At 36.6% G+C, this 144179-nt stretch overlaps 1 long non-coding RNA gene and 1 pseudogene across 2 annotated transcripts; one reads left to right on the top strand and one right to left on the bottom strand.

The window, feature by feature from the left end:
- Positions 1 to 40127: 40127 nt before the first annotated feature.
- LOC140527750 (interleukin enhancer-binding factor 2 homolog pseudogene) lies at positions 40128 to 41196 on the bottom strand (annotated as a pseudogene).
- Positions 41197 to 70509: 29313 nt separating this feature from the next.
- LOC140520452 (uncharacterized) lies at positions 70510 to 127555 on the top strand. 2 transcript variants are annotated; one of them, XR_011972508.1, is made up of 4 exons: positions 70510 to 70995; positions 78738 to 78842; positions 122012 to 122116; positions 124655 to 127555. It is a non-coding gene; the product is annotated as an uncharacterized lncRNA (long non-coding RNA). The 2 variants fall into 2 exon arrangements; XR_011972507.1 differs by lacking the exon at positions 78738 to 78842 and having other exon boundaries at positions 70566 to 70995.
- Positions 127556 to 144179: the final 16624 nt, after the last annotated feature.

The raw sequence follows: 144179 nt of genomic DNA, 5'->3' as shown, positions 1-144179 counted from the left end.
CTGGGTCACAGGAATTCCTACACCTTCCCAATTAAATGCTGATTTCCAAGTTTCTCTCAGCAAATCAAGTGCCCAGTCTTTGATTGGAAGCAGTATATGTTGTATTGCTTGGAGGGGAAGGTATGGGCAGAGAGAAAAACCAGCAGAGGGAAAGAACTGACCTAGGGGAACTTGCTTGTGGGAAGGTGTAACACCAATTTAAATGGAAAGATCTTTTTTATTCATTAATACGCCCCTGTGATCTGCTTGAATCACCTGGAAGCCTAAGTGGTGGGAAGAAGCTTGCTAAACTGGTGGAACAGGAAGGGTGGAGCAGAACCTGGAGTGAGTGGGAGTATCAGGATGGAAGAGAGAGGATGAAAGCAAATTTAGGTTTGATTTATGGACAAAATAAGCTGGCCATAAGTCAGACAGTTTTTAAAAAGGAAGTTCACTTTGCTATAACACAGCAAGCCTATGAAATAAGGATACAGCAGTAATTAGCTTTAGTATTGTTGAACTTGGCCTCCTTTCATCCTTACAGGAACACATCTAGTCAACTTTGTTCTGGGCTGGAGTCAGGAAGACTCATCTTCCTCAGTTCAAATATGGCCTCAGACATTTACTTGTTGTGGGACCCTGGACAAATCACTTAACCCTGCTTGTCTCAGTTTCCTCATCTGTAAAATGAACTGGAGAAGGAAATGGTAACCCACTAAAGCATCTTTGCCAAGAAAAACCAAATAGGGTCATGAAGGGTTGAATATGACTTAAAAAAGACTGAACAATAACAACAACATGGTGACTCTAGTGCTCTTGGATATTCACTAAGTTCTAAAAGCCCACACTTTAGAAGTATTAGCCCATTGGTAACTCCAGAAGTTAATAAGGCTCTGGAGATGACTTTGTCTCCTTTTAGGGAAAATTAATCTCTGTTACTTGGGGAAGAAGGGAGGCTTGGTCCTAAATCAGGTTGTGGGGGAATATTGATAGTCTTACCATAGCTGATAAGGTAGATTGGACACAAGTTGTGGGAGATCTTAAAAGTCAGGCTAAGGAATTTGTATTTAATTCTAGAAACAATGAAGAACCACTGAAGGTTTTTCAGAAGGGAAGTCTCATGATCAGACTTATATCTTAGGAAGATTATTCAGGTAGGCATGGAGACTAGCTTGAGGAATGCAAAGACTAGACTGGGGAGACAAATTAAAAGGCTAGTACAGTACTCCAGGTGAGACAGGTTCTTGTCTAGGCTATCTTCTATATGAGCAAAACGAAGAAAAATATTAGAGTAATAGATGCCTTGATTTATTTGGGGATTGCTTCACTATTTGTGTTCAGTGTAGGGGTTCAATGTGGGCTGTACAGACAAAAATCATAAAATATATCAAGCAAAAAAAAGTAATATTTAACATTGAGGACAATTAGGAACAGTTAGCCACAGAATGAGATACCAGCTGCAGAAAATTCATGCTTCAAAATAAAGAAGATATTGCAGTCTTTAACAAACTCTTGAACAAAAGACTGAGAAGATCCTTCCAATGTCATTTACTGCTTTTTGTCACCTCTGTACCAGCAGGGTACTCCTTTCCTCCTTCACAAAACTAGTAAGTATCAGAGGCAAGATTTGAACTGTGGTTTTCTTGACTTCAAGTCTGGCACTTGATCTATTTCACTTCTGGTAATCTACAGTAGTTAGTGTGGCCAAAAAGAGCCAACTCTTGAGGCCAACTCCTAGGTAAGGAGTCCTAGGTAAGGAATGTCTCCAGAGACACTGAACTCTCTGGTCTTCTGACCATAAACCCACAGTCAGTTGGCCCAAACTTGAAGATTTATGTAGATATCTGAGGAAAACACCAAACATTCTTTTGACTGAAATATGTCAAGTGCAGAGGGTTTGTTTCCTTCTGGGAGGTGAGGAGTCTGATTGAATAATCCAGAAATACCTGAGATGAATTTTTTTCTTCCACGGTTTTAAAGCATTTCCCATCTAAATCCTAAGGGTTCATTCTAACAAGTCCAAACAATATGGAGATAGATGAGTAGCTACACTGAGTTGGCTTGAATTGCAAGCCCCAATCAAGGTCAGCTCTGCTGATATGCAGCTTTTCCTGAATAATTCAGGCAAATAGACAAACAAACAAACAAAATTTTTGCCTATAATCATCTGTGAAGGACCTAGTTAATTGCTCCTTTCCCCAAATCTGATCATTCTCTTTTCATATATTGATATTGCCATTACATGAAATTAGTGTAGTATACTAAGGGACACAGTGGTTAGAGTTTGTCACGAAGTCTGTATGAAGTGTGTATGAACTTAGGCAAGCCCTGAATCTCAGTTTTAGCTTTTCCATTTGTAAACAGGGATAACTAACTCACAGAATATCATCCTCCTCTCAGTTTTTTCATTTGTATATGGGATAAGTAACTCACAGAATATCATTCTGCAATCAATTGTCAAACTGTCTTGTCAAATCATAAGTGACCATATCATCTTCCCGTTTAATAAATTTCTTTGGTTTCCTATTACCTAAGATCAAAAATAAAATCCTCCTTCACAACCTGATGACCCCTTCTTACTCTTAACAGGGTTTTACTGAGCCAGTCTCTTTTCCAGTCTTCTTCACACCTTACTCCTTTTCACATACTCTGTGACCCAGTAAACACTAGTCTTCTTGTTCTTCTTTACACTACATCTCCCAATTAGGGGCAGGTAAATGATGCAGTGGATAGAGCACCAGTGCAAGAGTCAGGAGGACCTGAGTTCCAATTTCACCTCAAGACACTTGACACTCACTAGCTGTGTGACCTTGGGCAAGTCACTTAACCCCAATTGCCTCATCCTGGTCCAGTCATCCTGATGAATATCCAGTCACTGGATTCAGACGACTCTGGAGAAGAAGTGAGGCTGATGACCTGCACAGCCTTCCCTCACTCAAAACAAAGTCAAGTGCAAGTCATGTCATTATTTCTCTGATGGCATGATCTTCTTTGGCAATGAAGGATGAGCACACACATCTCCCAGTTCCAAGTATTTTTACTTGCTGTCCCTTTATGCCTGTAACTTTTTCCTTTCACATCTTTACTTCCTAGCTTTCTGGGCTTCTTTCAAGTCTCAGCTAGAAAGTCCCATAAGAAGGTTTTCACAGTTCTCCCTAAACTTAGTGTCTTCCCTCTGGAATTGTCTCCAATTTATGCTGTACATATCTTGTTGTACATAGTTGTTTGCCATTAGACTGGGAGCTCCTTGAGAGCAGGGACTGTCTTTTACCTTTTTTTCTATTCCCATTACTAAGTACAATACTTCCAACATAGAGTAGGTACTTAATGAAAGTTAGACAGGATTGTTGAGATTCAAACAGGATAATGTATGCAAAGTGTTTTACAAATCTGAGGTCATCATAGAAATGTGAGCTATTATTGTTCCAGTGGTTAGCACAGTGCCTGATATGTGGTAACCACTTAATAAATATTGGGTGAAGGGTTATCTGATTTCTGCCCCCACTTTCTGGTTCAAAAAGGAGATTATATTAATCTCAGTCTACAGACCTTGAGCATGATACCTTCAAGTTATTTGGAGTACACTCATAGTGTGCTGAGCATAATGCTACATAGACAATATGGGGGACAAAAGCTTGAAAGGCAATCTCTGTCCTCAAGGAGTTTCCAGGTAACTAGCCAGTTTCCCCCCAATACTGTGCAGTTTCAGGATAATTGGTGTGACCTATGAATGAGTCATTGTTTGAAATGAAATCAGCTTTGGGATGTGGAAGACCTTAAACCTTGCCCTGTGGTGAAGCAGGTGAGTCCTTACAATTAGATTTGAATGAATCAGAAGTTGTGGGTAACTAGATAAAAACTAGAAGCTTACCTGAAAGAAAGTGGAAAAAAAGGAAAGGGCAGGTAAAAGAGACTCGTTACCCTTGATAAGCCTCTTTTGCCTTTAAGCAGTGGGCCTGAGACATACTCACTAGAAAGCTGGAAGACAGAGATCACAATAGATTTATACTAGGGAAAAAACATGAAGGGAAAAAGAAAAAAATGTGAATAGGAGGGAATGGTCCTTTGGATCACCATGGCCACTCCGTCATGATACACATTTGTGTATGACTTTTGTGAGAAAATAGCATTTGTATCTTTAGCACTTTAAGGCTTATAAAGGGCTTTCTTCATAAAATGCCCCTCAGCAGGGAGTTAGCTTTTGGACCCAACCCAAACAACAAAACCTCAGATCCAGGGCAATAATGGTAAAACTAAAAATCTTGGGGGAGTTATAATAGAAACTGCAGCAGACATAAGAAGAAAACTTGAAAAAACTGATGCCTAGCACAGGGGATTTAAGTGTTCTTTCTTTCTACATACCTGAACTGTGAGTTTGTAGATGGAGACACTTAAGTCTTTTATTTCATATTAAAACAATCCCTGCCTTCAAACTTGCCAATGTGACTGAAGCAGAGTTGCACCTAAATCAGCACACAAGAGAAGAGCTTCAGGGCACAGGCCAATCACTTAGACAAGGCATTTATTTCCCATACAGAAAGACTTTACTGCTTCATTTATGCTACTCACTGGTAATCTGTTTGCCCAAGCCATATTACCTTGAGATGGAGGCAAAGAGAACAGCCCCAATTTCCTGAGTCGCTTCCACTTATTAGGCACAGATCCTTTACCAGGTTTTGTCATGTGTGGATGATTCCTCAAAAGGACACATTGCTAGTTCCCTGTGGACGTTGCTAAAAAAGAAGAATTGAGCTGTAAAATTTGGAATATATTTGCTCAAAGGAAGGAACTCACAGAGTATATGATTACTAGGTACATTTATATATTTACTTTTTTATCACTTTTCATGCTGTGATACAGAAAGGTCTATGATTTCTTTCATAGGGAACTCCTATTGTGGCAATTCCTTTCACCGACACTAAGAGCAGCTTTACAGTGACTTACAGTCTTAGAGAGTTTTCTGGGACACTGAAGGTTAAGCAAATTCAATCAATCAATCCAACAGCATTTATTAAGTACCTCTTATATACCAGATAATGAAGATAAAAAGACAAAAATGAAATAATCCTCCCTTCAAGGAGTTTATATTCTCTAGAGGGAAATAACACATACATATATATCATGTGTACACAAAACATGTGTGTGCATGTATACACAAACACACATGTAAATAGGGACAGGGAAAGCAAGTAGACCTGTGATTTCCTGTATACAAGAAGTTCTCTGATAAGAAAATTCCCTCTACCAACACAGGTAAACACCTATACTTGCAATTTATCATTTTTGAGAGTTGCCAAGTCACTGAATAGTGATCCATTGAAAGCAGGTAGAGATTCTAAGAGGTGGAGGTGAGGAACGCATGCATTCCAAACACATGGAACAGTCAGTGTGAGAAATAGTAAGAAGGGCAGATTGGGTAGAATGTAAAGCGTCTGAAGTGTAGTAGTGTACAGTTAGGTAGATTGGAGTCAAGCTGTAAAGTTCTTTTGATGCTAAACCAAGGAATATATGGATTTGATCCTTAAGCCCCTTCCCCAACTTATTGAGAAGGCAAGCAATATAATATCCAACATACATATGAAGTCATTCAAAATATATTTACATATTGACCAAGTGGCAAAAAAGTGAAAAAATATACTTCCATCTGCATTCAGACTTCAGTAGTTTTTTCTCAGGAGGTAGATAGCATTTTTCATCATGAGTCCTTTGAAACTGTTGTGATTTATTATATTGATCAGAGTAGCTAATTCTTTATCAGTTGGTTATTTTTACAATGTTGCTGTTATTGTGCGCAATGTTCTTCTGGTTCTGTTCACTTTACTTTGCATCAGTTCATGTAAATCTTCCCAGGCTTTTCCGAACACCTCCCCCCCCCCCCCCCCCCATTTCTTATAGCACAATACTATTCCATCACAATCATATACCACAAATTGTTTGGCCATTCTCCAATTGATGGGCATCCCCTCAATTTCCAATTCATGAACACCACCAAAAGGACTGCTATAAATATTTTTGTACATATGGATTCTTTTCCTTACTCTTTTATTTCTTTGGGATACAGACATGGTAGCAGTATTGCTGGGTCAAAAGGTACTAACAGTTTTGCAGCCCTTTTCAGCATAGTTTCAAATTACTCTCCAGAATAGTTGGAACAGTTCATAACTCTACCAACAATGCATTAATGTACTTATTTTTCTACACCTTATTGAGTATTTGTCATTTTCCTTTTCTGTCATATTAACCTATTTGATAGATGAGAGGTGGTACTTCAGAGTTGTCTTAAATTGTATTCATCTAATTTTTAGAGACTTAGAGCATTTTTATATGGTTGTTAATAGCTTTTATTTCTTCTCCTGAAAACTGCCTGTTCATAACCTTTGACCATTTATCGATTGGGGAATGGCTCATTTTAGGAATATCTTTTTGGTGACTGTGGAATTTGGATTACAGTAGGGGAACACTTGAAGTGGGCAGGATATTTAGGAGACTATTACAGTATTTGAGGCAAGAGTTTATTAGAACATTAAGTAGGGGTGGGATAATGTGAGTGGAAAGGATAAAATTGGGGGACAGAAGAGATATGTTGTGAAAGTTGAACCAATAAAGACCTGGCAATAGATTAATATGTGAGATTAGCGAGAAAGAGGAGTTGAGGATGGTTCTGTGATTACAACCTGGGTGGGTGATTAGAATGATCACACGGCCTTTGACAGAAATAAAGAAATTAGGAAGAGGAATAAGCCTGGGAGTGGAGGAGAAGGTGAAATCAGGGCTCTTGAGATGTATAATAGGAAAGGAGAGAGAAATCAGAGTCTGTGACCTCTATTTTCTCAATAGGATATGAAATCTGGGGTGTGTGGTAGAGGAGGTTTGAGGAGAGAAGAGATTTGTAACAGCTGCTCTAGGGGGGGCAATGGTGAATCAATTAAATAAGAACATAAGCTTTACTTTGCATCAGTGATGGCCTAGTTGAGGTTCTATTGCAAAAAATGTGTGTCTTACCCATGGTCATTACAGTTAGGATGGGACATTTGTAAATGTTGGGACGAGTTTAGGTAGGATGGGGGCTTTAAGCCTTGATCTGCTAGGGTAAGTCCACACCAAAATCTCTAGCAGCTATAGAAAGAATCTGATCCACCACCTACTAAGAGCAAAACCAAAGGGATGAGTTATAGCACCTGTTATAGAAGATGAGAGACACTCTGGGAGCTATAACTGGTACTTCACAGTCTCCCCTTGTGTTGTATAGTATAAAATAACAGTTGGGAATGATTGTTAGATTTATAATCTGGTGACTGAGTAGGTCTAGCCATAAGTTCCCAAAGTGGGTGATACTGCCCCATGTGGAGGTGCTGGAATGATCCAAGGGGGTAGTATTAGCCTCTGGTGCAAATGGGGAACACTGAATAAAAATAAGGGGATGGTGGAAGTATGAAGAAAGAAGAGGAGAAGAAAATTTGAAAAAAAACATTTGTACATGTTTTACGTGTTGTGTAACAGAGTTAAAGTAGTGATTACATTATTTTCCAAATAAATACACAAAATGCAAGATCAGTGGTCAAGTCTGCCAACAGATGTTAACAAGCAAGTGTTGGCAGGCAAATGTGTTGTGCATTGCTGGGAAATCCAGTAGGCATTGTCAGGAATATCTGCATATAATGACTTGTTTACAGTATGATGCTATACAGTTACATGATGCAATGTTGCATCTCTAAAATTTTAACACAAAATCACAAATTTGTAATAAATTATTAAATTTAAGATGTAATTTAAAAGTATTTATTCAAATGATCTAAATTAAAAAAAAATTAAAAGGTTAAGTAATGCAGATTTTTCCAGGGGGGTGATGGGTAATTTTTTATTTTGGCAAGAGAGAGATAGACCAAATAAGTTGGGGAACCTCTGACTCTAGACCTCAAATCACAGTGAACCCTGGTTGTGGTACAATAACATTTCGTGACGGCAAGTACAATATTAAAACCCATAGTTTCCAGATGAAAAAACTGAGGCTCAGAGAGGAAAAATTATTTGCCCATCATCATACAGTTAGTAAGCATGATATTCAGGACTTTAATGTAGTTCCCATGACACCAAGATCAGTGCTTGATCCATTCCATTGTGCAACGGAATACTGTTGGAGAAATATTTAAGGCTGCATCCCTGAAAAGAATGTCTGACCTCCTGCTTCAGGCTAAAAGCCAAGGTGAAATTAAATGATATACTTCCTGGCCTCACATTGAGGGAAAAGGAAGGTCCTTTAATGGGATCCAGGAGAGTCCCTATGACTGGTGTCATCCCTACTTTGATCCTACTCAATTTTCCTCCAGCTTACTAAAGTATCTTGGCCAGAGGAAGGAATCCATACTGAAATAAGACAGCCTTTTACTTAAGAAGGCCAATGTCATGGAAAGACCACTAGGCTGGAATTCATAGGATCTTGATTGGAGACCAAAAGCTAGATGGGACCACAGAGGCCATTAAGTTCAAACACTTTTATTTCATTTTTTAATTTTCAGTGTTCTACAATGTGTTCAGTGTTCTACTATGATGTTCTACTATATAATTTAGATTTTTTTCCCCTCCCTCCTCCTCCTTCTCCCCTCCCTTGCCCCTCTCTCCCCGAGACAAAATACAGTTTTATATAGGTTCTACACGTACATTCCTATTAAATACATTTTCACCATAGTCATGTTGCATAGAAGAATTAAAATGAATGGGAGAAATCATAAAAAAACCAAAAGATAATACAAAAGAAAATGATCTACTACACTCTGCAATTAAATTCCATAGTTCTTTCTCTGAATATGGAAGGCATTTTGCCTTAAAAGACCATTGTGAATTTTTTAAGTCCTTGGACTGCAATGAAGTTCTAAGTCTACCAGAAAAAATCCTCACACCCTCTAGTTGTTGCTATGTACAAAGTTCTCCTGGTTTTGGTCTTTTCATTCAGCTTCAGATCATGTAAGTCTTTCCAGGCTTCCCTGAAGTCTTCTTGTTCATCATTTCTTATAGCACAATAGTATTCCATTACATTCATATACCACAATTTGTTTAGCCATTCCCCAATTGATGGGCATCCCCTTGATTTCCAGTTTTTGGCCACCACAAAGAGTGCTGCTATAAACATTTTTGTACATGTGAGACTCTTTCCCATTTTTGTGATTTCTTGGGGATACAATCCTAGAAGTGATATTGCTGGGTCAAAGGATATGCATATTTTTGCAGCCCTTTGGACATAGTTCCAAATTGCTCTTCAGAATGGTTGGATCAGTTCACAGCTCCATCAACAATGAATTAGTGCTCCAATCCTCCCACATCTTCTCCAACATTTATCATCTTCCTGTTTTGTCATGTTAACCAGTCTGATAGGTGTGATGTGGGTATCTCATAACCATTTTGATTTATATCTCTCTAATCAATAGTGATCTAGAGCATTTTTTTATATGACTATAGATATTTTTAATATCTTCCTCTGAAAAGTTCCTGTTCATATCCTTTGACCATTTATCAACTGGGGAAAACACTTACTCTTACAGGTGAAGAAGCTGAGACTCCAGGCTTGGCTTAGCTAATGATCTTTGGCAAGTCTCTTCCTTTCTCTGGACCTCAGTTTCCCTAAGTATTAAATGAGGAGATTGAATAGAATTGTTTCTGAAGTCCCTTCCACTGGAAACATTCCACAAGCCCAAGACTTCTTTTATGTTAGGTAAAGTCAGTAGTTGTTAACCTTGGGTCCATGAACAAAAGTTGACTCTATTTCATAATAATTGGTTTCCATCATCATCATCAACAACATCATCATCATGTCTCTCCTCTCACTTACTCTCTCTTTCTCCAAATATGATTTTCTTGAAATGTCCAGAGAACATGCCTAGCAATCCATGAACAGTGGCCCAGATAGAGCACATATGATTAAAAGTAGAAAGAGTGCAAACTCATTCTTGGACTTGCCCCAAGGATATGAGAAGACTATTTTAAACCATTCCCCACTCCTGACATAAACATAGTTCTATATTTAGTGTCTTCAATAAATTGCCTGGGGTACATTTATCACATTTGTATAAATCTCCAATTGTAGAAAATCCTCTGGAGACTTATTGAGGGACAAGCATTATCCTTTTCATTGCTTCCCCCAATATCGTGTACTTCATGTCTCAAGGAGTCATTAGCTTCCACTTCACCAATTCTGATTTCTAAGGAGTTATTTTTTTAGTACATTTTTGCACCTTTTCTTTTTGCCAAGCTATTAGTGCTCTGTTAATAATATTATTACCTCACTCCCATTTGTTTGTCCAGTTTTTCCTTTTATCATGCTTATTTGATTTAAAAAAAAGTTTTGTCCTTTAACTAAATCTTTTTCTGTAGTTTTTCTAGGAATTCTTGTTGGCCTCATGTACAATCTGCATTTTTCTTTGAAGTTCTGCTTGTAGATGTTTTCAAGTCATCATTTCTTTTGAGTTTGTGTCTTGAGTTTTCCCACCACTATAGAAAGTTTTTATAGTCAAGTTCTTTTTCATCTTTCCCACCTATTTTTTTTTTTTTACTTTGGACTTCATTGACTTCTTGACTTTCACTTCTTTATGTTAGAGTTCAATTCTATTCACTTCTGTGGGGATGAGGTCAATCTTTCATGTCCTTCTACAGCTTTTACAACTAGATCTGGGGGCTCGTTAAGTTTTGTGGTGCTTCCAAAGTGGTATGATGTATAGAGAGATTTTATCCCTTTCCTCTGGTCTGGGCTCTGATAACCTGGTGGGGCCCTTGCTTCCTTATAACAGAATCTGCTCCTCTTAGCCGTGGAACTGTGACCCAGAACTGGATAATAGACAAAGGAACTGACAAATGCCATATGGTTCTGCACCCAGTTTAGCACAGGAGTCTTCTATAATCTCTTTCTGACTAGGTATTGAATGCCCTTACTATCCCTGGGAACTGGGTGCCACTGCTGCTTCTGTGGATATCACTGTTGCCACCAGCAGCTCTAAGTACCACAACTGGTACCTCTGCACCATGTTCCTGACCAGCTTCTATCCCAGTGTTCACAGACCATCCTTTCTGTCCTCCTAAGATGATCTAGGCTGGAAAGAATGATTCACTGACTTCTTTGTTGTCTATTCTGTTCAGGACTTGGTTTGCTGAATTTTCAAAAAGTTGTTTAGAGAGTTGGGTTGGGAAAGTTCAACAGAAATGTTCACTTAACTCTGCCATCTTGACTCTCCCATTTCTTACCCTTCATGCAACACAGTTCTTAATGGTTTTGTGGATGTCATACAAAGAGTTTCAGTTATCCGTTTAACATAATTCTTACACAGTCCTACAATTAGCAGTCTTTTATGAGGACGCAGATCCAGCTGCTGTCACCATCATTCTTAAATACAACATTAAATTAATGTATAAGAATATTCTCTTGGTTTGCCTCCTTTTTGTTGTGTATAGGGACCTGTCACAACCCAAATCAGTGAAGAAAAAGCAAAATTAAAATAGAAATAAAACAACTAACAAAATCCCACTTAATGGGAAATGCCCTAGCAAGATATCTATTACACAGAGTATCTAGGACATAGGCCTATCCCCACACTCCAGTTCATGGGATTACTATTACATGTAGACATATATGGATATAGAAAAATATATAGAGCTAGGTAATATAGTAGATAGAGTGCCAGCCCTGGAATCTGGAGGACCTGAGTACAAAGAAGACCTCAGACGCTTACTATGTGACCCTGAGCATGTCATTTAACCCTGTTACATTACAGATGTTCCTCATCTGTAAAATGAGTTGGAGAAGGAAACGGCAAATCATTCTAGTAACTTTGCCAAGAAAACCCCAAATAGTCTCCAAGTCAGACACAAATGAAAATGATTGATCACCCCAGACATAGATATAGCTATAGACTTAGATGACATAAACATAGGCAGACAGCCAGACAGATAGTTACATAGACATAGATACAACCATAGACTAGAAAGATATAGATGTATGTCTAAATATATAGATATGTATATATATAGAAATACATAATTTCTCATTAGTTTCAGAAGTGATTTGTCCATAGAAACAAGTTTACCCAAATATAATAGAGAGAAAGATTTCAATGCTAGACAGTTTATTTTACTCTCAATCATATATACTCAAATAGGTGGAGGAAAGTTAGCTATAAGGGATTAGATTGTTTTTAATTACATTTGTCTTTGTATAACCAGCACTTAGCCCTGTTCCTGGCCCATAGTAACTGCTAATAAATACCTGAGTGACTGTTGCATGCTTCCAAATAAGCAACTGTGCCCCCAGGCTTCAGTTCAAATGTTGATTTGATTTTCTTTTCCTGAAGTGAGACTGGAGTTACAGGAATGGGCTGGTGGTCAGCCTGCCTAACTGTGAGGGACTGATCCAAAAGGCCAGATAGCAAGGAGGGAGTAATAGTAGAATTCTATATAGTAGGTTGGCTATGGTGAATGGAGAAAATGGGAGTTATAAGGAAATAAGAGCATCTGTTAAAAATCTATGATGGTACTAGCTAACTGCTTGTCTAGTGGAGACTCATGGGAGTGGCAATCCTCCTGGCAGCTATGCCAGAGAGACTGAATTTGTGGAAGTATGCCTCTGGTAACATTTCAAGGACTGTTCCTTGATGGAAGTGGGCTGGGGATGGGGGGGAGGGAGATGAGGGACATGGCTAAAGGGGAGCAGTTACCTTAAGAGATGGATTTCCTACTCTATATTATCTTGAATTTAGTCTTAAGGAGGTCATTAACTCTCTGACTCAGTTTCCTTTCCCACAACATATAAATAATAATACCTGCCCCAATTATACTAGATGATTTCTAAAATCTCTTTTAATTGTAACAAAGATTAAAAGCTTCATAAACATAGCAATCATCTCTTATATTATCAATGTTTCCCCCTCGGTGACTAACACAATTCTCTGCACACAAGAAGGACATGTTTGTTGAATTGAATGGAAAGACTCTGAGACTCTCCATCTACCACAAATCTCTCCCTTCTCCGGTATTTTGAAACTGTTCTTGTAATCTGCTTAATGTACCTCACTGATCACATTTTCTTCTACTTAAAAGTCTTCAGTAGTTCTTAATAAAATATAAATTCTTATTCTAACATTAAAAGTTCTATACAATCCGTCATTGCCTTTCATTTCCAGTCTTATCTCAAATTATTCTCATGTTCTCTTTCATGTTCTATCTATCTATCTATCTATCTATCTATCTATCTATCTATCTATCTGTCTGTCTGTCTGTCTGTCTGTCTGTCTGTCTGTCTGTCTGTCTGTCTATCTGGTTCTATCTATCCTATCTATGTTCTATCTATCATGTTCAGTCAAATGTAGTCTATTCATTATCTCCCAACTCCCTCCTTCCCTTTCTCAGCTTCTTACCTTCATACCTGAAGCAGACTCACTCTCATCTGTGATCATAAAAATCCCAATTTTGTTTTAAGGCCTAACTTAGGTGACTCTTGCTCCAAGAAAACTTCCTGTTGATTGTTCTGGGGTCAAAGTGTCTCTTATTCCTGGAGTTTTTTATAACTCTTTATCTAAACCTCTCTTCTCCCTTCAGAGAATCAAAGATGCTCAGAGTCAGAAGAAGACTTCATAGTCACTTAGTTCAAACCTTCCATTAAAAAGGAATCCTTGATACAATTCACCTGACAAGTGTTTCCTTGGATTCTGGCTAAAACGTTCACAGAGGGAAAGACACTTCTTTGCAAGGCAGAACACTACACAAACAGATAGCTCTGATTGTTAGGAAATTTTATTGTGTTTTGCTTTTTCCTGACACAAAGTCTAAATTTCTCTCTTTATCTTTGTCTCTTGCCCACTAGGGCCAAACAGAACAAAGGGACAACAACATGTACACAGAAAAGTAAATATAAAGTATGTTAGAAGTATAATAAAGTAAATCCACCAACTGGGAGGGCACTAACAATAGTTCAGGGAAGATTTCCTATTGGAGGTGCCACTCCAAGTGAGCCTTGATGAAAATCTGGGATTCTTTGAGGTGCCTGTAGGGAGGGAATGCGTTCTGTGCTTGAAGGACAGCTGACAGATAGGCCACGCATGTGTGACTTGAAGTCAAATGTCAAGTGCAGGCAATAGTATATAGACCAGCCTGGCTAGACAGTAGTTCAAAGAGGAGAAAAATATAGAACAAATATAGAAAGATAGATTGGAGTAAGACTATGATGAACATTAAATGTCAAACAATGAAGTTTGTATTCTTTCATAAGGGCAAAAGGAAACCATTGGAACTTACTGAGCAAGGGAGAGACAGTGTCAGTCTTATATTTTATTCACAGTATTAATTTGACTGCTCTGTTAAGGATAGATTGGAAAGGGGAAAGAGTGAAATCAGGGAGACTAATTAGGAGGATATTGTAAGAATCCAAGGGACAAAAGGCTGAACCATGAAGGTATCACTGTGGGTAAAGACAAAGTATAGAAGGGAGAGACACAGTTCCAGTAGAATCAACTGAATGGTTGAGTAGAGTGAAGAGAAAAAACGATGTAATATGAGAAATCAACGTAAAGTTTCTAGGGAAGACAATCCCAATGGGCCTTGTTGGAACAGTTGGAGCAATAGTGTCAAAAATGGCTCAGAAAGCATGCCAACCTTTCATTATTTAACTGGTACATTGCATTCCACTACCATTACTTTCTCTCCCTTCAGTCATAGATATAGTAATTTTGAGAGACAGGTCATTCATTCTTCTCTTTACTGAGTACTTGTAAGGAGAATTGAAGGAATGGGGAAGGTGGAGTCCTTGGATAAATAAAGGGAGTGAGTTGACTCCAAAAGAAAGCCTAATTTCTAACCCAGAACCTTCTTTGTAATCACAGAAACCCATAGAGGGAACAGTTGCACAGGTTTGTGCATCTGACAACCATCCTTTGTCTCCCTCCCAGACCAAATACTAAGGGAAAGGGCACCCAAAACTCATGAGATATTTTCTCTGGGTTTCCTAAGATATCTCTGTGCTCATGTATATTCCTGCAAACATGAGTTAATCTGTTCCTGATCTTCATGTCTCAGGTGACTCTTCTAGGACTGCTGGTTAGTGTGAAGTAATATGGCCAGAGGTGGGGACTTAAAGAAAGCTCATGAAATTGGATCCAGCATCTGAAAATCTGAGGTCTGATGGGGGGTGGTGGTGCCTTTTCCTATTTCTTGGACTGCTGTCAAGTGAAAAGAAAGTTAAGGGGGTGGCGCCAAGATGTTGCAATATAAAGGCACACGTACTCTAGCTCTTTCTCCACAGCCCATAAAAGAAAGCCCTGCAAAGAATGACTTCCAACAAATACTAGAGTAGCAGAAGCCACAGAATGATAGAGTGGAGAAGATTTAAAGCCCAGGGTGACCTGGAAGGCCAATAGGAAAGGTTTGTCACACCAGAGAGGGAACCCAGTGTTGGCCACCTGGCATCAGAAGAAGCAGGACCAGAGCAGGCTTTGGGGGTGGAATCCCCAGGAGCAGAGAAAGTTCTCAGATCCCTCCACCGACAGGCATCAAACATACTTCCAAGGTCAGTGAGAGGGATTTTTCAACTAGGAGAGAAGGGAGCAGGGTCCTCCTCTAACCCCAGCCCTAGGCAATGGGGGGACAGCAGTAGCAGCAGCAGTAGCAGCAGCCAGCATGGTGGCACCATGGCAGGCAGCAGCCAGTTTCTGTTGTTGGAGCTTTCAGCCTAAAGCCTCTGAGGGAATTGAGCAGCTGATTTGAAACTCAGCCCTGAGCAAGGTTCTAGAGTAAGAAAGAGTGCTGGCATGGCAGAGGTGGAGGCTGTGGAGGATTAAACACCTCTCCTTTGGTTGTGCCACCTTGGAGGAACTGAGATATTACAGGTCCCCAGAGTACACCCTCCACTTCAAAAAGGACCTAACATTCAAGTAACTTGTTGGGGAAATGCCCAAAAGAGGAGAAATAAATAAGACTATAGAACCCTACTTTCTTGGTGAAAAGGTTTTTTCTCCCATCCTTTCAAATGAGGAAGAATAATGCTTACCATAAGGGGAAGACATAGAAGTCCAGGGTTCTGCATCCCAAACATCCAAAAGAAATATGCAATGATCTCAGGCCATGGAAGAGCTCAAAAAGGACTTTGAAAATCAAATAAGAGAGGTGGAGGAAAAATTGGGAAGAGAAATGAGAGCAAAGCAAGAAAATCATGAAAAGCAAGTCAACAGCTTGCTAAAGGAGACCCCAAAAAATGCTGAAGAAAATAACACCTTCAAGAATAAGCAAACTCAATTGGCAAAAGAGTTTGAAAAGGACAATGAGGAGAAGAATGCTTTAAAAAGCAGAATTAGTCAGGTGGAAAAGAAGGTTCAAAAGCTCACTGAAGAAAATAGTTCTTTAAAAATTAGAATGGAACAGATGGAAGCTAATGACTTTATGAGAAACCAGGAAATTACAAGACAAAATGAGAAGAATGAAAAAATGGAAGATAACATGAAATACCTCATTGGAAAAACAACAGACCTGGAAAATATATCCAGAGAGACAATTTAAAAATTATGGGACTACCTGAAAGCCATGATGAAAAAAAAGCACCTAGATATAATCCTTCATGAAATTATCAAGGAAAACTGCCCTGATATTCTATAACCAGATGGCAAAATAAATATGGAAAGAATCCCCCAATCACTTCCTGAAAGATATTCAAAAAGAGAAACTCCTAGGAATATTTTAGCCGAATTCCAGTGTTCCCAGGTCAAGGAGAAAATATTGCAAGCAGCTGGAAAGAAATAATTAGAGTTTTGTGGAAATACAATCAGGATGACACAGAATCTTGCAGCTTCTATATTAAGGAATCAAAGGGTGTGGAATGTGATATTCCAGAAGTCAAAGGAACTAGAATTCAAACCAAGAATCACCTACCCAACAAAACTGAGTATATTACTTCAGGGGAAAAATGGTCATTCAATGAAATAGAGGACTTTCAAGTATTCTTGATGAAAAAGCCAGAGCTGAAAAGAAAATCTGACTTTCGAACACAAGAATCAAGACAAGCATGAAAATGTAAATGGGAAAGAGAAATCACAAGGGGCTTACTAAAGTTGAACTGTGTACATTCCTACATGGAAAGATAATATTTGTAACTTTTGAAACTTTTCTCAGTATCTGGATAGTTCGAGGGATTACACACACATACCCCCCCCCCCCACATATATATACAGAGAGAGAGACAGAGAGAGAGAGAGAGACAGAGACAGACAGACAGACAGACAGAAACAGAGAGACAGAGAGCACAGGGTGAGTTGAATATGAAGGGATCATATCTAAAAAATAAAATTAAGGGGAGAGAGGGGAATGTATTGGGAGGAGAAAAGGAGAAATGGAGCAAATTATCTCACATAAAAGAGGCAAGAAAAAGCTTTTTCAATGGAGGGGAAAAGGGGGGAGGTGAGAGGGACAAAGTGAAGCTTACTCTCATCACATTTGGCTCAGGGAAGGAATAACATGCACAATAAATTTGGTATGAAAGTCTATCTTACACTACAGGAAAGTTGGGGATAAAGGGATAAGCAGGGTGGGGGGAATGATGGAAGGGAGGGCAAATGGAAGGAGGGAAGAATTAGAAGTAAACACTCTTGGGAAGGGATAAGGTCAAAAGAGAGAATAGAAGAAATGGGGGACAGGATGGGATGGAGGGAAATATAGTTAGTCTTTCACACCATGTCTTTTATGGAAGTCACTTGCAAACCTACACATATATAGCCTATATTAAATTGCTCACCTTCTCAGTGGGAATGGGTGGGGAGGGAAGAAGGAAGAGAAGTTGGAGCTTGAAGTTTTAGGAACTAATGTTGCGAATTGTTTTTGCATACAACTGGGAAATAAGAAATACAGGTAATGAGGTATAGAAATTTATCTTGCCCTACAGGACGAGAGAGAAAATGGGGATAAGGGAAGGGAGAGGTATTAGTAAGGAGGGTAGATTGGTGGAAGGGGTAATCAGAGTGCTCAGTGTTTTGTAGTGGGGAGAGGGAAGAGATGAGAAAATTTGGAACACAAAATTATGTGGAAATGAATGTTGAAAACTTAAAAAAATAAAAAAATAAAAATAAAAAAATCTCCCCTTCCTGAAAAAAAATCAAAGTCAAGCAGCTGGAAAGCAGGGTAGGTCAATGGACAGCTGTTGGTAAACAGAGGAAATGAGGGGATATAACACTCAGGAATTGTACGGCATCAAAGAGAAGCTCTGTGTAGCCAACATAACATAACTTGAAGCCAGCACAAATAATGTGCAGCCAACCAGCCATCCTCATGTGCCCTGTGCCAGGATATCTCCTATAAATTGGAGACTCCAAGTATAGTTCCTAATAAGCAGCAGCTAGTAGGATTCCTGAAGCTCCCAAAATAACAATCATGAGAATCTTTTGCTTTCTCTTTGCTTTTCTCTTTCTGTTTTTCCAGGTCCAGGCTTCCACAAGGAGACAGAATGAGGCTACACAGGAAGATGTAGCTGAAGTTGTAGGGCAGGTAGAGAAGAGAAACCTTGACGATGCTGAAGGTAGGACTATCTTATCATCATCATACTTACTTTAATGGTAACAATAACAGTAACAATAACAAATTAAGCAGCTTCTCTAGCTAATGACATCTTTCTCCACTTATACCAAAATATTATATATATACATATGTGCATATATGAAGGAATATGTATATATGTATTGTATACACATATGCACACACATATATATACATAAATGTATACATATACATACATGTATATGTGACAGAGAGGCAGAGATACAGAGGGAGAAAAAGAAAAAGAGAAAGAGAGAGAGAGAGAGAGAGAGAGAGAGAGAGAGAGAGAGAGAGAGAGAGAGAGAGAAAGTTTAAATTTGATATTTTTTGGTGAAGCTCTCAATATATGCCAAGGAAAGATAGAGACTAAAAATTCAAATTTGAATCCAGAGATCAAATTGAAGCAAAAGACAAAAGCAATACTCATAAATAGCTATGTCTCTTCTCCTCCAGAGAAAACCTAACATTTTCAAGGAGAAGGCTATAGCTGTGTATGTGAAGAAACTTAGAGATTTCCTGAAAACAAAGCCTAAGAGGAAGCAATTAAGACTGATGTACTGCTAGTCTTGACATAGACTTATGGAATTGTTAAATGGACCATAACACATTTCAAAAGAGTCATAGCAAAAACCCATTCATTATTATTGAGGCACAGCACCAATCAACCCAAGTAAAGCACAATCAAAAAAGAAAGGAGAGGAACAGATTTAGAACCTTAGAGGATATTGAATCTAATTTCCTCATTTTATGTGTAAGGAAACTAAGGCTGAGAGAGGATAAATAAGATTTCCAGGGTCATATAACTAGTAAGTATCAGAGGCAGGATTTGAACTCATATCTTCCTTACTCCAGGACCAGCATTTTATCTACCACACAAGAGGTGTCAAACATTGGCCAAAGGCCATATACAAACCACAATATTCTTGAACATGGCTCAAACCAGATAAAGATATACTTGTGAAATATTAGGAAAGTAAATAAAAGCATGATAAACCATATCATCATCTTTGAACTTGAGGCTCAGGAAGTTTCATGGGATAATAGCATCAGAACTACAAGAAAACTGGAAGGGCATCTACTCTAATTCCCTCATTTTACAGATAAGAAAACTGAGGCTCAAAGAAGTTAAGAGATTTGCTTATGATCACACAAAATGTGCATTTGAACCCAGGTCCTTATTGGGCTTTCAAAGGGTTTAAAACAGGAACAAATCTAAGAAATCTTTTAGTCCAAGCCCCTCATTTTAAATATAAGAAAACTAAGGCCCAGGGAGAGGAAGGAATTTGTTGAAAGTTACACAGACAGTAACTCTTTTGAGAATATAAAGCAAGGTTGTCATTAGATGAAAGCTAGGACTCTCCCTGACTTCCCATTTCTGAGTGCCATTGAGAGTAACAGGGATACTAAATGGTGATAGTATTCAGTTTGTTTTTCTTGTTGTTTTTTCTCTTTTAGCGTCTTTCTGAGAAGACTTTAGGAAATATGAGCTTTTCTTCTATTGTACCATTTTTTAAAGGGTTATAGCTTGATACTCTCAATAAATGCAAATAAATGAATTATAAAATCAAATAATAGTCCCAGCATTGAAAATATTTGCTGCTACTTATATTATTAATGATAATCATATGAGGTGGCATTTTAAAGTTTGCAAAATTCTATAATACAATATTCATGTGACCTGCACAAGACCCCTTTGACAGAAGTATTACAGATATTTTTATCCTACGACTACATTTTGTTGTTATTATTCAGTTGTGTTCAACTCTTTGTGATTCCATTTGGTGTTTTCTTGACAAAGATACTGGAGTAGTTTGTCATTTCCTTCTCCAGCCTCATTTTACAGATGAAGAAACTGAGACAAATAGGGTTAAATGACTTCTCCAGGGTCATACAACTAGTAAGTGTCTGGGGCCAGATTTGAACTCAGGAGGATGAATCTTCCTGATCCCAAGACCAGTACCATATCCAGTGTGCCACCTAGTTGTTCCCCTCCCACTATATAAAGATGAGAAAACTAAGGCTTGTTGATCAGTGTCCTACCCACAGTCACAAGGATAGTAAAGTATAATCTGTAGAATTACATTTTGATTAGTTTACTTTTCTGACCTTATTAAAACATTACTGCCCTTTGAGGATTCTACAGTCTTGTCAAACTGCGCTCCTTGCTGTTCCTTACACATGGCATTCCATCTTCCATGGCCCTGATTTTACATAGGTTGCTCCTCTTGCCTAGAACAAATTCTTTCTCTTCTTGCATCCCCTTAAAATTTCTTTCTTCTTTCTAAGCTCACTCAAGACTCACCTTTCTACAAGAGGCCTTTACTGATATCTGTAGCTAGAATTTTATCCTTCAGATCATTTACTTTGCAAACAGCTTGCATATAGTTACATATGTTTGTGACGTATCTATTGTAACCTACCTCCTACTACATTCTGAGAATGTAAGCTGTTTAAGAGCAGCCTTCTTATTTCTGCCTTTATTTCTGTGGAGCCATATACAGGGTCTAGTACTTAGTAGACAACAAATATTTGCTGATTGATTAATTAAGGAAAAAAATACATAGATAAATTTGAAATTATCTCACCAGTTCCTCACATGGGATTCAGTTAACCTGGGGGTTAGTTAAGAATTTGAATATCAGAGGCAGGAATTTAGGGTACAGAGTTTTCCTTTCAGAATTAGGCTGATGTTTTCAATTTGGGTTTGTTAGGTTGAGACTGAATCTTCATTTAAAAGTTCTTTTCTCTACTCAGGAGATATTCCTATCTACAGAAACCGTCCAATAAATAATGCCCAAGCATGCAAGCAGAATTCTGGCCTTTGTCGATATGGGATGTGTCCCTGGAAGGACACCAAAGTGGGAACGTGTGCCTTAGGTAGACCCTGCTGTAAAAGAACAAGTTTCTAATCCTAAGAAGGAGGAATCACAGGAAAAGGATTCCTTGAGACAATCACCACCTCCTAGCTTTCATCAAGCAAATTGGTTTTTAATAAACAACCTGAATCATATCCCTTCTCACCTCTTTTTCTATGGGCCAGGCAAATATTATCTTCTTGGGTGACACAGACAGCACATTTTCTCCTCTTTGAAACTCTCATTCACATATCACTTCTTCTGCACAGACTTCTGGATATTAACCTTGGGATGAATTCTGCTTCAAATTTGTGATAGATCATCATCCTGGCTTCACAGCTGATACATTTCACAACTAGTGGGTTTCTGGTAGCTGAGGCCTTGCCTTGGATGTTTTAGGCTCTGGAAATGTTACATGAGATAAATTTTATTATCTGTGAGCCATGGAACTGGTGAACTTTTCATGTTCTTCTTCATGGGGGAATAAGAATTGCCAAGCAAATAGAGAGAAAATGCCATTCAGTGGGAAGACCACATGACTCATAATGAAGAACAAACCCATCACTTACTAGCCAAATGAGTTTGGGCAACTTCTTCAGCTTCTAAGCCTCAGTTTCTTAGGCTAGAGCATGGGGATCAGAACACTTAGACTATGTACCTCACAGGGGTAGGGGCAGAAAATACTTTGTGAACCCTTAAAGAATTATAGAACTCTGCTATTATGGTTGTGAACTTAGAATAACTTTCCTTCCCTCCTTCAAAAGCTCCTCAGAAATGCCATTTCCTTCCTCATGACTTCCTTAACTAAATAAAATTCCCACCTAAGAATAGGAAGATTATAAATTTGTGAAATATTAAAACAGACTGGTACCCCTAAGGTCACCTAGTCAAACAATAACATTATAGTTACAACATTTGCATAGCCTTGAGTGACCTGGGGGTAATTTACTTCCTTGGGCTGGATTTCAATTTGTTGAAGTGTTATATGAAGGGGATGGACTAGATGATCCCCAAGGTTCAATCACAACATATCAATCCTATGAAACCCTAATAAAAAAAAAACAAATCAAGAGAAAGATGGATTTTCCCAGTAGCACTATAGAAACACCATCAAGATCAGGAGGCAGCAGCTAGGTGGGGAGGGTAGCTGGTGGCGCAGTAGATAGAGTGCCAGTCCTGGAATAAGGAAGACTCATCTTTCTGAGTTCAAATCTGGTCTCAAACATTTACTAGCTTTGTGACCCTGAGCAAGTTACTTAATCCTTAATCCTTAATTCTCAATTCCTTTATCTCTAATGTGAGCTGGAGATGGAAATGGGAAACCACTGCAGGATCTTGATAAAAAAAAAAAAACCAACCAAAAAAAAAAAACCCAAACAAATGGGATCACAAGGAGTTAGACATGATTGAAAAACACCACCAAGATTAGAAACCAGGTCTCTTAACTCCTAGATCAATCCTATAATTACATAATCTCAGCCTTGGGAAAGTATTCAGATGCCGGTTAGTTTGAGCAGTTCCTAAAGAAGAATCAGCTCTACAACATAGGATGTAGATTTAGAATTAGTGAAATCAAGTCTCATTTTGTAGATGAGAAAAATGAATCCTAAGAAGAATAAATCAGTTGCCTGAGGCCACATCTGTAATAAGTCATCCAGGCTTTACCAGAAAACTTCTATCCAGGGCAAGTCCACATCCTCCCCAGTCAACCCATTCTGCTTTTTGATATAGGAGTTTGGGAATGAATCGTTGTTTGTATAGAGGACTGTTCCACCACTGCTATGCTAAAAGGGAGCAGCTTATGCCACAGAAAATCCATCACTCATCCATGCAGAACATGAAAAGGAAGGCTGATTTTGAGAGAGGTATCATTTTAAAAGAACCATTTTGGTAACATGGCTAGGAGTCACTTCAGTAGGAGTCAATGTAGATACCCCATGTATAATGAGAGGCCTAAAACATAAGGTGTAGGATGTAGTCGCTGTGAGAAAGAAGTGTATGATACTTCTGCAATGTGAGCACCTTCCTCAGAAAAGTTACCCCAAACTAGTTACAACTCTGACTAATGTAGTAAGAGGACCATGCCAAAGAAGGATCAGTTAGGAATTGGATTTGTTTAAGTAGAGAAGAGATTTGGAGGAAGGGAAGATAATAATTGTTATCAAATATTTGAAAGGAAATCATATAGACTAGAGATAAAATATGTTCTGCTTGGTCAAAGGGAATAAAATTGTAAATAATTTAGAAGAAAATGTAGAGAAACAAAATTTAAAATTGCATCACTTAACTGTTCTTTTCAAAGATGGCTTTTAGATTTATTTTTCCAGCACTAGTCCCTATTCTGAGATCTGGTCAGGCATCATCAACTTGGTATTGAACATTTCAAATTTCATGTTCCACCGATATCTCAATCTAAACGTCTATTCTAATCTGTGCCTATCTCAGGCCAGTCCAAAGATCCATGCACAGAGTTAGACTGCAATGAGATACTCAGGGACAATAAAATATAGTAGAAATACCTTTATTAATAACAAAGCATAAAAAAGAACACTATTTAAGGTTAGAAATTCCCCTCCCACTCTGTGGAAGTCCAAGAAAGGACTGGAACTGTCACAAATGACATAAACAAAAGAAGAAGAGTAAGGGAGGAATGGTGAATTTGTCTTCTCCATTTGAAGTCTGATGAACTGGCTGCAGTTCCTGGCTTAATGGCCTATCCTCTTTTATGCAGTTGTCGTCGTAATGGCAACTAATAACAGATGACTATGCTAACCTGATTCACATAGCCTTCAGTGTCGATATCCCACCTCCATCTTCACTCCCCACTCCTTTCCACACACTGAGACCATTAAGTATCCATGGTTTCTTTGACGTGTTACCAGAGTACATGTGGCCCACTGAAAGGGCCAAAGCATACTAGTCTATCTCCATACCTGCTCCATGAGATGGACTTTGTTAGAATGGCATGATAGGGCTAAAGGAGGGTATTTGAAGGCTGCCACTGAGAAGAAAGTTTAGAATTCTTCTACTGGACTTCAGAGGCTAGAACTAAGAAAAATCAATCAGTATAAGCAGTGGAGAAATAAGTTTACACTTGATATAGGGAGAAACTTCCTAAAAATTAAAACTATTCAAAAGCAGAATAATGAATTTGCCCTCTAAAATTATTTACGTAAAGAATGGATATGTTGTAGAGAGAATATGTTTCTCAGGTATGTTTGGACTAGTTCACCACTGAAGTCTCTCCGAACCCTGAAATTACACTTTTCTGTGATAATATGAGAGACTTGAACAGAGTGGTAGGAGAAATTTGTATAGGATAGATCATTTTAATCTTCCTGAGGGAAGGTGAATCTGGGCTGGACCTGGAAGACTCCAGGGGTCCTATATCTTATCATTTGAATAAACTCACATGATCAGAGAATTAGAGAAAGAGAAATGGTTCCACAATGCATAAGGCAGAGGGGCTAATATCAAAAACAACCCTTGTAGTCAGAATCTCCAGGGGAAAAAATGTATCATGACTGCTCTAGGAACTCACTTTCATAAATTGGCCCTTTTGTTGGTGACTGGACAGACAGAGCCTCCCAGCTGTTACTGAAAAGGACTTTGAGTTCTACTGACCAGGCAGCGTTCTGGAATGGCTCCTTCCTATCTTAATTATGTTCATGCCCCTTTTCTTACCTTTAGCTGCCCTTTAGTGACTTCTGTGATCCTATTGTGAAATCTATTCTGGAAGAGGAAGAGTGGTTTAGTTTAGACAATCATGACTTCTGACATTTGGAATTTACACATACACACCCCTACATATACACACATATAGATTGGTTGATTGGTTAGTTGGCTGGTGGTTTTCCTTCATTCTCGAAGAAGATCAAAATAACATCACCATGATAAAGTGAAATTTCAGTGTTTCTGGCTTTGACTGATCAGACCAATATGAGCTTAGAATGTTCTACCACAGGTTGGGCACAGATAGTGCATATGAATATTTGGGGTGAATACTCTAAAATTTTGCATACTATATTAACTTTGTGCTGTCTCAATTCTGCTTTGCTCATAGAGCACAGCACCTTTTCTTATGTGGGCATGTCATGCTGCATAGCCTTGTGGCAGTGTCTCCCATGTTGCACAGTTGAATCCAGAGTTCTTGAGAGAGACCTTGAGAGTGTCCTTGTATCACTTCTTCTGACCACTGTGTGATCACCTGGCTCATGTGAATTCTCCACAAAATAATCTTTTTGGCAAGCGTACATTTTGCATTCACACAATGTGAAGCATAGTTTGAGTGCTTGGCAGTTCAGCTCAAGGAAGGACTTCAGTGCCTGCTATCTTATTTTGCCAGGTGATCCTCAGAATATTCCGAAGACAGTTGAAATGGAAGCGATTGTTTCCTGGTATGACACTGGTAGACTGTCCATGTTTCACAGGCATAGAACAATGAAGTCAACACAACAGCTTTGTAGACCTTCAGTCTGTAGTCAATCTAATATCCCTTCTCTCCCAAATTTTTCTTCAGAGCCTCCTAAACACTGAGCTAGCTCTGGCAATGCATGCATCAACCTCATTGTCAAAGTGTACATCCGTGGAAAGTACACCACCATGGTAAGTGAACTCAATGACAGCATTCAAAATTTCTCCATTTGTTGTAACCAATGGTTCCATGTATGAATGGTGTGGTGGTGGCTGATGGAGCACCTGTGTTTTCGTGATGTTAGTTATTAGGCCAAAATTAGCACAGGCAGCAGAGAATTTATCCATACTTTTTTGCATCTCAGCCTCAGAGGCTGCACTGAGTGCACAATCATCTGCAAACACAAAATCATGCACCGTCATTGCCTCCACTTTGGTCTTAGCTTGTAGCCTTTTCAGATTGAAGAACTTACCATGAGTATGGTAGCTGACCTTGATACTGTATTCACCCTCACTGAAAGCATTTGACACCATGACTGAAAACATCATGCTAAAAAGCATGGGAACAAGCACATAGCCCTGTTTCACTCCACTGGTGAGTGGAAGGGCATAAGAGCATTGCCCCCTATCCAGAGCCCAGGCAAACATGCCATTATGAACTTGCCATACAATATTGATGAACTTCTCTGGGCAACCAAATTTTGACATAATTTTCCAAAAGCCCTCACAACTAATGGTGTCACAGGCCTTGGTCTGATCTACAAACATTGTGTACAGACTTCTGTTGTGTTCCTGGCATTTCTCTTGGAGTTGTCAGGCAGCAAACACCGTATTGACTGTTCCTCAGTCCTTTCTGAAGCCACACTGGCTCTCAGGTATGACCATCTGTCAGGTGAAGGATCAGCCTATTTAGGAGGACTCTAACAAGAATTTTGCTTGCAATAACTAAGAAGGAGACCCCCCTGTGATCATCACGGGACAATCGATTCCCTTTACCTTCATAGAGATGGACAACGGCAGCATCCTTGAACTCCTCAGGGATAACTGCCTGTTATCATATAACCTCGAAAATTTCAGTCAACTTTTGTTTGAGCAATGGTCCCCCTACCTTGTAAATGTCAGCTGGAATAGAATCAGCACATCACACAGAGACTATTACAACAACTTGCTGATTGGTCTCCTCATACCAAGTATCTCCCCATTCTAGTACATCCTATCCTCAATTGTTTATTTTATCTTCCTAGAGTAAAAGTCTGGCTATATCACACTTCATCTCTCTATACCTCCATTCAATCAACTTCTGTGGCTCCCTGTTTCCTCCAGGATCAAATATAAAATTTGTTTGACTTAAAAATTCCTCCATAACCTAACCCCTTCCAACTTTTCTAGTGTAGGTAAACCCCACTGTGTGTTTTGATCCAATGACACTAGCTTCCTTACTCTCCCTTGTATACATCACTCCTTTTCCCAACTCCAGGCATTTTCATTGTCTGTCTCCCATGCCCAAATCTCTCTAATTCCTTGTCTCTATCTTCTTGTTTCCTTGACATCTTTTTCAAATGTCAGCTAAAATCCCAACTTGTATAAGAATCCCCCCTTAAATTTAGTGCCTTCTCTCTGTAATTACCTTTTATTCTTTCTTGTAAATAGTTGTTTGCTTGTTGTCTTCCTTGTTTGACTATACACTCCCTGAGAGCAGGGACTAACTTTGACCTTTCTTTGAATCCCCAGCCTTTCCAACAATACCTAGCACAGAGTAGGTACTTAATACTGATTAACTCACTGACTTGTGTGTGTAACAATCACCAAATTTGCAAATGACACCAAGTCAGAGGGAGATATAACACACTGAATAATAGGTAAGATCAACTAATATCTTGAAAGGCTAGACAATCTTAGGTTGAATGTAATCAGATGAAATATAATGGACAAATGTGAAGCCTTATGGTTAGGTACACAATATCAGCTTTACAGATAAATGACAGGAGAAGCATGAGAAGACAACAGTTGTTATGAAATATAGTTGGGAATTTGAATGGACTGTGAATCTAATATGAATTAGTGTTGGGATTTGGTAGCCACAAAATTTAACTCAATCTTAGATTGATTTGGGAAAAGCAAAGCTTCCAGGAATAGGGAAGTGATAGTCCCACTATACTCTGCCTTCATTCATTGCCACTGGTAGTATCAAATTCTGAGCATCACAGTTTAAGAAGGACACTGATGAAGTTAAGAGTACCCACAGGAGGATAACAAGGAGAACTATAGACCTTAAGTTTAAATCATGAAGATGATTTGAACCAACTGGGAATATTGAGCTTAGAGAAGACTGGGAAGGGATATAAAGAGCTATGTTCCAGTATTTTAAGGACTTTCATGTAGAAGAGGAATTAAGCTTGTTCTTTTCCTTGGCTCAGAGGACGTAATTAGCAACAATGGGCATAAGTTGTGAAGAGAGGAATGTATGCTTGGGAAAAATGCTTAATTAAACTGCCTGATAATGGAATGGGCTCACTCAATGTGGTAGATTGCCTCTCTTTAGAAATCTTTAAGCAAAAATTGGTAAATATATGTTGGTATTATAGTGAGCATGACTTTTTGGTTGGACTAAGTGGCAGATAGGGTTCCTTCTGATTCTCAATTACTGTGATTCCATGATTCAACCTAGCTGTTGAGACTATGTTAATCAGATTTCATTTATATCAAGATTTCAGTAAGAGAGAGGTCCTTTCTTTCTGAATATAATAGCAATGCAAATACCCATGAGATTAAGCCAAAATACTAATGGAAAATAGAGGGAGAACAGGTATTTATTTAGGCCCATTTTTATCTCTTGTGTTATAGAATCAATATTTTTTTTTTTTGATTGTAGTCTTCAGGTAGTACAACTATTCCTATGTTTTCTCTTCTTGATCAGGTTTCCATATCAGTTGTCTTTCTTTTGGGATGTGTCATATTCTCTTCTATTTTAAAAATTCTTCCACATTTTGTTTTCATATTTCTCTGTCTGCTGTAACTTCCTTTTCCTAATCTTGTTTTTCTTGGATTGTTTATATTTTTAAATTTTTTTCCTCAATCCCTCTCATTTGGTTTTTAAAGTCTTTTTAAAGTTTTTCTATGAATTCTTTTTATGCAGGTGACCAACTGACATTACTATATGGGTAGGAGAGGCTATTTTTTTGCTTCCATATCTTCTGTACTTCTATAGTAACTTTCTATGACTGGTGTCTTTCTCCTTTGCCTGCTCATTATTTTTAAATAGGAGTTTGTCATTGTAACCATCTCTAGTCCTGGGGCATGGAAAATGGTATCTCTGATCTATGATCCTCTACTTCTACCAGCTGGCCTGAAAACACAACTAGACCTCTGCACTTTTGTAAGTGTCCACAGTCAGTAGTGTTCCCCACTCTTCCATACTCACCAGGCATATGCTGGTTGCTTCTCACCCAGGGTTATGTCTTGGCTGCACAGCAGGACCCAGCATCCCTTCTCAGCAGAGATTCCCTCAATCTTCCCCCGCTTAGGTGTTCAACTCCCTACATGGTCTGGGAGGTAAAAATTCCTGTGGCTGGAGGCAAGGCTACCTCCCAACCCAGCAAGCCCCAGCTTTTGCTGCTTGCTGTTTCACTTGGATCTAATCTCAGTCCTGGGATTTTTCTTCAGATCTTCTCCAATTGTCCCAGGAGGACCGCTATTCTGTCTCAACTCTTGTTTATTTTTACTGCTCTTTATTTTCCCCAAGGCGTGATTTTATCTTGTTTATGGAGGGAATTTGGAGAATTTTCTCACCTACTCTGAGATTGTCCAAGAATCCTCTCCTCAGAATCTAAATTCTTGAAGGAAAAGTTAGATGAGTTATAGGAGGAAGCAGACAGTGAAACTATACTCATGGTGGGGGGCTTCAATTTATCCCCTTCAGACTTAGATAAATCTATCCATAAAATAAATAAGACAGAATAAGGAAATGAATGTAATTTTAGATAATTAGATATGACTGACCTTGGAAGAGTCATCAATTGCAGTAGGAAGGATAGTAAGAGGTACATAAGAAAGGATAATAATAAGCAAAGGATAATAATAAGTGGTAGAGTCAGGATTCAAACTGAGGTCCTTTGATTCTAAAACCAGTACTCTTTTCTGCTACCAGTTGCTGGGCTTGATCATCTGTAAAGTCCTTCCAGCTCTCATAATCCAGAAACTTGTGACAAGGCTTGAAATGGCTGTCTTCCTTTGCTCCCAGCCTCAGAACAACAATGACTTTTCTCTATTAATGTGCTACAGTCACCTGGCCCAGAAAACTGCTTATAATGAGTCCCTCTGACTAATGGTTTGGCTCATGGGCTCCATGGCTTTCATTTAAGGAGGGAGTTTAGCAACTTTTCTTCATGTTTAACACCAGCTACACTACTTTTGAACTTAAGCTCCTGAAGGAAGGGCCTGTCTTTTCTTTTTTATTTTGTATTTGCAGCACATAGCCAAATGCCTGGCACATAGTAAGCACTAAATAAATGTTTATTGACTAACTTCTCTCTCAAAATCGGAATACAGAATAAACCAGGATGTCTCTTGCTTCTAGTTCTCCACAGTTATGTTCCTTACATAGGTGCAGGGTGCTAAGCAGACAATTTCAACTGATAACAAGAGATTCCTATACTAAGGCTTCTGAGGTTCTGGTTACAAAAGAAATTAGAGATGCTTTGACTGGAGAAGAAAAAACAGAATGTTCCGTAGTTCTATGCTTTCCTCTCCCTCCCTCTCCCCTCAAAATAGACTTCCATGTGTTAAAGTTCCTTTTTTTCCCCTCAAGGTAGTTATCTTTAATTATGTAAAAGGTTATCATATGAAGACCCCATATCATGACTATTATACTTTACCCTAAAGGGTAGAATTATCAGGAATGTATAGATGTTACAGAGACAAATTCTGACCTGCTACAAGTGGGAAAAACAACTTCCTTACAATTAAGACTGTTCCAAAGTGAAACAACTACTTTGGGAAGTAGTGGGTTCACTCCATTCAAGGTTGTCAAGCAGAGATTGGATGAACATTTATTGAAAACATATGGTAGACAGTTTTGTTCATATATGCTACAGGAACATTAATGGTGAAGGTGCTTTTTTGTTCTACAATTCTGTGATTCTGTAAATTAATTACTTAATATTTTTATATTATGCATTTTCTTTCTTAGCATAATTCCATTTTAGGCAACCGACAGAGACATTCTCATGGAGACTTATGAGACTCTGGCAGGTATTTTGACAGAGGTATCCTGTCCCCTACTCGTTAAAGACTCTACAGAGATGCATGGACTAGAAACTGACCATGTTTATTTATTTTCCTCTGTCTCTACTAAATAACTTCAGGACAGAAAATTTCCCTCAAGTTCCAAAGAAGCCTGGAGAATTCTGGAGATATTGTTCAGGCCCAGACCCCAATTAAGTCTCAATGTCAGTATTTCTGTAAGAAAGGTGATTTAAGCTGGCCTTACATTTGAATTTCAAAAAATTTGATAAGATTTCATGCATCCTCTCAAGATTTCTTTGAGGTCTAGGATGATGATCCCACTCTTTTATCTCACACTGAACCTCTTCATGAAGAAAACTGCTCTTACCACTAACCACTGAACAAAATCACTAAGCATGATCAAAATATTTTAACAAAAATCCTATCTGCTTTTCAGTAAAGATATGTAGTCCAGCCCCTCCCTCCATTTCTGACTACTGTCAAAAGTTATTCTAGGTTATATTTCAGGTGTCTCCACACTGTCTGGAGTAGAAAAAATGAAAGGTAAAGTACCTTGGGAAGCTGCTACAGGTTCTGATCTGGGAAAAAACTTGGAATAAATGGGTAGAAACCCTGAATAGAATACTCAGGCTAGATATTGTATCATCTGTATGCCCACCTCAGCTGAAAATCATTTCTCTCTTCAAATATTCCTAAACTGTGTGGTGGCCTCCAGTGCTACCCTTATTCTCACTTTGTGTTACATACAATATAATCCCCTCCTGTCCACAACACCACCAGTGAAAAATAAGCCTTTTGAAGGTAGGGGCCAAATCATCTTTGTCTTCAGTGTTGAGCACAGAGACTTACATTTAACATGGTGCTTAAAGTACTTGTTGAATTGGCTAGGCATGGATGGCACCAAGAACAGAACACAGATCATCTCTTTATCAGGCTTTTCCAAGCTTCGTCTTCTTTCTAGGTTAGAGTAACTGTTAATGTTACTATAAGATGAAGTTACCATGGGATCATTAATGCCAGAGGCCTGGAGGGTTCCTTTATTTGATCCTGGATGTCCATATCTTTCCAGTGGAAGTACAGCTGAGCCCCAAGTTCATTTTATGCATTCATTTAAGTGCCTGGGCCACATTGCCTTCTGGTACATCCCTGGTGGCACTCCAGATAAAAGTTTAAAGCTTGTTAGAAGGACTGCAGAGGGGTGTGCATAATGCAGAGGTCAGCAAGGAAATGAACTCATACTCCAAGACAAAACAGGAACTCCCTAAAATGGTGAAATTTTCCTGCCAGACCCTCACCCTTTATATAACTGATGGGTTCTTCAGGTACAACACAGTAGAAATTTTAGTTTCTGGGAATAGTTTCCTAGCTTTTCTTTTATTCTCTACAGGGAAGGGACAGAAATGGTTTGGTGGAAGTAAGATCTGAGGCCATACCTAACAAATTTCCTAATCCTTTCTTTTCCTTCTCTAGGAAATAATAAACATTTGCCAAGAATCACAAAATTAGAATATCATAGAAGTTGAGAGTTGGAAGGGATCTCTATAGTCATATGGTCCAACTCACATATGGAAAGAGTTCCATGGATATCATACAGGGCAAATGCCATCCAGACTCTTCTTGCAGAGTTCCCATGAGGGGAAACTCATCATCTTGAGAACCTAACACCATCTTGAGGCACTCTATTCCATGTTTGGTCAGTCCTAAGTGTTAGGAAGTTGCTTGTTCTGGGCATCAAATCAAAATTTGAGTCTCCAAATCTCCTACACATTGTTCCTTATCCTGCTGACAATAGTCAAAGAAGAGTGGATGGACAGTAGTCCAGTCAGCAAAGAAATAAAAGAAATGAAAAGCAATGGTTTAAGATAAGTATGGAAATAAAGTTTGGAGACCAATTGTGCAAAGTCTTGAATATCAAAACCTGGTGTTTATAACTTCATTATATAGGCAATGGAGAATCCTATAAATGTGCCCATAAGCCTATGATTACCCATGGGCATAACTTTGACTCTCTTTTATCTATATATTACCATACAAGGAGTTATATAGCATTGTGCAGAGCCTTTCTGCATATTGGTAGAATGGTCTTTAGAAAATAGATGTAATCTTTTCCAAGAACCATAACAAAAGTCTTTCCATTCAATATAGGAGAACCTATGAAAGCTAATACTTTGTTGACATAGCCTTTGAGTACCCAAGGTAATCTCCATGTAGGAGTTTGCTGGAGCCAGCTGCTAGGTCTCTCGAGAAAAGATTGTTAAAATTTCAGCATGAGTATTTACAATTCAGAAATCGGCAAACACTACAAATCAGTGCTTGACTTACTATTTTGTCAATTGTCTATACAAAAGAAAATGATAGAGAAAATGTTCAGAATGGAGATTAAGTTTAAAAACAGTTCATGTGCATGTTATTTTTCCTGGAGTTCTAGTGATTAAACATTTAACAGCACACTCCCGGAACATAAAGTAAATCTCAGCATTATACTTTCATTTTACAACAGAAGAAGGAAAAGGGAAGAGAGCTGCTGCGCCTGATGTCACAGACATGGTCTGAGGCAGAGATCAGAAATCAGAAAACAGAGTTCCCAACAATGCTCTTTCCAAGCTACCTTCCTTCAGAGAACATCCTTATACTTTGAAAGTAGCATGGTGAACAAGAGGAAGCAGAGAAGGATTGTGAAGGAGACCAAGCCAAAACAAAGTGATTCCTAAATTGATGGTGATTTTGAGAAGGAGTTTTGGTCTACAGGGGGGATTTTGAAGGTGAGAACTCCACAGCTTAGGACAATTCCTGGTGCACAGAGGTGTTGGATATCAGGGTGTAATACCTTATTGGAGGAGTCACTTTCCATGAAGTGGCTCGCTAAACTAGTTTAGAATCAACATACAATTTTCTTTCCAATTGGACTTTCACAATATTTGACCTCCAGTCCTGGAGCAGGTAAATTCTTTCAGGGTTTTCTGGGAATCTTGTATGAGAAATTCCTTAATATTTTGAGCAGGGGAAATTCTGTCTGTGCGAAGTTGCCTTGGCCAAAACATTCAATTTATTCCTCCCAGGCCACTTGCAATCAGGAGGAGGAAAAGGAGCCCACATGACTTGGCCTCACCTTTGCTTAAATAACATGTGGGATTATATAGAATTTCATGGTGGATTACAACATTTGCATTTTAAATGTTAATATCCTGTTGAGCAATCTTCTAGTCCTATAAATACATGGGCACTCTAGGTTACTGGGAAACTTCCCTCAATCAGTCTCAGATATTTAGGAGCAGAACTGAAGAGAGCCAAGGTAAACTGAGCCTGGTCTGGCCTGGTAAGATATCCCTTGTCCTGTCTATTCCAGGCCTCTGCTGAAGTAGACTTCTTTTACCTTTCTTGTAATCCCTGGGTTCCAGCCAACCAGTCACCATGAGGATCTTCCACCTGGTGTTTATGATGCTTTTTGTGATTTCCTTTGCCGGCACAGGTAGGGTGCAGACTGACTAACAGGGGGGAATGTGGAAATGGATGATGGGATCAGTTTGGGACCTCATCAGATTTTCTCGACTAGTTGTCTCTAGGACTAGGGCTATGAACCCTCTTATTCCCAAAGAGGGAGATTTTTCCAGGCATGCAATAACCAAAGAAAATGTTTAGAGTACCAAGAGATTGAATGTCTCATTTTGGAATATTGAGGAGGCTCTCTTAGGCTAAGGAGTGGAACACTTTTTTATTTAGGTGGATGAATGCTGCATTTGTGGCCAGTAGGAGGAAGGGCTGGGAGAGAAAGGGACTATGTAGCACTGAGACATTGCTATCCACTTTAAAAACTCTAAAATAGCATGGGAAGCTAGGATTGTGATGAGTGGGGAATCTCCAAAATAATTTCAGCCTCAAGTCAAGATCAAATTTAAAAGAGAATTCAGAGATCCTTACCTTCATTAACAAATTTTCTTATTTATAAATGATAATGCTGGGGTCAGTGGAAATTCACTGCCTTGTCCAAGGTCATGCCAACAGAAAGTATCAAGTGTGGGATTTGAACTTAAGCGAGGAAGGAGGATTTCTGAAAATGTTTTTCAATCATATTCTCTCTTGGTAGAGAGGTGGGCAAGGGGGCATTGGACAGTGTATTTACCCAGAAACAATCTGATAGAGTGGCTAAAGTACTGTTTTGGGAGTCAGTGGACAGTGTTTGAATGCAGACCCTGCCACATGTTAGCACTTCAGATAATTAGGTCCCACCAACTTACTGGGTGACCTTAGGTGAGTTAATGTACCATTCTGGGCTTCAGTTTATTACTGTACTGTTTAATTCTCCATGCTACTCTAAAGATCAAAAAAACGTGTTTAAAACTGAGGACTAGAGAAATGTGATATGTGATTATTAGGCAAACATTCTCACACAATTTCAGCTTGGTCTCCAGAGCCAACTTTGATATGCCTATGACACACTAATCCCAACTCTGAGCACAATCTCAGGTACCCATCTTCGTTTGGGGAGTCCAGCATTTCTGGGAAGATGTTTGGTGCTTGCTATTTGCTCTGAAAGTACCAAGTAGTAGAACCAAGTGCCTCCCATGTTTTCCTGGCCCACCATTAGAAGCAAGAAGGAAGGACTTAGGATCAGACCCACTGGCTTCCTCTTAATGGAAAGGATGATCTGTTTTTTACTTAAAGATCTCATCATTTCTCAAGGATCCAATGATTATCTCTAAGATGACAATTCTCAAATCTACTTATGCAATCCTAACTTCTCTGCTGACCACCAGTTTCATCTGTTAGACACCTTGAATTGAATATCCACTAGATATCTTATACTAAAAATGTATGAAACTGAACTCATTATCTTTCCCTCCAAAATATCTTTCTTACAAATTTTCTTATTACTTTCACGGTATAATATTGCTACCTTACTACCAGTATTTGTTCTAAGTACTACCATCCTTCAGGTCTTCTAGGCTCACAGATTACAGGCATAAACCTCAACTCCTCAATATCTCTCATCTCCCATACCCAATCTGTTGCCAAGACCTGTTGATTTTATCTCTGCAAAATCTCCTGGATACACCTCTTTCTCTTCCCTGATACTGCTTCTACCACGGTTCAAGCCCTAATCTCCTGATGCTTAGGCTATTGCAGTAGCCTTTCTGGTTGGTCTGCTCGATGCCACAGGTCTCCAGAGCTCTACTCTAGTCTATCTTCCATTCAGATGTCAGGGGATTATCCTAAAGCACAGGACAAACCATGTCATTTATCTCCCTGTTAAATCCTTTTTAACTCCAGTATTAAAAATAAATTCTCTGGGGTTCAAAACCCTTTAAAACATCTCCCACACACACACACCAGCACCTATAAGTCCTCCTATTCTCTTTCACCACCCCCTCTCCTATTCTTTAACTTACTGACATTGACTTCTTTGCTATTCCTAGAATGAGACATTCAATCCCTTGGTACTCTAGACATTTTTCTTGGCTGTTGCATGTCTGGAATAGTCTCCCTCCTCACCTTTACTTCTTTGCTTCTGTTTTTGTATGAGTCAGTCACAGGAAACCTTTCTTAATTTCTTTTAGTATTACTGTCTTCCATATATTTATTATATCCTATTTTTCCTTTCAGAATCCAGTCACTCAAGACCAAAGCTGTTTCTACTGTACCACTCAATAGACCACTATCTCTTGTAATCCTTCTCATTACCAAATTGAATACCTAGGCACAGTTCATTCCTGGATGCCTTTGTGCCTTTATTCACTTTGTCTCCTAAGCATGAAATGTGTTCTTATGTCCATCAAAGGAAATCCTCCTCATCCCTTAAAATCCAAGTAAAATACTGCCTTTCCAATAAGTTTTCCTTTCTTGATGTGTCCCAATCAAAACAGAAGTAATTTCCCCATTTAATCTGAATTCCAAACACTTTGCTTATTTTAAACATAAAGCAATTATATTTGATATTATGTCACTTGTCTATCTCATCAGAGTTTATTGTCATTGAGTGCAAATCATGTGTTTTTTTCAATAATATGCTCTCAGTACCATGCAGAGTGCCTTCTCCATCAGTTAATCATGAATTATTTCTAAAGTGCCTCCTTCATGCCAGGGACTCAGAATGCAATTATGAAACAATCTCTACCCTGAAGAGGCTTATGTTCTATTGGTAATGGCAACATGGACATATATAAACATACATAAAATGAAAAAAATCCATACTATTTCATTTGTTGAAAGATTCTTTTTAAAACTCAAATGAATGGAACTAATATTTAAGGCTAAGCTCTCTGAACTATGATTCAAAATACAGCATAAATTCCATGTGCCTATAAACAAAAATTCTGAATTATTCCTTTTCTTCTTTCCATAGGATATGGCCAAGATTCTGACACTTACAATTGCTACATCAGCGGTGGTTCCTGTTTATATCATATTTGTCCAAAAAAATATAAGACTATAAGCACTTGCTATAATAATAAAGCCAAATGCTGTAAACAAAAATAGTGGACTAAAATCGAAACAAAGCATGGTGTATCCAGAGTCTAGGATATGGAAGGGTCAGAGTGTGGAATACAAGAGAAGTTGAAATGAATGTAATATTTGCTACTTTTTTAAATAAATTATTTACTTGGAAAGTGTGCTTTTTAAGGTAGATGTGATTCTTGTGCCTTTTTTTCATTTGAAGGAATGAAATGTCTATGTCATAAAACATAACCAAATGTTGACATTGACTTATTTGGAGAAGATACAGCTATTTAACAGTTTTCAAATATCTCTTTACTGTTACATACTTTTATAAGCTTAATTTATGTCTAACAACATCCAAATTAAAAAGGAAGCTTAATCTAACAACATTTCTGATTTGCAATGGTCTCTCAAATTTCACAATCTATATTTAGAAATATAATACAACTTAGAAATATAAAAATAACACAAACAATAAATTTCAGATGAAATCAATTGCATGTATAAAAATCATTGATCTTATTATCCTTGGTATTTTAAAAGCACTTTAGAGTTTTCAGAGATGGAACAATTACGTTCAATTAAAGAAATAATATAATGTTTAAAATGTTCCAGGCACTGTGTTAAGCACTTAGTAATCATTATATCCTCTTGATCTCACAATAGCAAAAGTGGGAGGTAGGTACCATTATTATTTTTCTCTTTATAAAGCAAGAAACTAGGGAAAACAGAGATAGGATAGCTTGCCTAAGATTAAACAGTTTATAAGTTTCTGTAATCAGAACAGAGAAAGGTGAGCTCACCAAGGGCAGAAGCTGACTGGCTCCCCCACCTGGTACTGCCATGCTAGGCATTGCCAGGGGCACCTGGACCCTCTCATGTCATAAGTGGTTGGGACTTGCCATGTGTCAGACCCCCCTTGGAGACACTGACTAGGCTTTGGTGGTGTGTGTCAGAAGGCAGTGTCTAGAGGCTGCAGTGGCTGGTGTCAGAATCTTTCCACTGGTGGTAGTTCCCAGTGGCAGGACAAAGCAAATGCTGGCCAACATCTGCAAGTGCTGCTTGGGCTGGGGCCACTTGCAGCCACTGAGACAGCATGAGCAGAATGTGCTTCACCTGGGTGATACTCCTAGGCTTGCCTAGATGGGCTGGCTGAAGGATGCTCAGGGCAACAGAACCTTCAGGGCCATGCCAGAGTGGGGCCCTGCTCTGGCTGCTGCCTCCCCACCAGGTGGGGAGAACATAATTCAAATTTCCTACAATTATACAGCATTCTCTTTTCTTAATCTGATCTGAAATGAGATGGGTTAACAGAGAGACATGGGCTCTAATGGTCTTGTTAGTAATCCCCACAACTGAAATATACTTATGACTCTGGGGCAGGGGAGTGGGGAAGACAGAGGAGTTTACTGAATATCCCTCTACTCATACCACAGCTCTCTTGGCCAGCCCTCTCTGGAGACACACCGTACTGAGTGATCAGGACTATGGGTAGGGTCCCTCAATACTTTCTGAGATCCTTTCCCATTTTTCAGCATACATCCTAGCTTTTATTCTGCATTTTGTCTTACAGTGGCTGGTTTTTTTTGACAGTAAAAACATACTTTAACTTTTGTCTCTTGTTGATTAAAGGGACCATCCTTTACTTTCCCGTGGTGCAAAAGGGACTCGAGAGAGATGAGCTATTGCAATGACAGGGGAGTTTCAAGGAAAGTTTTCTTTTTAGCATCTGTAAATTCTTTCTGTACTAGTTTTATCCTACTCCACTGCTGCAGTCTCAAGGGGGGACCCAATTTCACAGTGTTGCCAATGAGAAATAGTAATTTGTTTAGAGATAGACAGGTGAAGATTATTAAAATATGAGATTAAAAAACTGAAAAGTCAAGGTAGTGCTAACAAAAGGGTGCTATAAGATTCAAACTATTTACCTATTTTTTCTCTTTCTTGGCTCTGATATTATTTACAAACTAGCTGCCTTCATTGTCTTAGAACAATGAAGCTATTTATATTGTCAATTACTCTAAAAAATAAAATTTAATACTTGTTTTTCCTTAAGACAAGTTCTGCAGAGTGGTATCTCAAAACTTACTAAGATATTTCAGAAGGCAGTGAATTCCTGGAATTACCCCAAAGTCTCAGTAGTTCTGTCTTGCAATCAGAAAATGACTAATCTTCAAAACTTCGAAATCTGCTAAGATGTTTTCAGCAGCTCTACAGACTTTGATTATCTGGCTTTATTTGTTTTTTTATTTTTTTAGAAGGAAACACTGTTAATAGTTTGCAAATAAAAAAAAAACAACCTTAAGATTTAAGGTTGAAAAAAATTTCTGGAAGGTTTTGGTTTGATCTTAGTAACGTTTCCAGAGTTGGTTGTTCCATTGAAGGATTAAAGTTTTGTGTAAATCCATAAAAGAACAAAGTGCAGGAAAGCTGGTACCTTCCCTGTGTAGCACCAGCCACAAACAAGAGATTCCTGTAGTTGAGTCAAGGAAGCATCAAATCACGCACAAGAAAATGCCTCTAACTGCACAGCTTCCAGAGAGTTGGCAGCCTTGCTTTTTCTTCTCATGATCCCCTCACTCTCACACATGCCACTACCCAGGCTCCACAAAGAATGCTGGTTGCCTTTGGCAACCAAGAAAGAACCAGACAGGATCATTCTTGGGTCTCTATGCTCTCTTATCCTCCTTGAGGTGGGTCCTCTGCATTCTCCTCTTCTTCCTCACCTTGCTTCTTTTCTGGAGGCTTTTCATAAGCCTTTTCAGAAGGTGTCACTATCACCCCATCTCAGCTAGACATTTCTGAGGCAAGATAACTAGCATCACCCTCCTGGCCAAGGATCTTCCTATATTCTCTATGTGACAAGATCCAAACCAACGACTGAGCTGCATAGCATATCATGTCCTGTTGTTCCAGGGTCATGGCTGTGTGTACCTGGAGGTTACCACTTTCACAGTGGGGTCAGTAATCCTTACTGAACCAGGAAGAAACAACCCAGCAGCCAGAATCTGAAGGCATAGTCTGTAAGTCACATTGAGGGCCAAGGGTTGTCTGGTATGCTTGTTCATTACAGCATAGTGGCCCAAAAGGTCAAGGATGCATGGAGTGAGAGAGAGGTTAAAAGCCAGGGAACCAAATCCTCAAGTCCTTCAGTAGATGGATGAGAAAATTTACTGTAGACTGAGAAACATCTCTACAAAGCAACAAGCATGTCGATTGGCTGCCAAAGCACTCTGTAGAACCTTGATGTCCAAATGCAATTCTGTGTCCAGCTTTCAAAGATTAGGTGGCACTGTTGTAATGAGAATCTTCACTGCGGCATCTGCAGAGCTGATCTCAAAACCAGTTTCATTGGTCAGCATAGTCAAAACTTCTGCAAGATCCAGTGCTCTAAGGCTTTTCATCATTTTGTTCCCCAAAGCTGCAACTGCTTCCAGTGATGGCAGGATCTTCAGTATCACTACCAGATGAGCCCACATTATACCTTGTGGCCATTATCCCTTTCTTGTAAGATCCTACTTGCTTGATGTGTTTAATTTGCACCTCAAAGGTTCCTGGAGCCACAATCAGGATGTCAATCACATTATTGGTTTTTATTTCCAGAGAACAGATGTTAGGCAGTGTTGGGAACAAGGTCCTGATTCCTCTTTAGCAATGTCTCACTGAAGGTGGTTTTATTAGGTACAGTTTTTACTCAGCGGAACGCCATTTCACACACATAGAAATCAAATGGAATGTTTGACACAAATGACCTGAACCTTCCTCCTCGTCATCCCATGGAGCCAAAGTGCTCTCCATGACCATAGCCTCTATCACTTCTCCTGGTTCCTACAGTCTTGAACAATGGAGTCCCTGTCAACCACCCCTTCCTCTCATCTGGATTTATTTCTGAAATTCCAACTTGGCCAATGTTGAAATGACAAAAAAACAAACACTATCTTACTCTTTTTTCTCTTTTCTTATAAACTAATCTCCCACAAAAGACCTAAAGTGGGAGTTAGTCTTACTTAATGGGACAACTGCTTCAGTTATGAAAGTTCATTAATCTTTCCAAGTGTTCTAAAGTCTCTGGCTACAGCCCTTAAAAGTTTTTCTGACTGACTGCATTTTAAATCTTAATTCTACATATTACAAAGATATAGACAGAGACAAAATGGCAAGAGAAATAAAAAGAGAAGGCTAACTCACAAGAAAGTGCACAATTGTAATTGTACCCAGTTGACTCAAGGCACATAAAGCCAGAGACATGCACAGACCAGAGACATGTGGAGGGGTCAATTAACAAAGGTGTCCTATTTAAGCACTGAGGTGTACAGGAAAACAAAACAAAAACAAAACAGAACAGAAGCATACAGCACCAAATTTCCAGAGGCCCACAGAGAAGAATTGAAGTATGCACAGGATATCCTTAGGAGGATATCCAAAAGGGGAGGTCCCAGAATTTTCCTCATAAAGAAAGATGAGTTCAATCAAAGTGTGAACCCAGAGATGGAGTGGGAGTGAAAGCAATGAACTCTCCAGATGAAAAGGGGGTGGTCAGACACCAGAGAAAACTCTAGTGGTGTCTAGTCTGTTCCCATGGTACTGAAGAACTGAAAGCTCTGCCTCCTTTTCTATCCCACTACTGCCACTATTAATGTCAAAAAGAGATTTAAATGTAGTCCAGACTGGCCCAGTCTCTAACCTGGGAATGACTGGAGCTGAACAGGCCAGAAACAGGAGTGTCAGGAATTAAGAAGCAACTTTAATTAACTTCAGAGTAAGAGCAATGCTTTTGAGTGAAGCCTCCCTAAGGAGGACTTAACTTGCTGGTGCAGGGGAAGGGCTTAGGTACATGAAGACCACAAAGAGGCTGGCCTGCAACACAATCATTCCTAGGTCTTGAGTATAGCTCCCATGGTTGACATTTCCAGGAGTTTTTGTTTTCCATGGGAACAATCTCTAAGCAGTGTAAGGGTTCTTGAGCCTTGTGATTATTCAGTGGGGTAGAGAAGCAGCTTTAGTGTGGTGGGAATAAGAGTGCAGTACCTGATTTGGTTCCTTTTCTTCCCAGTGTTGTATGGCCAGGGCTGTGCTCCACTCTGTTCAGTGACCCATGGGATAGACCTTTCATGTTGGCTGGAAACCCCTTTCTCTCTGGTGTTCTGTGGCTTCTCTTGCTCGAGACTTTGTTAAGAGACTTTTTTACAGGTATTTTGTAGGCTGTGGGGGAAGTGCTAGAGTATATGTGTCTTTCTACTCCTCCATCTTGGCTCCACCCCCTAGTCTGTTTTTTAAGGTGTTATTTTCTTCAGCACTTTTTGGATCTCCTTTACCAAAGAGTTGACTCATTTTTCATGATTTTCTTGTATCACTCTCATTTCCCTCCCTATTTTTTCCTCTCCTTTCCTTACCTGATTTTCAAAATCATTTTTGTGCTCTTCCATGCTCTCAGACCAATTCATATTTTTATAGGAGGCTTTAGATGCAGGAACTTTGACTTTCTTGTCTTCTCTTTGCATACTTTGGTCTTCCCTGTCACAAAAGTAAGATTCCATAGTCTGATTTTTTTTCCTGCTTTTTGTTCATTTACCTGGTCACTTACTTGATTTTTGAGCTCTTTGTCAAGGTAGTTCTCTGCTTTCAGTGGATATGAGCTATTAACCCCTTGATCTCCCAACAATCTGTGAGCATAGAGCAGGTGTCACTATTACTGCTTCTGCCCCTGCTGCTGCTGTCCTGGGGTACTCTTTCATGGACTCTGTCACCATCTCTGCTGCCCTGAGGCTGGGGTTGGACCACTCTAGTCTTGCACACAGGTCCCACAGGGTTTTTACACTGGCTAATTTTTCCTTTGCATTTTGGAGTTGTGAAGTCAGTAAACTTTCAGTCCCACAAAGGCCTGCTCAGGTCCCATCAGTTCCAGCATGGCCCCCACTGAACTGCACTCTGTTCCCAATCTAGTGCAATAGACACTTATCATAAACGTTCCAGTCTGTGTTGGGCTGGGAATTTCTTTCACTCCATCATCATGTGGGTTTTGTTGCTCCAGAGTTTATTTAGAGTTCTTTTTTTACAGGTGAATGGCTTGTCTTTCTTGGGAGAGCACTAGCAAATCCATGCTTTTACTCTGAGCAGAATACAATGTTTTTTTCAGTGGTACATGGCACCTACTGAAAAAGTGATCATGTATTAGGCATAAAAACATCACCATTCAATTCAGAAAGATAGAAATATTAAGTGAACTCTCTTTAAATCACAGCGTAATAAAAGTTGCATGTAATAAAGTTTCATGGAACGATAGACTAAGAATCATCAGGAAACTAAATAATCTAATCCTACAGATAGACTGGGTGAAACAACAAATCACAGAAACAATCAATAACTTTATGCAGAGAATGACAATAATGACACAACATACCAAACTTATGTGACAGAGCCATAGCAGTTTTAACAGAAATTTTGTGTCTCTCAATGTTTACATGAATAAAATGGAGAAAGAGAAGTTCATGGTATTGGACATGTGACTTAAATAGCTGGACAAAATGAATTAAAAATTCTCAACTAAATACCAAATTAGATATTCTGAAAATCAAGGAAAATTTTAAAAAATAGAAATTAAGACGCTACTTAATGAATCAAAACAAAGAGCTGATATGATGAAAAAAATGCATAACCCTTTGATTGATTAAAAAAGAAAACTAAATTACTTATATCAAAAATGAAAAGGGTGAATTCACCAGCAATGAAAATGAAATTAAAGCAGTTATTAGGAACCACATTGTCCAACTTCATGCCTATAAATCTGACAATCTTAGTGAAATGGATGAATATTTACAAAAATCTAAATTGACCAGCTTAACAGAAGAGGAAATAAACAAATAATCTAATTCCAGAAAAAGAAATTGAACAAATCTTCAGTGAACTCTCTAAGAAAAAATCTCCCAGAGCTGGTGCTTTCACAAGTGAATTTTACTAAACATTTAGAAAAAAAATTAATTCCACAACTGTTTAAACTCTTTGAAAAAAAATAGATGAAAATCTCCTACCAATTCTGTTCATGATACCAATATGATGCTAAACTGGGGAGAGCCAAAACTGAGCTAGAAAATTATAGACCAATCTCTCTAATGAATATTGATGTAAAATTTTAAAAATAAAATATCAGAAAAGACAGCACACCAACTTATCAAGATGATGATACATGATGCTCATGTGAGATTTATTCCCAGAAAGTTGGACTGGCCCAATAAAAAAAAACAATGAACATAATTGACCATAGCAATATCAAAGCCAATAGTAATCATGTCTTAATTTCAATAGTTAGAAAATATTTGACAAAATACAGCAGCCATTTCCTATTAAAAACACTAGAGGGAGAGGGGGGACCCAAGATGGTGGAGTAGAAAGATACACAGATGCTTAGCTCATACCCCACAGCCCATGAAATACTTGCAAAGAAGAACTCTCAACAAATTCTAGAGCAGCAGAAGCCACAGAACAACAGAGCGGAGGAGATTTCTGTTCCAGAGAGACCTGAAAAACCCACAGGAAAGGTCTGTTGCACACTGGATGTGGAGCAGAGTCCAGGCCTGCCGTGACCATGTGGCACTGAGAGGAGCAGATCAGAGCAGGCTTCAGGGGAAGCATCTCCAGCAGCAGCACAAATCCCATAACCTATATGTGCCAAAGGTCAGTGAGAGGGTCTTTTTGGCTGGCTGAGAGGGAAGCAAGGTGTCCCCATAACTCAGGCCCCATTGGGAGGCAGCAGCAGAGGCAGGAGCAGATAGGGGCTCCCAAAACAGGCAGGAGTTTCGATCCATTGTTGAAGGTCTCCTGGTTAACCCTCCGAGGGAACTGAACCCTGTGTAGGGCCCTGCCCCCACCTGAGCAGCTAATCTTAATCTCACACTGAATAGCAACCCCACCCCCATCGAAAGCCCCTAAGACTTGGGAGCAGCATTTGAATCTTTGCCCCCAGTTCTGGCTGGGCAAACTGCAGGTGAGGTGGTTGTGGAGAGGAAACTCAGAAGTCAAGTAGTGGGCTGGGAAAATGCCCAGAAAAGGGAAAAAATAAGACTATAGAGGTTTACTTTCTTAGGGAACAGGTGTCTCCCCCCATTCTTTCAGATGAGGAAGAACAAGGCACACTGTCAGAGGAGGTCAAGAACCCTGCCTCCAAAGGGCACTTAAACTTGGCTCAGGCAATAGAAGACCTTAAAAATCAAGTTAACAGCTTACTAAAGGAGAACCAAAAAATGCTGAGGAAAATAGCAGCTTTGAAAAGAGGCTAACTCCATTGGAAAAAGATGTCCAAAAAGCCAATGAGGAGAAGGAGGTTTTAAAAAGCAGAATTCACCAAATGGAGGAGAAGGTTCAAAAGCTCACTGAACAAAATAATTGGTTGAATGAGAGAACTGAGTCCAGGGAAACGAATGACTATGAGTTAAAACAAGAAGTTAGTAAACAAAATGAAAAATCTGAAAAAAATAGAAGATAAGCTGAAACAACTCATTGGAAAAACAACTTACCTGGAAAATAGATCCAGGAGAAATAATTTAAAAATTACTGGACTACCTGAAAGCCATCATCAAAAAAGAGCCTAGATATTATCTTCCTTGAAATTATCAAGGAAAACTGCCCTGATATTCCAGAACTAAATAAATTTTGAAAGAATCCACCAATCACCTCCTGAAAGAGACTCAAACAGCAAACATCCTAGGAATACGGTGGACAAATTTCAGAGTTCCTAGATCAAGGAGGAAATACTGCAAGCAGCTAGAAACAATTTGAGTACTGTGGAAATACAATCTGGATAACACAGGATCTGCTAGCTTCAACATTAAGGGATTGAAGGGCTTGGAGGCGGATATTACAGAAGTCAAAGGAACTGGGACTGAAGCAAAGAATCGCCTACCCAGCAAATCTGAACATAATACTTCAAGGGAAAAAATGGTCGTTCAGTGATATAGACAAATTTCAAGATTTCATGTTGAGGAAAAGACCAGATCTGTATTTAAAAATTTGACTTCCCAAGACAAGAATTAAGAGAAGCATGAAAAGGAAAACAGAAAAAGAAAATTCATAAAAGACTCTCTATAGCTGAACTGTTGACATTACTACATAGAAAGAAAATATTTTTAACTCTTGAATCTTTTCTCAGTATTTGGGTAGTTGGAGAGATTGTACACACACACACACACACACACACACACACACACAGATAGATAGAGTATAGGGTGTGTTATATCAGAAGGGGTGATATCCACACACACACACACAGACACACATACACACACACAATAAAGTAAAATTAAAATTAAGGGGTGAAGGAGGAAAATTCCAGGAAGAGAAAGGTAGCAATGGAATGGGGTAGGCTATAACCCATAAAAGAGATGAGAAAAATCTTATGCAATGGAGGAGATAAGGGCGAAGGGGAAGGGGGCGGGGAATAAAGCTATTCTCCCCACGTGTGGCTGAAGGAGGGAATAACATGCTCACTAAATTTGATATGAAAATTTATATACACCTCAGGAAAGTAGGAGAGGAGGCCACAAGTGGAGTGAGGGGAATGTTAGAAGGGAGGGCAAATGGGAGAAGGGAGTCACTAGAACTAAACACTTTCGAGAAGGTACAGGGTCAATTGTAGGGGGCAAAAGGGGGGGATAGGGTAGGTCAGAGGGCAATATAATTAGTATTACACAATACTATTACTATGGAAATCTTTTGCAAAACAACACATATTTAGTCTGTATTGAATTTCTTCCCTTCTCAGTGGGGCTGGGGAGGGAGGGGGGGAGGGAGAGAAGTTGGAATTCAAAGTATTAGAAATGAATGTTGAGAATTTTTATTGCATGTAATTGGGAAAAAAGAACTACAGGGATAGGGTATGGAAATTCATCTTGCCCTGCAAGAAAAGAGAGAAGTTGGGGATAGGAGAGGGGTGGGGTGTGTTGGAGGGGAGGGTCCATTGAGGGAAGGAGTAATCAGAATGCAAGGTATTAGGAAACAGGGGGAGGGGAGTGATGGGGAGAAAATTGGACATGTTACATTGTAAGGGAAAAGCAATTAGTATTAAAACAATAGACTGAATTAATTACTGAGAATAAATCAATGACATCTTTAGTTTGGAGAAAAGAATTGCAGTCTAAATTTCCTAGAGGAAGGTAACCTCGGGAAAAATTTGGCATTGATGTAAAGGTCAGGGTTTTAATTGTAAATTTGATTTTATGATTGCCATTTAACCAGGAACTAGAACATATATAGAAAGACATGTAAGCCACTTAACACTTGCCTCAAAAGATGTTCCTTAGCCAAAGTGAAACTATAATCATATTTGAAACCTGGTTATCGGAACTTGTCATTTTTAGATGCTAAGGGACTATTAAGGAAATGTTCTTCTGAGTCTAACTCCAGGTATGGGTAGCAAGAAAGGCAATTTGAGCCTCCAATACATGATGCCAGTAATCTGATGAGATGCTGGTATGAACTGCATAGGTGGTCTCAAGGGAAGGGTGGGAGAGCAGCTGTTTAGCATGGGCTGAAGTGGGATTCTCCTGACTCAATTTTCCCACTGACACCTGGTAGACTTCAAGCCTGACTGCATGTAAGTGGATAATCTAATCCTGCCTGGAACTGATATGAAGTTGGGCAGATATTGTATCCCTGCAATGTCCTTACTATTGGTGGCAATTTCCTATAGTGAAAAGGTTTGTAAACTTAATGCCAGATCTATTCAATTATAGATTATGGGTAGGGGAACATCCAAGGTTGTCTAAAATTAAGCTATTAGGCATAGGACTTTAGACCAACAACATTAAGTTAGGGTCCTTTAATTCTTAGTAATACTGTGGAGACTATTAGGTCAAGAGCTTTTTAAGTTGCCAACATAAATATTATCTGTGTCTCAGTTGGTTAATGTTTTTAAAAAAAATTCTTTTATGGTCCACATTGTAAATGCTTTAAAAAGATGTATCACCTAACCAAAAGTGTGAATTGCTTTATCTGTCATAATCTGTGTTAAAAAGAAAAAAAATAACGAAAATCAACCAATCAAACAAACAAAAAACAGTAGAGGACGCTGGAATCAATGAAGTCTTCCTTTAAATGCTAAGTACTTTCTGTCTAAAACCAGAGGCCAGCATTATATATAATGAAGATAAACTAGACATGTTTCCAATAAAAACAGGGGTGATATTAGATTGTCCATTATCACTGCTGTTCAATATTTTATTGGAAATGTTAGCTTTAGCAGTAAGGGAAGAAAAATTAATAGAAGGAATTAGAATAAGCAATGGAGAAATAAAGCTATCAGTGTTTACTGATGATGTGCTTGGAGAATCCTAGATAATCCAGTAAAAGTCTATTTGAAATAAAAAAACAACTTTGACAACATTGCAGGATATAAAATAAATCGACACAAATCATCAGTATTTCCACGTATTACTAACAAAGCCCAGCAGCAAGAAATAGACAGAAACATTCCAGTTAAAGTAATGGTAGACAATATCAAATATTTGGAAGTGTACCTATCAGGACAAACAGAAGGGCTATGTGAACACATTTGCAAAACACTTTTCTCACAAAGAAAGTCAGAAGTATATAACTGGAAAAAAAATCATTAATTGTGTATGGGTAGGCTGAGCGAACATAGTAAAAATGATAGCTCTACCTAAATTAATTTACTTATTCAATGACATGACAATCAAATTACCATTTTTTCATAGAGGTAGAAATATAATAACAAAACACATCTGGAAGAACAAAAGATCCAAAATATTAAGGGAATTAATGAAAAGAAAAGCATGGGAAGGTAGCTTAGTTTTACGAGATACCACATTGCAATCATCCAAACTAATTGGTACTGGTTGACAAAAAGAGTGGTGGATCAGTGGAATAGGTTAGGTACACAACACATCATAGTCAACAACTGTAGCAATCTACTATTTGATAAACCCAAAGACTTTAGATTCTGGGATCATAACTCAGTATTTAACAAAAACTCCTGTAAAAACTGGAAAAAAATGTGGTAGAAACTAGGCAGAGACCAGCATCAGTATTGCTCCATGATCAACATTAATGCTCTTAGCTCTTCTCAGTAATGCAATGAACTAAGTCAATTCCAAAGGACTCATCATGGAAAATGCTATCCATATGCAGAGATAGAATCATGGAGTCTGAATGCAGATCAAAGCATACAATTATCTTCTTTTCCTTGTTTTATTTTTCTGATACTGAGTGGGATTTTCCTGCATTTTATTCAGGCTACAGGAAGCACAGGAGCTGTGGTCCCTGGAAGATGGGACAAGTGCTATTTCTTGGAGCTACATTCTGCCAGTTTCCCTGGGTCTGCTAAGGAATGTGGAGGGGTGGGTCCTAGTGTTGGCATTTGCCTCTTCCACCAAACTTGGGCTCAAGATCTCCAACTGATTTTCTGAGGTGGGACTTGGTGGTGGCTTGCTGCGATGTTTCCCGTCTTGGAATGTGCTCCCCTTTCACCTGAGTGAGACAGACTTTTCTTGCTGATCGTTAAAATCTCCCAGGCTAAAGACCATTCCACCCCTTCTTTCCTCTTGCTCTGCTGTTTCAGATTAATTGTGTGGGACTATTTTATTGTTGTTTGGTGGTGCATGTAGGAGAGCTACAGAGATATACTGCCTTTCACCATCTTGATTCCTGGAAGTAGCATTCTTCCACAGCAGTTCTTAAAGAGAATGTACTTAAGTATGTATACAGTATAATTTATCAATAGAGAAAATTCTTATAACAAGGAATTCTATATCTACACGAAGTGTAGAAACAGGTAGGGAGAGTGACTGAACCTAGGATTTCTTCAATACAGGCAACTTCCAGGTGAGAAAACACCCTCTGCTACTGCAGATTGACATGCTTGTGCATCTGAAAAACATAGAGAATGTTTTATAACATGGAGAAAGTTCAATTCATCCTGAGTACCCCTGTCAGCTTATGTCAGAATTGGGACTTCAATTCTGATTTTCTTGGCTCCAATGTGGATTCTCTACCTATTTTGAAATACAGTATCTTCTTTATAGCAAGGAATATATAAAGTTTATTATATTTTGTGCAATAGATATTTCAACTTTTCAAATGCATAATGATGCAGGAATAATTTTTGCTTTATTCAAGTATGGTTTCAAAATGAGGTTTCATTTTTAAAATTAAGAATACCAAATGTTCTATGAATTTCCTCACATCTTCTACCTTCTCACACTTCATTCCTCAAACACTTCCCACACAATGCTCTTCTGCTTATATTTTCTTTTGGCATCTTTTCTTCTTTACACACCACTTGGAGCTTTTGTGAATGTAAGTATATCCAGTGTTTGTAGGCAATTTTCAGAATAATGTAGAGCAGATGTCACCCATGATGAAACACTTTAAAATGTGAGATACATTACAAGAGCTTGAAAAAAAAAAGACTATTTCGAAGCCATTAATTATAGTTGGATAGATGCAAAAAATTCTGATTCAGTGACTTTTGGCAAGTATCTTTGTCCCCTGCAACATTTTTTTTTTTTTGTGATGTTCTCCCTCACTGGTATTAAGTATGCATTCGGCTCTGTGAAACGTGAGCAAGAAAGCTTTCTGATCTGTTAAAAAAAGTGAGGTATCAAAATGTGAAATATGATAATTGGTCAAACATTCTCACACTGATTGATCAGCGGTTCTGGGGGTGGAGGGTTGTTTGTCACCCAGTTATAGACAGCTTGGGACACACTAATCCCATTTGGAGCACAATTTCAGCCATCTTCATCATCCCTGAAGTTCAGAATATCTGGGAAGAAGATTGGTGCTTGCTGAAAGTACCAAGATTAGGAGCTGAGTGCCATCCCTGCTTTCCTGGTTCCACCTTTAGAAGGTAGAAGGTAGGGATGGAGATAGTATGCCACTAGCTCACCCTTATTGGTAATGCTAATTTCTATTTAATTTGGTGATCTCATAAACCCCTGTGGATCCAATTATCATCCTTTAGCTAAAATTTTCAAATGTAACTATTGAGTTCTTACTTTACCAATGACCTCCAGTTTTACTTCCCTAACTGCCTATAAATGAAATCTTGAACTGAATATCCATTATGTATCTTACTCTAAAAATATTCCAAGCCAAACATCATCTATCCCTGTAAAATCTTTCTCTTCCAAATTTCCTTGTGATTGTCAAGTATATCATCTTGATGCACTTATAATACCAGCACTTGTATAATCATCTTTCCAATCTCCAAGGCTCACAAAGAGATGCAATCCTCAACTTCTCAATATTTCTGTTAACATCATTCCAAACTCTCTTGAACACCTCTTTCTCTCATCAGATACTCTTACCACACTAATTCCTGTCCTGCTTGGACTATTTTATTAACTTTGCAGTTGTTCTACTGGTTGCCATAAGTCTGTCTCTACTCTAATAAATACTCATCAAGTTACCAAAGTAATTTTCTTGAAGTACCCCTTTTTGTCTTCTCATACTCTGTTTTCCCAAACACATTTTTCTATCCAGTGATAATGACCTTTTTATTATTTCTAGAATAAGACATTCCATGCCATGATGCTCTGGATAATTTGATTAACTATTTTCTATGGCTTCAATAATCTCCCTTTTCATCTCAACCTCATGTCTTGTGTGGATTCCTTCTTGAATAAGCTGTAAGAGATCTTTCCCAATCTCTTTTCATTCTAGTGCCTTTCCTCCACTGATTATATACTATTTGTTATTCAAGAGTTCACTGACTCAAGATAAATTCTTTTTTTTCCTACTTCATTACTCAATAACCCACTTTCTCACATACCCCTCCCATTAAAAAACTGAATACCTGAGCGTACCTTATTCCTTGTTGGACATTAGCGTTTGGTCAGGTTGAGCCCTACGCCTATAATGTTCTCAAATGTTCACCTATAAAAATACTATCATCCATTCAGGCCCAACTGAAAGACCACTGCTTCCAAGAGGTTTTCTTTCTATTGTCTTTCCCAGACAAGTCACAAACTATTTTCTCCCCTTACTCTGAAAATCCTTAGCGTATTACTTCTTTTAAGCATAAAATAGTTATATTTGATATTAAATCACTAGATTGTATTGTATTAACCAAAAGAAACTGGTCTTTTTAAATCATATGTCCCAGTACCAAGCATTGATTTTTGCATTCATTAAGCACAAAATATTTAATAAGTGCATTTTCACGGCAGGGATTAGGAATACAAAAAAAACCAATAATTATGAAACAGTCCCTTTCCTGAAAATGCTTAAATTCTACTGGTGTTGGCAACATGGACAAATGCAAACATATATGAAATAGAAAATAAATTTATGTTAATATGATTTTGAAATTAAAATACTGACTTGAAAGATTAGGATTGGGTGAACTTTGAATACAGCACAAGTACTGAGTCTTAAAGTAAATTCATTATTGTAGGAGGTCTAAGTGAGGAAAGTTTTTGTGATGCAAATTGGGTATGGGAAATACAAGGGGTAGAGGTGACTTACAGAGTTATCTTGTGAGAAACAAAGATAAAGTGAGTTTTATTGAGTTATAGAGGGAATGAAGGGATGAACTGTGTAATTAGACTGCAAAATACATTGTGGCCTAGTTGTAAGGTGATTTATTTATCAAAGAAAAGAGTTTGTATTTGATCTTAGAAGTCAGAAGAAGCCACAAATTTTACTGAGTAGGAAAGAGATACAGTAAGATTAACACCTGTACTAATTAAATATCAGGTGCAATCCCTGCCTCAATTTGATTCTCACAACAATCTTTTGATAAAAGTTAGAGCAAGTGTGATGATTCCCATTTTGTAAATAATTAAACAAGGGCTCAAAGAAGTGAAATGATTCCACCAAGTTCTCCAATCTAATAAATCAGGATGGCAGGATTGGAAACCATTGCTTGAATTTAAGTATCCTGGGTTTTTCTCATTTTATCCTAACTCATTTATTGAAAGATTAATTTTTAAAAATCAAATTAATGAGTATAATGCTCAAGATAAACTTTTTGAATTTTTATTCAGAATATAGCATAACTTCTATATGGTTATAAAAATTCTGGAACAATTATTTTCTTAGTTCCACACAGAATACTAAGGATACTCATCATTGTGTGAACATGGGTGGTTCATGTAAGCTAAAATGCACCTTGCATCAATATGACCAAGGCACCTGTAATAATGGGAAATTGATGTGCTGTTTTAGTTCTTGAGTATATAGATTGCTCATTAAAAAGAGGAACAGGAAAGCATGGTCGTTCCAGGATCTGTGTTATGGAAGCATCAGAACATAGAAGATGAGAGAAACTGAAATGCATCGAGTAATTTTACTATAATTTTAATAAAGGAATCCCCATATGTAAAGCAAACTTTCTAAAGCAGACAGGATTCCTGTGTCATTTTTTTTTTTATTTGAAGCAGTGAAGCAACTATATCAAATACTAGACTAGGAATTTACATTCTGTCTTAAGGAGGGTGGTAATGTTGCATAGTGGATGAAGCATCCACACTGAAGTCATAAAAGACCTTGGTTAAATCCCCAGCAAAGTTTTATATTCACTGTGAAACCCTGGAGATGTTACAATCTTCTTAGCCTTGAAGCCAATTTTTAAAGTTAAAGTTGTACATAAAAGTGAACATCTGAAGTGGTAGATTTGTTTTTCTCATCTGCAAATTTTCTGTATTGATGAAATCCCAGGTTTTATTCATCTATTTTTTTTCTCAACATTTTACTCAACATTTTATCTAGATGCAGAGCTTCATTATTGATAATTTGTTATCTCTCCATACTTAGGTACTACTGTACATGGTCTTTAAACACTTCTCTGGCCAAACCAATTCAAGTTCTGTTTTGAAGTTCTAGCAGTGATCCTCTTAGTCCTAAATGTGGCTGAACTGTAAGGGCAGGTATACAATCCATTCATTACTGGGATTGTGTTCAAATCCTCTGTCTTTAAGTAAGTTATTTCATAGTTACCCCCCAAAAGCCTTGAAATACCTATGTCACTTCAATGCCACAGAGGCATCAGAACAGAAATGCAGGAGAGATTGATTTCTAAATATGTAGGAAATGCAGAGAAAGAAAAGTATACACCATGCCAAAGTATCAGTATAAAAATTTTCAATAAAACTTTCCTAGAAGTCTATTAAAAAACATTCCAAATGTTTTCTCCATGACCAAAATTTATTAAATCAGGGATATAAAAATTTTTCACGATTATGCAAGAAATGAACGTATTTGAGTATTTTAATATTTGAAAGTTTCAAAAGACAATAAAACCCTTTTAGGTATATGAATAGATACAGAATAGACCTTTGAGAAAAATTGAACATTTTTAAATATTTAAAATTATAAACATTGGTTGATCCCCCTTTAATATGAAAAAAGTATATATCCACAAATAAAAGCTGATATCATCTCCATCAGCAAAATGCTTGAATAATTTCCTCCCAAACAAGTAAAATTTAGGATGTCCAGTTTTTCTTCTATTCTTTTTTTACAAAGCTCTAGGAGAGGTATCCAGACCAGTAAAAGAAGAAAGATTATGAAAATATATGAACATTCAGCAGAGGATTCCAAGTTAACCTTTTGTAGAAGACACAGTATTTACCTAGGAAAATTTTAGATAATGAATAAATGAACTTAATGAGGAAATAATAAGTAAATAAATAAACAATAGCTAGGATTTGACTATTGCCTAGTAGGTCTCAGACTTTGGGCTAAGTACTCTATAAATATGAACTCATTTGAAACTTTGCACATACCCGGATGGTAGGTATGATTATAATACTCATTGGGCATTTAAGGAAAGTGAGATAAAGAAAGGGAAAATGCTTTGAACAGGTGAAATAATGAGCAAGTGTCTGGGGTCAGATTTGAATTCAGGTTTTCTTGATGCCATTCCAAACAATCAATCCACTGACTCACTTAGCTTCCTGTAAATATTTCAGTTAAATTTCAGAATGCAAAAGAAGTCAATAAAAATGTCAACATTTCTATACAATATTTGTATAAATGTATAAAGTATCTGACTGTAATTTATTAAAAAACCTGCAAGACTTCTATGTGCTCAACAATCTCTTTGCAGAATTAAATTATATAATAATTAAAGTTCAGTTCCTCATTCATGGTTGACCGATACTAAGATGATGAAAAAGATTTATTTTTTCATTTTTGATTATTTATTTATTTTCATTTCTTTATTCTTTATTACTGTTTATTGTTTATTTATTATTCCTATTTAGCTTTTTCAGTCATATCTGTTTATTTGTTATTGCTTTGAGGGTTTATTTGAAAAAGATCCTGGAGTTATTTACCATTTCCTTCTCCTGATCATTTTACAGATGAAGAAACTGAAACAAACAGGACTAATTGACTTAGCCAGGGTCACACAGCTAATAAGTGCCTAAGGCCAATTTTGAATTGATAACTTCCTGATTAGATGGTTGGTACTCATACCACATAGCTACTGCGCCACAGAACTACTCTGTAACACAATAATAGCACTAACTAAATCAGTTTACACAGTGAGCATTTTAAGAACCAAAGAGACAAGAACAATCTGGTGCAAGCCCTCATCACTCAAAACCTGCACTATCCAAATAACGTAAAACTGGGTCTCTTCCCACTCCAGTGCATCCTACACTCAGCAGACAAAATGATCTTTCTTTCTTTCATAGTTAAACATTTAAAAATAAATTTTTGTTTTTAGTTTTTAAAATTCTCTTTTTAAGATTTTGAGTTCTAAAATTTCTCCCTTTCTTCTCCTCCCTCTTCAAATACAATATGTAATCTGATAGGAGCTTTATATGTAAAATAGTGTTAAACATATTTCCAACTTAGTCGTGTTATGAAAGAAGAATCAGCAAAACGTGGACAAATTCTGAGAAGAAAAGAAAATAGCATTCTTTCATCTGCATTCAAACTGCATTGTTCTTTCTGGAAGTCAGGCAGCTTGGACTACTCACAGGTTGTGGTTTGTCTTTTGGCCTTGAAGAGGACAATGACATCAGGGAGATAATGACATGACTTTCAATTGACTTTGATTTGAGTGAATGAGGGTTGTGCAAAGTCACCAGCTTTAATTTCTCATCTGCAGCCATCTGTGAACAGTTGGTAGATGGAATTCACTACTATGCAAAGGCAAATTTATTTAAAAAAAATTTAAAATATCAGAAGCATTTATTGATCATTGGATAGCAGGTCTCAGACAATAAAATTACAATTTTACCCAAACTAATTTTTAATTCAACAAAATCTCTGTTAAATTAAAACAAATATTGAATTAGGAAAAAAAAACAGTAAAATTCATTTGAAAAAATAAAAACATCAAGAATGTCAAAGCAAATTATGAAAAAAAAGTAAGGGAATGTAATTTAGCAGTAACAGATTGTAAACAACATTATCAGACAGAAAAGAAGAAAATAGTCTGTTTTCATCTGCATTCAAACTCCATTGTTCTTTCTCTAGAAGTCAGGCAGCTTGGACTGTTCACAGGTTGTGGTTTGTCTTTTGTCCTTGAAGAGGACCAAAACTATCTGGCACTAGCTTTGAAACAGAAAGGTTGATCACTGGAATAGAGAAGATACAGAATTTATAGCAGCGAATAAACGTTGAAACCTTGCATTTGAAAAATATAAAGACAACATTTTGGATAATGATTCATTATTTGGGGAACAATTGGGGAAAAACAGAATAATATGGCAGAAAGCGGACACACCAAAATATCTTGCACCATTTGCCAAGATAAGGACAAACTGGATACATAGCCTAGCTCTAATGCGTGATTTTATATGAAAATTAGAAGAACTTAGGAAATACTACTTATCAGTCTTATGGTTAGGTAAATGGTTCATAAAGAAAGAAGAGACAGAGAACAAAGTTTCATGTAAAACAGACAATTTTGATTACATTAAACTAAAAAGTTTTTGTACAAGTAAAACAATTGTGGTCAAGATCAGAAGGAAAGTAGAAAACTAGGGGTGGAACTTTTTATAGACAGATTATTACAGAAATGTCTCATATTTTAAAAAAAAATTGTAAATAATTTTGTTAAACTTATAAGAGTGCAAGTCATACCCCAATTGATAAGTGGTCAAAGGATATGAATAGGCAATTTTCCAATGAAAAAATCAAAACACTTGTTAGATGAAAAAATCCTCTAAATCATTATTGAAGAGAGAAATGAAGATTAAAACAGACTTGTGATATCATTTATACTTACTAATTGGCTAAACAGAAAGGGAAAGTGACAAATGTTGGAGGGGATATGGAAAAAATTGAGACACTAACTGATTATTGGTGGAATTGTGAATTGATCCAACTATTTTGAAGAGCAATCAGGAATTATACCCAATGAGTTATTAAAATCCCTATTCCCTTTGGTCCAGCAATATCACTACTTGATCTATTTCTGAAGATAATTGGTGAAAAAGGAAAAATACACAAACAAAAATGCAACAAAAACAACAACAACCTTTTGGTCTAAAATGTGTTTAGCATTTTCTTTGTTGTGGCAAAGAACTGGAAATTGCAGGGATGCCTACGAATTGGGGAATTGCTGAATAAGTTGTGGTATATGATTGAGATGAATATTACTCTGATAAAAGAAATTATGAGCCCAATGATTTCAGAAAAATATACAAAGACTTGGACAAAATAATGAAAAGAAAATTGAACAAAACTGAGAGAACAATGCATATGATAAAAGCAATATGTTTGGATGAATTATATTAAGTGAATAAGTTATTTTGACTATTACAAATGCTCAATTTAACTACAAAACACTTGAAGAAAGATGTTATCTGCATCTGAAGAAAGAACAAATGAATACAAGAATGAATAGAAAAAATGTGCATACATACACTTCTTTGTTTCTAAAGGTAGCCATCACTAGGATGGGGGAGGGAATAAAAAAAGGAAATTAAAAGGCTAATTTTGTTGTGTATTTGAGAGAAAGAACAATTGTACATAGCAGATTTACAATACCATAAGCAATCATCATTTTTATTATACTATGTTATGGAAATCTTTTTTATTCTATGAATTAAAAATATTTTTAAAACAACTTCACAAAATAAAAATAAAGCAAGGGTATAACCAAGTCATTCCTATACTCAACAAACTCCAGTGGCTCACAGTTGCTTCCAGGTTGAAATAGAAAAATCCTCATTTTGAATGTTAAAAAATTTCACAGCCTGGTCCCTGGCTAGTTTCCTTATACTTTACTCATATTCATTGCCTCAACTTTATATATTCAGGGTCCCTCACTGGTCTTCTTTCTGCTCTGCACACACGAAATCACTTCTAGTCACCTGAGTCTGGAATACTCTGTGCTCACCTTCACCTCCATGCTTTTATGACTTCCTTCAGAACTCAGATTAAACAATATCATCTAAAAGAGACCATTCTGATCACATGAACAACAAAACTAACAGAAACCATATGATTATCTCAATAAATACAGAAAAACCTTTTGACAAAATTAAAACACCCATTCCTATTGCAAACACTGGAGATCACAGGAATAAATGGAGCCTTTCTTAAAACGATAAGTAGCATCTACATAAAACCATCAGCAAGCATTAATAGGGATAAACTAGAAGCATTTCCAGTAAGATCAGGGGTGAAATATGGGTGCTCATTTTCCCCACTGTTATTCAATATAGTACTAGAAATATTAGCTTTAGCAATAAGAGGAGAAAAAGAAATAGAAAGAATTAGCATAGGCAGAGAAGAAACTAAATTATCACTCTTTGCAGACAATATGATGATATAGGGAATCCTAGAGAATGAAATAAAAAACTACTTGAAGTAATAACTAACTTTAGCAAAGTTGCAGGATATAAAATAAACCAACATAAATCATCTGCATCTCTATATATTACTAACAAAACCTAACAGCAAGAGATACAGAAATCCCATTTAAAGTTATTGTAGACACTATAAAATATTTGGGAGTGTACCTGACAAAACAAACCCAGGGACTACATCAACACAATTACAAAAACCCTTTTCATACACATAAGGTCAGATCTAAATAACAGGAAAAACCTCAGTTGCTTGTGAGTAGGCTGAGGTAATATAATGAAAATGACAATTCTACTTAATTTATTGCTCAGTGCCATACCAATAAAACTATCAAAAATTATTTTATAGGGCTAGAAAAATGATATCAACATTAATCTGGAAGAACAAAATGTCCATAACATCAAGGGAATTAATGAATTAAAGGAATTAGCAAATAGAAATACTAGGGAAGGGGGACTAGCCATGCCAGATGTTAAATTGCATTATAAAGCAATTATATATAAAGTATCTGAGATAAAAGCCTCATTTCTAAAATACAAGGAGAACTGAGTCAAATGTACAAAAATACAAATCATTCTCCAACTGATAAATGGTCAAAGGATATGAAGAGGCAGTTTTCAGAGAAAGAAATTAAAGCTATCTAGAGTCATATGAAGAAATGCTCTATATCACTACCGATTAGAGAGATGTAAATCAAAGCAACTCTGAGGTACTACATCACACCTATGAGATTGGCTAACATGACAAAATGGGAAAATGGTAAATGTTGGCGAAGATGTGGGGAAGTTGGAACCTTAATTCACCGGTGGTGAAGCTGTGAGCTAACCCAACCATTCTGGAGAGCAGTTTGGAACTATACCCTAAGGGTTATAAAAATGCGCATACCTTTTGACCCTGTAATACCACTTCCAGGGTTGTATCCCAAAGAGATCATAAGAATTGTTAAAGGTTCCCCATGTTCAAAAATATCTGTAGCATCTCTTTTTAGAGTGACTAAGAACTGGAAATCAATTGCCCATCAATTGAGGAATAGCTGAAGAAGTTGTGGTATATGAATGTAATGGAATAATATTTTGCTATAAGAGATGACAGACTTCAGAAAAGCCTCGAAAGTCTCATATGAGCTAATACTGAGTGATGCGAGTAGAACCAGGGGAATATTATTTACAGTAACAGCCTCAGTGTGTGAGGACAGATTTTGATAGACTTAGCCCTTCTCAGTAATGTAAGAACCTAAAACATCTCCAAAGGCCTCATGATACAAAATATTCTCCTCATCCAGAGAAAGAAATATGGAGTCACAAAACAGAATGAAGCAGACTGTTTTCTCTTTTGTTATATTTTCTTTTGTTTTCTAAGTGCTTTCTCCCATTCACTATAATTCTTCTATGAAACAACTAGTGTGAAAATATGTTTAATAAGAATGTATGTGTTCAACCCACGTAAGATTGTATGCCTTCTTAGGGGATGGAGGAGGGGGAGAGGAGAAGAAATTTAAAACTTATGGAAGTGAATGTTGAAAACTAAAAAGAAATAAAGTAATAAAATTGAAAAAAAAAGAGACATTTCCAAATTCATCATATTCACATCCCTCTCCTATAAAAACCCTGTTAGGGCTTTTCTTTCCATGTGATTTGTACTTAATCATATATATACATATATACATATATAGATATATACATATACACACACACACATATACATATATACATATATATATATATATATAGTTGGAATCTTTTGATTTATCAAAGAGGAGATTAAAATAGTCACTGAATATTGTGCCTTATGTACAGAACTTATTCCACTGATCCACCACTCTATTTTTTAGTCAATACCAATTAGTTTTGATGATTGCTGCTTTAAAATACAATCTAAGATCTGATACAGCTATTCTACCTTCCCTTGCATTTTTTTTCATTAATTCCCTTCATATTCTGGACTTTGTTTTGTTTTTGATGAATTTTGTCATTGTTATTTTAAGCTCTATATAATTATTTTTTTTGTAGTTTGATTTGTATGTCACTGAATAATCAATTTAATTCAGGTAGAATTGTCATTTTCATTATATTATCTTGCTCCACACATGAATGACTGGAATTTCCCCAAATATTTAGATCTGAATTTATTTGCATGAAAACTGCTTTGTAATTGTTTACATAAAATTCATGAGTTTGTTTTGGTGGGTGGACTCTGAAATATTCTATAATGTCTATAGAGACAAGTTCCAGGAGGAGAAGACTCAGATGGAAAGGGAGTTGATTGATTTGTATGAGAGGCTTTTTATGCTGCACTATTCAAGCTCTGCTTTAGAAGAGCAAGCTGGAGACTATGAGGTGGTGGAGAAAGAGCTGTTGCTACTTTGGCTCACAAAATGAGACAAAGTTAACAAAAGGAAAGTGAATGCAGCTCTTGAACAGCCTGGGCTTGATTTGGGCCCAAACACAGGCTAGGACAATGCATGAGAGGAGAATGGAACAAATGAGGAGCCTGAGGTTTGGCCAGTACTAAGAAAGAAGAAAGAGAATCAGGGGGTCCTGGAGTTTTGGGGGAGGTAATTGAGGATTTTACTCAGTAGGAGGTCAGAGATATTTTGAGTTGGTTCACCCAAAGGATGGGAGAATCATTGGTACTTTGAATGGTGAGAATCAGCAAAGAAGATAAATTTCCTTAAGAGAGAAGAGTAAATAGCCAGTAGATTCAAAAGTGGAATATATTGGTTTACCATTCCTTCTTCAATTCATTTTTACAAATGAGCAAACTGAGGCAAACAGGGTTAAGTGACATGTCTTACTCCCATTATATATTTGAGAAATGAGGCTTTTATCAGAGAAACTTGCTGTATTTTTAAAAATTGCTTCACTATCTATTGCTAAATTTTAGCGAAAATTATCCCCTTTAATCCAGATTATGCCTTTCATTCAGGTACATTTTGGCTATTGCTTTGTCTGAGATCATGATTACTACTTCTTTTGTTTTTTTAACTTCAGCTGACATACATAAAGCTGAAGCCCCTTATTTGAATCCTGTATGTTTCTTTTTGTTTTAGATGTGTCTCATGTAAACAACATATTGTTGGATTCTGATTTTTTATCCATTCTGCTATTCGCTTCCATTTTATCAGTGAACTCATCCCATTCACATTCACAGTTATGATTATTGTGTATTTCCCTCTATCCCATTTCTTCTGTTTCTTCTTTTCTCTTTTTTATTATACTGTCCCTCCTTAAAAGTTTATTTTGCTTTTAACCACTGCCTCATTTATTCTTTCCTCCTTTTTGTCACACACACACCCCTTACCCATTTTTTATATTCTTTTCTCCTATTTCCTTATCGGATAACTTACAGCTCTTTACTTAATTTTCTCTCTCTCTGTCTCTCTCTCTCTCATTTTTCTCCCCACTATGAACCAATTCTGATTAAAGTGAGGTACCAGTATTTCCCAGCCCCCATTTTCCTCTCAATTGTAAAAAGCTTTTCCTTGTATGCCTCTTTAGTGTCAGTAAAATTTCCCCACTCTACCTTTTCCTCTTCTCTGAATATATCTCTTTCTCATCCCTTAATTTTTAGGGGAGAGTATTCCAACACTATTGACTGACATCTATATCCTCTATGTAAACTTTTAACTGCTCTAATAGTGATAAACTTCTTAGGCATTACTTGTACCATCTTCCTATGTAGGAATGCAAACAGTTTAACTTTATTGAGACTCTTAGGATTTTTCTTTTTATTTGTATTTTTGCCTTTTTGTGCTTTTCTTGGGTCTTGTGTTTTATATAAAATTTTCTACTCAACTCTGATGTTCTCATCACAAATACTTAAAAGTTCTCCAATTCAGTAGACATCCCATACCCCCAGGATTCTACTTAGTTTTACTCGTTATGTTACTCTTGATTATAATCCTGACCCTTTTGGCTTCCAGAATGTTATATTTTAAGGTCTCTGCTCCTTTAATGAGGAAGTCACTAAATCTTATGTTATGTTGTCTGAAACTCCACAATATTTGATTTCTTTCTGGCTGCTTGAAGTATTTTCTCTTAAACTTAGGAGCTCTGGAATTTGGCTATAATATTCTTGTGATTTTTCATTTCATTTTGAAATCTCTTTCTAAAGGTTATTGATGGGTTATTTCACTTTCTTGAAATATGAAATCTAGGTACTTTCTTTGATGATGTCTCTCAAGTAGTCCAAAAATGTGTAAATTATCTCTCCTTGATCTATTTTCTAAGAAAGTTCTGTTTCTGATGAGATATTCCAAAGTTTCTTCTATTTTTTTCATCCATTTGACTTTGTTTATTATTTCTTGATGTGTAATGGAGTCATTAGCTTCTGCTTACCCAATTTTAATTTTTAGTATATTATATTTTTTTTAGTGAAATTTTATTCTTCTTTTTCTATTTGGCCAATTCTGCATTTTTAAACTTTTATCCTTCACTTCTACAAGGTTTTGTGTTCCCAATATGTTCTCTATCTCTCCCTCTCCACTGAAAGTGTAATGATATTTTAAACGTGAAGACTTTTCCCATTTTTTAATAGACCCATGTGGTCTTCTTAAGTCACTTGGAAACCTCAGTGACATGTGTCTAAGTCACATGGAATAGGAAGGGGTGGAGCTAGAGCAGAGCTGAGAGAAAATTTGGCCAGAACAATCAGAATTGAGGGAGAGAGAGAAAAGCAGGCAACTAGCTACCATGAGTGATAGAGCTTGTTTGTTATTTTGTTTAAGGGAGCCTGTTTATGAGCTATTTAAGGGAGCAGTTTGTGGGAATCCTAACAAAAGGAAGGTTTCAGAATGGTATTGCCCTCTGCATTGTTAGTGTGTATAGATTTCTTTGTTACTGTGATGGATTTGGCTTTCTGGTGTTGAGACTTGGCATGCTGTAGATTGAATAAATGTTCTGGTTCTGTCTTCCATGTGGAGAGTCTGTTGTATTTTGCAATCCAGAATTGTGCTGGCATATTCAAGACTGCTGCAAGTACTATGAATATTGCATTGGTGTTACAAATGGCAACAAGGATGAGGTCGTGAAATATCAGACCTTTATTTGGAGGCAGAAAGACTGTAGAAAGAGAAATGGACATCCCAAAATGGGAGGATTTACCTAATTTCTTGCTGGTGAGAGAACAGGCTAACAGCATAGGACTTTGTGAAAACTAGCATTCTGAGACGTGAAGTGAACATGTCTAAAGTTCAATCTAATTTGATACCATGTGATTTTAAGTACTTTGAAGCTAGAAAATCCGTTTGCTTTTGTACAGTTTGTAATTATAATGGCCAGAAGTGTTGCTGTGAACTGTTTTCTGGTCCTGAGCCACATTTTCCTGCTAATAAAAGCAGCAGTCATGTTCCTTCACCATGGGAAAGAAAAGGGATTACTTAGAGCATCACATTCGAAGGGAATTCAGGTGACCTCTGGTTCTGCTCAGGTCCAAACAGGAGGTCCTTTCACAATGTTTCCAATAAATAGTTTTCTGGTTTTCCTTAAAAACCTCTGGTGAAGGAGAACTTACTGCCTCTTAATACAATGACTTTTCTTTTTCAAGCAGGAGGTGCTAGGGTGTTAGTTTTCTAAATTCCCCTGGAAAGTTTAAGAGATTGGCCTTGAGGTTGGGTTGTAAGTTAGCTAGAGCCCATGATGCTTTGAGCTGCAGAGTGCTCCCAGGAGTCCAGGGCATTGAGATTTGATGGACATAGTTGATAAGGTAGTGAGAATGGGTTATATGTGAAATTATGTGTAAATTATTTAGTGAAGTACCTGGAATATTGTAGGAGATTAATAATTTTCATTCTCTCTCGACATCCACTGCTCAGTACTTGGTAATGGACTACTTTGTTGGTGGAGACCTGCTGACTTTGCTGATTCATTTTGGTTATTGCAACCTCTCAGAGCTAGTATAGTTTTATCTGCCTGAGATGGTCATTCACTGACTACACCAGCTGGACTATGTGCAGAGGCACTCAGCATCCCAGAGATTTAGGTCCATGCCCCTCCCACTGCTCAGAGTCCCAATCTAGGACCAATAGATTGTCAAATTTTCCTCTTTCCAATTCCCACTCACCAGGCCAACCTGTCTGCCCTTTCTTCTAAGGACCGAGGAGTCCTGATTCATAATCTTATACCTCCCAAATTCCAGCATCTAGACCCCTATTCCCTGAATATTTTATCCATCCATTCTTGGCCACCAATTCCACCTTTCTTCTCCCCAAGGACTGAGGAGTCCTGGACCCCTGGCCACACCTTGAAGCCATTGCTTATCTCCAGTGATCAGCCCTTCAATGTGTTGCTACCTTGACATACTTATAATAAACTTCTTTAATTCTCTTTGTCCTGAGTTTTGTCACATTAATCAGGATGAAAATTCCTAATGAAGAATTTTCCTTTAAAGAACACATTGACGGGCTGATTACCAGAGGTCAGTAATGGCTTAATCAGCTTTTACAGATAACTTTTGTAATGAGATAAAAACACTTCAGATGAGGCCACATCAGTGAAAGAGGTTGGGCCTTTGCATCTCACCTCCATCCCAAGGTAGGAGTTTGTGACCATTTTCAGGTACAAAGAGGTAGGGGGTGATTTTTATGCATGAAAATATCAGGGAATACAAATCTACAGACTGAGTTACACTTCCCCCAACACTAAGTAACAAACAAATCTGAGAATAATGGGTCGCTGAGCAATCATAACTTTCAATATTGGCAATAGGAAGATCAGAGAAATTTTTAGTGGCACCTTCTCAGCTTCTTTTTCCATTTTCATAAACCTGAAGAAAAGTAGGAATCCTGAGACTTCCCACTCAATTCTGGAAACCAGGAGTCAAATCACTCTTCTTTCCAGCTCTCACCAAGACCTCTTACCTTTCACACAGTTGAAAAACACTGAATAACAAATCTCTTGCAATGAAGAGAGAATCTCATACAATTGACCCTTTGAGTCGAAGGTGACACTGGAATTTCACTATTTAATATGAGGACAGAAGCCATCTTCTAAAGAAAGCAAGATTTCCTTCTATAAAATCCTTTCATCTAGTTTGAGTCTAACAATTCTAATAATCTTGCAGCTTTGAATAAATTTTTTTCACTTTCTATGTCTCAATTTCAATTCTTTTGAAATAACAAGCTTTTATTAAATAATCTCTAAAGCCTGTCTCAGTTGTGAATTTTTGGGGTCTGAAATAGAAAGAAATGAGGAACTGTTACAGAAATGGTGCCTGACAGTGGTGAAAGAGGAAATGAACTAGAGTTGATAAAACAGTGATCAAGAGGAAAGAGAGCTCTACTGGGGACTTGGCCAAAGGGAGCTGATACTTCAGACAAGTCTCTAGGATATCCCAGGAAGACTTGCAATGGAAATTCTTTTTCTTTTTCTTTTTCCTGTTCTGATCCATATTCTCTTCTTAATTTAATTTTTAAAGTTATTTTATTTTTTTTCAGTATTCTACAATCACTTCCATATGTTAGATTTTTTTCCCTCCTACCTCCCCACTCCCTCCCTGAGACAGCATACAATTTTATATAAGTTCTACACATACATTGCTATTAAATACATTTTCACCTTAGTCATGTTACATAGAAGAATTAACATGACTGTGAGAAATCATAAAACAAAATAAAACATAATACAAAAGAAAATGATCTGCTTCATTCTATGCTTGAATTCCATAGCTCTTTCTCTGGATGTAGAAGGCATTTTGCCATAAGAAACCACTGAGAATTTTTTAAGTCCTTGAATTACAATGAAGTACTAAGTTTCCCAGAAAAATTTCTTGCACACTGTGGTTATTGCTGTGTACAGACTTCTCCTGGTTCTGCTCCTTTTGCTCAGCATCAGTTCATATAAGTTTTTCTAGGCTTCTCTGAAGTCTTCCTGTTCATCATTTCTTATAGCACAATACTATTCCATTACATTCATTTCCACAATTTATTCAGCCATTTCCCAATTGATGGGCATCCCCTTGAATTCCAGTATTTGGCCACGACAAAGAGAGCTATTATAAATATTTTTGTACATGTGGGACCCTTTCCCATTTTTATGATCTCTTGGGGACACAGTCCTAGAAGCTGGGTCAAAGGGTATGCATATTTTTGTAGCCCTTTGGGCATAATTCCAAATTGTTCTCCTGAATGGTTGGATCAGCTCACAGCTCTACCAACAATTAATTAGTGTTTCAACTCTCCCACATCTTCTCCAACATTTATCACCTTCTTGTTTTGTCATGTTAGCCAATCTGATAGATGTGATATGGTACCTCAGAATTGTTTTGATTTGCATCTCTTTGATCAATAGTGATTTTGAGCATTTTTTCTTATGCCTATAGGTAGCTTTGATTTATTCCTCTGAAAATTGTCTGCTCATATTCTTTGACCATTTATCAATTGGGGAATAGCTTGCATTCTTGTGTATTTGACTCAATTCTCTATATATTTTAGAAATGAGGCCTTTATCACAGATACTAGTTGCAAAAATTCTTTCCCAGTTTTCTGCTTCTCTCCTAATCTTGTTTACATTGAGTTTGGTTGGGCAAAACCTTTTCGATTTAATGTAATCAAAATTATCCATTTTGTACTTCATAATATTTTCTATCTCTTGTTTACTCAAAAATTCTTCCATAAATCTGATAAAAACTGTATTCTTTGTCCTACTAATTTGTTTGTAGTATGAATCTTTATACCTAAACATGTACCCATTTAAACTTTATTCTTGTGTACTGTGTCAGGCATTGGTCTACACACTAGTTTCTGCCACACTGTTATCCAGTTTTCCCAGAAATTTTTGTCAAATAGTGAGCTCTTATTCCAGAAGCTAGGGTCCTTGAGTTTATCAAACACTAGTTTGCTATATTCATTGACTACTGTGTCTTGAGTACCTAACATATTCCACTGGTCTACCCTTCTGTTTCTTAGCTAGTACAAAGTGGTTTTGATAGTTACTGCTTTATAATACAATTTGAGATCTGGTAGAGCTAGGACACCTTCCCTAGCATTTCTTTTCATTAGTTCCTTTGATATTCTGGACCTTTTGTTCTTCCAGATGAATTTTGATATTATTTCTTCTATTTCTAGAAAATAGGTATCTGATAGTTTGATTGGTATGACACTGAATTAAGTAAATTAATTTAGGTAGAATTGTCATTTTTATTATATTGGCTCGGCCTATCTGTGAGCAACTGATGTTTTTCCACTTACTTAGATCTGACTTTATTTGTGTAAAAAGTATTTTGTAAGAGTATTCATATAGCCTCTGGGTTTGTTTTGGCAGATAGACTCCTAAATATTTTATAGTGTCTACTGTAGCTTTAAATGAGATTTCTCTTTCTATCTCTTGTTGTTGGGCTTTGTTATTACTATACAGAAATGCAGAAGATTTCTGTGGGTCAGTTTTGTGAACTGCAACTTTGCTAAAGTTGTTTATTTTTTCAAGTAGTTTTTTACTTTATTCTCTGGGATTATCAAAGTATATCATCATAAAATCTACAAAGAATGACAACTTAGTTTATTCTTTGTGCATTCCAATTCCTTCAATTTATTATTATTCTCTTATTGCTACAGCTAAAATTTTTACTACCATATTGAATAACAGTGGTTATAATGGACATCTTTGCTTCATCCTTGATCTTATTGGAAATACATCTAGCTTATCTCCATTGCATATAATGCTTGCTGTAGGTTTTAGGTAGATACTGCTTATTACTTTATCAAAATTTCCATTTATTCCTTTGTTCTACAGTATTTTCAATAGGAATGGATGTTGTATTTATTCGAAAGCATTTTCTGTATCTATTGAGATAATAACTTGGTTTCTGTTAGTTTTGCTGTTGATATGATCCTTAATGCTAATAGTTTCCTAATATTGAACCAGTCCTGCATTCTTGGTATAAATCCTACCTGATCATAGAGTTATTCTCCTGATAAATTACTGTATTTCTTTTGCTAGAATCTTATTTAAAAATGTCGCATCTATATTCATTAGAGATATTGGTCTATTTTATTTCTGTGTTTTGACTCTTCTTGGTTTAGGTATCAAAATCATATTTGTATTATAAAAAGAATTTGCAAGGACTGCTTCCACTCTAATTTTCCCAAATAATCTATATAATACTGGAATTAACTGTTCTTTAAATGTTTGATAGAATTCACTTATAAATCCATCTGGCCCTGGGGATTTTTTCCTAGGGATTTCATTGATGGTTTGTTCAATATCTTTTTCTGAGTTGTGGTTATTTAAGTATTTAACTTCCTCTTCTGTTAATCTGGGCGATTTATATTTTTAAAAATAATCATCTGTCTCAATTAGATTGTCAAATTTATGGGCATACAATTAGGCAAAGCAATTTCTAATTTTTTTTTAGGTTCCTCCTCAATGGAGATGAGTTCACCCTTTTCATTTTTGGTGTTGGTAATTTGGTTTTCTTCTTTCTTTTTTTAAAATCAAATTGATGAATATTTATCAATTTTATTGGTTTTCTCATAAAACCAACTCTTAGTTTTACTTATAGGTTCAATAGTTTTCTTAATTTCAATTTTATTAACCTCTCCTTTGGTTTTCAGTATTTCTAATTTGGTATTAACTTGAGGATTTTTAGTTTGTTCTTTTTCTAGCTTGTTCAGCTGTATACCCAAGTCATTGGTATCCTCTCTCTCTATTTTATTCATGTAGGCATTCAAGGATATAAAACTTCTCCTAAGAAATGCTTTTGCAGTATTCCATAAGATTTGATAGGTTGTCTCATTATTGTCATTCTCTTGAATGAAGTTGTTGATTGTTTCTTTGATTTGCTGTTTAACTCACTCATTCTTTACGAATAGATTATTTCATTTCCAATTAATTTTTGGTCTACCTTTCCCTGGCCTTTTATTACATATAATTTTTATTGCTTTATGATCTGAGAAGGATGCTTTGATTATCTCTGCCTTTCTGAACTGGACTGTGAAATTTTTATGCCGTGGTCACTTTTGTATATGCACTGTGTGAGGCTGAGAAAAAGATATATTCTTTTCTGTCCTCATTCAGTTTTCTTTAGAGATCTATCATGTCTGCCTTATCCAGAGTTTGCATTGGAAGTTCTAAATGGGACTATATTTCTTTGTCTCTCTGCCCAGATCTTGATGACCATAATAAAATTTTAAATAACCCAACTTCTTGGGAGCTGCAGAAGGAGCTTGATCTATTCCAAACAATCAGAGAGGATTTTGTGCTAAGGTACATGGTGACCAGATCTGGACATATCAAAGAGAGAAAAAAAGATATTATCAACAGGACTGGTGCATTTCCTTGCCACTGCCCATCTCCATGCTTAATCAGTCTCTAGAATACAAAACTTGGAACTCCAACCTTACACCTGTAGTTCAGCTTATTTACCATTCTTGGCACAAAAGGCCAATCTTTAGAACTTTCTCATCTGTGAGATGTCCACAACTTTTAAGCCCACAGATTTATTTTCTTTTGCTGAAGTTCCACCTTCTGAAAATATTCACATTGTGCTGTGTGGAAGTTAATGGTGCATAACAAGAGAGGACTGGACATTCTGCTGATGGCAGCTCCTCTCATCAGCCTGGCACATATTTTTGGAACTGGCACAGAAAAGTCATTTGATTTTAAGAATGTGGTACCTTGTGTGATTTTCTATCTTCTGGAATTTACCTTTAACCTAAAATACACTTCCTGCTGCTGGAAGGGATCGATAGTTGGCCTCAAGTTCTGGAAACTTTGGGTTCAATCTTTTTTCTGACTCAAACTTTCAGGTAAGTCCACTGCGCCACTTATCTGACAATGCAACAATCCTCCAGGAAACTCTGTAATCCCCTCAAGTGCAAATCAGGAGCTGATCTCTCTCTCTCTCTCTCTCTCTCTCTCTCTCTCTCTCTCTTTCTCTCTCTCTCTCTCTCTTTCTCTCTCTCTCTCCCTCATTGTTTAAAGTTACCTTGAGCTCACATTCAAATCTTTTGTATATTGCCTTTCATAGTCACCTTCATAGTTGCATTTCCTCTTTCTGCCAAAATGATCTTACAAAACACAGATTTGACCATGCCACTTGCATACTGAATAAATTTCTGTCACTACTTGTTATCTCCACTGTCAAAAAGAAAATCCTCCATTTGCTGTAAAGTCCCTCACAACCTGGCCCCAAACTACCTGTCTTGTTTTCTTATACCTTACTATCTTTCAAATACGCAGCTACACAGATTTTCAGTCACTAAATAGTCTTTTTGCTACTTTTCACAAACCATATTCCCTCTTTTGTCTCTACACCTTTTCTCTGCCTTTAAGGAGCTTTCATTCTCTCTAATTGTACTCTAAACATTTACCCCTACAAAAAGATACAAACCTGTATTTCATCTAGGTCTGTGATAGATACAGTCTGGCATCCCAGGTACAGATTATGCCTTGCAGTCAGAGAGCCTTGGGTTCAAATTCCACTTCCTACACACTAATGCATTCTTTAACCTCCTATGACCCCTAGCCACTCTATGAGTTGTGGAGTAGTTACTTATTTAGCTGAGAGAGTTTCCTCACTAGGGATTTCCCATGCCAGTGGAATAGCAGAGTTTAAATAGGAAATAATTGCAAACTAAATATAAAGAAATAAAGGGAGTGCACTGTTGGGGAGAGGGCTTATAAGTAAGACAATGAACTAGCCCAATCATTGAGAAGACCAGATACTCAGAAAAGGCCTCATGTAGCAGGTAGTTCTTGAGGGGCATTTTTAGGTAAGCTAACCATTGTGAAAGGCAGAGATGGAGGAAGATGTCCCAGGCATGGGAGGTAATGTTTGCAAAGCAAGCAGATAAGAAATGGAATGTCCAGTATGAAGAAGTACAAATAAACCAGGTTGACTTGGACATAAATTGCCTGAGGAGAATGAAATCCTGGAAAGGTAAGCTGAAGTTAGATTATTCAAGGCTTCAAATACCTGCAGACTTTATATTTTATCATAGATGCAATTGAGCTTTATAAGCAGAAGAGTGATTGGTTCAGAAACGGTTCTCCTACTCATCACCTTTAAATGATTGTGTGGAACGCTGACCTCCAATGTAATAACCTATAGGAAAGTCATCTACAAAGAGGCAGAAGTTCTAACCTCAATTCTGAACAGTAACAAAGCACAAAACCCCCACCAATTAGAAGATATAATTTCCATTAAGGTCTCTAGAGGATGAGAGTCTACAAGAAACCCTGAGTACCATCCTTTCCTTCTGCTACCTTTCTTAGCTTGATTTTTCACCAGGCAGAATATTAATAATACCCTTATGAAGGACTGTCTAACTTTCCTCTTTTCAACATTTATGTTAAGCTCTACATCAGGGCTCAATAAGGATAGAGGAGAAGAGGAGACCTGGAGGGTGAAAACTCTGTTCATATTGTGTTGAACTTTTTTGTGACATGCCAGTTCTGTCCCTGGTGTTTTCATGTCAAAAATGTTGGAGTGTTTTGCTATTTCCTTCACCTGGGCATTAAGGCAAACAGAGGTTAAGTGACTTGCCCAGGATCACACATCTGGTAAAGGTTTGAGGCCTGATCTGAACTCAGGTTTTCATGACTGAAGGAAAACTGTAGGTTATCTAGGAGAAGATGTCTAACTGTAGAATGATATGGTTCCTTATATCTTAATATGATTACACACATGTGTGTATATGTAAGTATGCATGTGTGTATGTATATGAATGTGTATATGTGTGTATCTTCATATCTACATCTGTATGTATGTGTCTATATCTATCTATATCTCCAATTGTAGTGTTAATTCATTGTAGTGTTCTGGAGGTAGGGATGGAGTAAGGGAAAGATGAAAATAAAAGTCACATTAGAGAACAAAAGAAAACTTCCAAGGAAGTAAAGATGGGCAGCTCTCAACACAAGGCTTAGTATTTATTATATTGCCTTTCTTGAAATGGAAAGTTATTGCTATATATTTTGATTTTGAATCCTCTCTCATGTTCTGTTGTGTACCTGGCTATACTTTCCCCCTCCCCCTCATTTTGTATTACTTTAGTTTTGGTATTTAAGTTTGTATCCTTTTTTATTTTCTTATTTTATATTTAAGTTTTATATAAAAATAAATTTACAAAGAAAAAAGCTTAATATGAGGAACTGTTATTTTGCGAGTAAGATCAATCAGCAAGCATTTATTAAGTGCTTTCTATGTGACAGGGAGTGTGATAATCTCTGAGTATAAAAACTTCTGCAAAATACAGGACCTAACTTGAAGCAGCTTATAATTTAACTGGCAAATAATACAAGCAAATAAATATTTCCAGAGGATACTATATAGGGGATAAAAAGGAAATAATTAAGAGGGAAGGCACCACACAAAGAGTAGCTGGAAAAAAATCAGTAAAAGAACAGATCTTACTTGAGACTTAAAAAGAGCTAAGTAAACCCCAAATAGAGTCACAAAGAGTGGGACATGACTAATGGAAAACAACAATATAAAAAATACCATACAAAATAACAAAATACAACATATAAAACAACAAAATAAAAAAAATCATAAAAAGATATACAAATCACAGCAATAAAAAACAAAATAAAACTGAATCAAATCTATCAAATAAGAGCATTACCCATTTGAGAAAGTCAAAAGATATAAATGGGAGGATTCCAGCAGAAGAAATCAAATATATATAGTCACATGAAAAAAAAATTTCTAAATCACTATTGAGCAGAGAAAGGCAAAATTAAACAACTCTGAGTTATCACTTCACACCCATTATAATTTCCATATTCTTTTATTTCTTTTTTTAAATATGTGACTAATAAGAAAGTGAGTTTTCCATTATTTCAGATATATAATGTAAGTCATATAGTTTGCCTTTTCAATGGTTGCAAAAAGGTTGAGGAGGAGGGACACGACTGGAACTCAAAATTTAATAAGAAAGATTGTTAAATATAAAGAAACAATAAAGTGAAAAAATATTCTATTCCCTTTGCCAAGTTCTTATAGAAAACTTTTGCCCTGAAATTCATGAATGAGACTGGTTTTCAATTCTTTATCGGCTTGTGAATATCATTTTCCTCTGCAAGTCCTTTGTACTTGTCTTAGTGGTATTGCTGAGAAGAGCTGAGTCATTCATAGTTCATCAGCACATAATGTTGCTGCTATTATGTACAACATATTCCTTGTTTTGTTCATTTCACTTTCCATCAATTCAAACTTGTTTTTCTCAGATTTTCTGGAATCTATCATTCATCATTTCTTATTGAAATTGTATTCCATTATATTCACCTACTACAGCTAGTTCTCATTTGAGAAATGAGGCCCTTATCAGAGGCAATTGCTGTAAAAATTGTTTTTCAGCCTTCTACTTGCCTTCTAATCTTGATTGCATTGGTTTTGTTTGTACAAAAGATTTTTTGATTTAAAATAATCAAAATTATCTGTTTGTTATTGTGTAATGCTCTCTATCTCTTATTTGGTCACAAATTCTTTCCCACTCCTATAGATCAGACAAGTAGATTTTCCTTGACCTTTTAATTTGTTGATGGTGTCATCATTTATGTCTAAATCATGGACCCATTTTGATCTTATCTTGATAAATGGTGTGAGTTAATCTATATGTAGTTTGTGCCCTATTGTTTTCCAGTTTCCCCCCCAGATTTTATCAAATATTTAGTTCTTGTCCCTAAAATTAATTTATGTATTTAATCAAATACTAGATTACTGTGGTTATTGACTACTGTGTCTGGTGCACTGAATCTATTTCACTGATCCACCACTCTATGTCTTATATTGTACCTTATAGTTGTGATGATAGGTAGTTTGAGATCTGGTATTGATAGAGTATCTTCCTTTGCATTTTTTTTCTTTAGTTCCCTTTATGTTCTGGATCTTAGAATTTTGTTCCTATTTTTGGAGCTCTAGCAAACAAATTTTTGATAGCTTGATTGGTATGGCACTGAATAAGAAAATGAGACAGAGTTGTCATTTTTGTTATTTGGCTTGGACTAACCATGAGCAATTGACATTTTTCCGGTTGTTTACTTCAGACTTTATTTGTGTTCAAAGTATTTTCTGTGTTCATGTAGTTATTGTGTTTTTCTTGTGATGTAGGGTCCTAAGTATTTTTTATTGCTTATGGTTATTTTAAATATAATATTTCTCTTTATCTCTGACTACTGGGCTTTATTGATCATATAAATATGTATGGGATTCTGTGTCATCTTGTAATTTTGCTAAAGTTGTCATTTATTTCAATTATTATTTCAAAATAAATTATTCAATTTATTTCAAACAGTTTTTAGTTGTTGCACAAAGATTCTCTCAGTATATCATCATGTCATCTGCAATGATGATAATTTTGTTTCCTAACTGACTATTTTAATTCCTTCAATTTCTTTGTCTTCTCAGCTTGCTCTAACATTTCTAGTATTCTTTTGAAGAATAGTGGGTGATAATAGGCATCTTTGTTTCACCTATGATCTTATTGGGAAGACTTTTAGCTAATCTCCATTAGATATAATATTTGTTTGTTGATTTTAGATAGATACTGTTTATCATTTTAAGGAGTGTTCCCTTTTTCCCCAGAGTTCTCAGTGTTTTTAATAGGAATGAATCATACATTTTATCAAAAGCTTTTTCAGTATCTATTGAGATAATCACATGATTTCTATCGGTTTTGCTATTTGTATGGTCAATTATGTTCTTAGTTTATCTAATATTTGACCAATCCTGCATTCCTAGTATAAATCCAACCTGTTCATAGTGTTTGATCCTTCTGATATATTGCTTTAATCACCTTGTGAGTACTTTGTTCAGAATTTTTCTATTGATATTCATTAGGAAAACAGGTCTATACTTTCCTTTCTCTATTTTATCTCTTCCTGGTTTAGATATGTCATATTTATGTCATGAAGGGAGAAAGTTAGGAGTCCCTTTTCACCTATTTTTCCAAATAATTTATACAGTATTGGAATTAATTCTTTTAAATATTTGGTATAATTTTTTCGTGAACCCATCTAGCCATCAGGAGTTCATTAATGGCTTGTTCAATTTATTTTTTCTAAAGTGTAATTATTTTAGCATTCCATTTCCTGATCTGTTAAGTTTGGTAATTCATTATTTTTTGGTAAATGTTCAGACATTTTCACAGACTGTCAGATTTATTGACATATAATTGGGCAAAATATTTCCTAATCCTTGTTTTGATTTCTTCACTGTTGGTGATTTTACCCTTTTTGTTTTTAATACCGGATATTTGGTTTTCTTCTTTCTTTTATAAAAAATGAATTAACCAATGGTGAACTTTTTTTCCTAAAGCAAACTCCTCAACATATTTGTTAGCTAAATGGTTTTTTCTTTCTGTCTTATTTATCTCACTTTCGATTTTCAGGATTTCCAATTTGATGTTCATTTGGGGATTTTTAATTTTTTCTTTTTTCTAGTTTTTTTAGTTGCATGCTCAATTCATTGAGTTGTTATGTTTTTTTTTCCATTTTGTTGATGTAAGAATTCAGAGAAATAAAATTTCCCCTCAGTACTGAATTGACTACATCCTGTAATTTCAGTATGTTCTTTCTTTGTTGTTATTCTCTTTAACAAAACTATTGATATTTTTTTCTGATTTGTTTCTTGACTAACTTACTCTTTAGGATTAGATTATTTACTTTCCAATTAATTTTTATCTATATTTCAAATTTCCTTTGTTGAATGTGGTTTTTATTGTGTTATGACCTTAAAAGAATACATTTAATGTTACTGCCTTTCTACATTTGATACTGAGATTTTTATGTTCTATTACATGATCAGTTTTGTGTAGATACTATATACCACTGAGAAAACAAAAAGATATAATCCTTTCTGTTCCCATTCATTTTTCTCCAAACATCTGTCATATCTTACTTTTATAATATCCCATTTCTTCTTCTTAATTTCTATCTGTTTTCTTTTTGGTTGGATTTATCCAGTTCTGAGAGGCAACAGTTGGAAGTCCCCCACTATGTTAGTTTTGTGGTTTTTCTTTTTTCCTGTTACTCACTTAACTTCTCTTTTAAGAATTTGGAAATTATACCACTTGGTACAAATAGGTTTAGTATTGGTATTACGTCATAGAGGTAGAAAAATAATAACAAAACTCATCTGGAAGAACAAAAGATCCAGAATATTAAGGGAATTAATGAAAAGAAAACCAAGGGAAGGTAGCCTAGCTTTATGAGAAATCATACTGCAATGAGATACTTGGTACTGGTTGACAAAAAGAGTGGTGGATCAGTGGAATAGGTTAAGTACACAACACACCATAGTCAACAACTGTAGTAATCTATAATTTGATAAACCCAAAGACTTTAGTTTCTGGGATCATAACTCAGTATTTAACAAAAACTCATGTGAAAACTGGAAAAGAGTGTGGCAGAAACTAAGCAGAGACCAACATCCAACACCATATTTTCAAATAAAGCCAAAATGAATTCATGATTTAGACAAAAAGGGTGATCATATAAAGAAATTAGGAAACCAAGGAATAGTTTATCTGCCATATTTATGGAGAAGGGAAGAATTTATGATCAAACAAGAGATATAGAACATTATGAAATGCAAAATGGATAAATTTGATTAAAATAAATTAAAAAGTTTTTGCGCAAATAAAGCCAATGCAACCAAGATGAGAAAGGATTCAGAAAACTGGGAAAACATCTTTACAGATAGCATCTAAGATAAAGGCCTCATTTCCAAAATATATATGTATGTGAGTCAAATTTATAAGAATAAAAGTCATTCCCCAGTTGATAAATGGTGAAAGGATATGAGCATTTAGTTTTCAGAAGGAATTAAAGGAATCTATGGTCATAGGAAAATCACTATTTGAGAAGAGAATTGGAAATTAAAACATTTCCATATCAACACTATCACATTAACTAACATGACAAAACAGGAGCATGATAAATGTTGGAGAAGATGTTGGTGGAGTTATGAATTGATCTAATCATTCTGGAGAGGAATTTGAAATTATACCCAAAAGGTTATAAAACTGTGCATACCCTTTGAACCAGCACTACCACTTCTAAGTCAGTGTCCCAAAGAGATCATAAAAATGGGAAAAGCACTCATATGTACAAAAGCATTTATAGCAGCTCTTTTTGTGGTGGCCAAGAATTGGAAATTGAGGGGATGCCCATCAATTAGGAAATGGCTGAATAAGTTATGATATATGAACGCAATGGAATACTATTGTTTTATAAGTAATAATGAGCAAGCAAACTTCAGAAAAACCCAAAAAGACTTGCATGAATTGAAGCTGCATGAAGTGAGCAGAACCATGAAAACTTTGTACACAGTAAGATCAGTGTTGCTCCATGACCAACATTAATATTCTTAGCTCTTCTCAGTAATGAAATGAACTAAGTCAGTTCCAAAAGACTCATCAAGGAACATGCTGTCTATATGCAGAGATAGAGTCTGGAGTCTGAATGCATATCAAAGCATACAATTATCTTTTTTTCTTTATTTCTTTTGTTCTGAGTCAGTGGGATTTTCTTGCATTTTATTCAGGCTACAGGAAGCATGGGAGCTCTGGTTCCTGGAAGATGGGACAAGTGCTGTTTCTTGGACCTAGATTCTACCGGTTTCCCTGGGTCTGCTAAGGAATGTTGAGAGGTGGGTTCTAGTGTAGGCATTTGCCTCTTCCACCAAACTTGGGCCCAGGATCTCCCACTAATTTTCTGAGGTGGGGCTTGGTGATGGCTTGCTGGGATGTCTCCTGTCTTGGAATGTGCTCTTCTTCACCTGAGTGAGACAGATTTTCCTTGCTGATCCTTCAAATCTCCCAGGCTAAAAGACCATTCCACCCCTTCTTTCCTCTTGCTCTGCTGTTTCAGATTTATTGTGTGGGACTATTTTATTGTTGTTTGGTGGTGAATATAGGAGAGCTACAGAGATATACTATTCTTCACTATCTTGATTCCTGGAAGTAGCACTCTTCCACAGCAGTTCTTAAAGAGAATGCACTTAAGTATATATACACTATAATTTATCAGTGGAGAAAACTCTTATAGTAAGGAATTCTTAATGTGGATGAAGTGTAGAAAAAGGTAGGGAAAGTGGCTGAACCCGGGATTTCATCAATATAGGCAACTTCCAGGTGAGGAAACACCCTCTGCTACTGAAGATTAACATGCTTTTGCATCTTAAAAGCATAGGGAGTGGTTTATAGCATGGAAAGTTCAATTTATCCTGGGTCCTCCAGTCAATTTATGTCAGAATTGACACTTCAATTCCAGTTTTCTTGGCTCTGATGTGGATTCTCTATCTACTATGTTATATTTTATCTCCTTTATACAAAGAAATATACAAAGTTTATTATGTTTTGTGTAATAGATATTTCAACTTTTCAAATGCATAATGATGCAGGAATAATTTTTGCTTTATTCAAGTATGGTTTCAAAATGAGATTTCCTTTATAAAAGTAAGTATTCCAAACATTCTATGAATTTCCTCATATCTTCTACCTTCTCACACTTCCATTCCTCAAAACCCTCCCACACAATGCTCTTCTGCTTATATTTTCTTTAGAAATCTTTTATTCTTTACACCCCAGTTGGAACTTTTGTGAATGTAAATATATCCAGTGTCTGTAGGCAATTTTCAAAATAATGTAGAGCAGATGCCACCCATGATGAAACACTTGAAAATGTAAGATTCATTATAAAACCTTGTAAAAAAAAAGATAAAAGACTATTTCAAAGTCATTAATTATAGTTTAATTGATGCAAAGATATTCTGATTCTGTGACTTTTGGCAAATGTCTTTATCCCCTAGAGAATGGATGGGAAGGACAAGCAAAGTTATTGTTCTTCCAAATTGAAATGGCTTCTCTGTGCCATCTCTGATCCTTTTCTATGAAGGGAAGGAGAATGTCTACAGCATATTTCCCAGAGAGTAGAGATAAGAGTTTTGTGGTCCCTGTAGAACCCACCAGGTAGGTAGGGCATGAGAGGCTGGGGGGAAGATTTCAGTGTTTTGAGGATTTCCTGATTTTTACAGGTGTATGAGTAAGTTTCCTTACTGAGTTTGACTTTCCAGAAACCTCTCTACTGAGTCTCTCACAGACTTTGAACATTTAGCTAGGGTGCAACCAAGTATCTCCTAGGAGTTAATGAGGAGCAGGCACTTAGAGGATTGAATGAAGTTGGGACCTTAGTGGACTTCCACTGGAAAAATGTAGAGATTAAGGATAAGGTAATGGAATCATCCAGGTTTCTGGCATTAAATGCCCTGCGATTACCTCATCTGATAGTAGCACTGTTTCTCTAACCTAGAAAGGACAGTGTTCTTGGATAAACCTTGGAACAAAGTTGTTTAGGATGCAATCTTAGTCCCATTCAAGTCTTATCAATTGAATAAGCATTTATTGAATACCTATTACATGAAGAGATCCATTCTAGTCATGAAGGATAAAAAGATGAAAAAGACCCAGTCTCTGTCCTCAAGGTGTTTCTATTCCAATGCATGGTAATGTGAATAGAATGGGGAGGTATTGGATCTGAACGCAGATGTGTGTGTGTGTGTGTGTGTGTGTGTGTGTGTGTGTGTGTGTGTGTGTGTGTGTGTGTGTGTATAACACAAGATAGGAAGGAGGAGGGGCAAAGGAGGCCAAAGCATCCTATACAAATATGTAAAGTGGGAGAAAAATTTTCAGCTAGAAATAAAGTATCTGAGCTGAACCTTCTAGTGTATTCCCAGAGCAGAAGCTATAGGTACATACCAAAGCACTTGAACTATAAAGGCAAAGTTTCTGGAGTGAAGGTTAGATCAGATTATCTTTAAGAATCACATCTAAGGTGGGCAGAGTCAAGATGGAGGAGTGTAAGGACGAATCTGCTCTAGCTCTACTCCCATAGTCCATGCAATACCTGTTGCAAATGACTCCAAACAAATTCTAGAGCAGCAAAAGCCACAAAACAACAGAATGAAAGAGATTTTTAGCCCAAGATAGCATGGAAGGCTGACAAGAAAGTTCTATCCCACCAGGCTCAGAACAAAGCACAACCAAGCCTTGGGCACACTGCATCCATGGCATGGACAGAACTGGAGCCAGCTTCAGGTTGCAGAATCATGGGTAGCAGCTGCGGTCCCCAGATTTATCAACCCACAAATTCCAAAAATATCTAAAAAGGTCAGCGAAGAAGCTCTTTCACACGAGTGAAAGGGGATTAGCTTCTGACCCCAGCCCTGGTTCCAGAGTAGCAACAGCCACTGCAGCAGCAGAGCTCATTTTTGGAACCCTTGAGCTACATACCCTGTGGAAATCTAACTGGCAATATGGGTTTCAGTTCTGAGTGGAGGTACTGGGGTGAGGAGGAACACTGGCATGGAGCTGGTGGAGGTTCAGGAGAGGGAATCCTACTCACAGAACCTGGGCAGAAAGGAGTACTTGTTGTTGTTCATAGACCAGAGCAAAGGCCAGGAGAGGAGGAAACTCCTTTCCCTTGATTATGCAGCCTTGGAGGAATTGAGAACTTACAGGTCCCTAGAGTATACCATCAACTTGACAAAGGACTCAAAAGTCAAGTAACTGGCTGGGAAAAATGCCCCCAAAAGGGAAAAAAAGAAAACTATAAAAGGTTAATTTCTTGGTGAAAAAGTATTTTCTTCCATTCTTTAAGATGAGGAACAACAAAGCATAACATCAGAGGAAGACACAAAAGTCAAGGCTTCTGCATCAAAAGTTCCAAAAAACATGCAATAGTCCCAGGCCATAGAAAAACTCAAAGAGGATTTTGAAAATCAAGTATGAGAGGTAGAGGAAAAATTGAGAAGAGAAATGAAAGTGTTGAAAGAAAATCATAAAAAACCAGTCAACAGCTTTCTAAAGGAGACCCTCCAAAAACTGCTGAAAAAAATAACACCTTTAAAAAATAGATGAACCCAAATGGCAAAATATGTGTACAAAGCCAATTAGGAGAAGAATGCCTTAAAAAGCAGAATGGGACAAATGGAAAAGGAGGTTCAAAAGCTCACTGAAGAAAATAGTTCTTTAAAAATTAAAATGGAACAGGTGGAAGGTAATGACTTCATGAGAAACCAGAAAATTGCAAAACAAAATCAAAAGAATAAAAAAATAGAAGACAATGTGAAATATCTCACTCGAAAAACAACTGACATGAGAAAGAGATCCCGGGGTGACAATTTAAAAATTATGGGACTACCTGAGAGCCATGATGAAAAAGAAACCTAGACATCATCCTTCATGAAATTATCAAGGAAAACTGTCCTGATATTCTAGAATCAGAGGGTAAAATAAATATTGAAATAATCCAATGATCACTTCCTGACAGAGATTTGAAAAGAGAAACTCCTAGGAATATTGTAACCAAATTCCAAAGTTCCCAGGCCAAAGAGAAAATATTGCAAGCAGCCAGAAAGTCACAATTTTAGTATTGTGAAAATATGATCAGGATAACACAAGGTCTAGTAGATTGTACATTAAGGGATCTAAGTCAAAGATATTCCAGAAGTCAAAGGAACTAGGATTCAAACCAAGAATCATCTACCCAGCAAAACTGTGTATAATGCTTCAGGGGAAAAATGGTCATTCAATGAAATAGAGGACTTTCAAGTGTTCTTGATGAAAAGATAAGAGCTGAATAGAAAATTTGACTTTCAAACACAAGCATCAAGAGAAGCATGATAAGGTAAACAGAAAAGAGAAATCATAATGGACTTACTAAAACTGAACTCTTTACATTCTTACATTGAAAGATTATATTTGTAACTCTTGAGACATTTATCAGAATTTGATAGTTGGAAGGATTACATACAGACAGAAGACACAGGGTGAGTTGAATAGGAAGGGATGACATCTAAAAAAATAAAAATAAGCGGTGAGAGGGGAATATATTGGGAGGAGAAAGGGAGAAATGAAATGGGGCAAATTTTCTCTCAGAGGCAAGAAAAAGATTTTTCAATGGAGGGGAAAAGGGGGGAGGTGAGAGAGGAAAAAGTGAAGCATCCTCTCATGACATTTGGCTTAAGGAGGGAATAACATGCACACTCAATTTGGTATGAAAATATATTTTACCCCACAGGAAAGTAGGGGAGAAGGGGATAAGTGGGGTGTGTGTGTGGGTGCTGATAAAAGGGAGGGCAAATGGGAGGATGCAGTAATTAGAAGTAAACACTTTTGGGGAGGGATAAGGTCAAAAGAGGGAATAGAATAAATGAGGGGAAGGATGGGATGAAATGAAGTATAGTTAGTCTTTCATAATAAAATTATGGAAGTCTTTTGCATTACTTCATATGTATAGGTTATATTGAATTGCTTGCCTTCTCAGTAGGAATAGGTGGGGAATGAGGAAAGGAGAGACATTGGAACTCAAAGTTTTAGGGATGAATGTTGAGAATTGTTTTTGTTTTCAACTAGACAATAGGAAATGCAGGTAATGAGGTATAGAAACCTGTTTTGCCTCACAAGAAAATAGAGATGAGGATAAGGGAAGGGAGGGGTGTGATAGAAAGGAGGGCAGATTGGGGGAAGGTGTAATCAGAATGCATGGTGTTTTAGGTTGGAGGGAGGGGAGAAATGAGGATAAATTTTGGAACTCAAAATTTTGTGAAAATGAATGTTGAAAACTAAAAATAAATAAATTTTGTAAATAGACTCATTTATAATATTACTGTGTAAGACTTGTAAGGCATTGGGGGAGGGGTTCTTTGCTCTTGTAGGTTATCAGTGTTTACTTGGTATTTTCTAGAGGTGGCTTGAAGGGAGACAAAAACAAATATCTCTAGCATTTGCTTCTTCCAAGAAGGGCTAGATTCATACCTGAAGTGGAAGCAGCATTTTGGAGCCAGTGGCTGGCCAGTTTGATCACTTCAAAGAAAAGAGGTGCTGTCTGGAATTATATCTAGCTACTCCCTTAAATATTCTAATTAAGTGGCCATTAATAATACTTTTAGAGACTTATCACTTGTCTATTTCCAGGTCCTCTGTGTTCCTGAAATAGCCACATTCATCCCAAATGCAAACTTAAAGAAGGTATTCCAGTGGAATTGTGAAAATGGACCTGAATTTATACTGTGGTAGCATTTCAAGGCAGACTGTTAACCTCTTCTGGGAAGAATTCAACAGTTGCAGCTCAAATCTCAAAAGCAACAATGGACACATCTATTGTGCATTATTCTTACAAGTTCATCACAGAATATATGATGAAGATAGTTGTTGATAAATCCAAATCCTGAGGGGTGGAAGATGATCAGGACCAAATGTTTGAGGGAAAGAAGATTAGTTTCACAGAGAAGTAATTTCTACTCCATGTGGCATGGTGGAATCTCTCTGTGTTGGATGAAATATGAAATGACTGAGAAAACAAAAGTTTGAGCTTGCCAGTATATCACTTTATTAAACAGTATATCAATTGCACACCAAATCAGGAGCAAGCCCCCTCCATTTTAGCACTGAATCTTGAATACAGAGGAAGACAGACTTAATTCATTAAAAACAAATAATCAAGTAAGACCAATTAACTAAAGAAACCAGTTAAACAGGTTGCAAAATGAGATTATTGGATTTCTAAATGGAGGAAAGATTAGGGCAGAAGAGGGCAAACAGATGCCATTACCTGAAACCAGAAAGAGAGATGTCCTAATCCCTTCAGGCATCTATATTTAATTGAAGGAACATGGAAACAATAACTGATTGACCAATATGGAGACTATGTTCAGATAAAACCTATGGGATACTTGAGATGTATAATTGTAACAAAACTCCTTGCATCTATCTTCAAATTGGACTAGGTGTCGCTTCAACATCACTTATGTCCTTAGGTAAGGCTCTCAAAACAGCAGCTAGAGGTGATCTAACTATGTAGCCAATGCAGAGCTAAGTTCAAACAATGCAATAGAGTTTTGTCTCAATTCCCACATCTGAATAAAATTTGCTCACAAGAAATTGGACTAGACCCATAAATGCATAGGCAGGGAACTGAATTGCCTTCAGATTTGAGTTCCACGATGATGTCAGTATGGTTTACTCCTTTTGCTTAACTCCAACATTTATATGATAGAGGAGCTTATGGATGTAATACCAGGGGTAAACTACATCTTGGAAAAAAAATGACATTCTTCCAACACGGTTATGGAGGAGAGTGGAAGCACTTCACCAGGAATGTGCCCTGGAGAAGGTGTTGCTTCATAAGATCTTTGAGGAAAATCATCCTGGAAATTCCATTTTCTTCACAAATCTGACTGCATTCATTCTTAGAACCTTAGGCGCCATTACTGTTGTTTTTTGATTATTTGCGTCTGATTCTTTGTGACCTTCTTTGAGGCTTCGTTGGCAAAGATATTGGAGTGATTTCCCAACTCTAGCTCATTAAAAGATGAGGAAACTGGGACCACCTGAGTTAAGTGCCTTACCCAGAGTCACACAAATAGCTAAGTGTCTGAATCCAGATAACTTAGTTTAAATTTCACTCTAGAAACCTTGTTTTTATAAGTCAAGTGCTTCACAATGCAACTGCAGCCTCTGATCTGAATAGAAAGCAGAAAGTTCAACTAAAGTACTATATTCCCAGCTGAATTTTTTTTTCCATCTTAAAATATTCTTAAAGGGTATCGTGGTCTCTATTGTTCCCTTCTTTCCCGCATTGTGTTTCATTTATCTGTGTTCATATGCAATATAACTCCATCCTTTCCTCACCTCATTATGTTAGAATGTAAGCACCTTGAGGAAAGGGGTCTAGGATTTTTCATCCTTTTATTACATGTGACTAGCTTTGCCACTTTGTGAGAGTTGTTTATTATTTCAAGTAATTTTTTTATTTGATTCTCTAGGATTCTCTCAGTATATCATCATATTTTCTGATAAGAGTGATAACTTAGTTTTTCTTTTGCCTATTATATTCCTTCTATCTCTTTTTGTTCTCTTTTTCCTAAAGCTAACATTTCTAGTATCATTTTGAGTAACAATGGTGATAATGGACATCCGTGTTTCACCCCTGATATTATTGGAAATGTAGCTTCTTCCCATTTTACATAAGCCTTGCTGATTATTTTACGTAGATGCTACTTATAATTTTAAGGGAAGTTCCATTTACTCCTATGGTCTCCAGTGTTTTCGATAACAATTGCCATATTTTATCAAAAGCTTTTTCTGCATCTATTGAGATGATCATATGGTTTCTGTTAGTTTTGCTGTTGATATTATCAATTATGCTGACAGTTTTCCTAATATTGAACCAGCCCTGCATTCCTAGTGTAAATCCTACCTGATTAAAATATATTATTTAAAATATATTATTCTCATGATGTTGTTGTAATCTTTTTGCACATATCTTATTTAAAATTTTTACATCTATATTCATTAGGGAAATGGGTCTATAATTTTCTTTCTCTGTTTTGGCTCTTTCTGGTTTAGGTATCAACACCATATTTGTATCATAGAAAGAATTTGGTAGGGTTCCTTCTTCACTAATTTTCCCAAATAATCTATATGGTATTGGAATTAACTTTTCTTTAATTATGTGACAGAATTTGCTTGTAAATATGTCTGATACTGGAGAATTTTTCCTAGAAAGTTCATTGATGGCTTGTTCAATTTCTTTTTCTGAAATAGGGTTACATATTTTACTTCTTCCATTAATCTGGACAATTTGTATTTTTGTAAATATTCATCTATTTCTCTAAAATTATCAATTTTATGGGCATAGAGCTAGGCAAAATAATTTCTAATTACTGTTTTAATTTTGTGGTCATTGGAGGTGAATATATCCCTTTCATTTTTGATGTTGGTAATTTGGTTTTCTTCTTTCTTTCATAAAAATCAGAGTGAGGAAATGTTTGTTAGTTTTACTGTGCTTTTCATGAAATCAGTTTGTAGTTTTATTAACTAGTGCAATAGATTTCTTAATTGTAATTTAATTAATCTATCTTTCAGCTTTTGGTATTTTTTTAAAATTTATTTATTTAACTTTTAACATTCATTTTCACAAAATTTTGGGTTCCAAATTTTCTCCCCATTTGTCCCCTCCCCCACCCCAAAACATCGAGTATTATAATTGCTCCAATCGCCAATCTGCCCTCTCTTCTATCATCCCTCTTTCCCTTGTCCCCATCTTCTCTTTTGTCCTATAGGGCCAGATAACTTTCCGTACCCCACTACCTGCATTTCTTATTTCCTAGTAGCAAGAACAGTACTCAACAGTTGTTCCTAAAACTTTGAGTTCCAACTTCTCTTCATCCCTCCCTCCCCACCCATTCCCTTTGGGAAGACAAGCAATTCAATATAGGCTATACCTGTGTAGTTTTGCAAATGACTTCCATAACAGACATATTGTGTAAGACTAACTACATTTCCCTCCATCTTATCCTGCCCCCCATTGCTTCTATTCTCTCTTTTGATCCTGTCCCTCCCCAAGAGTGTTGACTTCAAATTGCTCCCTCCTCTCATTGTCCTCCCTTCCATCACCACCCCCTCCCCGCACCTTGCTTATTCTCTTCTCCCCCATTTTCCTGTATTGTAAGATAGGTTTTCATACCAAAATGAGTGTGCATTTTATTCCTTCCTTTAGTCGAATGTGATGAGTAAACTTCATGTTTTTCTCTCACCTCCCCTCTTTTTCCTTCCACTAAAAAGTCTTTTACTTGCCTCTTTCATGAGAGATAATTTGCCCCATTTCATTTCTCCCTTTTTTCTCCCAATATATTTCTCTGTCACCACTTAATTTCATTTTTTTAAGATATGATCCCATCCTATTCAATTCACTCTGTGCTCTCTGTCTCTGTCCTGCATGCATGTGCATGCACATGTGTGTGCACGTGTGTGTGTGTGTGTGTGTGTGTGTGTGTGTGTGTGTAATCCCACCAAACTACCCAGATACTGAAAAGTTTCAAGTGTTACAAATATTGTCTTTCCATGTAGGAATGTAAACAGTTCAACTTTAGTAAGTCCCTTATGACCTCTCTTTGCTATTTACCTTTTCATGCTTCTCTTGATTCTTATGTTTGAAAGTCAAATTTTCTTTTCAGCTCTGTTCTTTTCATCAAGAATGCTTGAAAATCCTCTATTTCAGTGAAAGACCAATTTTTCCCCTGAAGTATTATACTCAGTTTTGCTGGGTAGGTGATTCTTGGTTTTAGTCCTAGTTCCTTTGACTTCTGGAATATCATATTCCACACCCTTCTATCCCTTAATGTAGAAGCTGCTATATCTTGTGTTATCCTGATTGTATTTCCACAATACTTGAATTGTTTCTTTCTAGCTGCTTGCAATATTTTCTCCTTTTCCTGGGAACTCTGGAATTTGGCCACAGTGTTCCTAGGAGTTTCTCTTTTTGGATCTCTTTCAGGCAGTGATTTGGTGGATTCCTCGAATACTTATTTTGCCCTCTGATTCTAGAATCTCAGGGCAGTTTTCCTTGATAATTTCATGAAAGTTGATTTCTAGGCTCTTTTTTTGATCATGGCTTTCACGTAGTTCCATAATTTTCAAATTGTCTCTCCTGGTTCTATTTTCCAGGTCAGTTGTTTTTCCAATGAGATATTTCACATTATCTTTCATTTTTTCATTCTTTTGGTTTTGTTTTGTGATTTCTTGGTTTCTCATAAAGTCATTAGCTTCCATCTATTCCATTCTAATTTTGAAAGAAGTATTTTCTTCAGTGAGCTTTTGAACCTCCTTTTCCATTTGGCTAATTCTGCTTTTTAAAGCAGTCTTCTCCTCATTGACTTTTTGAACCACTTTTGCCAATTGAGTTAGCCTATTTTTAAAGGTGTTATTTTCTTCAGCATTTTTTGGGGTCTCCTTTAGCAAGGTGTTGAACTGCTTTTCATGCTTTTCTTGCATCTCTCTCATTTCTCTTCCCAGTTTTTCCTCCACCTTCTAACTTGATTTTCAAAATCCTTTTTGAGTTCTTCCATGGCCTGAGCCCATTGAATATTTATTCTGGATGTTTGGGATACAGAAGCCTTGACTTTTATGTCTTTCCCTGATGGAAAGCATTGTTCTTCCTCATCTGAAAGGATGGGAGGAGATATCTGTTCACCAAGAAAGTAACCTTCTATGATCTTATTTTTATTCCCTTTTCTGGGCATTTTCCCAGACAGTTACTTCACTCCTGAGTTTCCTCTCCACAGCCACCTTGCCTCCAGATCTGCCCAGTTAATTCTTGGTGGCTGAGATTCAAATCCAGCTTCCCAACCTCAGGACTTTTGGTGGGGGCAGGGCTGCTATTCAGTGTGAGATTAAGTTCAGGTGCTCAGGTGGGGGCAGGGCCACCACACAGGGCTTAGTTCCCTCAGGGGGTTTATGTGGAGACCTTCAACAATGGATCCAAGCTCCTGCCTGCTTTGGGAGCCCCTGTCCACTGCTGTCTCCCAAGGGGGACTGGGTGATGGAGACACCCTTCTCCCTTCTCAGCAAGCTGAAAAGATCCTCTCACTGACCTTTGGCGGCTGCGGGTGGAGGGACCTGAGCTGTGGCTGGAGAATCTGTCCCTGAAGCCTCCTCGGATCTGCTCCTCGCAGTGCCGCGAGGCCAACGAAGGGCTGGGTCCTGCCCTGGGTCCAGTGTGTGATGGACCTTTCATGTCAGTTTTTCAGGTCTCTCTGGGACAGAAATCTCCTTCTGTCCATTGTTTGGTGGCTTCTGCTGCTCCAGAATTTGTTGGGAGTTCTTCTTCTTCTTTTTTTTTTTTTGACATTTTTTTTTTATTTAGCTTTTAACATTCATTTTCACAAAATTTTGGGTTACAAATTTTCTCCCCTTTTCTCCCCTCCCCCCCCAAACGCCAAGCATTCTAATTGCCCCTATGACCAATCTGCTCTCTCTTCTATCATCCCTCTCTACCCTTGTCTCTGTCTTCTCTTTTGTCCTGTAGGGCCAGATAGCTTTCTATACCCCTTTACCTGTATTTCTTATTTCCTAGTGGTAAGAACATTACAGTTGATCCTAACACTTTGAGTTCCCACTTCTTTAGCTCCCTCCCTCTCCACCCCTTCCCTTTGGAAGGCAAGCAATTCAATATAGGCCAAATCTGTGTAGTTTTGCAAATGACTTCCATAATAGTTGTGTTGTATAGGACTAACTATATTTCCCTCCATCCTATCCTGTCCCCCATTACTTCTATTCTCTTTTGATCCTATCCCTCCCCATGAGTGTTGACCTCAAATTGCACTCTCCTCCCCATGCCCTCCCTTCCATCATCCCCCCCCACTCTGCTTATCCCCTTATCCTCCACTTTCCTGTGTTGTAAGATAGGTTTTCATACCAAAATGAGTGTGCATTTTATTCTTTCCTTTAGTGGAATGTGATGAGAGTAGACTTCATGTTTTTCTCTCACCTCCCCTCTTTATCCCTCCACTAATGAGTCTTTTGCTTGCCTCTTTTATGAGAGATAATTTGCCCCATTCAATTCTCCCTTTCTCCTCCCAATATCTTTCTCTCTCACTGCTTGATTTCATTTTTTTTAAGATATGATCCCATCCTCTTCAATTCACTCTGTGCACTCTGTCTCTATGTGTGTGTGCGTGTGTGCATGTGTGTGTGTGTAATCCCACCCAGTACCCAGATACTGAAATGTTTCAAGACTTACAAATATTGTCTTTCCATGTAGGAATGTAAACAGTTCAACTTTAGTAAGTCCCTTATGACTTCTCTTTGCTGTTCACCTTTTCATGCTTCTCTTCATTCTTGTGTTTGGAAGTCAAATTTTCTTTTCAGCTCTGGTCTTTTCATCAAGAATGCTTGAAAATCCCCTATTTCATTGAAAGACCAATTTTTCCCCTGAAGTATTATACTCAGTTTTGCTGGGTAGGTGATTCTTGGTTTTAGTCCTAGTTCCTTTGACTTCTGGAATATCCTATTCCATGCCCTTCGATCCCTTAATGTAGAAGCTGCTGGATCTTGTGTTATCCTGATTGTATTTCCACAATACTTGAATTGTTTCTTTCTAGCTGCTTGCAATATTTTCTCTTTCACCTGGGAGTTCTGGAATTTGGCCACAATGTTCCTAGGAGTTTCTCTTTTTGGATCTCTTTCATGCGGTGTTCTGTGGATTCCTTGAATATTTATTTTGCCCTCTGGTTCTAGAATCTCAGGGCAGTTTTCATTGATAATTTCATGAAAGATGATGTCTAGGCTCTTCTTTTGATCATGGCTTTCAGGTAGTCCCATAATTTTTAAATTGTCTCTCCTGGATCTATTTTCCAGGTCAGTTGTTTTTCCAATGAGATATTTCACATTATCTTCCATTTTTCCATTCCTCTGGCTTTGTTCTGTGATTTCTTGCTTTCTCATACAGTCCTTAGCCTCCATCTGTGCCATTCTAATTTTGAAAGAACTATTTTCTTCAGTGAGCTTTTGAATCTCCTTTTCCATTTGGCTAATTCTGCTTTTGAAAGCATTCTTCTCCTCATTGGCTTTTTGAACCTCTTTTGCCAATTGAGTTAGGCTAGTTTTCAAGGTGTTATTTTCTTCAACATTTTTTTGGGTCTCCTTTAGCAGGGAGCTGATTTGCTGTTCATGCTTTGACTTCATGTCTCTCATTTCTCTTCCCAGCTTTTCCTCCACCTCTCTAACTTGATTTTCAAAATTCTTTTTGAGCTCTTCCATGGCCTGAGCCCATTGAGTGGGCTGAGACACAGAAGCCTTGATTTCTGTATCTTTGCCTGATGGTAAGCATTGTTCTTCCTCATCAGAAAGGAAGGGAGGAAATGCCTGTTCACCAAGAAAGTAACCTTCTATAGTCTTATTTCTTTTCCCTTTTCTGGGCATTTTCCCAGCCAGTGAATTGACCTCTGAATATTTTCCTCACACCCACCTCACCTCCTGATCCTCCCAGCCAGTGTTTGGGGTCTGAGATTCAAATGCTGCTTCCAGCCTCAGGGCTTTGGGTGGGGGCAGGGCTGCTATTCAGTGTGAGATTAAATTCAGATGCTCAGGTGGGGGCAGGGCTGCCTCTCAGGCTCAGTTCCCTCGGGGAGTTTATGCACAGACCTTCAACAATGGATCTAGGCTCCTGCCTGCTTGGGGAGCCCTGGTCTGCCGCTGCCCCTTAGCTTCTGTCTCCCGAGGGGGCCCGAGCCATGGGGGCACCCCACTTCCCCCTCGACCCGCCAAAGGGACTCTCTCACCGACCCCCGTCACCTGTGGGTGGAGGTACTTGTGCGGCCGCTGGAGATCCCGTCCCTGAAGCCCCCTCGGATCTGTTCCTCTCGGTGCCGCGGCCACGGCAGGGCTGTACTCAGCTCCCAGTCCCGGCGCCCAGTCCGCAGCACGAAGGACCTTTTACGAGAGGTTTGCAGGTCTCTCCGGAACAGAAATCTCCCTCGCTCCAATGTTCTGTGGCCTCTGGGTGCAGAATTCGCCATGAGTTACTTCTTTGTAGTTGTTCTATGGGTTGTGGGTTCGGAGCTATGTGTATGTGCGTCTTTCTACTACGCCATCTTGGCTCCGCCCCCCGGGAGTTCTTCTTTACAGGTATTTTATGGGCTGTGGGTTAGGAGCTAGCATATGTGCATGTTTCTACTTCACCATCTTGGCTCCTCCCCTCTCAGTATTTCTAATATGGTATTTACTTGGACATTTTCAAGTAGTTCTTTTTCTAGCTTGTTTAGTTGTATGCCCAATTCATAATAGAAAGAACTTTTCATAACTAAGCACCTGCAATAATAGCAAAAGCTCTCCATTAGGTAACCTTATGACATAGAAAGGCTTAATATATTATCATTTTCTTATATCCATATTCCCCAATGCATTTTTCTGTATGCATTGTGGGTAATTGCATACACATTTCCACTGTGGCTGTGACACCTCCTCTGTTACCTAATCCCCTAACAAACCCCTCCTGTCTTTTCAATATTCATAATTTGAACTATATAAGTATATATGCTATTATAATTTCTACTATATCAACATCAATCTTGTTTTTTCTGAAGTTCCTGAGTCCTCTTGAAACTTAAGCAGCTTCATGAGATGTGTAAATCGCAATAAATGCTTTTATTTCAATTAGAGGTGGTCTGATTCTGAATTCTTTGAAATGGTTCCACCACAACACAACATAAAACCACAACAATATTTTCATTTATACCAATAGTTCTAATATTGAACCAGCTCTGAATTCCCGGCATAAATCCCACCTGATCATAGGGTATTATCTCCAAGATAAATTGCTATAATCTCTTTGTCAATATTTTATTTAAAACGTTTGCATCTATTTCATTAGGGAAATTTATCTATAATTTTCTTTCTCTGTTTTAGCACTTTCCAGTTGAGGTATCAGCATGTTAAGTGATTCATAAAACAACATGGAAGTTTCTGCTTCTGGCATATTAGATGGTGGTTCACAGAGTAAGTCACTTTCACCCTCCTTTATTGACCTCTGAAAGCCCAGAAAAATATCTCCCCAGGAAAAAAAAAAAACACCATGGAACAGCTGAGTCAGCAGAAAAATCGGGTGCAGCAGTCTTGTACCCCAGGAATCTAATCACCAAATAAACAAGAAAGAAGTTAAGGAGATGAATAGAATTTTATAGAAGTTAAATATGGCTGACCTCTGAAGGAAATTGAATGGGTATAGAAAGGAATACACCTTTTTCTCAACAGAACATAGTACCTACACAAAAATTATCTTCAATACCTACAGTAGGAGAAATTCTGACCCAGAACCACATGTTGAAGAATTATCTGTGTGAGACAGAAGTCTCTTTATCCAAAACATTGACTTTGGTCCTCCCCATCCCAAAATATTTACCATCAAAGATAAAAGTAAAGGCACCCACATGACTTTGGCACATTTCAGGTTAAATTAAAAACCATTTTAGAAAAATTTTAAAAAGTAAGGTAACTAGTTGAAAAAAGCTATTCAAAGTCTTAAAAAAAGAAAATAACACCTTGAAGACTAGAACTGGGCAGAAGTAATTGAATGACATTATGACACCAACAAATAAAAAAACTAGAAAGAGATAGAAGAGAATCTGTAATATTTCATTATAAAAAGCAATTGATGTGGAGAACAGATCCAAGAGAGGTAATATAAGAATTGTTGGACTAGTTGAAATTTATAATCACAAAAATAATCTTGATAAAATATTAGAAGATATTACTAAGGAATAGTAAGTTCTATTAGAAATTCTAAAACAAACAGCTAATATAGAAATAGGAAAAAAAAAACTCAGATTCACCACCTGAAAGAGATCCCAGGAGGAAAACTTGCAGGAATGTCATAGATAAGTTTCAAAACTCTCAGGTTAAGGATACAATATTGGAAGCAACAAAATCAACAAAAATAATTTAAATACTGCAGATATGTAATCAGGATTGCACAAGAATTAGCAGCTGAAAATCTGTAGATCTTGGAACATTTCATTTTAAAAAAGAAAAGGGCTGGAATTGTGACCAAGAATAACTTATCCAGCAAAGTTACATGTATTCCATAGTGTAAAAAAAAGGACAGCTAATGAACTGAAAAACTTTCAGATATTTGTGACTTAAAATACCAAAACTCAATGGAAAATATGATCTAAAATATCCAGAAGAAACATAAGGGAAATATTAAAGACTAAGTACAAGAGACTCATTTAGTCTCTTTTACTTTTTATATGTTAAAATATTTTTGGTATTCTTATAAGTGATATCATTACAAGAATAATTTGAAAGAAGGTTGGGGCTGAGTTGTGTATGATAGAGTTATTCTAAAAAGTAGAACTCAGGAGGAAAAGGTAAGCAGGAGTAATGACCTCACAAAATGAGGTGTAAAAGGAGAAAGTGATACAGAGAAATCAGGTCACAGCGTAGGGCTAGTGTTGTTGGAACCTCACTCTCATTGGAAATGGGTTGAATGGGGAACAAAGTGTACATCTGGAGTGGTGTGGAAGTCTTTTGAACTTGTAGAAAGGTGAGAGGAATAAGGGAGAGGGTTGGGGAAGCTTTTTTAGGAGAGTGTGTAGATTTAGATTTAGGAGGGTGAGTGGAGAGGTTAAGAGAAGAACTCTTAGAGGGGAGAATAGAATAAAGAAAAGGAGAGTAAGGAGAGAAAATAAGGTAATGGGATAAGGTAAAATGAAAGGTTGAGAAGGACAATAGTGAGTAAAAATAAGATGAAGGTAAATTCAGAAGTGGTAATTGTAAATTTGAAGGTGAAAGGCATGACCTTACTCATGGAAATAGATTGCAGAATGGATTAAAAGTCAGAATACAACAATATTTTGTTTACAACAACCAGAGATATAGATAAAATGTAAAAAAGGTACAACTCTTAATTATAATTTCAGAGACATTTTTCACAAAATAGGGTTAATTACAAGAAATGAACATTAAAAGTACATTTTGATAAAAGCTATGATAGACAATGGAGAAATTTCAATACCAAATTTTTATCCATCAAATGCAAATTTTTGAAAGAAAATTTAATTACAGTTGGAGATAGTACTACAATACTGAGGGACTTTAATCTTTCCCTCTCCAAACTAGGTAAATCTAGCAAAAAAGAGAAAGAAGTGAAGGAAGTGAATAGAATTTATATAAACTAGATATAATAGATATCTGAAGAGAATTGAATGGAATAAAGATGAATGTAACATTTTTCTTCACGGTTCATGGTACATTTACAAACATTGACCATATATTAGGACCTAAAAATTTTATATTAAAAGCAGAAAAATTAAAAGTATCCATTTCAGATCATAATGTAGTAAAATTATATTTAATAAGGGATCACAGAAATATATATATTTTAAACTAATTGGAGATTACACAAGCTAATCACAAAAAATGAGAGCAATAACAAAGAAATCATTGAAGCAACCAAAAATTTCATTAAAGAGAAAGACAATAATAAAACATGATATCAAAATCTATGGGATAAAGCAAAAGAAGTAGTAAAAGAAAAATTTATATTGCTAAATACATCAATTGCTAATTATGTCAATTTACATTGCCAATCAAATCAATAAAATGGAGAAAGAGAAGACCAATGAATTAGGCATGCAATTACAGAGAACTGGAAAAAAAATAAAACCTTAAAACCCTCATTAAATAGCTAATTAGAAATCTTAAATACTAAAGGTGTTACTGATAAAATTCAATACTTAAAAAAACTGAATCAATAAATAAAAGTGATGGTTTTACAAAAAAAAAATAAAATAGATAAACAACTCGTTAATTTGATTTAAAAAAGAAAACCAAAGCCATAAAACTAAAAATGAAAAACATGAACATAATACTAGTGAAGATGCATTTTAACGGGTACTTTGGCCAATTAATATGCCAAGAAATTTTAAAATTTAAATGAAAAGAATATTTGCAAAAATATAAATTGCCTAGATTAGCAGAAGAGTAAGTAGAATATCTAAAGAACCCTGTTTTAGAAAAAAAATTGAATGGGCCATGAATGAGCTTCCTGAAGAAAGTACAGGGACCAGACAGATTTAGAAAAGAACTATATCAAACATTTAAAGATCAACTATCTTCAGTATTAAATAAATTATTTGGAATAATCTGCAAAGAAGGGATCCTACCAAACTTCCTTTATGCAACAAATATAGTAGTGATTGTTGTTATAGTCATCCTTCATTTTTTTAAAAATTCATTTATTTATTTAACTTTTAACATTCATTTTCACAAAATTTGGGGTTCCAAATTTTCTCCCCTTTTGTCTCCTCCCCCCACCCAAAACACTGAGCATTCTAATTGCCCCTATCACCAATCTGCTCTCTCTTCTATCATCCCTCTCTGCCCTTGTCTTCATCTTCTCTTTTGTCCTGTAGGGCCAAATAACTTTCTATACCCCTTTACCTGTATTTCTTATTTCCTAGTGGCAAGAAGAGTACTCGACGGTTGTTCCTAAAACTTTGAGTTTCAACTTCTTTTCCTCCCTCCCTCCCCACCCCTTCCCTTTGGAAGGCAAGCAATCCAATATAGGCCAAATCTGTGTAGTTTTGCAAATGACTTCCATAATAGTAGTGTTGTATAAGACTAACTATATTTCCCTCCATTCTACTCTGCCCCCATTACTTCTATTCTCTCTTTTGATCCTCTCCCTCCCCATGACTGCTGACCTCAAATTGCTCCCTCCTCCCCATGCCCTCCCTCCCATCATCCCCCCCACCCTGCTTATCCCCTTATCCCCCACTTTCTTATATTGTAAGATAGGTTTTCATACTAAAATAAGTGTGCATTTTATTCCTTCCTTTAATGGAATGTGATGAGAGTAAACTTCATGTTTTTCTCTCACCTCCCCTCTTTTTCCCTCCACTAATGAGTCTTTTGCTTGCTTCTTTTATGAGAGATAATTGGCCCCATTCCATTTCTCCCTTTCTCCTCCAAATATATTTCTCTCTCACTGCTTGATTTCATTTTTTTAAGATATGATCCCATCCTATTCAATTCACTTTGTGCATTCTGTCTCTATGTGTGTGCGTGTGCGTGTGCATGTGTGTGTGTAATCCCACCCAGTACCCAGATACTGAGTAGTTTCAAGAGTTACAAATATTGTCTTTCCATGTAGGAATTTAAACAGTTCAACTTTTATAAGTCCCTTATGACTTCTCTTTGCTGTTTACCTTTTCATGCTTCTCTTCATTCTTGTGTTTGAAAGTCAAATTTTCTTTTCAGCTCTGGTCTTTTCATCAAGAATGGTAGAAAGTCCTCTATTTCATTGAAAGACCAATTTTTCCCCTGAAGTATTATACTCAGCTTTGCTGGGTAGGTGATTCTTGGTTTTAGTCCTAGTTCCTTTGACTTCTGGAATATCCTATTCCACGCCCTTCAATCCCTTAATGTAGAAGCTGCTGTATCTTGTGTTATCCTGATTGTATTTCTACAATACTTGAATTGCTTCTTTCTAGCTGCTTGCAATATTTTCTCCTTGACCTGGGAACTCTGAAATTTGGCCACAATGTTCCCAGGAGTTTCTCTTTTTGGTTCTCTTTCAGGCGGTGATCGGTGGATTGTCTCGATATTTATTTTGCCCTCTGGTTCTAGAGTATCAGGGCAGTTTTCCTTGATAATTTCATGAGAGATGATGTCTAGCCTCTTTTTTTGATCATGGCTTTCAGGTAGTCCCAAAATTTTTAAATTGTCTCTCCTGAATCTATTTTCCAGGTCAGTTGTTTTTCCAATGAGATGTTTCACATTATCTTCCATTTTGTCATTCTTTTGGTTTTGTTTTGTGATTTCTTGGTTTCTCCTAAAGTCATTAGCCTCCATCTGTTCCATTCTAATTTTGAAAGAACTGTTTTCTTCAGTGAGCTCCAGTGAGCCTCCTTTTCCATTTGGCTAATTCTGCTTTTTAAAGCATTCTTCTCCTCATTGGCTTTTTGAACCTCTTTTGCCAATTGAGTTAGCCTATTTTTCAAGGTGTTTCTTCAGCATTTTTTTGGGTCTCCTTTAGCAGGGTGTTGAACTGCTTTTCATGCTTTTCTTGCATCTCTTTCCTTTCTCTTCCCAGTTTTTCCTCCACCTCTCTAACTTGATTTTCAAAATCCTTTTTGAGCTCTTCCATGGCCTGAGACCATTGAATATTTATTCTGAATGTTTGGGATACAGAGCCTTGATTTCTGTGTCTTTCCCTGATGGTAAGCATTGTTCCTCCTCATCTGAAAGGAAGGGAGGAGACATCTGTTCAACAAGAAAATAACCTCCTATGGTCTTATTTTTTTTCCCTTTTCTGGGCATTTTCCCAGCCAGTGACTTGAGTTCTGAGTTTTATTTCCACACCCACCATGCCTCCAGATCTGCCCAGCTAGTGCTTGGGGACTGAGATTCAAATGCTGCTCCCCAGCCTCAGGGCTTTTGGCAGGGGCAAGGCTGCTATTCAGTGTGAGATTAAGTTCAGGTGCTCAGGTCAGGGCAGGGCTGCCACACGTCAGGGGGTTTATGCAGAGATCTTCGACAATGGATCTGGGCTCCTGCCTGTTTGGGGAGCCCTGGTCTGCTGCTGCCTCCACTGCTGCCTTCTGAGGGGGCATGACTTATGGGGACACCCCTCTCCCCTGTTAGTGAGCCAAAAAGACTCTCTCACTGACCTTTAGAGCCTGTTGGTGGAGGAACCTGAGCTGCAGCTGGAGATTCCGTCCCTGAAGCCTGCTCAGATCTGCTCCTCGCAGTGCTGTGCTGCCAAGGCAGGGCTAGACTCTGCTCTGGGTCCGGTATGCAACAGACCTTTGGTGTCAGTTTTTCGGGGCTCTCTGCAACAGAAATCTCCTCCACTCTGTTGTACTGTGGCTTCCACTGCTCCTGAATTTGTTGGGAGTTCTCCTTTATAGGTATTTTATGAGCTGTGGGTTTGGAGCTAGCGTATGTGTATGTTTCTACTCTGACATCTTGGCTCCTCCCCTTTACTGGTTTTTTTCTTAAAGCCAACTATTAGTTTTATTAATTAGTTCAATAGTTTTCTTACTTTCAATTTTATTGTTCTTTCCTTTGGTTCTCAGTATTTCTAATTTGGTATTTATATGGGGATTTTCAATTTGTTCTCTTTTTAGTTTTTTTAGGTGCATGTCCAGTTCATTGATCTCTTCTTTCTCTATTTTATTCATGTAGGAATTAAAAGATAAAAAACTTTCCCTAAGAATTGGTTTTGCAGTATCTCATAAAATTTGGTAGGTTATCTCATTATTGTCATTCTCTTGAATTAAGTTGTTAATTGTTTCTATGATTTGTTGTTTAACCAGCTCCTTCTTTGGGATTAGATTATTCAGTTTCCAATTAATTTTGGCTCTGTCTTTCCATGGCCTTTCCTTACATATAATTTTTATTGCATTATGATCTGAGCAGGATGCATTGATTATCTGTGCCTTAGTACATGATCAATTTTTATATATGTGTTGTATACTACTGAGAAAAAGGTATATTCTTTTCTATTCCCATTCCCATTTCTCCACAGATCTTTCATATGTACCTTATCCATAGTTCTATTCACCTCCTTCATTTGTTTCTTGCTTATTTTGAGGGCAGATTTATCAATTTCAGAGAGGGGGAGGTTGAGGTCCCCAACTAGTATAGATTTGTTGTCTCTTTCTTTAACTCCCTTAATTTCTCCTCTAAGAATTTGAATGCTCTTCCACTTGGAGCCTCTATGTTTAGTAAAGACATTGCTTCATAGTCTATGGTGACTTTTAGCAGAATATAGTTTCCCTCCTTATCTCTTTTGATTAGATCTATTTCTGCTTTTCCTTTGTCTGAGATTAGCATTGCTACCCTTGTCTTTTTTTACATCAGATGAAGCACAATATATTGTGTTCCAACCTTTTACCTTTACCCTGTGTGTATCCTCTCATTTCAAATGTGTTTCTTTTAAACATTATATTGCTGAATTACTGTTTTTAATCCATTCTGCTATGCATCTCTGTTTTATGGGAGAGTTGATCCCATTCAAATTTATAGTTATGATTGCTATCTGTGTCTTTCCCTCCATCTTCTTTCTTTTTATTTGAGCTTTTAGTTCTCCCTTCTCCCTTCCCCTCCACAACAGAGTTTTAATTTTTGACCCCACCTCCTTCAGTCTTCCCTTCCTTTTAGTCCCCCTCCCTTTTACCTCTGTTTTCCCTTACTTCTTCTTTTTTCCCTTTAACCTCCCTCCCTTTCCTTTCCCCTTCCCCTCCTATTGCCTAAAGAGCTAGTCAGATTTTTATATTTAACTGAGTTTGTTTTTCCTTCCTTGGACCAAATCAGATTTAGGAAAATCTCAAACAATGCTCATCTTCCTCCCCTCTTTCTCTCTTTCTGTAATATATTTTGTGCCTCTTCCTGTGATGCAATTTACCTTTCCTGCATCCTCCTTTGACATCTCGTGTTACAATCCCTTTTCACTCTTAAATCTCATTTTTATTATCACATCATTTATTTCATATCTACTCCCTCTATCTATGTTTATCCCTTTTATATATCATGATAAATAAACAATTCTCAAGATTAACAAGTATCATCTTTCTTATGGGGATGTAAACAGTTTGCCCATGTTGAATAACAAGATTTTTCCCCCTTGGTTTACTATTTTATGCCTCTCTTGAGACTTGCATTTGAAGATCCAATTTTCTATTGAGCTCTGGCCTTTTCATTAAGAAAGGTCTGGAAATCCCTAATTTCACTGAATGTCCATTTCCTTGCCTGAAATATTATGCTCAGCTTTGCTGGGCAATTGATCCTTTGTTGTAGTCCCAGTTCCTTTGCCTTATGGAATATCATATTCCAATTCCTTTGTTCTTTTAATGTAGAAGTTGCAAAGTACTGTGTGATCTTGACTGTAGCTCCTCAATATTTGAATTGTTTCTTTCTGACCTCCTGCAGTATTTTCTTCTTCACTTGATAATTCTGGAATTTGGCAACCATATTTCTTGGTGTTTTTAGTTTGGGATCCCTTTCAGGGGGTGAACAGTGGATTCTTTTGATGACTCTTTTTCCCTCTGAATCTAACACTTCTGGGCAGTTTTCCTTGATGATATCTTTGAAGATGTTGTTTAGGCTCTTTTTTCATCATTGCTTTCTTGCAGACAAATAATTCTTAGATTTTCTCTCCTGGTTCCATTTTCCAGGTCAGTTGACTTTTTAATGAGATATTTTACATTTTCTTCTGTCTTTTCATTCTTTAGATTCTGTTTGGCTGATTCTTAATGTCTCATAGAGTCATTAGCTTCTACTTGCCCTATTCTAATTTCTATCAAATTGTTTTCTTCAGTTAGCTTTTGCATATCCTTTCCTATTTGTCCAATTTTTCCTTTTAAGAAGTTATTTTCTCCAGTCGGGTTTTGTACTTCTTTTTCCATTTGTCCAATTTTCCTTTTAAAATCTTCTGTGATTTCTTTTTTCATATTTTTAAGATCATTGGCCAGTTTTTCTTCTATTTCTCTTATTTGCATTTTAAAATCCTTCTTTAACTTTTCCAAAAATGCTTTTTGTGCTTGCAATCAGTTCATATTCCCTTCTGAAGTTTTAGGTGGAAGTACAGTCTCCCTGCTGACCTCTTTGGTATTCATTTTTCAGTCCTTGTTCCCATAGAAATATTCTATGGTCTTTTCTTTTCAGCTTTGCTTTTTACTCTTGATGACCACCCTTTTCCTGGCTTTTGAAGTAGATCTCTGTTTCTGGGCCACGAGGAGCTCTGTCCCACAGTTCTTGTGCCTTGAACTTGAGGCTTTCTGTATTGTGATCTCTGGTTCTTTCAAGTATATGCTAAAATGCTGCAGCTTACCTAGTGCTCAGCTGGCTGGTGTGATACAGCAGAGACCACATGAAATCTTTCTGAGTTTCCTCAGAGTTACCCTAGAGGTAGCTGAGTTTAGTGTGGAAGAGGGGTGGTCTGCCCACAGGAAGTCTCCTCTGCTGAGCTAGAGTGTAGGCAAGCTCAGTGGTTGGAGAACCAATCTGTGCCAGTGTCTTTCTGATTCCCCTAGGGTGCTGAGTCATGCCTTGTGTCCTGGTGTTGGTGGTTGGAGGCTCCACTCCCTTGCGGCTCATGATCACCTCCTTGTTTGCTGAGGTTAGGATGTCTGAGAGAGCTCCTATCCTGCACTGGAACCCATCTGTCACAGCAAGAAAGATGCCCCTTTGCAATTCTCTTAGTTTCACTGGGTAAGAGACTATTTGCTCCTTCAACTGATCCCACTCTTCCAGGATTTTTCCTTGGGAAATATTTTTTGGGTGTTTCAAGGTCAACCTGAGGGGGTGTAGAACATTTACCAATCACTCCGCCATCTTGGCTCCTGGAAGTTCAAGTAGGTGACTTACGGACATTTAATCTGCAAGCTGATAGTGGCAGGAGCAGCTCTTTTAGTTACCTGGGGCTCCAGGCTCTCACTTGCTCAGTTCTACTTGACTCCTGGCCTGGATCTGATATGCCTGAGATTCTGCAGTATGGCTGCTGCCTCAGACCACCCAGAATTTCCTGCTCTGTCCTTCCAAAGCAGGGACCTAGCTGGTACTGCCACTGTGTACTCCTCCAGCCCCTCATAATAGATCCTTCCTATCTATCTTCCTGTCTGTCCTGGTCTCGAAATTTGCCACGGTCTGTCTCTTACTGGATTCTGCCACCCCAAAATCTGTTCAGATTTTCCTTTTAGAGGTATATGAAGGAGTTTGTCTTAGAGTTTAGGTGAGTAGTTGCTCTCACTCCACCATCCTGGGCCTGCCCCCTTTGCCTCCAAAGTTCTTAAGAGATACCTGAGAGTGTCCTTATACTGCTTCTTCTGACCATCATGTGAGTGCTTGCCCAGTGTGAGTTCTCCACAAAAATAGTTTTTTTAGCAAAAGTATATTTTGCTTTGAATTATGTGGCCAGCCCATTGGAGTTTCACTCTCTAAAGCAGACTCTGAATGCTTGGCAGTTTAATTTGAGTAAGGACCTCAGAGTCTGGTACTTTTTCCTGCCAGGTGATCTTTAGATTCTTCCTATTCAATTGCAATGGAAGTGATTCAATTTTCTAGCATGACATTGCTATACTGTCCAGGGTTCACAGGAATACAACAATGAGGGAGCACAACCACTCTGTATAGTTACAGCTTGTTTGTCACTCTAATAGCTCTTCTCTCCCATACTTTCCTTCAGAGCCTCCCAAACACTGAGCTAGCTCTGGTAATTCATGCATCAACCTCATTATCAATGTGTACATCCCTGGAAAGTACACTACTAAGGTAAGTGAACTATCCACAATATTCAAAACTTTGCCATTCACTACAACCAATGAATATTGTGGTGGAGGCTGATGGAACACCTATGCTTTCTTGTTGTTAATTGCTAGACCAAAATGAGCACAGGGGGCAGAGAATCAATGCATTGTTAGCTGCATGTCAGCTTCAGAGGCTGCATTGAGTGCACTATCATCTGCAAATAGAAAATCATGCACCAACACTCGCTCTACTTTGGTCTTGGCTTGTAGAATTTTCAAGTTGAAAAATTTACCATGAGCATGGTAGCTAACCTTGATACCATGTTCAGTCTCATTGAAAACATTTGACAACATGGCTGATAAATAATGTTAAAAGCATGGGAGTAAGCACACAGTATTTTTTCACTCCCTTGGTGACTTGGAAAGCATGAGAGCATTGTCTATTATATGGATCCAGTATAAGCATGCTTCCATGAAGTTGATATACAGTACTGATAAATTTCTCCAAGCAATCAGATTTTGACATAATTTTCTATAAACCTTCACAACTAATAGTATCAAAGATTTTGGTCAGTTCTATGAAGCATTGTGTACAGACCTTTGAATCTGGCATTCCGCTTGAATTGTCAAACAGTAAACACCATATTGATCATTCCTTGGCCCTTTCAGAAACCACCCTGGCCCTCAAGTAGAGGACTATCTTCTAGGTCAAGGATCAGCCTGTTAAAGAGGATTCTGGGATGAATCTTGCCAGCAATGAGTAAGAGAGAGACCCAATGCCTCTCCCCCCCACCAATCTCACCAAGACCTCTTGCCCTTCACACAGTTGAAAAGCATTGAACAACAATTCTCTGCCAACAAAAAGAGAATTCCATACAATTAGCCCTTTTAATCGTGTTTCACTAGAATTTTACTGTTTGATATGATGACAGAGGCCACCTTCTAAAGAAAGAAAGATTCCCTTCTATAAAATCCTTTCCATCTAGATTGAGTCTAACACTTCTAATAATCATGTAGCTTTGGATAAACTTTTTTTCCTTTTTCTATGTCTTAGTTTCCACATCAGCAAAATCATGTTTTTTTAAAAAATAATCTCTAATGCTCCTCTTAGTTTTAAATGTTAAGATCTGAAATTTATGTAGAAGTGGCCTATTACAGTGGAGAAAGAGGAAAAGAAACAGAGTAGATCAGACAATGATCAAGGGGAAACAACTGTATTGGAGACATGGCCAAGAGGTGCTAGTTCCTGTGCTTCAGATAAGTTTATGGGGTGCCCCAGGAAGACTTAGCAACGGAGATTCTAAAAGGAACTGTGCTTCTTTATCTCTCTGTCAAGATCTTGGTGGCCCTAATAAATCCTTAAACAAATAGTCCAACATCTGTGGAGCTGGAGAAGGAGCTTGACCTGCCCCATATAAACAGAAAGGATTATGTGCTAAGGTACATGGTGACCAGATCTGGACATGCCAAAGACAGAACAATTCACATTATCAACAGAACAGGTGCATTATCTTGCCACCTCCCATCTCTAAGCTTCATCAGTCAGTAAATTACAAAACTTGGAACTCCAACCTTATACCTGAGGTTGAGCATATTTAGTGTTCTTGACACAGAAGTACACGGAAGAACTTTCTTATCTGTGAGATGTCCACAAGTTTTAAGCCCACAGAAATATTTTATTTTGCAAAGACTCCATCTTCTGTACTGTAAGAGAGGACTGGACTTTCTGTTGATGTCAGCTCCTCTGATCAGGCTGGCACGATTTTTTTTGGAATTGGCATTGAAAAGGAAGTTATTTGATTCTAAAATTTCTGTATTTTGTGCTATTTCCTTTCTCATGGCCTAGACATTTAATCTGAAATATAGTTGTTGATGCTGGAAGGGACAGAGAGCTGGCTTCAGGTTTTGGAAACTCTGGGTTCAAGTGCTTTTTCTGACTCAAGCTTTTGGTAACTTCATTGAGCCACTTATCTCAGAGTGCTCCAGGCCACTTTCTAAACCCCTCAAGTGCAAAGCAGGACCTGACCTGTGTTGGTAGAGTTTCCTCACAAAAGAATTCTTTATATCATTGAAAGGACAGTTATCTTTAAAAAGATCTCTCTCTCTCTTCCTTTTTCCCTCCCTCCCTCTCTCTCTTTCTCTCTCCCCTCATCTTTTGAAATGACCTTGAGCCCACATACAAATATTTTGCATTCTCACCATCATAGTCATATTCCTTCTTGTTGCAAAGTGATCTTTCAAAACACAGGTTTGATCATGCCACTTCCATACTCAATAAATTCCAGTCACTCCTTATTATCTCCAGGATCAAAAAGAAAATCTTCTATTTGTTGTTAAGCCCTTCACAGCTTGGTCCCTTCTGACCTTTATGCTTTTTGCTTTTCTACTTTTGGAATACGAGCAAGGATCAATTACTAAGCAAAATTGAAAATAATCTTTCAGGCAAGGAGATAAACATTCAATGAAATAAGGGATTTCCAGACCTTCCCTATGAAAAGACCAGAGCTCATTAGAAAATTTCATTTTCAAACACAAGACACAATAGAGACATAAAAAGATAAAGAGGAAGAGAAAAGAAAAAGAAAGCTTTTTATTTAATATGGGCAAACTATTTACATCCCTACATGGGCATTACTTCCCTCTAAATGAGTACCTGAAAAGGCCATCCTAAAAAAGGCCAACATCTCTCATTGTATCCTGGGACATCTTCAGTCATCCTGATGCATTAATGAATATCTGGTCACTGGATACAGATGGCTCAGGAGGAGAAAGTGAGGTTGATGATCTTGCATAGCCCTCCTTCCCTCAAAACAAAATCAAGTGCAAACCATGTCATCATTTCTCTAATATCATGGTATTCTTTGAAAACAAAGGATGAACAGACAGACTTTTCATACACTTTCCTATCCTTCATATACTCAGCCATTCATATTTTAGGGTCACTAATTGGTCTTTTTCTTACTTCTCACAAACAGTAGTCCCACTACTGACTCTACACCTTTTCTCTGCCTTTAAGATGCTTAATTCCATCTATTTGTACATGCCACATTTACACATATAAATAAATACAAACTTGTTTTGGTGAGAAATAAAACTTGGCATTTCAGGAATAGGCCACGCCTTGGAATCAGATAACCTGGGGTTCAGATCTCGTCTCTTATACAAAATGAAAATTTTAACCTTCCATTTTCCCTAGTCACTTTTTTTTTTAGATTATGAGTTTTACAATAGTTACTTGTTTACAGCAGTTGAGTGAGTTTCCCCACTAGGGATTTCCAATACCAATGGAATGCCAGCATGTGGTAGTTTAAACAGAAAATGAACAGAAAATAAGTGCGAAGGAATAAATGGAGTGCACTCTTGAGGGAGAGGGCTTATAGGTAAGACCATAGACTAATTCAGTCACAGAGAAGACCAGGTGCTCAGAATAGGCCTTATGAAGCAGCAGCTCTTGAGGGGCATTTTGAAGGTAGCTAGCCATTCTAAAAGACAGAAATAGAGGAGGGTGTCCCAGGCATGGTAGATAACACATGCAAAGGCAGTTAGATGAGAAATAGAATGTCCAGTATGAAGAAATATAAATAAATGGGGTTGACAGCCGTACAAATCTGAGGAGAATGAAATCCTGGAAAGGTAAGCTGAAGTCAGATTGTTCAAGGCTTCAAATACTTGCATACTTTCTATATTCTATCCTAGAGGCAATTGAGCTTTATAAACAGAAGAGTAATTGGATCAGAAAAGTTTCTCATGCTCATCACCATTAAATGGCTCTCTGGAATGCTGACCTCTAATATAATGTCCTGTAGGGAAGTCATCTGCAAAGAGGCAGGAGTTCTAATAACCATTTTGAACAACAACAAAATTAAAAGAAAAATTAGAAGGTATAATTTCTATAAAGGCCTCTAGAGGATGAGAGTCCACAAGAAACCCTGAATATCATTCCCTTCCTACCACTTTCTTTCTTAGCCTTACTTTTTACCAGGCAGAACATTTACATAGCCATTTTGAAAGACCATCTAAACTTTTTCTTTTCAATGTTTATCTTAATCTGACAGGACTCAATAAGTATATAGGAGAAGAGCAGACCAGGAGTATGAGACCTTTGCTCCTTGTTCATGCTTTGTCTAAATTTTGTGACATGCAATGCTGTCCTTGGGGTTTTCTTGGCAAAGAGCCTGGAGTGGTGTGCCATTTCCTTCATTAGGTGATTAAGGCAAACAGAAGTTAAGTGACTTGCCCAGGGTCACATAACTAGTAAGTGGGGCCACATCTGAACTCAGGTTTTCATGACTGAAGGCAAACTATAGGTTATCTAGGAGAGAGTGTCTAATTACAGAATGATATATCTCCTTATAGCTTAATGTGATTATACATACACACATACACACATATACACATATAAACTCATGCATGCATATATGTATACATATATGTGTGTATGTATACGAATGAATGTTTGTGTGTGTGTGTATCTGTGTATCAATCTCTCTCTATATATATATATCTATATATCTATATATCTATAGGTATATATATATCTCCCCACTTAATTGTAATCTTCTGGGGTGTGGGGGAAAGGGAAAAAGGAAGAAAGTAAAAAGTGTAAAGTTTAGAACAAAAAGAATACTTACAAGGAAGGAAGGATAAGAACCAGCTCTCAACACAAAGCTAAGTGTTTATTACATAGGCTTTCTTGAAACAAGAATTTATTACTGTATATTTTGAATATGTTCTGCTCTGTACATGGGTATATTTTTTTCTTTTATTATTTTGTATTATTTTTGTTTTAGTATTAATGTGAGGAGCTGTTATTCTGTGGGTATGATCAGTCAGCAAGCATTTATTAAATGTTTTTCATGTGATAGGTGCTGTGATAAAAACGGTATAAAAACATAGACAAAAGACAGGTCCTAACCTCAAGAAGCTTACAATCTAATCTAACTAGAAAAGATCGCAATTAAACAACTATTTCAGGGAAAACTATATAGAGCATAAAAAGTAAATAATTAACAGCCACATGAAGAGTGAAAAAGGCTTTCAACAGAAGAACATGTTTTATTTGAGACTTAAGAAAAGCTAAGTAAATCCCAAATGGGGTTACAAGGAGTCAGACATGATGAATTAACAACAACCACAAAACAGAACTGCATCAAATTAATAAAATAAGGTCATTACCTAATTGACAAATGGTCAAAGGATATAAATGGGTTTTCAACAGAAGAAATCAAAGCTATCTATAGTCACATGAAAAAATTTTTTAAATCACTATTGATTAATTATGGAAAGGCAAAATAAAACAATTCTGAGTTATAACTTCACACCCATTACAATTTTCCCCTTTTCTTTATTTTTCTTGCTATTTTTTTCATTCAGCTTATATGAAAATAAGTTTTACATTATTTCACATGTATAATAAATGTCATATGGTTTCCTTTTCAATGGTTGCAGAATATTGAGGGGTAGGGATATAATTGGAACTCAAGAGAGTATTAAATATAAATAAACAACAAAGCAAAAAAAATGCTGTAATGCCTTTGCCAAGTTCTTATGGGAAACTTTGAAATTGATGAATGAGATTGGTTTTCAGCTCTTTATCTAGATGTGGACATCATTTTTATCTGTGACTCCTTTATATTTGTCTTGGATAGTGGTATTGCTGAGAAGAGCTGAGTCGTTCATAGTTGATCATCACAAAATGTGACTACTAGTGTGTACAATATTTTCCTACTCTACTCATTTTACTTTGCATCAGTTCATATAAGTCTGTTACAGATTTTATGAAGTCTGATTGTTCATCATCTCTTATTGCAGTATAGTATTCTATTATGTTCACATGCTATGGCTCATTCAGTCACTCCCTGATTGATAGGTATAGCCTCAATTTCTAAGATTTTACCACCATGAATGGAGTATTAAATATTTTTGCATATATAGATCCTTTTTCCACTTTTATACTCTCTTTGGGATGCAGACTTAGTAGTGGTATTGCTAGATCAAAGGGTATGCACAGTTTGGTTGCCCTTTGGGAATAATTCCAAATTGTTCTCCAGAATGGTTAGATAAATTTACAGTTTCACTCACAAAGCATCAGTGTCTCAATTTTCCACTTCTCCAACATTTATCCTTTTTCTTTTTAGTTATATTAGTCAATCTGATAGGTATGAGGTAATATCTCAGTCATTTTAATTTGTGTTTTTCTAAGAAAGATTATTTATACCACTTCTTCATGTCCCTATAGATAGATTTAATTTCTTAATCAGAAAATTGTCTGTTCATATCCTATGAGCAGCTATCAATTGGGGTATGGCTTGTAGTCTCATTAATTTGACTCAGTTCTCTAGATGTTTGATAAATGAAACCTTTAACAGAGACACTTGCTGTAAAGATTGTTTTTCAGTTTTCTGCTTTCCTTCTAATCTTGCTTGCATTGGTTTTATTTGTGCAGAAATTTTTGATTGAATATAATCAAAATTATCTGCTTTGCATTTTGTAATGCTCTCTATCTTTTACTTGGTCATAAATTCTTCCCCTCCCCCGTAGATCATTCAATGATCTCCTAATCATGCATCCATTTTGATCTTACCTTGATATATGATGTAGTCTGTTTGTCTCTATGTAGTTTGTGTCCTTCTGTTTTCCAGCTTTCCCTGCAATTTTTTTCAAATATTGAGCTTTTATCAAAAAAGCTAGGGTGTTTGGGTTAATCAAACAGTAGGTTGACTACTGTGTCTTACATATCTAATCTATTCCACTGATCCACCACTCCATTTCTTAGACAGTACGATATAATTTTGATGATTACTGTTAGGTAATAGAGTTTGAGATCTGGTATTGCTAGATCACCTTCCATTGTGTTTTTTTTGGTCATTAGTTCCTTTGACATTCTGGACATTTTGTTCTTCCAGATAAATTTTGTTGTTATTTTTTGTAGCTCTATCAAACAATTTTTTGGTAGTCTGATTGGTTTGGCACTGAATAAGTAAATTGGTTTAGACAAAATTGTTATTTTTATTATATTGGTTTGGCCTAAGGATGAGCAATTGACATTTTCCCAGTTGTTTAGATTTGACCTTATTTGTGTAAAAAGTGTTTTGTAACGGTGTTCATACAGTTTCTGGGATTTTCTTGGGAGGTAGATGCTTATGTATTCTATATTGTTTACAGTTATCTTCAATGGAATATTTCTTTCTATGGCTTGCTGCTGGGCTTTACTGGTCACATAAAAATGCTGATGATTTATGTGGGTTTCTCTTCTATCTTGAAACTTTACTGAAATTGTTAATTATTTCAAATATCTTTTTTTACTTTTTGCACTACAATCCTCTATGTGTACCATCATATCATCTGCAAAGAGTGATAGTTTTCTTTCATTGTCTATTTTAATTCAGTCTATTTCTTTGTCTTCTCTGATTGCTATAGCTAACATTGCTAGTATTCTACTGAATAATCATGGTGAGAATGGGCATCCTTGTTTTATCTCTGATCTTACTGAGAAAACTTCTAGCTAATTCCTATCATGTATAATACTTGTCAATGGTTTCAAATGAATACATCCATGTCTCTGGCCTTAATTTTCCTGTGACCTCTTCACCTGATAGTAACATTAACTGTTTCTCTAATCTAGAAAGGACAGCGTTCTTGGATAAACCTGAGGACCAAGTGGTTTAGGATATCATCTTAGTCTCATTCATGCTTCATCTATTCAATAAGCATTTATTAAATACTTATTCTAAGGAGACATCAATGTTAGTTATGTAGGATAAAAAGATGAAAAGGACCCAAGCTCTTTCTTCAGGGTGCTTCTCTTCTAATGCAGGGTAATGATGTAGATAGGATAGGGAAACATTGGTTCGGAACTAGGATAAATATAGCACAAGGTGGGAATGAGAGGGACAAAGAAGACCAAAGCATCCTAAAGAAATATGTGAAGTGGGAGAAAAATTTTCAGCTAGGAATGCAGTATATGATCTGAGCCTTACAGTTTATTCTCAGAAGAGAAATTACGGGTGCATGTCAAAATACTTAAACTATAAAAGTAATGTTTCTGGAGTGAAGTTTAGATCAGATTATCTTTGCAACTTACTCATAAGATCACTGTTGTAAGGGTTTTAAGATATGGGGGGGGGGGGAGTATTGGCTATGTAGGTTATCAATGTTTGTTTGGTATTTTCTAGAGGTAGCTTGAAGGAACACAAAGATAAAAATCTTTAGCATTTCCTTCTCCCAAGAAGACTTTCAATATTACTTGGAGGGGATGCAGCAGTTTGGTGCCAGTGACTGGTCACTCAGATCTTCTCTGGAAAAAAAGTGCTACTCCCTGGAAGATTTTTATGGAGTGAACATTAACAATACTTCTAGAGATTTATCACTTTTGTTCTTCTAGATCCTATGTGTCCCTGAAATAGCCACACTCACCACAAATGCAAATGTAAAGAAGCTATTTCAGTGGAACTATGAAAATGTATTTGAACTTAAACTGTGGTGTCATTTCAAGGCAGACTGTTACCACTTCCTGGGAACAATTCAACTTGCAGCTTGAATCTCAAAACCAACAATGGACACATCCTTTCTGGATTATTCTATGAAGTTCATCACAGAAGATTTGATTAAGATAGTTGTTGACTGAACAAGTCCTGAGGGGTGGAAGATGATCAGGAAGATGATGTTTAAAGGAAAGAAGATCAATTTCACAGAGAACCAATTTCTCCTCCATGCGTCACTGTCGAATCACTCTGTCTTTGCTGAAATATGAAGTGACTGAGAAAATAAAAGTTTGAGCTTGACAGCATGTCACTTTATTAAGCAGCATTTCAATTGTATACAAAATCAGGAATAAGCCCCCTCCATTTTAGCACCGGACCTTGAATACAGGGGAAGACAGACTTGGATGCATTAAAAATAATTAATGAAATAAGAACAGTTAATTAAAAGAAAATAGTTAAATAGGGTGCTAAATTAGATTATTGGATTTCTGATTGGAGGAAAGATTAGGGTAGATGAGGGTAAATAGGTGCCATTCTCTGAAATCAGAAAGAGAGATGTCCTACTCCCCCCTAAACATCTATATTCAATCAAAAGAACATGGAAGCAATAACTGATTGACTAGTACAGAGACTATGTTCAGATAAAACATATGTGTTGCTTGAGATGTACAATTGCAAGAAAACTCATTGCCTCAGTATTCAAATCTGACTAGGTCTCTGTTCAGCATCACCGATTTCCCTAGGTAAAACAGAGATAAATGAGGTTGAGCTGCCCAATCACACAGGGGTGGTTTAAGACAATGTAATAAAGTTTTCTTTCAATTCCCACATCTGAATAAAGTTTTCTCAACAAGAAAGAAATTGGACTAGACCCATAAATGAATAGAAAGGGAATTAAGTTATCTCCACTATATATATATGTATATATATATGTGTGTGTGTATATATATAAGTATATATATGTATGTATACATATGATAGAGGTGGGTAGGGATGTGGCACCAGGGGTGAACATCATGTTGGAGAAAATAAAGACATTCTGCTGGCATGTTTAAGGAGGAGTGTGGAAGCACTTCACAAGGAATATGCCCCGGAGAAGCTACAGCTTCACAAGGTCTTTAAGTCAAGAGTGGCATCTTGATAATTCCACTTTCTTCACAAAACTGACACCATTCAATTTTTGTATTTATACATTTTGACACCATTCAATATATTTAAGTAACACTTCCCCTTAAATAGAGGCAAACATGAAGGTTTAGAGTTTCTTAGTTTATAGTACTTGAGAATATTACAACTTGGGGTCAAAAGGGTTGATAGAATAGCATTACTATTTTCAAACTTTTTCTACCTTCTTTTAACAGTGTAATTTATAATTAAATTCAGATTATAAGAGAACTAGATTTTCTAGCAGTATATAGTTATTTAAATTTTACAATATAAGAATATTTAGGAATGTAAAAATAGCATAAATGATATTTACTTATTTGAAACCTGAAACACAGTCCATTGCCAATCAAATGATCTCACTTCCACTGTATGCATATCCAAAGTACCTTACACAGATGATTGTTCATCTCATCACCATTGGCACTGTATACTTTTCACATCTATAATACCATATAAAGTCACCATGTCTGAAGCAATTACCTCTAATTGAAGAAATAATAATGAGTTAACATTTATATAATGTTTGCCCTATGTTAGGCACTGGGATAAACACTTTACAAACATGTGATTCTTACAACAACTCTGAGAGGTAGGTCCTAGTATTATTCCCTTACAGATTAAAAATCTGAGGTAATAGACATGAGGCAACTTGCTTAAAGTTACACAGCTAACAAATTTCTTGATGCCAAATTGTAAATGTCTCTTATATTAGGTTCTGATTTACCATAATAACCCTTACAGATCACACATAGAGCAGGTTGTGATTTCCTTCAGGGCACATTTCAGACCAAATCAAATCAAATCCAGAGTTAGAGTTGCTAATGGTAATATTTATATCTCAATTTATCCAAGGCTCAACTACTGTTAGCACTTCAAAGAGAGATCCCATTATTATCAATAATATTTTTTTTTAAAAGACACATAGTGGCAATTCCCAGCTTCTTAAATTTTCTCCTTGACTTCACAAAGACCTGACTCAATTCATAGTCTCAGGCTTCTTTTAGTTTCCTTATATTTGAGACTTTTTCAGATAAGAAGTGGCTTCAAGTGTTCAACTTCCAATTCCCATCCCTTCCTTAGCTCCAAGCTGTATCACACAAAAAACCACATAAATGTTCTTGTATCCTTGTTCCTATATCCATGTAGCCTGTTTCCATGTTCCTGAATAACAAGAAAACCCTTTTTTACTCTAACTCCCTTCAATATCTCCTGCTTCCTTTTAAACAGCTTAAAAACAATACCTTTATTTTTCTCACATACTAATTAAGTACTTCCCTTGGCAACCACACCCAAGACTCCACTCTCTTCTAATATTTCTCATATCTGTCTTTGCTCTGCATCTCCAACTTTTGTCAAAGGAGAGAAAGAAATCTCTCCTTTTTATTTTTAAAATAAAATTAAAAATTCTACTTCAGGCCTCTCAAAATACTTAATAACTTACTCTCCCCACTCATGAACGCCTATCTCATTTATCCATGACCAGTCTGGGCTCTGGCCATGGTGGGAATGGGGTCATCACTTCCTTTAAATTTTCCTTTCTATTCCTTTACTTTTTCACCCTTGACAGTATTCTGGTCCTTTCCCTAAGATAAGGAAGAGGAGTATTTGTTTGAAAGCCCTTTCTAGAGCTGAGAATACCATGCTGGCCTAAGGTTTAGATCTACAAATTATTATATTTAATCTCTCTTCTATATTTTCCCCAGTCTGTGTTGTTCTTTATCTCAATTATGAATTTAACAGGAAGGATTACACCAAGCTATTATAGTCTGATTCCATGGGAGTCTAGCTCTCTCTATGAATGGAGGTATTTTCATGCGAATGAATTAAACACCTTTACTCACCTTCCTTATTTTGCTAAAGCTTGTTATTTCGTTTTCCTTTCTTAACTCACAAAGAAAAGAAAAATCAAAATTTTGATTTTGGGACCCATTTTTCTTACCTATCCTGAGCTATGGATATGTAAATTCTTTACCACTTCACTGCTTAATAGCCTGCTTGGGGGATCCACTCAAGCTTGCTTTAGGAAATGATTGAATGCTAGTTGTAGGCTTAGGGGAGGCCTTCCCACAGCTATAGCCAGAAGTGATAAAGCAGATACAATTATTGATTTGAGCTCTTCACTCTGATTAACAAGACAAAACTCAGGACAAAGAAAATTAATTATTACAAGTGAATCAAAGCACAGTATGTTGAAGGGATGAGCACTGGAGATCAGCAATGTCTTCAAGGTGGAGGCAGTTTTTATAGGTAACTTTAAGACAATTCAGATCAGCTGACCCCAGCAGAATGAACTGAATACTTGCTTCTTAATTCTTTCCCAAGTTAGCAAAAACAGAAAAATTTACTTGGAAGGTACAACCCAAATGAAAACTCCAAGGAATTACAAGCCAAATTACAGAATTATCAGACAAAGAAGAAGATACTTCAAGTAGCCAGAAAGGAACACTTTTGTGGAGTCAAAGTCATAATTGCACAGGATTGAGCATCTTATTCATTAAAGGCTCAGAGGGCTTGGAATGTGATATTCCAGATGGCAAAGGAGCTTGAATTCCAACCAAGAATCAAGTACCCAGCAACACTGAGTATAATCTGTCAGGGGAAAAAATTGGTGATATTTGATTGTTCCTGATAAAATAAACAGAGCTGAATAGAAAATTCAATCTTTAAATACAAGACTCATGAGAACATAAAATGGTAAACAGAAAATTAAAAAAAATAAGTCATTGAATAAGTTTGAACTGTTTACTTCCACACAGGAAGATGATACTTTTATCTCTTGAGAATGATATCATTATTATGGCACTTAAAAGGTATATACAGAGACACAGTGCTTGGGTATAAATTGACTTTGATTTGTGATGGAAAAAAGTAAAGAGGTGAAAATAAGGACTGTACTGGGAGAAGACAAAAGGTAGAGGCAGAAAAGGGTAAATTACATCCCAGGAAGAGGTGTAAATACCTATTACAGCAGAAGGGAAGAATGGAGAGGGTGTTGAATATTGTTTGAACTTTACTCTCATTGTATTTGTTTCACAGAGGGAATAACACACACATTCAATTGCTTATAGAAATATGTCTCTCCTTCTATGGGAGTAGTAGAAGAAAGAGGAAAGAAAAGGGAGGGCACTGATAAAAGATAGGGCAGATTGAGGGAGGTGGTGATCCAAAGCAAAACACTGGTGAAGAAGGAAAGATTGAAAGGAGAGAGGAAAGTATAAACACAGGAGGAAACAGGACAGAAAGAAAGACAGTAATTATAACTGTGAATATGAAGGGGATGAACTCTCCCATAAAATGGAAGCAGATAGTAGAGTGGATTAAAAATCATAATCCTACAATATGTTGTTTATAAGAAAACACATTTGAAGTGGGGAACTCCACATGGAGTCAAGGTAAAAGGCTGGAGTAGAATATACTGTGCTTCAGCTGAAGTGAAAAAAGCAAGGTGAGCAATCTTGATCTCAGACAAACCAAAACCATAATTGAATCTAACTAAAAGAGATAAGGAAGGTAACTACATCCTGCTAACAAGGTAACAGACAATTAAGTAATATCAATACTAAACACATATTCACCAAGTGGGATAGCACACAAAGTCTTAGAACAGAAGTTAAATGAATAACAGAGAGAGACTACAAAATTGTACTGATGGAGGATCTCAAACTCTCCCTCTCAAAACTACATAAATCTCACCACAGAATAAAAGGAAAGAAGTTAAAGAGGTGAATAGAGTTAGATATGGTAGACTTCTGGAGAAAACGGAATTGGAGAGAAAGGAGGATACAGGAGTAGTACTACCTTTTTCTCAATGGTACATGACTCCTAGAAAAAAGTGTTTGAAAACTGCTGTGTTATTTTGTTAATCCTGATGACCATGTGTTGTCATAAACTGAAGTCTTGAAACTTAAGAAACTCCCAGGTTTTCCTGGAGTAGAAAAATATTTAGCTTTCCCTCATCAACATGAGATTAGTAATTATACTATTTGTTTTCTGTAATATTATAACCAATTTATAAGTTATTTTAAAAGGTAAAATTGATAATTCATCACCATGTGACAAAAGGTACAAAGAAAAGACCTTGTAAAATCTTCATATTTGTAAACTTACAAGATTTCTTGGGACCATCTGGTCATCAACTCATAAAAGTTGTGGAAGAGCTTGCTGTGTTTTTCAAAGTCCTACTGACTAAACAGGATATAAATATCCTTTGTACAAGATAGGGATGAAATTTTCACACCTCCTTATGGTGTAGTATGACTTTCATCTATGGTTATTTGCTTCTCATCTGTGGAGCTTATGAAGTTATACCTCGAATAGGATATATCTTGAACCAACTTAGTCTTAACAAAGGCTAGTCTTAAAAGATTTATTTTTTGCTTTAAGGGGTGAATATACAATACCTTAAGAGTTGGATATTTGTTAGTCAGGTGGTTTACAATTAGCCATTAGCCTGTCATAACATATCACCCTGCATTGTAAAATTTCTTCAATTCATGCCTCTATTATGTCAGATAAGTCTTCACATTATTCCTCTTCATTTTCCCTTTTTCTACTGCATCCCTCATTATCATACTTTATTTTTTTAAATCATTCCATCATAGCCAAATAATATATGTGCCCATTCTCTTTGTAAGCTATTTTTAACTGTCCTAATAAAAAGAAGGTCTTGTGATTACATTTATCATCTTTTCATATAGAACTGTAATGATTTTAACCTTCTTGATTCCCTTATCATTTCTCTTTCATGTTCATCTTTTTGGCTTTCATGAGACTTGAAGTTGAAAAATCAAATTTTCTCTTCAGCTCTGTTACATTTATCAGTAATGCTGGAAAATCTTCCATTTCATTAAATATTCATTTTTTCCTCCCTGAAGGAGTATATTCAGTTTTCTTAAATAGATTATTTTGATTGTAATCCTAGCCTCTGCTTCTAGAATATAATATTACCAGCCCTCCACTCCTTCATTATGGAAACTCTTAATCTGGTGTGATAGTGACTGTGGCTTCATGATATCTTGTGTGTATGTGTGTGTGTGTGTGTGTGTGTGTGTGTTATTCTTTGTGTATGTTCTCCCTGAGCTGGGAGCTTTGAAATTTTCTATAACATTCTTGGAAATTTTCGTCTTGGTTTCTGGTTCAGGAGGTAATCAGTATATTCTTTCAGTTTTTATACTACTTCTTTGTTCTAGGATATGAGGACAGTTTCCCTTCATAATTTCTTGAGATATGATAACTAGGATTTTTTTTTAAAAAATTATAACTTCCTTGTAGTCCAGTAACTTTTCAATAATCTCTCCTCAATCTAACTTTCAGGTCAGTTATTTTACAGAAAAAGGAATTTTGCATTTTTTTCCTTGTTTTCCTTTAAAATTTTTTTTAATGTCTCATGGATTCATCAGCATTGACTTGCCCAGTTTTACATTATTTTCTTCACGATGTTTTTCTATCTCTTTTTTTCTCCTTTTGGCCAATACTACTTCTTCTGGAGCTTTTTTCTTAAGTGAATGTTGTACTTTTTTTTTCCCATTTGGGCAATTTTACTTTTTAAGCTGTTTTTTTACACTGGACTTATTTTTCTTTTTACTGCTTTATTGACCATTTGGTCACTTCTGCTTTTTGGTGTCTTATTTTCTTCCATTTTTTGCCTTTTTTACCAGGATATTGACTGGTCATAATTTTCTTACATCTCTCAGTTCTTTTCTGAATTTTTCTGTATATCTTTTTTTTGTTTTTTTGTTTTATTCCCTACTATTTTTATCCTGAGAGTTCCTGAATCTCATGCTGCTGCCTGTAGTATGGCTAGTGCTGCAGTGCAAGTTCCACTATCACACCAAGGAGACAAACCTTTCCTGCTCACCTCTTAAGATATTTTGACCACCCAATCTTTTATTGTTTTTACTACTTTAGAATATGATTTGGGAAATTACTATAGAGTCGTTTAGAGGGGAATTTGAGAGAGCTTACATTAGTGCTTCTCTAATCCACTACCTTGGATCCGCCTGTCTTTTTCACATCTATGTACTCAGCAAGCAAACAAAACATATGTTGATTCAAGTGCTTTTTAGGTTTTTTTGATCTCTTTATTCTGCAAATTGATGTGCATTAATTAAACTGTGAATTTTTGTCATCTACATTACTGAACTTTCTTTCACCCCCATTCCACTTTTCTTATTTCAATGGTCTGTTTAAATTTTCAGGTTATGTGTATTTTTCTTACTTGAACTTCATAACATCCATTTTTTATATTTTTCTTCTAGCTCTATCCTAAGTATACAGTATCTTATACTACATATGAAGAGATGATTTTTGATCAATAGTCCTATGTATAATGAACTAATTCATGCCTCTTAAAATTTAATGAATAAAAATTTTGAGGAATTTGCTTGGTATTCACTGTGTTTAGTTTCTTATGTTTTTTTTTCCCCACGAGGATCAGAATCACAATACAAAAACATGAAACATTTCCTTGATTTACAAATCTTTGATCCCTTTCTTTTCTCATCCTTCTCCATAGTTTTGACATGTTATTCACTATTCTCAAGTTTTCTTCCCCATTGCATTAAAGCCACAGAATATACATATATATATATATATTTAACTATATGATAATTTAATTTGAAGAATCTTATCAATTCACAGAATTTCTTTACTTCTTTATTCTCTGGAAAAAATGTTGGGCCTAATTTTCCTATAATTTTCATGGTAATCTTTTTATAAATATATATCTTGAATGCTACAATACAAAGTGATCAAATATCCCATTAAGTAAGGGTTCTTGTTGCTCTTGTACTCATAATAAAAATGAATTGCACCAATTATAATATCTGTCTCTGCAAAGTCCACCAGGGACTCATCTTGCTATTTAGTGGTAACATTTTTTTTCTGGTTTCATTTGTAGCAAGAATATCAAGAAGCATATAATATTTTTCCTCCTGTAAAATGTTTCTTTTCATTCATTTGACAAAGGACTAATATCTAGCTCTCCAATAGTAGTAATAGTTGAAAGATGGATGTCAGAACTGTGTGATTATTAACTTGGTCAAGCTACTGTTCTGTCCCTCCACTACCATCAGTGAAGAAGGGGAAGAATACTCTAGAGAACTGAAGGATATTTCATATATTAATAATTTTTATATGATGCTAGTGTCAAAGAATTCGTCATCAACTAACCTACTGGAAATGATTTTCACTGTACGTAGCCAGAATAGCCTTCAGAAGCTTGGTCTACTAAGGATCATACCAACACAAGAGAAAGTATCAGATCTTATACTCTGTTCACATAACATTTGAGTAGCCAGAATATACAACATGTAGGACTATGCTATGGCCCAGTATTAGGGCTTCTTGAGAAGCAATTATTAACTTTTTATTGTGAACATTTATATCATAGAAATCAGTAAAGGCTGTATATTTGGATTTGGTTTGTGGTTTTATTGATTTAATGCGTTTAACAAAAAGTAGTAGAGACAATGCTCAAACTGTTTTTTCTTGGTGTGCTGGTGATTGGGTCACAATTATCACAGGCTTGCATGAATGGTATTCTTTAGCCCTGTATTTTCATTTGATAGCAGAGGAAATATATAGACCAGAAAGGGAAGGGATTTGCCAAATGTCACACACAGAGTTTGAGGAAGCTCTTTGCTAAGAGAAACCTCCAACCTTCTTTTACTGATTGATTTAAGGCTGATGCGTTTGATCAAATAAACTTGTGCCACAATTCTTAAAGTATTTCTTTACCTTCTATGCTTTGCTGCTTTTGAAAAGAAAGTGTTTTTTTCATTCTAGTAATAAATATTGGCACTTGCATGCCCAATATTCCTCCAGAACCCTTTCCACCATTTCTCTGTATTGGTCTTCCCCTTTCTCTGTAGCAAAAGATGTTGCCCTCCAAAAAATGCCACAGAGTGCTGCCTGTTGAATGGGTAACCTTGCAAAAGCAGAAGTTATATACTGGGAAACAAGATCTACGTTAATTCTTTGTTAGAGGAGTTACTATCCAGCACATGCCTCCCTACAGTGGCTAAGAATCAACCCACTATTTCCTTCCTAATAAGAATTTCAAATTATTTGGCCACCAGTTTTGTGGATTGGTGATATTCTCAATGGGTTCTCTAGGAAATCTGTTGAGAAATTCTTCATCATCTCCAGAAGGTGTGATACTAGTCCAGAGCCATCTGCATAAGAAGTAGCAGCTTGGGACAGAAATACCTTGAAGCTTAAACATTCAACTTAGTCCTCCCCTTCCCAAATCATTTACAGCCAGAAATAGAGAGAAAGGACCACGTAAGTTGAGCTTTCCTGAAGTTAAATAACATGGGTTTATTTAGAATTTCACTGTGGATTGTAACACTTGCATATAAATTTTAATGCCCTATTGAGTAATATCCCAGCCCTATAAATACAAAGGTACTCTTGGTTCTTGGGAAGGTGCCCTCATTCAGCTTCAGGTGTTTAGAACCTAAAATTAACTGAACTTAGATAAGGTGAGTGTGACATGACGTGATCTAGCTGTATTTGTCCTGTCCAGTCATATGTTGTGATAATCTCTCTTTCCCTCATGTCTCCTATAATTTCCAGGTTCCAGAAAAACATTCACCATGAGAACTTTCCACCTTGTGGTTTTGGTGTTTTTTATGATGTTCTCCTACACTGGTATAAAGTTTGCATTTGGTACTCCAAAAGGTGGGTAAGAAAGTTTTCTGATTTGTTTTAAAAAGTGAGGAGCAAAATGTGAACCAGGATTATTGCTTAAACATTTTCACACAGGTTTATCCTAAACTTCTGTGATGGAAGGTGCTTGTCACTCACTTATGGCCATCTTGGGATACACTAATCCCCAGTCTGAGCACAATTTTAGTCATTCTCATCATCTCTGAAGTCTAAAATTTCTGGGAAGATTTTGGTCCTTGCTATTTGCTCTGAAAGTACCATATGTTGGAAATGATTGTCTCCCCTGCTTTTCTGGGCCCACCTATAGAAGCAGCAAGGAAGGGATGGGGTAGTATGCCACTGACCCACCCTTAATGGTTATGCTGATTTCTAGTTAATTTGGTGATCACATCAACTCTGACAGATCCAGTTATCACCCCTAAGCTAAAATTTACTTATCCATTACTAAGTTCTCCACTGACTTCCAGTTTTAGTTCCTTAACTGTCTGTTAATGAAGTCTTGAACTTTATATCCATTATGTATCATATTCGAAAAAATATCTCTAAATGAACTCATCATCTATCCCTCTAAAATCTTTCGCTTCCAAATTTCCTTATTGCTCTCAAGTGTACCATCTTGGTGCCCCTGTAATACCAGTACTTCTTCCAAGTACAATGACCATCCTACTATTCCAGGTTTACTAACAGATGCAATACTCAATTTCTCAACATCTCTATTTCTTTTCAACCTCTATTGAACATCTCTTTCTCTCTTCTGATATTGCTGCCTCATTAACACTAGTTCTGATCTCCTCATACTTGGACTATTGTATTAACCTTGCTGGTTGGTCTACCAGCTGCCATACATCTCACTCTACTCCAATCAATTCTCTATGTGATGACAAAGTAATTTTCTTAAAGCACACCATTCAGTTTTCTCATACCCTTTCCCAAATATATTTTTCAGTCTACTGACAATGATCTTTCTTCTTGTTCCTCGAGTAAGACATTCCATGTCATGGTGCTCTGCATATTTTGACTGGGTATTTTCTATGTCTTGGATAATCTCCCTCCTCACTTCTACTTCACATCTTCTCTGTATTAATTCTTGAATAAGCTGTAAGAGGTCTTTCTCAATCTCTTTTAATTCTAGTGCCTGTCCATTCTTGATTACATCCTATTTGAGCTGTAGGAGTGTAGTAACACAAGATCAATGCTTCCCCCTTCCCCCACTTTATCTCTCAATAGAACACTTTCTCTTGCACCCTTCCAATCACCAAACTAAACTTCTGAGCACACCCCATTCCCTGTTGAACATAAACTTTTGCTCACTTTAAACCCTAAGCCTAAAATGCTCTCAAATATCCACCTATAAAATGCTACCCACCCATCAGGGTCGAACTGAAATACCATGTTTTCCAAGACATTTTCTTTCCCTGATCTTTCCCACTCAAGTCAGAAGACATTTCCTCCTTACTCTGGATTCCTTAGCATTTTACTTGTTTTAATCATAAAATATTTATATTTGATGTTATGTCACTTTATATCTTAACCAACTGTATTTCATTAACTAGAAAGAAAGGGGCTTTTTCAGTCACATGTCCCAAGCACCAAGCACAGTACTTTTCACATCGACTAAGCATAGAATCTTTAATAAGTGCTTCCTTCATGCCTGGGACTGGAAATAGAAAAACAGTTCTAAAGTAGTCCCTTTCCTGAAGAAACTTACATTCTACTGGAGATGGCAATATAAACGAATATAAGTATATGTGAAATAAAAAATAAATCTATGATAACATGGGTTGTCATAATACTGATTATTAAATTCTTAAAATATTAAATACTGACTTGAAGGATTAGGATTGGGTATGTTTAGAAAACAGAACATAAGTTGAGTGTTGAAGAAAATTCTTGCTTCTAGGAAGTCAATGTGAGGAAAGTGTTGATGCTACAAATTGAGTATGGTCAATGCAAAGGGCCACAGATAATTTAATGAGCTTTGTGTTTGAAAAACAAAGAGAAAGTTAATTTGACTAAGCTATTCAGGGAATGAAGGGTTGAAATTGTAATTAGACTAGAAAAATATTTGGGGAGCCGGTTGTTAGATGATTTACGTATCAAACAAAAGAGTTCTATTTGATCTTAGAAGTCAAAAAGAATCATAAGATTTTACTGAGTAGAAAAGAGATATAATAAGATTAATAGCTAGTTGAATGAAATATCACACCCAATCCCTACCCTAATTTGCTTCTCACAACAATCTTGTGATAACAGGGCAAGTGTGATAATTCCCATTTTATAAATACACTAAGGTTCAAAGAGGTGAGATGATTCCAACAAGTTTACTAAGCTAATAAGTTAGCATGGTAGAATTGGAAATCAGTTCTTAAATTTCAAAATCCTGGATTTTTCCCATTCCATCCTAACTCATTTATTGAAAGATTAATTTTTAAAAGTTAAATTAGTGAATATAATGTTTAGGCTGAACTTTTTGAACTCTTTTTTCAGAATACACTGTAACTTCTATGTGGTTATAAAGATTCTGAAACTTTTGTTTTCTTTCGTCCACAGGTGCTATTGAGGATTGTAACGACAGAGGTGGTCTATGTAAGAAAGAATGTCAAGATGGTGTATGGATAAAGAGGTTTTGTCCACATGGCACATATTGCTGTTCATTACTTATTTACCCATCTATTGGTGACAAATAGACAAGAAAGCATGGTCCTTCCAGATTCTGTGGTACAGAAAGGTCAGGAAAAGAAGATGAGAGAAATTGAAAAGTATGGAGTAAAAGTTACTCTTCTTCTAATGAAGAAAATCCCATCGAGGAAGCAAGATTTCTAAGGCAAAAAGTATTCCTGGGTCTTTTTTTTTTTAAATTTCATGTGGTGAAAGGATTATATCACAAAACCAAATTAGGAATTGACATTTTCCAATAGCAAAGAAGGTTAATATTGCATAGTAGATAGAGAATTCACATTGAAGTCATGGAAGACCTAGTTTCATTTCCCAGCACAGTCATATATTCCCTGTGAAACCCTGGAGAAGTTGTAGTCTTCTCAGTCCTCTAGGTTATTTGTTAAAATTTAAAGCTAGACATAAAGTTCACATATGCGTTTGTAGAGGGAATTTCCTTTTCTATAAATTTCCTATACTGATGAAATCCCAGGTTTAGTTCTCCCTGTTTTACTCAACACTTTATCAAGATCCAGAATTTCATTGCTGAGTGTGTTTCATCTACAGATAAACTGTAATGTCTCCACACCTAGGTACATACCTAGCCTTTATAAGCTTTTCTGGACCAAATAATTCATGTTCTGTTTGGAAGTTCTAGCAGTGATTCTCTTAGTGCTAAATGAAGATGAGCCATAAGAGCAGACATATAATACATTCATTACTGGGCTTGTGTTTAAATCCTCTGTCTCTCAATAGGTTACTCTCATAGTTGGTTCACAGCATGTTCAAATGTCTAGGGTCACCTCTATGCTACAAAGAGGCATCAGAACAGAAACAGAGAAGAGATTGATATCTAAACATGGAAAAAAGAAATATTTAACCCCCTCCTAAATATCAGTGTAAAACATTTCAATAAAACTTGCCAAAGAGACTATTAAAGTACATTTATTTTTTTTTCTCCATGACCAAATTGGATTAGATCAGGCATACAAGAATGGTTAAAGATAATGAAAGAAATGAATATAATTGAATATTTAAACATTTAAAAACACAATAAAAACCACTTAGTTACATGAATAGATACAGAATAGACCTTTGAGAAAATTGAAAATTTAAAACATTTAAAATTATAAACATTGAATGACTCTCCTTCAATATGAAAGAAGTATATGTCTACATAACAAGTTGATATCATCTGCAACAGCAAAATATTTTAAGCTTGTCCAATATAGGTAAAAAATGAAGTCCTCTCACTTCTCTAGTTTTAGACAAAGCTCTAGAAGAGCTAGCAAGTAGAGTAAAAGAAGTCAGATTATGAAAATATATAGAATTGGCAGGGAATTCCAAGTTATTGTTATCTAGAGGACATAGTATTTACCTAGGAAAATTTCAGGTAATGGGTAAATAAACTTAATAAGGTAATATTAAATAAATATTAGCTAGGATTTCTCCAGTGCCTACTATGCTCAGACTCTGTGCTAAGCACTTTACAAATATGAACTCATTTGAACTTTGCTATACATCCAGGTGGAAGATATAATTATAATACCCTTTGGGCATTTGAGGAAAGTGAGATAAAGGCAAAGTACTTTAAGCAGGTCAAACAAGCAAGTATCTGAGGCTATATTTGAAATCTGATTTTCTTGATGCCAGCCTGAGCACTCTATCCAGTGGCTCACCTAGCTTCCGGTCAATATTTCAATCTCCTCTCCCCTCCTCCCTCTCAATGATGGCATATAGGCTATAAATATTCAATTGTATTAAAATATTTCCATATTAGTCATGTTTTGAAAGAAGAATCAGAACAATAGGGGAAAATTATGAGAAAGAATAAGTCAAAATATAAGGAAAATAGTATGCTTTAACCTACATTCTGAATCCATAGTTCTTTCTCTCCATAACATTTTTTGTCATGAGTCTTTTGGGACTGCACTGTGGAGAAGAGCTAAGTCTATGCAAGTGGGTCATAGCACAATACTTTTGTTATTGTGTACAATAACAGTTTTGTTCTCTTGGTACTGCTCAGTTCATAGCATCAGTTCACATAAGTCTTTTGAAAGTTTTTTCTGAAATCCACCTGCTCATCATTTCTTATGGAACAGTAGACTTCCAATACATTCATACACCAAAACTTGTTCAGCCATTCCCCAATTGATAGGCATTCCCTCAGTTTCCAATTATTGGCCACCACAAAATAAAGCTTTTATAAATATTTTTGCATATGTGGGACATTTTCACATTTTTTATGATCTCTTTGGGATACAGAGTAGACAGTATTATTATTGTGTCAAAGGATATGCACAGTTTCAACGTCCTTTGGATATAGTTTCAAACTGCTTTCCAGAATGGTTGGATCAATTCACAACTCCACCAACAATGCAATAGTGTTCCAATTTTCCCACATTTACTTGAACATTTATCATTTTTTTTCTGTTTTGTCATGGTAGCCAATGTGATAGATGTGATATAGTAGCTAAGAGCGATTTTGATTTGCATTTCTGCAATCAATAATGATTTAGAGCATTTTTTTTACATGAGTAGAGATTGCTTTAATTTCTTCATCTGAAAACTGCTTTTTCATATCCTTTGACCATTTATCAATAGGGGAATGACTTGCATTCTTTTAAATTTGATTCAGTTCTCAATCTATTTGAAAAATGATGTCTTTATCAGAAATTCTAGCTGTAAAAAGTGTTTCCCAGCTTTCTGCTTCTTTTCTCATCTTGGCTGCATTGACCTTGCTTGTGCAAAAAATTGTCAATTTAATGTTATTAAAATTATTCATTTTTCATTTCATAGCATTCTGTGCTACTTATATGATCATAGATACTTTCATTCCCCATAGATTTGACAGGTGAGGTATTGCAAGTTCTCCTAATTTGCTTATAGTATGAGCTTTTGTATCTAAATCATGTACCCTTTTGCTTTTATCTTGGTATACACTGTAAGTTCAATGCAAGATGATGGTTTACACCTAGTTTCTACTATTTTTCCTGTTTTCCCAGCAGTTTTTGTCAAATAGTGAGTTCTTATCCCAGAAACCGAAGTCTTGGTTTATGAAACAGTAGATTACTAAAGTCATTGACTACTGAGTCTTGTGTACCTAACCTATTCCAATGATGTGCTATTCTTTTTCTTAGCCAGTACCAAGTAATGTTCTGATTACTACTTTATAATTCAGTTTTAGATCTGGTATGACTAGGCCATATTCCCTTGCATTTCTTTTCATTAATTCTATTGATATTCTTGATATTTTGTTCTTCCAGATAAATTTTATTATTATTTTTTCTGCCTCTATAAAACATTTTTTCCTCTTTTGATTACTATGGAACTGAATAAATAAATTCAGGAAGAATTGTCATTTTTATTATATTAACTCTGCCTACCCATGCGCAACTGCCTTTCCCCCAGTTATTTAGAGCTGAATTTATTTGTGTGAAAAATGTTTTGTAATTTTGTTCATACAGTTCCTGAGTTTGTCTTGGCAGGTTGACTCCTAAATATTTTATATTGCCCACAGTTACTGTAAATGGAATTTCCCTTTCTATCTCGTTGTTGGGCTTTGTGAGTAATATACAGAAATGCCAGTGGTTTATGTGGGATTATTTTATGTCCTGCAACTTTGCTAAATTTGTTTATCAAGTAGTTTTTTGTACTTGATCCTTTAGGATTCTCTAAGTATATCATCACATCTTCAGTAAAATGTGATAGATTTATTTCTTCATTGCCTATACTATTTCCTTCAATTTATATTTCTTTTTTTATTGCTCAAGCTAACATATCTAATAAAATATTGAATAACAGTGGTGATAAAGGATATCCTTGTTTCATCCCTGATATTATTGGTAATGGTTCTAGTTTATCCCAACTACAAGTAATATTTCTTGATAGTTTTTGAAAGATGCTACTTAACTTTAAGGAAAACTCCATTTGTTGCTTTCTCCTTTCATGTTTTTTTTTTTTTTTTAAGGAATGGCTATTATATTTTGTCAGTACCCTTTTCTTCATCTATTGAAATAATCATATTATTTCTGTTAATTTTGCTAATGATATGGTCAATTATGCGGATAGTTTTCTTAATAATGAAACAGCCCTACATTCCTGATCCCTTGTGATGATCATCAGGTGATCAAGGGATCACCTGATGCCTTGATAAATTACTGTAATTTCTTTAATGATATTTCACTTAACGTTTTTGCATCAATATTCATTAGGGAAATTGTTCAATACATTTTTCTCTCTTTTGGCTCTTTTTGGTTTAGGTGTCAGCAGCACATTTGTATCATAAAAAGTGTATGATATGATCACATCAATAATAAAAAAAAACATGATTATAGCAATAGATGCAGAAAAAAACTTTTGATAAAGTTCAACACTTTTACTTAAGATACTTGAAAGTATTGTTATAAATGAAGTTTTACTTAAAATGAGAAGAAGAATTCATCTGTAATCATTGACAAGCATTATTTGTAATGGGAAAAAGCTACAAGGCTTCCCAGTTAGATCAGGTGTGAAACAACAATGCCCACTGTCACCAACTTTATTTATATTGGAAAACCTTGCAATAGCAATAATTGAAGAAAAATAAATGGAATCTGAATAAGAAATGAAATGATACAGTTATGTCTTTTAGCAGGTGATAAAATAATAATCTTGGAAAATTCCAAAGACTGAACTAAAAAATTAGTTGAACCAATTAAAATAGCCAGTATACCCCACATTAACTAAATAGGTTCCAGGCACCAAAATTAACCCACCTTTGGTCATAACACCCTCAGGTAAGGGCAGATGAGGAGAAGATAGGAAACAAGAGGAGATAAGAGGAGAGGAGAGGAGAGGAGAGGAGAAGAGAGGAGAGGAGAGGAGAGGAGAGGAATTGTTGAATTGCCCAACTGGAACTGACCACCTGGGTGGTCATTCAGGCAGCTTGGAATACTCACAGGTTATTGTTTGTCTTTTGTTCTTTTTAAAAAATTTATTTATTTTCAATTATCTACATTCACTGACACAGAGTTTTGAATTTCAAATTTGCTCCTCATCTCCCTCCTTCCCACACCCCACACATGCATATACTTAAATAAATAAACACACACACACATACATACACACTAGGCTTCTGGTAAAGTTCCTGAAGTCAGCTTCAGGTATTTAGAAGCTAATATTAATTGAACTGAGGTAAGTTCAGTGTTTCTTTATTGGTTCTGATCTTCTTTGTTTGTTTATTCCTATAGTCTATCGATCTGTCATTCCCTCATACCTTCCATACTTCCCAGGTTCCAGATAAACACTCACCACAAAGATTCTTTATCTTTTGTTTTTAGTGCTTTTTGTGATCTTGTCCTACCCTAGCATTAAGTATGGATTAACCCGTATAAGTAAGAAAAGATTTTTGTTTGTTAAATGAAGTGAGGTAGCAACATGTGAAATGTTATCATTATGCAAATTTCTCATGTAACTTCATCTGAGGTACCAGAAGGTTGACATTTAGTTTTGGATTGCTTGGGACTCATTAATTCCCACACTGAGCACAATGTCACCCATCCTTATGGTGTCAGAAGTCTAGGGTTTCTGGGATGATGTTTGTTTCTTGTTAATTGCTCAGAAAGCACTAAGTGCTAAAGCTAAGTGCTTCCCATGCTTTTTAGGTCTACCATTTGTAGTGATAGTGAAGAGAGGGAGATAGTGTACCACTGTCTCACACTTAGTGGTTATGAAGATTTCTATCTAACTTTGTGAACTCATCAACTTCATAAATCCAGTTATAATCTCCAAGCTTATGATTCTCAAATTTACCTAAACAATTCTAACTTCTCTACTCTCCTACAGCTTTTTCTTACTCAACCACTTAATAATGACATTTCCAAGAGAATATTCAGTAGATATCTTAAACTCAAAATGTCCCACAGCAGATCTTTCCCTAAACAACTTCTCTCTTCCAAATTTTTTATTATTGTCAAATGTATCATCTTCGTGCCCTCGTAATGCCAGTACTTGCTCCAACTGCTATGAACATCCCAGTCTTCCTGTCTCACAAACAGATATAATCTTTGATTCTTCAGATTTGCATGTGAATTATGTAGAACATTTAAACATCAGCTAATTCCAATATTAAATACATTATTTGAAATAATAGTCAAAGAGGGGATCGTACCAAATTCCTTTTATCTAACAAATAAAATAGCAATAACTAAACCTTGAATAGTAAAAACTGAAAAAGAAAATTTTAAAACAATTTCATTAATTTACAGGAATGCAAATATCCTAAATAAAATACTAGCTAAAAGATTACAATAATAAATTAGAAAGATTATACATTGGGAGTAAGTGGGGTTTATACCAGAAGGACAGGCATAGCCTAATATAAGGAAAACTATTTATGTAATTAATTGTAACAACAATAATTTTATAAATCGTCTAATTATATCAATAGAAGTAGAAAAAGCTTTAATTAAGCACAACACTCATTTCTTTTGAAAACTCTTGGACGTATAACTATAAATCGTTTTTTCTTTAAATTGATGAAAAGCAGCTATTTAAAACCATAAACATTCATTATTTGTAATTAAGATAAGCTAGAAACTTTCCCAGTAAGATGAGTTGTGAAACAAGCATGGCCCATGCAACCAATATTATTCAACATTGTATTCCAAACCTTAGCAATAAGAAAAAGAGAAAAAAGAAGAAATAGAAGGAATCCGAATAGCTACTGAGTTAATAAACATATTTCTTTTTTCAGATGATAAGGTGATATGCTTGGAAAATCACAAAGACTGAAATAAAAAGTTATTTGAAAATTTTAATGAATTTATCATGGTAGCAAAGGGTAAAATAAATCCATATAAATCATCAGCATGCCTGTATATCACAATCAAAATCCTTGAAAAAGAGATGGCAAAAAATACACCATTTAAAATAACTCTAGGTAGTATAAAATACCTAGGAATACAATTGCTAAAATAGTTCCAGGTAGTATATAAAATATTATTGGAAAAAATCTTTTTATACAAAAACATTAGATTTAAATAATTAGAGAAACATTGGTTGCTCTTGTGTAGGCGGGGCCAATAAAATCAACATGAAAATTTTACTAAGCTAATTTATGTATTCAATTCCATTCCATTTAATTTACCAAAAATTTATTTTTGTGCTCTGTGTCCTGTGCTCTGTGTGTGTATGCACACATATGTATATATATATTATATATATACATATGTGTGTGTGTGTGTGTGTGTGTGTGTGTGTGTGTGTGTAATTCCTCCAACTACCCAAATTTAATGGCTTCCAAGACGACCTGTACTTGAACTGGCTGACCACAGCTTTGGACAGCAGCCTGTTTGCCCAGTTCCAGTCCAGAGCAAGTAAAGTGTTGCCCTCCAGCTGTTCTGATGCCTTTCCTGTGTTAAATGTGCTAGAGTTGGTCTTCACTGATTCAACTGTGTCTCCCACTAGTGCCACCCATAAACTTGCCAAGTGGTGTGTAACACTCAACAGAAACTGTACCTATACAGGGGACCTGAACTACAAATATGCAGAGGAGCACTGTGGCAGGGATACTCTCTGTTCCTAAATGCCTGCCTTGTGGAAAGCCTTCTGACTATTGGTGAGAGAGTTTGAGCCTTGTTCATGGATAAGGCCTGAGGGCAAGGATTATTGAGGGTAGAAGGCAGGCAGGTAGTGGCCCCAACTCCTCACAGGGTTGTCTACCTACTCCTGAACACAGAGGGAAAATAGAGCAACTGGGAGTCTCCCTGTTACGTGTGGTCTGTACTCTACCCCATCTGAGTATATCTTCTATGCTTCAGTCTCCACCACACTTTTCCTATATCTGAATTGACCTCCCTGTCCAACTCTTTGCTTAGTGAATTTATATCCTTTCTCTTTCTTATTTTTAAAATTTTTTTGGAAGCAATTGGGATTAAGTGACCTTCCCAGAAGCACACAGATAGTAAGGCTGGATTTGAACTCAATTCTTTCTCACTTCATGGCTAGTGCTCTAACTAACATGCCACCTGTGCTTTCTTTAAAACCCAACGAAAACACTGCATTTCCCAAGAAATCTTTGTAGATTATCTTTCCCTCTTTGATCTCACTGTTGTTCTCACCTTCTGAATGCACTTTCTACCACATTTTAGTTGCCTTGTCATGGCATGGAGAGGACCCTGGATTCTTGAAATGGTATAAGTTCAAACTTGAATGAGTTATGCTGAGCTGGAAGGACTCAGAATGACACTCCCTCCTTCCATCCCTGCCCCCACCTAAATCATTGAGTAAATTTCAGTGATTCCCTTTCACTTCCAGCATCAAAAATAAAATCCTCTGTTAAACCCTCTATAACCTGGCCTCCCCAACCTTTCCAATCTTACCCCTTACTCCCTTCTGTGAATCTGGATGTCCAGTGACTCTGGCCTCCTTACCATTACTCCAACAAGACCCTCCAACTTCTGATTCCAAATGTTTTCACTGGCTGTCACCCAAGACCAATATTATCCCTCCTCATCTCTACCTCCTAGCTTTCCTGGATTCTATAAAATCCCAGTTAAAATTCCATCTTCTATAGAAAGATTTTCTGATCCCCCTTAATTCTAGTACATGTCCTTTTGATCAATCTCAACTTATCCTGTACATGATTTGTTTGAACAGCTTATCTCCCCCATCAGCAGGTGAACTCTTTGAGGGCAGGCATTGGTTTGTTTTATTAATGTTTTATTTTTGCCCTTTTTCTGTATCCCTAGTATTTAGCTCAGTGCCTGGGACATAAGAGGTGCTTAATAAATGTTTGTTGATTTATTGAATAGGAGTCTAGTGATAGACAACTCTTGTTTTCTAAGGAATTGTTTTCAGGTTAGTTTGGTGGTGGTTCAGTCTTGAGGCTGGAACAAAATGATATATTAAAATTGAGAAAAAAATAAAACGAGACAGATACCAAAAAAAAGAAATAAAAGGGAGGCACAAGACTTTACTCAGTAGGAAAAATGTAGTAAGACTAATAGCTATATGAATGAAACAGCAGTCCAATCTCTATCCCAATTTGATTCTCACAAAAATGTTGCGACATAAGTTAGGGCAAAGGTGATGATTTCCATTTTTCAGATGACTAAGCAAAGACACAAACAGGTGAGATGATTCCCACATATTTACACAGCTAATGCATTGACCTGTTAGGACTGGAATCCAGTTCTCAAATTTGCAAATCTCTTTGTACCATTTTTTACCATATTGCCTCATTTACAGAAAGATCAAATTTTAAAAATCAACTTAATGAATGCAATATTTAGGCAAAACATTCTGAAGTCTGATTCCCGAAATAACATAACATCTTCTCTGGTCATAAAGAAAGATTCTCAAATATTCCTTTTCTTCTTTCCAAGGACCTGGTAAGGGTAAGGATACTTTCAAGTATCAGTTGAGGCTTGGCTCCTGTTTTCATATGTGCCCATGAAATTATAAATGTCAGGACAGATGTTTCCATTGGACATTCAAGTGTTAAGTACATAGAGCACACAAATTGTAGACTAAATATAGAAACAGGAAAGTATGATTCGCCCAAGCTTTTTGGTATAGAAGTATCAGAGAATAGAGGAGAAATTAAAAGCATGGAATAAATGTTACTCTTAATTTAATAAAGGAATCCCCATTTGGAAAGTGCTTTCGGGGGCAGAAATGATTCTTGAGTCTTTTTTTTTTCATTTGAAGAGGTGAAAAGTCTATATCATGAAATAAAATCAGGAATTAACATTCTCCTATGTAAAGGAGAGGTAGCATTGCATCGTGGATAAAGAATTCACATTGAAGTCATGGAAGATGTGGGTTCAATTCCCAGGTCAGTCATACATTCTCTTTGAAACCCTAGAGAAGTTACAACCGTCTCAGGCCTCTGTGCTACATTTTTGAAAGTGGTAGTTATATATACAGTGCAAACGTTTGTAGAAGAGGGCATTTTCTGACATGGAATTTCTCTCTAACAACGAAACCCCGGTTTTAGTTCCACATCCTATTTTACTCAACACTTAATCCAGATCTAGATTTCATTGTTGAAAATGTTTCTTCTACTAAGAATTTGTAATCTCTTCTTACCTACATATAATACCAAGTCTTTACTTCTGTGATCCAAACAATACACATGTTGTTTGGTAGTTCTTTAGCAGTGATCCTCTTAGTTCTAAATGAGGCTGATGTATAAGGGCAGACACCTAAGCCATTCATTACTGAGCTTGTGTCCAAAGCCCTTATTTCTCACTAGGATATTCTAGATTTACTCACAAAGCCTTCAAATGTTTAGGATTCACCTCTACACCCCAAAGGGGCATCAAAGCAGAAATGGAGAATTAGTTGATATCTAAACCAGACAGAAAAGAAAGAGAAAACAAAGTGTAAAATGATCCCATTCATGAATAACAGTACAATGGATTTCATTACAAACTTCTCAGATGAACTGTTACTCTCCATGACCAAGTAGGATTAAATGAGGGACAGAAGAATAACTCCACATTTATAAGTAAATGAATATAATTAGAATATGTTAATACTTGAATAATAAAAAAATAAAACCTCATAGCTATATGAATAGGTACAAAATAGTCCTTTGAGAAAATTTAGCATTTATGAATAATTAAAACCATAAGCATAGAAACATCATCCTTTAATATTTTATTATTTTGTTTGTCCATAAACAAAAGCTACTGTCATCTTAATAGTAAAATATTTGAAGCTTTTCCTTCAAAAGAGATAGAAAATAAGGATGTCATCTTTCTTTTCTAGAATATGGTATAGCTCTAAGAGAGCTAGATAGAGCAGTAAGAGAAAGATAATTGAGTGGAGCCAAGATGGCAGAGTAGAAGTATGGACTTGCTTGAGTACCCCCTGAAAGCCTTTAAAATACATGTAAAATGATTCTAAACAAATCTTAGAGCAGTAGAAGTCAGAAAATGACAGAATGAAACAGATTTCTAGCCTAAGACAGCCTGGAAGGCCTACAGGAGGGTCTAAAGCACCTGGCCCAGAGAGATGGAGCAGCACAGAAAGGACTGGAGCAGATTTCAGGGAGCAAATCACAGACATCTGTTGTGGTATCCAGATTTCTCAACCCACAAATGCCAAACACAGCTTGAATGGTCAATGAGAAATCTCTTTCACCTGGGTGAGAGGGAGCTAGGTGGGACCCCAGCCCTAGTCCAAACGTGGCTGCAGGCACTGAGATAGCAGCATCCATTTCTGGAGCCCTCAGTCTATAAATACTGGGGTAATTGAGCAGTTAATCTGAGTCTTAGTCCTGAGTCATGGTCCTGGGGTGAGGAGTGGTATGGTGTGGTGGAGCTCGTGGCAACTGTGGAAAAGGAATCCTACTCTCAGTTCCAGGGCACAAAAGAGTACTTTTGGTTGCTCATAGACCAGAGCACAGGCCAGGAGAAGAATAAACACCTCTCCTTTGACTATGTCACTTTGGAGGAACTGAAAACTTACAGGTCCCTAGAGATATCTCAGAGATTAGCTGCACAAAAGCTCTGAAGTCTAGGGTAGTATATCCTACACTTGAAAAAGGACTCAAAAGTTGAGTAATTGACTGAGAAAATGCCCCCAAAGAGGAAAAATAATATTATAGAAGGCTACTTTCTTGGTGAAAAGGTATTTTCTTCTACCTTTTGGATGAGGAAGAACAAAGCTCAAAATCAGAAGCACACAACTGAGGAAGATAGTAAGGTCAAGTCTTCTATATCCAAAGACTCCAAAAAATATTCAGTGGTCTCAGGCCATGGAAAGGCTCAAACAGATCTTGAAAATCAAGTAAGAGAGGTGGAGGACAAATTGGGAGGAAAAATGAGAGGAATCTAAGAAAATCATGAAAAATGAGTAAACAGCTTGCTAAAGAAGACCCCCCCCAAAAAATGCAGAAGCAAATAATACATTTAAAAGGAGACAATCTCAAATGGTAAATGAGGTCCAAAAAGCCAATGAAGAGAAGAATGCCTTAAAAAGCAGAATTGAAATGGAAAGGGAGGTCCAAAAGCTCACTGAAGAGAATAGCTTTTTCAAATAATTAATATAGAGCAAATGGAAGCTAATGACTATGAGAAATCAAGAAATCATAAAACAATTAAAGGCAGAATGAAATAATAGAAGACAATGTGAATTATCTCACTGGACAAATAACTGAATTGAAAATAGATCCAGAAGAGATAATTTAAAAATTATTGGTTTATGTGAAAACCATTATAAAAAAAGAGTTTAGACATCATCTTCCAAGTAATTAACAAGGAACACCACTCTGATATTCTAGAACCAGAAGGTAAAATAGAAATGGAAAGAATCCACTGGTCCCTTCCTGAAAGAGATTCTCAAAAGAAAAACTCTTAAGAATACTGTAACAAAGTTTCAGAGTTCCCAGGTCAAGGAGAAAATATTACAAGCAAACAGAAAGAAACAATTCAAGTATTGTGGAAATGCAATCAGGAAAACACAGGATTTAGCAGCTTCTCCACTAAGGGACTGAAGATCTGGGGTTATGATATTCCAGAGGTCAAAGGAAATAGGATTAAAATCAAGAATCATCTATTTAGCAAAACTGATCATACTATTTCAGGGAAAAAGGAAATTTCAGTGAAATAGAGGACTTCAAAGCATTCTTGTTGAAAAAAAAACAGCTGAACAGAAAATTTGACTTTCAAATACAGGAATCAAGAGAAACATGAAAAGGTAAACAGGAAAGAGAAGCCATCAGTGACTTATTAAAGTTGAACTGTTTATATTCCTATGTGGAAAGATGATATTTGTAACTTATGAGACACTTTTCAGTATTAGGGTAGTTAGAGGAAATACGTGTGTGTGTGTGTGTCTGTGTGTGTCTGTGTATGTATTGTATATCATATATATTTATGTATATATATATATATATGTAGGTATATAAATGTACATGGGTTTATGTGTGGATGTATACACACAGACTATATATATAAATACACATGCATATGTATATATGCATGTGTAAATGTATATGCACATATATATGTATGTGTACCTCTCTCTCTCTCTCTAAATATACATATATATGTATATATATATATATATATATAACTTTTACTGTTGAGTGGAATGTACTTGGAGTAAGAGAGAAAAAAAGAGAATATAGCAAACCATTTTACATAAAAAGGGCAAGAAATACCTTTTACAATGGAAAGGCAGACAGGAGAGATGAAAGAGAATAAGTAAGCTTTACTGTCATGAGATTCGGCTAAAGGAGGGAATAATACATACTCAATTGGATATGGAAATCTATTTTACCCTTCAGGAAGACAGGGGGAAAGGAGATAGGAGAGGAAAGATAACAGAAGGGATGGCAAATTGAGGAAATTGCTAATCAGAAACAAATACTATTGTGGGAGGACAAGTCACAGGAGAGAATGGAATAAATGGAGGGCAGGATAGGACAGAGGGAAATATGCTTAGTCTTTCACAGCATAGCTATTATGGAAGTGTTTTGCATGGTTATACATGTATGAACTATATTGAATTGTTTGCTTTCTCAATGAAGGTGGGCGGTGAGGGAGGAAAGTAGAGAATATGGAACTCAAAACTTTAATAACTAATCTTAAAATTTTTAACATGCAGCTTGGAAGAAAAATGTACAGGAAATGTGGTATAGAAATCTATTTTGCCCTATAGCAAAATAGAAGGGAGGAGTATGGAAGAAGTGGCATAATATAAAGGAGCACAAACTAGAGGAAGTAAGTGGTGGATGGAGTGCATGCTGTCTTGGGGTAGGTGATGGGGAGAAATGGGAAGAAAATTTTGAATTCAAATTCTTGTGGAAGTGAATGTTGAGAACTGAAAAATAAATTATATCTTGAAAAAAAGAAAGATAATGAAAATATATAAACCCTAGCAGAGGATTAAGATTATTCCTTTAATGTTGTTGATAGTGTATTTTATTTTGTAAATATTTTATTTTTTAACTACCTGTAAAGCTAATTTTCAAAATTCATTTTTATAAGATTTTGTGTTCCAAATTTTACTCCTCCCCTTACTTTCCGCCCACTTCCCTAAAACAGTAAGGAATCTGATACAGGTTATGAATATGCAATCTCATCTGACCTTTAGGTAAAAGGCCCCTTTCAGCATTGACTCACAATACCTGGCACTATTGTTGATGGCAGGATGGCTAAGACTGCCCTCATCCCTTTTCAGCATTTCTGGAAGGACTGTCATGATCTTTAAGGGTAGACATTGGATATCATATGACTTTCCTCTTACTCTTTTTCATGAATGAATAAGGTATGGAAAGCAACTTAAAGCCAGCTCTTGGTACTTTGAGTTCAAATTACTGACTCCAAACATGTTTCTAGAAATTCTGAACCTGACTGGTAAATAGGTGGACTAGGATTGTGCTCAGTGGAGATTTTTGTGACTGTTAAGTGGCCCTGACTGGATCGTAACCACTCTCTGGATTCCCAGGTGAACCAATATGAAAATATTTGCCAGGAAATCACAGTTCATATTTTCCTATCATATTTTTTTTTCAACTTGACCAACGTTATTTTTTAAATTGGATATTAAGTACATTAGCCAAATTTTTTAAGCACAAGAATAGAGAAAAGCATATTTTTAATGTATAAAGCAATATGTGTTAATATCAATGGAATACAAAAAATGTAGTAAATACAACGAGCATTTATTAAGCTCTTAACTCTGTGCCAAGTCGCATGCTAGACATTAGGGATATACAGATAAAAATGACTCTCATACTCTCAAAGGATTTATATTCTGCTGAAGAATTTCTAACATAAACATAGGTACCTTCTCTACACCAGAAACTAAGACTCTGTTCCTAGCTTCTCCTGGATCTGCTAGGTAAAATGTTGGCCTTATCCATTTTTATTCTTATTAGTACTTTTTTTTCTAATTCTAGATTAGGATACATTTCAACATTCATTTTGTAAAATTTAGAGTTTCAGATCATTGTATTGCTGAGAAGAGCTAAGTCTGTCATGGTGGCTATTGCTGTGTACAATCTTCTTCTTGATCTGCTCATTTTACTCAATATCAGATCATGTAAGTATTTCCAGGTTTTTTTTCTGAAATCTGTCTGCTCATGCTTTCTTACATCATGATAATATTATATTATGTTAATATACAACAATTGTTGAGCCATTCCTCAATCAATGGGCATCTCCTCAATTTCTAAGTCTTTGCCACCACAAAAAAGGGGTTCTAAAACATTTTTGTACATGTGGGGCTTTTCCCCTTTTTTGTGATCTCCTTGGGATATAGATCTAGTAGCGGTATTGCTGGATCAAAGGGTATCCATGGCTTGATAGCCCTTTTGACATAGTTCCAAGCAGCTCTCCAGAATTTTGGATCAATTCACAACTCCCCACCAAATCATTTTTTCCATATCTTCCCCAACATTGATCATTATCTTATTCTGTCCTATAAGCCAATCTGATAGGTGTGAGATGTTGCTTCTGAGCTATAACTTGCATTCTCTAATCAATACTTATTTAGAACATTTTCTCATATAATTATAGATAGGTTTAATTTCTTTCTCCGAAAATTGCCTATCTTTGGCCTTATCTAACTGGAAACTAGGCTCCAACAATAGTTCTTCCATCTCTTCTCCATAGCATCATTCCCTGATCTCTCTCCACCAAAAACTAGAAATATGCTCCTTCATGGCCCTGCATTTATTTTGTAAATATTTTAGTTTTTTAATTACCGGTAAAAATAATTTTCAAAATTCATTTTTATAAGATTTTGTGTTCCAATTTTTACTCTTCCCCTTACTTTCCTCCCACTTCCCTAAAACAGAAAGGATACAGATGACATTTTTGTTATATATAGCCAGAAGTAAGGTGACAACTTTGCAGTTTTCCTATTATAATTTTACTTTAAAATCATCTCCAGAAACTAGGTCTTTGTGCCTAGACTCTTTGTCTTCCAATCTCCCATTTTCCAATTACCTTTCTTTCTTTGCTTTTTTTCCCATCAGTTATGACTTATTTATATTCATTTGGTGTAATTTATTTTTGTATTTATTTAGCTTTATTCATTTAATTTTTCCCCACTTAAATGTAAAATAAATTTTAACTTTTGTTTTTAAAACTTTGAGTTGCAAATTCTCTCCCTTCCTCCCTCACACAGAGAAGGCTAGCTATTCCATAAAGGTTTTATATGTGTACTCATGCAAAACATACATAATAGTCATGTTGTGAAAGAAACAGAGTCAAAAACCCTCAAAAATAAAAAAAAAAGTTAAAAAATGTTTCAATCTCTATTCAGACACCATCAGTTCTTTCTCTGGGAATGGATAGTAATTTCATTATAAGTCCTTCAGTGCTGTTGTGGATCATTGTATTGCCGAGAATAGATGAGTTATTCAGAGCTGATAATATTATAATATTGCTGTTATTTTGTACCCACTACATTTCATTTTGCATCAAACAATGAAAGTCTTTCCAGGTTTTTCTGAGACCATTCTACTCATGACTTCTACAGTAGTATAAATACTACCATAGTATTCCATCATAATTACATACCACAAGTTGTTCAACTATTCCCCAATTGGTGTGAATCCTCTCAATTTCTCATTATTTACTACGAAAAAAGAGCTGCTATAAATATTTTGGTATATATGATTCTCTTTCCTTTTTTTTCTCTTTTGGAATACAGACTTAAGAGTGGTATTGCTAGAAGAAAGGGTATGCACGGTTCTACAGCCCTTTGGGCATAGTTTCTCATAGCTGTAGAGAATAGTTGAATCAGTTCACAACTCCAACAACAGTACATTATTTTCTCATGTTTCCAGCATCTCTCAATTACTTTTTCTGTTTTATTAAGTATTCTGATAAGTATGAGGTAGCACCTCAGAAGTGTTTTTATTTGCATTTATCCAATCAGTAGTGTTAGAATATATTTTATGTAGCTATAGGTAGCTTTAATTACTTTATCTGAAAGTAGATTATATCTTTTGAGATCATTTATCAACTGGGGAATGGCTTTTATTTTATATAAATTTGACACAGTCTTCTACTTGTTACAGAAATGAAGCCTTTATCAGAGAAACTTGTTTTGAATTTTTTTTGCATTTTTTATTAAATTATTTTATTTATTTTCAAAGTTCAATAATCACTTCCCTGTTTCTTAGATTTTTCTCCTCCCTGCCCTTCATTCCCCCCTCCCTCCCTACTCCCTCTTTGAGACAGCATACAGTCTTATAAAGTTCTACACATATGTTCCTATTAAGTATATGTTGCATAGAAGAATTAAAATGAATGGGATAAAACATAGAATAAAACAAAACAAAACATAATACAAAAGAAAATGGTCTATTTCTATCTTCAATCCAACTCCATAGTTCTTTCTCAGAATGTGGATGTTTTGCCTCAAGAGTCCATTGGAAAGTTTTTAAGTCCATGCATTGCAATGAAGTACTAAGTCTACCACAAAAATTCCTCACACACTGTGGTTGTTGATGTGTACAAAGTTGTCCAGGTTCTGCTCCTTTCATTCAGCATCAATTCATATAAGTCTTTCCAGGCTTCTCTGAAGTCTTAATGTTCATTGTTTCTCCTAGCACAATAGTATTTCATTACATTCATATACCACAACTTGTTAATTCATTCCCCAATTGATGGGTATCCCCTTGATTTCCAGTACTTGACCTTCACAAAGAGAGCTGCTATAAATGCTTTTGTACATATGGGACTCTTTCCCATTTCTATGATCTCCTTGGGATAGAGTCCCAGAAGTGATATTGATGGGTCAAAGGGTATGCAGATTTTTGTAGCTCTTTGGGCATAGTTCCAAATTGCTCTCCAGACTGGTTGGATTAGCTCACAGCCCCACCAAAAATGAATTAGTGTTTCTACTCTCCCACATCTTCTCCAACATTTATCATCTTCCTGTTTTGTCATGTTGGCCAGTCTGATAGGTGTGATGTGGTACCTCAGACTTGTTTCAGTTTGCATCTCTCTCATCAGTAGTGAGTTAGTGCATTTTTTCATATGATTATAGAGAGCTTTAATTTCTTTCTCTGCAAATTGCTTGTTCAAATCTTTTGACCAATTACAAATTGGGGAATGACTTGTATTCTTGTACATTTGACTCAGTTCTCTATATATTTTAGAAATGAGGCCTTTATCACATAAACTAGTTGCAAAAATTCTTTTCCAGTTTTCTGCTTCCCTCCTAATCTTGGTTACATTGGGTTTGTTTGAACAAAATATTTTCAGTTTAATGTAATCAAAATTACCCATGTTGCACTTCATAATGTTCTCTACCTCTTGTTTGGTCATAAATTTCTCCATTCACCATAAATCTAACAAATACACTATTTCCTACTCCCTTAATTTGTTTATAGTATCAATATTTACACCTAGATCATGTATCCATTTGGACTTTATGTGTATGATGTCAGACATTGGTTTATGCTATTTCCATCCCAGTGTTATGCAATTTTCCAGCAATTTTGATTTTCAGCATAGTTTTTGAGCTCTTCCATGTCCTGACACAAATTCATATTTTTGTTGAAGGCTTTGGGTGTAGAAGCTATGACTTCTTATCTTCTTCTGAGTGTATGTTTTGATCTTCCTTGTTACCATAACAAATATCTGTACTCAGAGGTTCTTTTTTCCCCATTGTTTGCTCATTTTCCCAATCTATTACTTGGCTTTTTACTTTTTCTTCAAGTAGGGCTCTGCTTCCTGGGTAGGGGGAGCACTGTCCCAAGCTTCAGGAATTATGTGTAGATGTTTTTGGAGACACTTCTATCAACCTGTAAGTTTTAAGTTCTTCCACTGGTATATTCTAGAGAGAGGTGTTTTCTACTCTCCTGGTCTATGCTCTTGCCTGTGAACAACCTTTGAACAGGGACTCTCTCCACTGCTGCCACAAGCTCTGCTATGCTAGTGTTCCTCCTTGACTTGGGACTGCCACCCAGGTCTGTCACCTGGATCTGAGTGTGGGCAAAGGAAATGAGCCCTGCCTCAGGGCTAGCAAAGAGACCCCTATAATCTCCTTCTGAGAAGCTGTTCAACCTCTTTGCTATCTGTGGCCTCAGAGGCTCGGAAGCAGCTCCTGCTTTCCATAGCACTGCTACTGCTGCTGTTGGTGCAGTCACTCCCAATAACTGCTCCTGGCCTGTTGGGGCCAGGGTGTGTTGGTGGGGCCTGTGCTGAACTGCATTTCACTCCTACAGTGGAGCTGCAGACACTTCCTACTGACCTTATAATTTGTTCCTCATGTCTGTGTGCTGAAAGGCACATAGAATACCATAGCTGCCAGCAATTCAGTTGCCCCAATGTCTCCTCCAGACAGAGACCTGGTATGCTAGTATAGCTTGAACTAGAATGCACTCCTCTCTCATCCTAGTGTAAAAGACCATTTCTGCCAACCTTGTAAGTTGTCTTGGGCTGGAAATTTATTTCCTTCC

This window comes from Notamacropus eugenii, chromosome 1, assembly GCF_028372415.1.
Source record: "Notamacropus eugenii isolate mMacEug1 chromosome 1, mMacEug1.pri_v2, whole genome shotgun sequence".
Lineage (NCBI taxonomy): Eukaryota > Metazoa > Chordata > Mammalia > Diprotodontia > Macropodidae > Notamacropus > Notamacropus eugenii.
Note: the sequence above shows the minus strand (reverse complement) of the source record. Positions and strands in the feature narration are given on the sequence as shown.